Source organism: Bombyx mandarina, chromosome A1 (assembly GCF_030267445.1).
Source record: "Bombyx mandarina strain Sakado chromosome A1, ASM3026744v2".
NCBI lineage: Eukaryota > Metazoa > Arthropoda > Insecta > Lepidoptera > Bombycidae > Bombyx > Bombyx mandarina.
Genome location: NC_143234.1, coordinates 15,460,202 through 15,590,107, shown reverse-complemented (window position 1 = coordinate 15,590,107; position 129,906 = coordinate 15,460,202). Strand labels below are relative to the sequence as shown.

Genomic DNA, 129,906 nt, shown 5'->3' with positions numbered 1-129,906 from the left:
TTCCTTCGGGCTCTGTTGTCGATAAGTCGCACGATTTACAAGAGAAGTAAACTATCCCTTTGTAACAAGGTTCGTAACAACTTGGTTACGTTCTGTCATGACCTATGCAAGGTCACACGGCCGTATATACATTAACTCTCTCCAGGTCATTCAACCCCGTTTCTGAAGGATAGCCGACAGAACACCTTGTTAAGTCAGTAATATCGATCTTAACGACGACTTAAATTTACTACCACCTGGTCCACCTGGTGCCTGATGGCTATCAAAGCCCATACACTTTGACAACATAAATGACCTCGAGACATGAGTTATAATAAGTTTATAATAAAATCGCTACCCCACCATTAAAGCCTTTTTTTTATTGCTTAGATGGGTGGACTAGCTCACAGCCCACCTGGTGTTAAGTGGTTACTGGAGCCCATAGCCATCTACAACGTAAATGCGCCACCCACCTTGAGATATAACTTCTAAGGTCTCAGTATAGTTACAACGGCTACCCCACCCTTCAAACCGAAACGCATTACTGCTTCACGGCAGAAATAGGCAGGGTGGTGGTACCTACCCGTGCGGACTCACATGAGGTCCTACCACCTTCAACGTGAATGCTAGCTCCTTGAATACTCCAATGTTATTACAAACGCTCTTTGGCAATAAATTGAGTAGTGCCCATACAAGCGGGTTAAAATACGCTCACCCATCAATAAGTATAGAACTATTTGCAAGATTAATGTCCTAGTACGTTATTAATGTGAGGGAGTTCAAAAGTCGTGTTTTATGTAATTAACACCACAGTTGGAACAATAGAATCTTTTATTGTTGTAGCGGCACAAACAAATATTAAACACATTATAAATTATTTTTCGTTTTAAAATTTCGGCGGTAAAAAGTTCCCGTGTCACAGACTATATTCTTTTTCCCACATCTCGTGCGTTCCGGCTTACGCATCATAAAAATGTGCGTTCATAAACGCCACAAATGTAAATTGAACATCTGCACATCAGCCTATTGTACCAGTGCTATTATACTGGCGGTAGGACCTCTTGAGAGTCCACGCGGGTAGTTACCACCACCCTACTTATTTATGCCGTGAAGCAGTAATGCGTTTCGGTTCGAAGGGTGGGGCAGCCGTTGTAACTATACTTGAGACCTTCGAACTTATATCTCAAGGTGGGTGGCGCATTTACGTTGTAGATGTCTATGGGCTCCAGTAACCATTTAACACCAGGTGGGTTGTGAGCGCGTCCACCCATCTAAGCAATAAATAAAAAAAAGTTATAGTCTTTAGGCAAAAGCATAATCAAAGTCTGTAAGCAAATGATTAATTACGCGTTTCCAAGAATAAATGAATAAAATTAACTACATATATACATAGGTTTTTGAACAAATTTTAGTTTTCTGAGAAGCTATCGTTTCGGTATTTTTATCTTCCGACAATATAAACATATTATGTTACTATACCAGTAATATTTATCCAAAGATCTGTTTGTGATCGATCCCCGGGGACGCTATCCATCAATTTGTGTTGTCAGGAGTTTCATGGTTGCAAGGACAGATCGTTGTTTTGCTTCAGATTTGTTTATCTTTGATTTTACTCGGTATATATAGTGTATGGAGACATATATATTGGCGGTAGGGTGTTTTGTTAGCCCGCTCCTATTGGTACAATCACCCTGCCTATTTATGCCGTGAAGCAGTAACGCGTTTCGGTTTGAAGGATGGGGCAGTCGCTGTACTGTAAATATCTAAAACCTTAGAACTCATGAATCCAGGTGAGTGGCGGCATTAACGTTGTTTACATCTATGGGCTCCGGTAACCACTTAACACCAGGTGGGCCGTGAACTTGTCCACCCATCTTAGCAATAAATATATACGTACTCGTGGTAGGACCTCTTGTGAGTCCGCACGGGTAAGTACCACCACCCTGTTTATTTCAGCCGTGAAGCAGTAATGCGTTTCGGTTTGAAGGTTGGGGCAGCCGTTGTAACTATACTGTGATCTTAGAACTCTTATCTCAAAGTGGGTGGCGGCATTTACGTTGTAGATGTATATATGGGCTCCGGCAGCCACTTCACACCAGGTGGGCCGTGAGCTCGTCCACCCATCTAAGCAATAAAATAAATAAACATATACATATATACCATTTCAAGGGCTATAATTCTCGATTGTTTTAAAATAACATGACGCCACCATCGTGCTTGATAATAATAATATTATTATAATGAAATAAATAAAAAATACAAGATCACTAAACATGCGTGATCTCTAAAGATCACTAGAGGTGTCACTAAAAGAATTCTACATTTGTTTCAATCGGTAAAAAATCGAGAATGAATCATAGCAACAACTGCTGGCTTTATTCAGTTATCATTAATAAAATTTAATAAAATAATAAAATTAATAATATAATAAAATTTGGGAGGCACACATGAAATATTTATAACTGAATTTGATGTCGAAACTTATTTATGTATTATATATCATCGACTAGAAAGCTGTTCTATATTTTATTTAAAAATATATATTACATAATCAATTATGTACACACTCGTCGATTCTCAATGCATTGAAATATATACGTGCTCGACTCGGCAGTGGATGCGTCTGGATCGATTGTCTTCTGCCTCCAACGATTAATAGTTTTAATCGTAATGAAACCGTAGAGATGAATGGTCGGGTAATTACAAAACATCTTTCGCACCAATTGCTAAAAATAGTAATTAGTATAGACGATTTATCACAACAATGTCACACATGCAACATCACACAAATACTAGCTTTTAAGCAAGGGGTGTCTATCTATTAATATTAGGTGAAATAAAAAATCTCTTGATACTTCTCGATTTCGAGCTTACTGTTTAAGTAGTTGCATTCACGTTGTGATTTTATTGACGATCGATAACCACTTTACACTAGGTGGGTCGTAAGCTCGTATCCACTAGCATAGCTCTACATCGTCAAGTAAAATAGTCATATAGAATGTTGGGATTATCACTACATAGTATAAAACAAAGTCGCTTTCTCTGTCCCTATATCCCTATGTATGCTTAAATCTTTAAAACTACTTAATGCTAAATGAAGGCTTATATGTATAATAACATCCATTAAATAGTGGAGAAATACTGTCTCAATAATAAATCACAGCTCCCTAAGCGAAGCGAGGGCGGGTCGCTAGTAATTATTAAAAAATTTAAAGAACTCACAAAATCGTGATAAAATTTCAGAGTTATCATAATCCCCCAACAAAATAAGGTATAACTAACCTGAATAAAAATGATATCGTATTCAGCAACAAACACAGAAAGCAGTTTCTGTTAAGACTACGACAGAGCGTACTGAATTTTTCAAGAATCACAATGAACTATGACGCAAATTTATGTAGATTAGTTGATAAACAGTTTCAAAGAAGCAGACGCTTGAATTCATCCAATAAAATTTCTTTTGTATAAAGTTAGTTAAAAACGACCAGCGCAGGTGTTCATTCGTATGCAAATAACGCATGGCTAATAAGACCGCTAACTACGCTGGAGCCCGGAGCGTTTCCCTGAAACTCATTGTTTCCCTTGAAACGAAGTACGTACGTACAATATTTATCTATTCAAAGCATTGGATAACTATGCGAGTTTTATGTGTTTGAATTATTTTGCTGGTATACATAGATTGGTAGACAACTGCACGGTATCAAAGCCTTCCGTAACTATATGAAGATAACATCGGAGTATTTCTTCGTTAAATCCATGCGACACTATAGCTCCCTTATCGTTCTCTTACACCTCATTACGGATCCTCCCGATCTATTAACGGCGCTCTTAGTTACCACAAGCACCGGTCACCGTCCTCGTCGACCCCGTCACTTGCGACGAAGGACTCGACGAGCGAATCAGCCCACAGACACAGCCCACTGAGTTTCTCGCCGGTGGTAGATTCTGCGAAGCACTGCTCTTGCTAGGGCCAGTATTAGCAACACTCCGGTTTGAGCCCCGTGAGCTCACCTATACATTAGGGTGTAGCTGAAATAGCCTCTCAAGACTTTCAGCATAGGTAGGGAAAAAAAATCGTTCTCGCCGCTGACAAAAATCCCCAATCAGACAGGACTCAATATTACTAAGTAATTTCGCAATGTTAGTATGCTGGTTGATTGCGTTATTGAGGACAGTATAATAATCCTTTGCTGACGTTAGGTTTGACTTGTTACTATAAGCCGTCGTGTATATCATGGGAGATCCTTATCCAGGAGGAGGTGGAATCAAGAAAATGAAGGCATATATCACTATATTTACCATCGAAGAAACTAGGCAACGAGTGCAGATCCATCTACTGTATTTATAAGGTATCCTAGGGTCACTGGAGAAGTGACGTGAAGTTTATATGTATCTAGTAATATTGTTGATTTTTCGTATTCAATGTTTTAAATGAGTTGAAAGAACTGTTATTGTCTATATCATTCTGACGAGTAGAACTCAACGAATTACCTGAGGCTATTTTGTGTATTCAGGGCTGTCAGCAAACAGTTGAAACAATTAATATATTTTATTTTTATATCTAAAATCACTAATTACCTCTTAAAATTTTTTTTTAATATTGTTTATACGATATCCACGTTTCGGGTTAAACTACCCTTTGTACCCTTGTATAAACGTACATATAGACAATTCTTCCTAGATTCGCCATGTAAACTCGAATTAATTGTGTTCGTAAACATCTAGTAGTAATTGACTACATGCAGTTACGAGCAGGTGCGCGTTCGCTAACGCATCCAAACTTGCATATATCGTCGAATTTACAATTCCAACACAATTGAACACGGAGCTAATATAGTTTTAACATGTGCGAAGAATTCAGTCATTTTCAGTAGGGCTCGTTTCCAGGTTTAGTTTAAATTTGCTATTTTCGTATTCAACTTTAGAACTGTTATGGTAAACTAGATGATGACCTGTGCTCGTTTTTTTTTTTTATAACGCCATCTTGTTGTGTCTTTAAAGCGGGTAGTTGCCCTCAATTAAGAAAAATAGTATCATTATTCGCCAATAGATGTCGGGAAGAGTCATAAAGTAGTTTATCGATAAAGTTGATTATTGAAAACACGAATAAAACAACTTTTTTGGAAAATAAATCGTAGCTAAATCGATTTATCGCCCCCGAAATCCCCTGTATACTAAATTTTATGAAAATCGTTGGAGCCGTTTCCGAGATTCAGATTATATATTATAATTATATATATATATATACAAAAATTGCTCGTTTAAAGGTATAAGATGACGATTACTGTGACCATGTCATTCAATCTATGGTTAGCGATTATACAATACCAGATCTGGGTTCTAATCCCAGTCCAAATGCAGTAGCTTTAAGAAATATTTCAATTTGTTGTTGTTGTGCAGTTCTAAACATTTTAATCAGGAGAAAGGAATCAGAGATACTATCCGCTGCCTGCATGATACAACGAATATACTAACCGTGAACTGTTTATCTGTAGGCAGCGGCTGGGTTGTGCCCCTGGCATTGCTGAAGTCCATGGGCGACGGTATCCACTCACATCAGGTGGGCCGTATGCTCCTCTGCCTACAAGGACAACAAAAAATATATCTTAAAAATGTAGAACAATAAACCGATTCCTTAATATGCAAATTGAACATTCAATTTGCGTATTAAGACTACATAGCCTCTAGTGTTAAAAAACATTTGATGGATTTACTAGATCAGGGTTTATTTAAAGATATCTTTGATTTCGTTTCATATATTAGACAGTAATGAATTTTGAGATCTTGATTATTCAAAAGTCAAGTATCAGGCACTGAAAACCTGACAAGGCATAAAACAAGAGCGCCGGGGCGTCCCCTTAAATACAAGCCTACATCAAGGCTTCTAGAATATTCATTAGCCTCTCTACATTGATATTGGGAAACTTACAACATAAAACTATTATTGTATAAAACACCCGAAATTATATAACTAAGCCTCTAATGCAAATTGCTTAAAGTTCAATTCCAAATGCAGCATTATTCAAATGACAAGTCTCAGAGTCACCGACGATCTGACCAGGCATAATTCAAGCGAGGGCTCAGTGGTGCCCTCTCATACTAGAGTGCCTTCAAGCCTTCTAGAATATTCATCAGACTTGCTTGATTAAGTTTTGCCAAGTCGCTTTTTAGGATGTATGTGAAGCGGCCATGAAAAACGTTATAATACTGTTTCAGATAAACAGAGCGTGTAAATGTTAATACAAAATAAGTTTATTTGCAAAATACTCAAACGAATAGTAAATTTAATTCTTAACGTAAAAGCCACTTTAAAATGTTTCAGCATTCTTGATACTCACCTAACGTTAAGTTTTCATTGAGCTCCACTAAATGTTACATCTGTTCTAGCATATACCTAGTCAGGTCATAAATTCTGTCACATGTTTAATGTAAAATAATTGAAACAAGTTTATTCATTATGTAACCATTCATATACCAAAATGAACTTAACAAAACATAGATTCTTATGACACTAAAGTTTATTCAAAATGACCTCCGTGATTTTGAATACAGGCCTTCAATCTGCGCGGCCAGTCGTCTATCGCAGCACGAACGAGGTCCATGTCAATATCGGCGGCTGCCTTAATCAAGGATGTCTTGAGTGACTCCAAATTGGGATGAGGCTCTGAGCACGCCTTTTCCTCCAAGTGTTGCCATATCTTGTAATCTAACGGATTCAAATCTGGACTGGAGGAGGGCCAGTCTTCGTGCCGGATGAAGTCGATTTCACGCGCCGCCAGCCAGTGTTGTGTGCACTTCGCTCTATGAGCTGGCGCCGAATCTTGTTGGAATACCCAGTGCCTGTTATTGAACATGGTATGAGAAACAGGTTCCACAAGGTTCGTCAGGACTGTATTTTGATACACAACTGCATTCGTTTTTACACCTTTTTCACATAAATGTACCTCTGTTAAGCCCCAATAAGAAACTCCCAACCATACCATGAGCGAGGATGGAAAATGACCTCGTTGGACACGCGGAATACGGTTGCTCGCTTCTTTACTACTGTGTGCGTACACCTTATCATTTTGTTAGTTGTAGCTCTCTTCCACGGTAAAAAATTTTTCATCCGAAAAACGAATTTCCCGATATTTTTTTCCCGCGTACCGCTTCAACAAAGCGCGGCATCTCTTCAGTCTCAGGTCCATTAGACGAGCATTCAAACGATGTCCTGTTTTTCTTCGATATGCCCGAAGCCCTAGTCTTCATTTAACACCCTTTTTACCGTGGTTCTGCTTAACCCCATCTGAAGGGCCAACAATTTAGCTTACGTTTGGGATTTCTTTGAATTCGCGCCTTCACAGCTTTTATCACTGCTGGAGTCCTAACAGACCGAGGGCGACCACTTCTTGACCTGTCATCTACACTAGAGTCTTCATTGTATCGTTTGATGGTACGATAAACGAATCTTTTGGTTATATTAAAATTTTTCAGTATGTTAAAAATTTGAATTGGCGCGTAACCGCAACGATGCAACGCAATAACTGCAACACGGTCTTCTTTAAGCGTTCACTCCATATTTAAAAATGAGTAAAATTCTAAAAGTATACATTTTTATTTTCATGAACAATTCGAAATTCGAATTCAATAAACTTTTTTGTGGCCAGCATTCTAAAAGAAATGTTTTTACTGTGTGACAATACTTATGACCTGACTAGGTACAATATGTGTGGTGTCGTGGGACACCGGATAGGAACGAAGTTCCTTATTATGAAAATATTAATTTTAAGTTATATTCGAGGTATAAAGAAAATAATAATTCGGGTTTTTTTATTGATAATAATAAAATAAAACTACTTTACAACTTTATTTTATTCACAATGGTTTATAAAAAATATATAATAATAATATACAAAGAAACAGATATTTATATGAAAAATATAATAATAATAACCGTCATCACGTAGACTATACACTAGACACTGTATAGCCATCATACTAAGACTATACATAATTAATAAACATCTTACGTTACGGACGTTTTGTCCCGGTTAGAGTACCCCTCCGCATCGTCCCATAAGGAACTTCGTTCCAAAATGTATAAAAAGTTTAAAAGGTACATAAATCTTATTATATTCGTGTGCTTTGAATAACTACATTAAGGGAATCCTCAAAAACGTATACAATAGTGTACCGTCGGCAACTCAAGTGGATTCCGTCGCAACTAGTTAGCATCGGTTTTCTGGCTGTTAGAATATTCATCAGCTCTTTGTTACTGGCCCTACTTACCTACAGTATGGTAATCAGCGCCAAATTGTTTGTTTTAAAGGCACTGTTTGATTAGTTCCACAGTGTAAAAGGAACGTTCCGAAAATAGTGTTTCGCTTAAAAATGTTCATTTATACAGTTTTTGTTAAATTAACTTTAAGAACAATAATTGATAGATCCGTTATAAAATACCCTTGTTCTAAAAAAAAAGTTGGAATTACTTTTCTTTTATTGCTTAGATTGGTGGACGAGCTCACAGCCCACCTGGTGTTAAGTCGATACTGGAGCCCCTAGACATCGACAACGTAAATGCGCCATCCACCTGGAGATATAAGTTCTAAGGTCTCAGTATAGTTACAACGGCTGCCCCGCCCTTTAAGCCGAAACGCATTGCTGCTTCACGGCAGAAATAGGCAGGGTGGTGGTACCTACCCGCGCGGACACACAAGAGGTCCTACCACCTGTAAAAAATTAAATTACATAAATTACATTCTGATTATAAATTAATCGTGTGCTTTATTTTCTAGAACTATATTCGCCCATGTCTATACGATACGATTGCGTTCGTGACCACTAAAACTGTAAAATATTCGAAACCTTGGAAATAATGTAATGACAATAAAAAAGGCGGGATTAAAATGTAAAAGTGGTTTCAACCAAGCCGTGGTTCAAATCCTCTGGCAGGTACCAAAATAAATCCAAGTCAATAGGTTCACGAACGACATTCACGATGAAAGACATTTGAGTTATACAAACTTAAAATGTTATCAGAAATTGTTATGCTTAGAATAAAAAATCACCTTCGGTTTCTATTTAATTTTTAACTGTATTATTATTGTAGTTTTTTCACATGAGAACCTCCGATATCCCGATAAGGGTATTATGACTGCTACTCAGTTCTAATTACTTAACTAATTAATCAGATTAATAACAATTATTATTATTACGTCGATTCACAAGAGCGGTATCCATTCCCCGCCACCCTTCAGTCACAAAACTTAACCTTTTATTACTTCCTAGTGGGAAGGTTAGCATAAAGATAATAGATGACATTTTTGTGACTATCGGAAAAATATCTTGAAAACAATGGAGACGAGTTCGTGATCATTCAATGATGAGTATTTTTTTATGCATGCTTTTAAGGAAAAAATAATATACCTAAGTTTAGAACTAGATGTATTCTACTAAAAATGTAAACAGCGCTATATTTAATATGAATTTTCAACAAACCAAACCAAATTAGTTAATTCATAAATTGTCATTTAAGTGTATCGTCCTTTAATGTTAGAGTTTTTCTTCTTAGAAGTAACATTGATATAAGAGAGTAACTCTGAAAATGTTTCTGCACCCTTCGGGTAGCATCTTTCTCGTAACGATCCATAGAACCACCATTTTCTGAAAGTCTCGTACGTACTATGAACAGCCATTCTTCCGCCATTATTAAGTAATCGACAAAGATCACAGATACCTCTCAGGTGATTTACTTCTCGAATGCTGTAGGAGTTTCTCCAGCTGTGGTAGGCATTGTATGTTGATGGATTCCTAATAGTGTAGTCTATGATGGCTGCCAATTTGTTTGGATGTATAGCACCAGCGTCTATATAAGACACAGGTGGCAGAAACCTGAAAATGTTTTAGACTTATTTAGAAGCTAGCTACAGCCGGCCACGCTATGCTTTTGCTTTGTTTGATATAAAGAATAAGTTCCTATTCGAATCGGATTCACAATTTGATGTTTTTTTGTGCTAAACTTTAATTCTATTAATTTATTTTGTATGTTTCCCTCGGCCTAGCACAAGCTCAAACACTTCTTTGGTGTTGATGGAATGGTCTGCCGAAAGCTAAACTTTGAACATTGGCAATTTACAGAAAAAAACAAAACTATATAATTTTCTGCGCTGTAGTTTTGCTCAAAATAAATGCAGAGTACTTAAAACAATAAGCAAAAGATTTTTACTAAATATCTCTATCTAAGAGTAAATTTAAATCAGAAACAAAATACACCAACAAAAAATAAGAAACTGAACAACTAATAAATTTCTTACTTGGTATAGTCAACACCGCTGATGACAATAGGCACAGCGAAATTATCATAAGCATACATCACTTCATTGGTTAAATAATCTTCGGACATGCTTTCTTCGTAAACCAAATAAAAGTAGTAATTTTCGATAATACTGCGACAATCTTCTGCCGTTGGACATTTTATACCACCACAACCAAAAATATCCATCTCCAAGTGATGCTCTTTTAAAAAATATTGCAATTCTTTACTATACGCCATCCTTCGTAACAGTGGCTGACATTTCTTTATATACAATGCGACCGCTTTAGATTTTTTCACTGGTATCGTGAAACTATCGTTCGATTTCATATTGGACCACTCAACGTCTGTATTAGGAGCTACTATGTTTCCTGCAAGATCTAGCACTTCTATGAACGGCGTCACAATATCCGAATACAGTTTAAAAGACCAAGTCCAGTTGAAATAATTATCCAGATCATTGTTGCACATCGGATTCTCGTTTGATGGTAGCATTGAATGAAACACGTATTTTTGATTGTAAGATCTGTCTTGTGGTAAATTAAGTTTTCTCCAGACTTTTACTAGACTCAAATTAAAAAGGACAGCATCAAAATTTTTGTAATCTTTTAAACTGTTTTTCTTTGTTGTAATGAAGCAATTGAGAAACAAACAGTTCTGCTTTATAAATGGTTCCTGACCTTCGCCTATGGGATTTTCCGTATGATCACTCGTTGTCCACAGCAGTATGGATTTCGGACGTGAATTGAAATTCTCTGTCTTATTGAGAATGTAGACAGAAGTTCCCGTTTCCATCACAGAACTAAAAGCGGTTTGAAATGAATAAAAAGCCAATCCTACGTACGTTACCAAACCCGTTAAGCTGATTAAAAAAAAAAATCTTGTCACAGTTCTGATTTTAGACGGCAACATGGCTGTGTATGTGAGTATCTCTAAGAAACAATAGAGTAATTAATGTTTCATCTTGCAATGGATAAAGCGTTTTGTTTACAACAAAGGTAAACAAAATTCTTCTGATTTTAAACAAACAACAATTATGAAACGCATTGAATTCCACTAACACTGCATTCAAATACCACTAACCATACATTAGTAAAGAATAAATAGTTACTTAAAAATTTGAACCACTTCTTTATCACACTATACGAATTAGTTATTTTAACTATTTTTGCGCTTACATAACAGACGGAAATCTCTTGTATTTGTAACAATATTTTAATAAAACTAAGAGCGGACTTCGGGTTAAATATTGTCAATCGAGGCAACTAGGGTCATGTAAGACGATCGTGAGGCTTAATTTTTATTACACGATGTTATTCCTTCACCGCGGAAGTCAATCTTTTTTTTTTTTTTTATGATTGAAGGATTACTGGTGGCCCGGAGGCCTTTCCAGTTTCACCAGGACAGGTGGGCGAGCAAAGGCTCAGCCAGGAGGGGTGGGATTTGCTAACAGCTACCCGAGCGCCTCCGAAGGAGACCTAACAGCTCAAGAGTAGCTGCTTCGCGAATGAATCTACTACCGGATCGGAATCGCGACCCGCTGAGAAGATCCGGCTAGAAACTCAGCGAGCTGATTCATGGGTTAGGTTGCACGGCGAACTCTTTGTCGAGTTCGACGAGTACGGTTACCGAGGTCCCTAAGCCTGCTCCTAGAGCTGAAGGCGTCTAGTGCAAAGGTTATTGGATCTGATGGATCCGTAAGGACGTGTCTAGGGCGTCGACGGTGACTGGCTCCTGCATGATCAGGATTCGGGGAGTAGTCAGCGGCGGCTACGATAAGGCGATTATCATGACGCATAGCAGGAAGTCAATCGTGAACATTTGTTAAGTACGTATTTCATTATTCAATATTGGTACCCGCCTGCGGGATTCGAACACCGTTGCATCGCTAGATACGAATGCACCAGACCTCTTATCTTTTAGGCCACGACTTACTTTTATTGTACTAGGCCATATAATAAATTTTCTAATACAAAAAATAAACTAAAATAGACTGTAGCAAAAGTTGAGACATGAAAAATAAATAAATAAATCACTATGTTTGTCCCACATTTATTTTCTATATATACAAAACGTTTCCTCGCAGAAAGCTCTCAAAGGATCCGTCTGTCTGTTCGCAGCCAAAAAGCTCTCGAGAAAAATTTTCTATCAGTCGATGTCTCCCTCTATTTGCTAAGACCTGTTTCGTTAGAAATGAAATCTGTTTCCAATGAACTGTATGTTAAATTTATCCCCTTTTCACTAACAAAACTATAATTGTATTATTTTCTTTTATTACGTATTTGCGTGAACAAACCATGATCCTATAACCATGATATATCCTATAGATAAATAAGGACAAATAGGTACAAACGTTGTAGAATTTACTTATAGGTATGCGCTTACAAAACGACTTTGCCACAAATAAATGCCGGTTGGCGATTACATGCTGATATAATACTTGGTAAGCATAAGCTGGAATGTATGTATGTTAACGGTAGGCAGCGGCTTGGCTCTGCCCCTTTTAACGCTGGGGAATCCATTTACGGATACCCGGTCGAGGGGGGTAAGAGACCGGGTTATGTCGGACTCCGGCGCCTCCAGAGAAGAACAAGGAGAAGAAGAAGAGAGGGGTCCTCCTCTTCTCCCAATTTCTGCCGGGAGACTACACCTTGAGAAAGGCGCGCGAGGCACTGCACTGCGTCAGCCACGCAAGAGCTACCCCGCAAAACCTACTACCGACTAAACCCCATCGAGCCCCACCACTCCGACTCCACGAAACCCACGGTACCGCACCCTGGCATTGCTGAAGTCCATGAGCGATGGTAACCACTCATCATTATTGCCGTTTCCTACAAGGGCAATAAAAATAATAATAATTCTTTGTCCCTACAACGCTAATGAATAATGCAGTTTTCTCATACGCCATAGGTGTGCCATTGGAAACGCGCCCCGCTCTTTGCATGTACGACGTAGAGTCTTCGGCAAATATGGACATCGCGTATGAAGTCAAACAGAATTACGTATTCCATAAAAATATACCCTTTTGCGAATGCGTGACGTCTGCTACGTGCCGATACAGCATGTGAAGCTGTCACAGCGATAAATCTAAAACGGCTAGTTCGATTGTTTGAAATTACACACTTACTAATTTAGCCACAAAACAATTTGTAGTAAACAGTTAAAAAGTTTTGTTTTTTTTAGCTTAGATGGTTGGACAAGCTCACGGCCCACCCGGTGTTAAGTGGTAACCGGAATCGATAGACATCTACAACGTAAATGCCGCCACCCACCTCGAGACATGAGTTGTACGGTCTCAATTTTAACAATACAACGGCTGCCCCACCCTTCAAACCGAAACGCATTATTGCTTCAGTGCAGAAATAGGTGGGGTGGTGGTACCTACCCGTGCGAACTCACAAAATGTCCTACTCATGCGTTTTTTAAATTTTTTCATACTAGTGAAACCAGGTCACGCTCGGCTGGGACTATCGCTAACTTTTTTTTTTGCTTAGATGTGTGGACGAGGTCACAGCCCACCTGGTGTTAAGTGGTTACTGAAGCCCATAGACATCTACAACGTAAATGCGCCAGACACCTTGAGATATAAGTTCTAAGGGCTCAGTATAGTAACAACGCCTGTCCCACCTTTCAAACCGAGACGCTATACGGCAGAAATAGGCTGGGCGGTGGTACCTACTCGCGCGAACTCACAAGATGTCCTACTACCAGTAAGTGTAGTACTAATGGCTAGGCTGTGGCTATGTACAGTTATGTTTTCAAAAATTATTGAGAGAGATAGTTAAACAATAAAAGAAGCCTCACATGTGAGTAAAGGTATTAGTAATTTTCCCTTTACTAAGCCTTGCGATTTAAATTATATATATTGACTTCCCAATTATGAACACAAACAGTGTAGGACCGCAGAAGCCGGTATTCTGGTCGTGGTATTCGTCGCGTCTCACTGAGAATGTCTGCATTCCATTCCGCCCTAGCATTACAGATATTGGCAGTCAAAATTAATAGGGAAATAGTTCATTAAAGCAATACTGTTTTTGAAGTGAAAACTTCTTTAGAATCGTTGTGATTTCAAACCGGATGCAACGGAAAAAACGACAGGTAAGAGACACAAATACAAAAATGTGTAGGATGAAGCCAGCAAAGAATGAGACAGAAATATACTATTTAATACAGCGCCATCTGTGAGATTTTTTAATACTAACGTGTGTATGAAAGCTCTTGTAGTGAATTTTAATTTAGGATTATACGTGAAATTAAAATATTAATTCACAGAGGGCGCTACCTTACAATTATTTACTAATGACAAAATTTTACATATACTTAAGACGTTTAGTATAATTGTATTTTAATTTTGGAAGGTTTCACTTCTACCACGTGTGAATTGCACACATGTTTTTTTTTGTTTTTAATTCATATATCGACAATCATGTTTAATTTTTTTTAAATATCGGAACTTCAGGAAGCTTGGCTGTTGGTTTGTGAACTCATCAGAACAGAATCCCCGGTGGCCATTGAAGTTCAAGAAACGTTGAAATATGTACACTGTAGAGTAGTTTTTTTTTTATAGCTTAGATGGGTGGACGAGCTCACAGCCCACCTAGTGTTAAGTGGTTACTGGAGCCCATAGACATCTACAGCGTAAATGCGCCCCCCACCTTGAAATATAAGCTCTAAGGTCTCAAGTATAATTACAATTTCACTATTTTAATTATACAGATGCTTAAATTACTTAAACGATCAGAGATTACGATAATAATTAGTGATTTAAAGGCAATGGATTTGTGAATGAACAAATGCGTCCGCTATCAATAATAAAATAGAATGAATGACAAGACGTATGCCCGCCGTGGCAAACGCAACTTCATTCGGTGTTACCCGCTCTTAATATAAATTACCATTTGTTCCAATACAAGAGGCTTAATTGTTATCAAAATAACAACAATTTACTAAATAAAATAAAAAAATTCTTAACAACAATTTACTCAATAAAATAAAAAAATTCTAACATTCAAAAGGTAACTAATTTTCATAAATAAAAATGTCATACGCATTAATTACATAATAAATTATAGACACTAATCTCCGATTATACTAATAAACTACAAATTAGCTTAAATATAAATTTAGTACTAAATTAATTTTGTCTTAAGAAATGAATTATTTTCATTTGCATTCAACCCTCACTTCTATTGTGACTCCTAGTTTTCATATCAGAGCGTGTGACATTAGAATAAGGTGGTATCTACACATGGGGACTCACCATACGCCCTACAACCATAAATTATTTTAACGTGTTTCATTAATATTACACAATATTCACTACATAAACATTATTATCAACTAAATATCGTCGTAATGACATCAAGGGGTTGTTTTTGTTACGGAACGTAACATAGTTTTTATTTTCATTTTTCATTGGAATTATTTGTATTTGAAAGCACAGGTTTCGAGAAGGATCTCACGAGGTTTTTTTTGCTTGGAAATTATGCTTTTATCTTTTTTTCCCAGAAAAGCCCATAATATAGTAAACATGTCTTGAACTGATTCCTCAGAATTAAACCGCGTCATTCGGGTTCATTATGTGTACTGGTACTTTAAAAACTGCTGAGTCTTAAAGTTTAATTACTAGTTTCCATTAGAACGAGTTAGTCAATTGTCTACAAGTACCTACAAGTTAAATCATATTAAAAAAACAATATAACATCCGTAATACAGATTATTTAAATTAAATTTGTTGGAATTTCAAACATACACGACGTTTCCTTTAAAAAGTATAAATTGTTTTCTTCCTGTCACACATGAAACTTTTACCGTCAGCTTACGACAAAATTCTCAATCTAAAGATACAGGTAGGTAATAAGCATGCCACCTGAACGGACCGAAATAACTTGGAACTTTCGAGAAATGAGGTAAAATCGAAGTTCCGGAGGCAAGTTTAAAAAGTCTAATTTTCCTTCATACGCGACTTGAGTACGCGAGCCAAAGCTTCGGTCCGACAAACGATGGAATTATATGGATAATAACTTTATGTTTTTATTAATAAATAGTGAAGGCTACAACTGGAGCATTCTCAAATTCTCCAATTGTATAGAGAGTGTTTAGAACAGATTAGTTAGTTATTAGGGGACATTAGTGCCCCCGAGAGTAGTTCTAGAAAATTTAGAACAGTCTCAAATGTTCCAGCTGTTTAAAGAATGTTCAAATTTTCTATATCTATCGGGAATGTTCTGGAAAATCATATACTTAGTAAAAACTACAAAAGGTCGATTTTACAGTATAAGGACCGTTCGACATTTCAGAACGGAATCTACCCGCGTAGACTGATAACATGCTTAACAATCAGTAAATTTTTAATAATATTACAATACCTAACTAGCAATCGTTCGTCAACACGCATCAGCTATTGTATTTTTTAGTACATTGAAGGCGGAGCAGAAAAATTAGTAAAATTTCTAAAAAATCGTGGTTTCTATGATCTATGTCTTAGATAAAACATTTACTTTCACTTGTGCTTATTTAAATCCACTTTCCTGATCATACTTTAATATTTTATATGAAAAACAAAAAAAAATCTAGGAACATAATTTAGAAATTATTAATTAATTAATTTATTTAGAGTACAGAAAATCTCGAAGTATCCATATAATATTAACATAATAAAAAGGACTCAATCAGTAAAACAATTTTAATCATTTCTGCAATTTATAAAAATCCTATTAAAAATCAACTTTACCATTTTTTATAAAAAGACATATCCTCATAAAGCCCACGCGGCAGAAACTAGAAGCATCAGACTATGTGCTATAATAAGGCAAAGTTGGCGATCTCAGTAGTGAAATTCTCTCCCAATCATAACTTTCAAAGAAAAAGAAAATATTATGCAGAATTGCATCTACATTCAGACTTGGATGTCGTGACGCCGGTGTTTTTTTCTAAAGTTTTTTTCTTCGATGAGCTTCATCAACAACTATTTAAGATCTACTGTTTAATATTTCTATATTTACAGTCAAAAAGTTATTTTATTTTATCTATTTCTATAAATAGAAGAACAAAAAACCATACGGACCAAATTTAGAAGTATGTACTTAAACTAGATTAATATTATATATGTACAATAACAACTGTAACTATTATATGCATATAGAATAAAACCCCATTTATTTTACAATAATCTTCACTTTTGTGCAATATTTGGACTTTATTCTATACAAAAAATTACCACAACTATTACATATATGAACTGGAACACCAAATGAAAATGTCAAGGTATTACTTACTACCCTCAAATTCTTATAATAAACAGTGCCAAATTGAAACGTTCCTAAAAGTGAAGATAAAGAATTCTATATATTAATACGTGAAGCAAAAACTTTGTATCCCTTTTTACGAAAATTGCGCGGACGAAGGAGTATGAAATTTTCCACACTTATAGAGAATGTAGAGAAGAAGTGCACAATGCTAATATTTTTTTTAAATAATCGTAAATAATCGTAATAAATCGTTAATATCGTAAAAGATACATTAAATCAATAAAGAAAACATTACATACACTACATAACATGTATTTGACGCAACACGCATGCATACTATTTATTGTCAAACTTTTGTTCTTGACGTCTGTTGTCAAATTGAGATTAAAGATTGTTTGTCTTTGTTAATATTTTTATAGAGTATTCTTGGCGAAATTTGTGATTATAGAAGTATAAAATACAATCATAATAGTGTACAAACTTAGAATTCCAATTAATTATAGTCGAATTTCAACTACTGCGGGACCTCTAGTTTGTAATAATATCTTAATGTGAATCTATATTAATAATTGTAATATTAAGAAACGCATGCGCTAATGAAATGCACAGTAGGAGTTGTAGGTGGCAAAGCGTGCGATAAATCGTTGGAACATCTTCGCATCGCGGACCAATTAGTACAAGATGTTGCCGAGCACCATCCGCGGGACAGAGTTATGCAAAATAAAGTAATCTTTAAACAATGAAAATTTGGAGTCCTCTATTGTAATTTTAATGAAGAACAATAGTTATTATCTCGACAAGCGGAACAAAACTGACACGTCAAACAAATATTATTTTTGTGCGAGTTCGCGTTAAGTTCTACGATCAGTTGCATGTGGATGTGGAATTTCTTTCTCATTTTAAATGGCTAATATACGCGCGTATGTTAAATAACGAGTACCTATTTCAGTGTACAGTAATTGCGTAATAAAATAAAAAAGCAAATCCTACTACTTCCCTTGCGAATAAAAGTATTTTATGCCGCATCCTCATCAGACCATAGTCGTCCGCTGCTGGATATAGACCTCTCCCAATCCAGACCACTGAATAGCGGCTTCGGCTCTCCTCATCCAACTATTCGCATCAAAGCTATAAAATTTCACATCAGGCATATTTCATACGACCAACCTTACGAAACAATTAATTATAAGCCGAAAGAATTAAAATGAAAGTTTAGAATTTTTGCATAATCTCGTTCCGAGAAATGCGAGACGCGACTACTAGTTTTTAACGAATGCTGTGAAAGCGTTAATTACTTTTGCTGTAATTAATATGATTTAAGCTGGATGAAAAATATTATACCTACAGAAATTTCAATTTCGGCAACTTTTAGTCTTGATCTTGTGTAAAATCAAAAGAGTCCATGAAGCTCCATTTGTCTCTAGTTAATATAATGTATGAAATTCAATTGTGAAAAAAAGTCAAACGATTATATAATTCTTCTTTTTTTTTCACTATCGAAACCATAACAACGAAGATAAGTCCGTCAGCTATTCATTACCGTGAGATAGCCATGCACATGATGTCCGAGCAAACCTACGTTGTTGTCCATCTTCGGATTTCGGTCATTGTAAGACACGAAACCACAAAACGTCATGCAAATAATCAAACTGAAAGTAATTATTGATTAATGACAATAATGACAATAAATATGTAAAGTCGTCGTAAAGGCCTTGAATTGACCACCGGCATTGACAATGCGACTGTGCCAGTTGTTCAAATCCTATGCCTATTTCTGCTGTAAAGAGTCCGAGCCCGTCAGCTATTTCTTCTTAGCTTACTTATTCCTGAAACATGGACTAAGTACACCTTTATACTGTGCATTTATGAAATCATTTAGCATACATACATCAAATTCCAGAGTTTTGAGGCAGGCAACATTTTGAGAAGAAACAAATCGGACCATATATATTTTCGTTGCTGTAAATATATGATTCGCAAATCATGTTCAATGTCAAAGTACTTATAATTTATACGATGTTATGTTCGATGAAATATCGCCCCGTGTGTACCCGTCAAGCTGCCACAGACAATCGGACCGATCTATAGAAGTAGCTGTATTGTGTTCGGGCGACCACTGTTGTCCTACCACACCCGGTTCACAATCCAATACATTGGCAGCCATGCATCAAACTGATAGCTCATGCTACTGACCGTGAGCGCATACGCGACCGGGAGGCTTATAATTTATTAATAAATTGGTAATGTCCAGAAATTCTACTCTATGATTATCGAAAAATAAATGAAAACCACTCTTTTGTGAAAACCAATACGAGCCCAGCTGAATTCTCAAGGTGAATTTATGAAGTCGCATTATGTGATTTAAAAAAGTTCCAAAGTCAACGATTATGATTCAGCATTCAGTTACTAATCCAGTGACGTGATTAAATAGTAATCAAATTTTTAAGCGACATCAAATAAAATGACGAGGACCCTAATTCCTTTGTATTATTCATGTGTGTTACCTCAAAACTTTTTTCTAGGGGACCTGTTTTTGAAAATTCTTTATTTATTTGAAAGCTGGTGCTCCTCATATCCCAATTGAATTTACTTTAACCACATTGAAGATAATTTACCGCAAAACAATGGCTTAGTGAATATTTTTGCATGAAACGAAATCTTTGAAGGTAATTTTCAGAGATTTCAAGACGTCCGATTAACTTGAAAATTTGCACACGCATCAAGGGCCTATGACAATACAATACTTGTATCCGCTCCAACATCCTGAAGAGTATCAAAAAGATAAAAAAATATGAAAATAATTGTTAATTCCGTTTGCTATTTGAGCGTGTCTTTAGTATTTTATTTATATTATTTATCGTTTTGACCGTTAGCTTTATTCACCAAATACTTCATGAAAACTATACTAACAACATTCGTGTGAACAACGCAAGAATTTAAGCCGTATTTTATTAGAAATTGCCTAAGTAATGCCACCATAGATTCATTCAAACAACAGCGAGCGAGGCGAGCTTGGTTTTTCCACGTAATGCCTTTGAGGAAATTAAATAAGCTGCCAACACTGCAATAAGCATCCTTGAAGTCAACTAAATAACCGGGCTTGTGTGCATAGAATTTTTCAGCACGATAATTTTCACGGATCCGTCAAACTTGTTCAAATTCGTCTTTTTATAATGACGGTTTTAAAGAATGACTGGTTATGGTGTTAGTCTATCGATTAGGAAGAGTACTGTCAAAAATTTTCTGTTTTATCATAATCATCGGTCGTTTACAGCTAGACTGCCTCTCTCAATTTACACCACTTAACTTCTTTGGTTCCTCCTCAGTCTATTTTCCTCCAAATGTTCCAAATTTTTCTCTAGTCGTTTTTACAAATTTACATTAGAGACCTTGAAGTACTTTTTTTTTAATGCTTAGTTGTATCAACGAGCTATCTGGTATCTAAGCGAATAGACAAAGAGTGTTTGAAGGATGGGGCAGCTGTTGTAACTATACTGAGACCTTAGAACTCATATCTCAAGGTAGGTGGCGACATTTACGTTGTAAATGTCTATGGGCTCCGGTAACCACTTAACACTAGGTGGCATGTGAGGTCGTCCATCAATCTACGCAAAAAAAGACTCACATACACCTTGAGACCTGAGGTCGAAATTTCAATTAAATCGCAGCTGTCTTATCTTTGAAACTGGAACGCTGGACTGTTTCGCACCAGAAAATGGCAGGATGGGGATAAATGCCCGCGCGGGCTTACATTATAATATATGATCGGTAGTAAGGAAATCGAGCAGAGAATAATAAACCTTATCATTAGCGAAAAAAGCATCTATCCAATATATTTCTTTGCCCTTAGCTTTGATATTACACATGCCCAAAGGGCTTTTTTTCTTCTCCTTATAATCCTTTACGTGTAATACTAAAATTGCTATTTCTGTATCTCATATTTTATTTTTATTATAAAACACGGAACAAAATAATTAAATTTTACTTACGTTTAGGTACGTGCTTCTAACATAAATTATTAGGATTGTTTTATTTATTTAAAAATACGTTAATTTTATACTTTTCGGGCCACTTTAGATTCGTTAATTTACCTAAAGATACAATTTTGTTTGCGAAGCACTACTCTTGCTAGGGCAGATCTTGTTAGCAAGTCCATTCAGACTGAGCCCAGCAAAACCGTCCACCAGTTAAGTTGAAGCCAGAATAGAATCTCGAGGCCACAGGCAGATAGGTATTAAAAATAAATAATAACTTAAAACGCTTTTATTACAATAAAATAATTTTTTCTTACACTATTTTTAATTCATATTTATTAAAATTTATTTTCTATTTTTAGTTGAATTTTCTATAAAAGCGTAATTATTTAGTTTTTTAAAATATTATTAACTTTTCCTTTTTTAGTTTAATTTCAATTTTTCAAAAATTTCATCTGAGTCAATCCGTAACATATCCAAGAAATAGGTGATCAGCTTGGTAGTTTCCCCTTTTAGTCTTGACGCAGACACTCCGGGTCTTACAAAAACAAAAAATCGCTAATCCTGATTATCCTAGCAAGGATAACGGATCAAACTGTTTAAAATATTGAATTATTATCGGTCCTTAATATGTATGCCAAATTTCGAGCTAATCCGACGTTTTCAAGGGGCTCGAAATCATGTTAAAAAATTCCGTAACATTTTTTTTTATTGCTTAAATGGGTAGACGGAAGATTTATCGGAATTCTGCCAATAAAAAATTATTTCTCTGAAAAGATGTCATTGAGAATGGTACCGAGTCATCGCTTCTAAGATCCGCCCAAGCCGTGTAGCAGAAAGTGGATCGTAGCCCCCGGCTCTACGCTTGATCGCAAATAGACAATGTGAAAAAAATATCGAGATGAATTCCCTTTCGTCTAGGTATTCACATAAAGAAATCTGTGGTTTACGTAGTGACTGAATTTTACTTGAATTTCTATAAATTATTCCTCCTTTTTTTTGCTTAGACGGGTGAACGAGCTCACAGTCCACCTGGTGTTATGCGGTTACTGGAGCCCATAGACATCTATGACGTAAATGCGCCACCCACTTTGAGATATCAGTTCTAACGGCTCAGTATAGTACAACAGCTGTCCCATCCTTCAAACCGAAACGCATTACTGCTTCACGGCAGAAATACTAACATACATAGTAACATACGTATGAAGCTAATAAAAGCGTATTAAAAACACACACGTAGAATGGAAACGCACCTGTTTCACCCCTCATACTAAGTTTAGTCGGTCACCTTTTATTTCATGGAAAATGTGATTTCAATTCACATCCTATGAAGCCTTGGTATTCATTACCTTCACATGCATGTTTTCTCTTTTGAATGTGTAAAATGAAAGCTTGTTTTTGTTTCTAAGTCAAACATACGTCTCGGTGTCTTATGTATCAAGGGCGACAGTCATATTTTGATATGCGAGAGATTCGATTGCTAAGCGGCTGTAAAATAAACTTCATATTATCTAGAATCAAGAAAAATAATACATTTCTATATTCGAAATTCTTCATTGCGTATAAAATTATCTAGATCAACAATAATAACCCTTCTTCTATGATGACAAACATTCTCGCGATTTTGCTTATCTATATATTTATATTAATACGTGAAACAAAAACTTTGTATACTTTTTTACAAATATTCCGCGGACGGAGGAGTATGAAATTTCCCACATTTGTTAAAATTAAATGTTTAAATATGTTGACGAGATCTGTCTTTAACGATTTCATACGTTCGCGATTCTTCAAATCCACATACTCTTTTCCACGTTTTCGTTTCCTTTACTTTTAAAACTAACAAGTTTATGTTTTATTTATTAACTTTTTCCTTCTTTCTCCATGTCTTCTTTTATTGTAATTTTATGATTTTGAACTATGTTCGAAGCTATAACTTTACTTAACGAGGGAGTTAGTTTAAAATCGTGTACCATTTTCAAGAAAGCTAAAGTTCGCTAGTTAGCGAATTAATATAATTAGGACAAAAAAGTGGTACTTCAATTGTCGATGTTTTTGTTCCTTTGGATAACATGCATGCAGTTCTCATCGCTAATAAATGAAAATCGATAACTACAAAATCCCACTGAATCCACACACGTTAAACAAGAGAAACAAATCATGAAAAGTTCTCTCACGCATAACAAAACATTTAACAATGAATTATTTAAAGACGCTATCAATTATTTTATTTGAACAAACATTACATTGTATTCAAGACAATGGGCAAGTGTGACACATGACTGCACATTGACAGCAGTGTCATCTGGCAGGTCAACGCGGTAAGGCCTCGAAATGAGGTGGACGGCGGTTTTCACAACTATACTCGTTACATCAGTAAGTAATAAACTTTCTCTTCTAGATGATAAGAGTCATAATCATATAAAAAATCCTTACTTCAAAATTGAGATTAAATTTACGAAACCTTTGACTTTTAATCAGAACAAAAGGCGGTAGAGATCGTAGTCAGATCAGTGTAAATGTTTTAATATTTATAAAGTCGTATTTTTTGGTAAATAAACAAATTTGTCGCCGTTTCTGCTTTTGATTATTTCCTCCCATAAATGGACAAATGAAGTTACGGTCCACTTAACGGAATATGGTTAACTGAGCCCTACATTGGAATTCTACCCATGTTTTTCAAGGTATACTCTTTCATATATTGTCTAGATATCAATGAAAATTAAGATAAAAATGAAAAACCTGACATTTGGCCGGCATCAACAATTTATCGTCAATTTTATTGGTAAATAGTTGATTAGTGTAAGTCCTGGATACAGGCCCAGGTACACTAAATAGTTATTTTCCCTACTTAGTTATTATGCGTAGATTTAAGTTCCATAACTTTACTTTTTTAATTCCGTAAAACCTTTCCAGTTCTATGGGCTATTTTGAAAAACCATTAAATAACTTTTCAAAATGAAATTTCAGACAAATACAAGAGCGCAATCGACGGATGATCTACAAACTTTTAAATTCACCAATTTCGCGCCATCGACGGTAAATTTTCATGACATCTACACGAACACCCTGGCTCTGCTGTCTGACGAACCAACTTTAAGCACAAAAGACGATATCCACATCAGTGGGATGCCCACGCAATTTATCGAGTTTCAGCTGTCTACCAAAACCGATGTGTCTACAACTACTCCAAAAATCAATTTTTCCGACACTTCTCAAGTTAGTGAAGGTACTGAAGAAGGTAGTGCAACTTCTACGTTACCTACTACGAGGAAAACGATCGAAAAGAAATTACGCTCACAAAATACTGTTCCTTCGAGGAATATGCAGCGCGGGGTGTTAGACCTACTGCTGCCTGCTTATAGAGTGAAGACTTTCAAGAATGTTTTCGACACTTTTAGAAAAGTATTATCTTATACTTTTAGGAAATAAAGGAAGGAATTGATATAAAGTTTTATTTTTGTGGCTCTTTCACCACAACGCTTCTTTGTTAGTAGCTAACAGTTGGTTCAGATATTTAGAATTGGTTTTGAAAGAAATACGAGATTATTTTTGCTATGCGCCAATTCTCGTAATTTGAAGAGCATAAGTAAAAATTATGTTTTTGTGCTCGTGTTTCACCCGTATAACATATCTGAAGAGGTTGTCAGTTGGGGATAAAGAACATAGATTTACTGAAATTCTTTGTGCACCGTGACGTGAAAATAATTGATAAACAGCTTATTAGCAATATATCTGAATTGTTCATGGCATGATAGTTGCTTTTAAAACACATGCACGTCTATTAGCATATATTTGAAATACTCTTTTTTATCTATAAAGGAATTTTTAACCAAATGCTATAGTAATTTTACAGTTCGCTAGCAAATTATTGCGTCACACACTCAGGTACGAACAATACGAGTTTGATTTGGAATCCCATACTGCGATTTCTGACAATTACGACGATACCAAACCACTCGAAGTAACATTGCACACTTGACTGAATCGTGATTCACACTGATTGCACTAATTACACTCGACACGAAAATGCTTAAACGTTGTCGTACAGCGCTTCGGCGGCTGAGTGCTCTCAAGTGCACGTTTGCGCCGCTTGTCTCCAATTAAATTTTTTGGATTACCGCCAAACGTGCCTCCTGTCTGAACAAGTGGTAAGTTCCTTTGACGTCAGCGTTAAGATGGCCTTAAAACTAGAAGCTTTAAGACGTTGTGAGAGAAATTTAAAACTTATTGTAGCCAACGAAATAACCATCCTGCGTACCAATAGTATAGTAGCGATGGGCTAAGATAAAAGACACTGCCATAAGTAATGATAAAGTTAAGATGCCACTTATATTTACGGATAACAAAGAGAAGCAATAGCTCGATGATTTTGTGTTAATTAGTTAGACAGACTTTAATCATAAAAAATATTTCCTATCTATCTGATTTTAACCTAAAACTCAAACGATATAATTATTAACAACTTAGTTGTTATTGAAATACCAGGTTAATATTACTTATTCAAACTGCTAATTGAACATAAAGTTTGGCGCATGAAATTTAATGAAGTCACCGTAAATATTGACTGGTCCAACCGAATCCAGGAATGAACAAACATATCAGATATCCATGGCTTCCACAATTCGTAAATATGGAGTGTTATTATCCCCATAAGTAGGTTCCATTGTCATGCCTATTTCTGCTTCGAAACAGTCACGAACTATTGAATACAATTAAGAATTCAATATATTTTTTTTATTGCCCTTGTAGACAGACGAGCATACGGCCCACCTGATGGTGAATGTCTACCGTCGCCCATGGACTTCAGCAATGTCAGGGGCAGAGCCAAGCCGCTGCCTACCAGTCTCTAGTCTGCCAGTCTCTAGTCTGAGAGGTGATGATCTCTCCCGTAACCACTTAATACCAAATGGCTCGTTACCTTATCTACACATGTAGCGGAACTGAAATAAAATGAACATTAGTTATAAAAATAATCAAATAATCAAAACTCAAAAAAAATGGAAACGACTAAATCGGAAAAAGATTTGTCATAATCAATTACAAAGTTCGAATGAAAATTGTTCATTCTAAATTTAAAGCTGCAACGACACTAGTCAGCAGTTTCGAGAAAACTCGTGAATATAAAATCGTCACCTCCCTCGAGCTGAATCAACGGGAGAAAAAAAACGAAAAGCAGAATTACATCGACCTCGCCAATGTCTCCGATAAATGCCGAAGGATTTCGCCGTCGCAAATCTTATTGGTTTTATTGAATTGATGTCTGGCTCTGCAGCAGGGTAGCGGCGATTAAATTTACTGACTTAAGCCGACCGAGAAAAGGACAGTTTATGGATATAGGTACTAAGATAAACTGTGTACAGTCGGTAGCGTTGTTGGCAATTTTTTTATTTATTAGTACTGTACAAGTGTTCCAAACTAGGAATTAGGAACTAGGACCAAACAAACTAGGAAACTTCTCCTATATTTTGTAGAAGCTTAAGATATACAGAAATCCCAACGAAAACCACGAGTTCGACAAATGTTTCGAAAATATACTGACGATGACCAGAACCAGACCAGACCAGACCAGACCATGACCCGTAGGTGACGCTGTAATCGTGAACTTGTTTTTTTTCATAGGTGTGGCCATCTGTCAGCTTCTATTTTAATTTATGCATTACCTGTGATTAAACTGTCTAATGATAGGTCTAATGATACATTTGACCTGGTAGGTGGACTACAATAGTTTTTTATTTATTTATTCAGAACAAAATATTCCGAGCCCGCTAGGAGCATATTTTTAAAACTTTTACTATGTGAATTTCATGCTATATTATGTAAAATATCACTTCATCAAAACTTGTGTCAACATAAACAGTGCAGGATTATTTTTCGAAGCGCCAGTTGCTATTGGTATCCATTATTGATTGTCACCATAATTTCCTACACTACTGCGTTCGACAATCGAGAAAATTTTAAAATAATAAAAATACTATGACTAGATTACACAACCCTAACCGGACTTGCATAAAAACATTAGCTCATAAAATTCAAAAAATTACCAAATGAATTATTAAAACGAATGAATTACAAAGTTTCGAAGTTTAAACCGCTGTAAGAATCGTAAAGTTCGATTTAATTATCACTAATAGGATGAAGCGAGCCGATGGCGCGGAAACCGACTGAAAACTTGGACAAATTAAAGAGTTTCATTGAAACTGTACAATCGTATACGATTAGATTACTCTTGAGAAGGTCGGGGCTATATTGTGGCGGCTTTATTATTATTGCATGAAATTTTTTTCGTGTATTTCTTTCTACCTGCTATTACTGGTGGTAGGACCTCTTGTGAGGTACCACCACCCCGCCTATTTCTGCCGTGAAGCAGTAATGCGTTTCGGTTTGAAGGGTGGGGGCAGCCGTTGTAACTATACTTGAGACCTTAGAACTTATATCTCCAGGTGTGTGGCGCATTTACGTTGTGGATGTCTATGGGCTCCAGTAACCACTTAACACCAGGTGGGCTGTGAGCTCGTCCAACCATTTAAAAAAGAAAAAAAAACCTTTTATTGTTTATAACGATCGTTAAAACAAAACATTTCGACTCAATTGATATTGACAAGGCTTATTTGAAACTTACTTAACATTTAAAATTAATATTGTTATATTATCAAATTTAAATTCCCAGCGTCGAGAAGGCGATTTTTTTTTTCATCGGCAAAAAATAGGTTCCTCACTATACCCCCACAGAGTTGCTGACGTGTGCAAGAACGCAAACCGAGATATTAAACCGTGCCATAAATAACGTTTATTCCTACACGATATTCAAATTGTTCGCGGGAAAGCGTGGAACCGTTAAATGAATGAACTTTTATAACTTAGGGTCTCCCAAGTTGCGCCTTAATGCCGACTTTGAAGCCGGGCAGTGATGAACAGAGCCCTTACTTTTAATGACTTTTTGCTAATATCCCACGGTGAGGGTTTGCAAGGAAAAAAGTTCGGACGAACCGTGAATATTGAGGTTTTGATATTTAAAAAGAAACAGGATCCATTGGGAAGTTTCCTCATAAAATGTAATTACGAGCGTACGTGCTGCGCCAAGGAATCCAACGGAGCTCAACGCCATATTTTGAAGACGAAATTAGAATAAATAATTTCAAAACATTATTTCAACGAAATCATCGCTTACGTAATTGAATAAATTGTAATGTAAATGACTTGCGGGTAACTCGACACCCGGGCGCCGGTTATGCTAATACCCGGACAAGTTGTCACCTTATCCGGATGACGACATCTGTCGAGTGCCCTCTCGAGTGCAGACAACAACAAGCCGTGTATACATTGTAGCTTTTAGAATTTTGCAATTTTTTTTTATTTCTACTTTAATTATTTACTAATGAAAATTATTTTTACAAAAGGTCGAATTCATAAAGTTAAATAAATTGAAAACATCGTGCTTCTAACCAAAAACAGAAATAGTTGGCCACCAAATATGGAGGCGCCACTCGTCTATTTTTGACATTTGCATACCAGCACACGGATCCTCGAGTACGCGCGCTCTAGCGTACAAAGAGAATTTCATGTTTAATTTTCTATTTAATTTAAATTGCCTACGTATTTCCTTTTCTGTCCGACGCAGTTTGGCATAATTTACATATGAGAGTTTGCTTCAAAATTGCAGTAAAATAAGCTGGCTTTGTTTGAGAAATCCATACACGTGAAATTCCTGCGCTCACAATGCGTAAAGTATTTTTGGTTTGTAAACATGAACAGATCGCATGGAGCATAATCTTAGTAGTTTATATTCAGTCCGTTTTAGACAGTCATGTCTAAGATACTTAACGCTATCTTATTCACGGCTTATTTCGCCCTTTTTCTTCAATATTTAACAACGATTATTTCGCATCAAGACGTAGATATTATTGAGGTAACATATGCAACTAAAACTCCTGGATTCATTAAGAAAATTAACAGAAACTACAAAAAAAAACGAAACAACATCACAACAATGAGATGGAAATACAAAGTCCCATTCAGACTACATACTGATCTTAAATACATTCTAAGGTGGACTGAAGGTTTTTCACAATACGATCAAAAAATGTACAAGAGTGGTCAAGACACATTCATACAAAATAATTGTAGTTACATCAACTGCTATATGACGACCGACAAAAGTTTGCTCGGCGATCCGAGAAATTTCGACGCGATCCTCTTCGACGTGGAAAACAATTGGGACGAACATCCCACATTGAGAAGATCGGAGCAAAATTTTATATTCATGGCTTCAGAGTCCGCTAGCAACTTCCCTGTTTGCCATCCGTACTTTGATTCCTTTTATAACTGGACGTGGAGCTATAAACTGGATTCGAATATTTTAAAAACATTCTTATATATTTTTGACAAAAACGGTAGACCAGTTGGGCCCAAAATAGCCATGAAGTGGATTGATCCAATGAAACCAACATCCAACGACGTCAAACTGAGACTTAACGGCAAAAATAAAGCAGTAGCTTGGTTCGTGTCCAACTGTCGAACCAAGAGTCGTCGAGAATATCTTGCAAATAATCTAACCAGAGAATTGAAGAAACACGACATGAAAATAGATATTTACGGTTGGTGTGGTAAGCTGACCTGCCCGAAAGATCGCATGGATGAATGTTTAAATATGTTAGAAGAAAATTATTATTTCTTTTTGGTATTTGAAAATTCTCTAAGTGAAGATTATGTCACAGAGAAATTAATGCATGCATTACAGCACTTTACTGTGCCGATCGTTTATGGCGGCGCTAATTATTCAAGGCAAGTTAGAAAATAGTTATTTTGAGACTTCTATCTTTGAGCTGACAGACGTCCATCTCTGGACATAGCCCCCTCACTGCTCCGCCAAGCCTTGCCACAACGATCGGTCCTATGCAAACCGCATCCAGTGGGTACCCACGACTTTCACAAAATGCCAAAAACTGGGGCCTCATTTTTATTTGTGTCAACCATGTTGGGGGAGTTGCAAATCGGGCGGAGGTGCTATTGTTTTTTTGAGCCCTACCATACTTCCGAAGACTTAAGAATTACCTACTAAAATTTCATCAGTTTTTTAATTAACTTGAATAATTCTATTTAGGTTCTTACCGCCAGGCTCATACATAAATGCAGGTGAAATGGATGCGGAAACAATTGTGTCTAAAATTATGGAAGCGACAAAGAATCCAGATATTTATCAAAATTATTTCAGGTAAATCATTAGGTTAAATTTATAAATTTTAATTTTAACATATTTTTAATACACAAAAATCGTTCGAATTCAGAATTTATATTTTGTTAAGATTGAATGTTTCCAAATATCTGTAATGTTTTACATCGGCATTCCACAATGAAAAAGGGAAAACATTATGATAGAAAAGGTACACTATTTTTTGTGAATATATATATAGGTAGTATTTCTTGTGCGTGCAGACAAAAAATGCTACAAAAATAACAAATTTATTTAGTGGCTGCTTCAATCATGTATTTGCCAATCGTATTTAAAATAAATCACTTAATTTACTTTTACCGCAGGTGGCATAATCACTACGTTTACAAACGCTCATCGAAAGTTCCAGAAGTGTGTACATTGTGCGAAATGCTAAACAAACCAGGCCAGAGTACAGTCGTAAAAGACTTCAGAAAATGGTGGAATCCAAATTACCAGCAATTGTGTGAAAAAGATTTCAATAGAAACGCCTATCAATTTATAGGACAGTAATTATTTGTGTACTACAAAAATTTGTTAAAATCATTCCATGGAAAGGTCACTTGCAGAAATGTCGTGAAAATTAATATTAAAGCTTGAAGAAAAAAGATAAATCGCTCATCTTATCTTTCTCAATAATTTAATGTATTTTTGTAAAAATCAAAGTTAATTGTGATGCTAATATATTTTGATATATTATAATACATTATTTGATTTTTGTGTTGAAATAAACTCTTTTGGACCAAGTGATTAAAAAGGCATCATAATATCTGGTGAGTTCGAAAAACCCAACTCCTACGCAATGGGCCTTACGCTTATACTGTGAGAAGATAATGGGACAATAATACGGCCTTTATCTGTCACTTATTGATAGAAAATTAACACAAAATCTAATCGTAACACTAAATACATACTCGTAGTATAAAACAAAAAAACACGACTTGTATTACAGGTCTAGCTAATAGAACTGCATTAAAAGATGAAACTAAAATGTTTTTTTTTATTGCATAAATAGGTGGACGAGCTCACAGCCCACCTGGTGTTAAGTGGTTACCGGAGCCCATAGACATATATAACGTAAATACCGCCACACTGAGATATAAGTTATAAGGTCTCAGTGTAGTTACAATGACCGCACCACCCTTCAAACCGAAAGGCATTACTGCTTTACAGCTGAAATAGGCGGGGTGGTGGTACCTACCCGTGCAGACTCACAAAAGGTCCTACAACCAGTAAGAATGTTGTATTTCTTTAAAAATGGGATATAGCACTACAACAATAAAAGAATTATCGTATTGCGAATACCTAAACGCAAAATTACCAACACGGTAATGAGATAAAGGAGATTTTAAAACTTAACATGTAAATTATAAAGTAAATTAAAGTATTATATATTTATTTCAAATATATATTTTAAAGTTATCAAAGTATTGTATTAAATTATTTTCGTACAGCAATAATGCCACGAAATATAAACTTACATTTTAATAAGTTGATAATCAAATTAGTAAGGTTCTAACAAAATGACATTTATATACTGCAAGAAAAACTTAGCATTTAAATCGTAAAACTCCACAGAAATCCTCTTAGTGCGGCCTCATTATTCATAAAGTCGATTCGGCGTAATTCCAATTAGGCTGGACTCATCATCGCCCCCGTTGCTTTTTTCGCTGAAATATAATTAAAATTCCCGCTGACACCTACAAAGATTAAAGCCATTATATCTCGATGACTTGTGGAGAAAAATTACGACGAGTCTTATTTTTCAAAATTTATATTACCGGCTCTATTAAGGCAAAATACTGTTTAAATTGAATGACCTTGTTTCAACTTATATACTATACTGAGACGTTAGAACTATATCTCAAGGTGCGTGGCGCATTTACGTTGTAGATGTCTATGGGCTCCAGTAACCATTTAACACCAGGTGGGCTGTGAGCTCGTCCAACATCTAAGCAATAAAAAAAAACGTATGCACTATAATATTTTTGATAACATATTGGCTGAAACTTATTTATTATTCGAATGATTCTTAAGAAAACAAAACTTGCCTGAGTAGTAGGTAGTAGTAGGTAGAATTCAGTTTTATTAGAAAAATAAATTGGATAGTTTCTTTTTTGGGTAGCCTGAACCAAAATCTTTATATGTTTATTGTTTGTATAAAGGAATTTTTCAACGTATTGTCACGTCATACCCCAAGACTTTTGTTTAACTCGAAATGTTCACACGTTTCAAAGACCAAATAAAAAATTTCAAATAATATATATTTTCTATTATACTTTGTTCGAATATCCTAACCAGGATAAGTTGGGCAAAAAATTGATTTTTAATTATTATTTTTTATTACTATTAAAGCGAATATTTCTTAATATTTAAACTGAAAATGATTTGTCCTCTTAGGTCTTTTTCAACATCTACCCACTTTCATTATTTTCGAACACTGGAACAAAGCATCTATTTAACAAAACACAACATTTTATTTCAAACTTTAATTTAAGAAAACTACCAGCTTCGAATTCAAACTTTGTCCACGAAACGCGTGAAATATTTACGAAAGCAACAGAAACATTATCAAAGTTAATGAAGTTTACAGACTTCATCTAACTAACAAACTTAATCATAAGTTTCAGGGTAGCGAAGTGTGTTTATAATGTAGGTACTACCGGTGCAGTGATGTCGTACATCATTAGACGCACAACTTTAGAAACTTTATTTAAACTGCATAAAACTGTGTAAAGAGACGAAGACTAATACAATTTTATTCAAACTTTCTGTAGAGGTTGCCGCGATGTTAAATCCGACACTAAGAACCGAATCAAATAATTGTGAATTTTATCTTAACAGAGACTTAGATTTTAGAAAAATTCTGAACACACAAAATATTAATAAATAAGAAAGTATTTATCGTTTACATTACAGATTTGACGACTGATTATTTTCTCGTTTACTCGGCAAGGCATCTATCTATCTATATTGATTTTCGTTTCACGAACCATCACCACCTTGATGTGGGATCGCTCGGTTATTGTAGGCCTTGGATTGACATATAAGGTTGGACATTAGGAGGGCAATGTTCCCGATTGACTTCCACGGTGAAGGAATAACATCGTGTAATAAAAATCAAACCCGCAAAATTATAATCAGCGTAATTACTGGTGGTAGGACCTCTTGTGACTCCGCGCGGGTAGGTACCACTACTCTGCCTATTTCTGCCGTGAAGCAGTAATGCGTTTCGGTTTGAAGGGCGGGGCAGCCGTTGTAACTATACTTGAGTTCTTAGAACTTATATCTCAAGGTGGGTGACGCATTTACGTCGTAGATGTCTATGGGCTCTAATAACCACTTAACATCAGGTGGGCTGTGTGAGCTCGTTCACCCAAATAAGCAATAAAAAAAATACAGATACGGGTAAAATATCTCAGAACACACGATGAAAAAGTAACTGTAGTGGGTCAAAACGACCGGATCACAATACTTACCGTATCTTATCATTAATACGGATAAAAAATTATTGTTTAAGTTGTGAATCTGACTGAACCCTGAATCTGTTTTATTTTTTAAGCAATAAATATGTACATTCAATATTCACCGTACCGTAAGTATTTCCTTTAAATTCATGTTAATCATAATTAAAACTATTTTTTCGATTTTCGGCTTTTCGATTTCTGCAATAAACTGTTTAAGAAACAAACTGTCAAACATTAAAATACGGTTTTTTTATTAGTGTGTGTACGTATGTATATGTAAATTTCGAAAAATATTTAATGGGAAATTTGATGGTGTTAGCATAATAATATTCGATAATACCAACCTTAGTGTACATGAAACTGTATAATGATAAAGACGAGATTCAGTCATAAAAGCAGTTTTAATTGCGTCTGAAACTCGCGAAAACCTAAGAAAATGCATGTTAATCTGCAAACTTTCCGTAGTTCCGATAAAACTCGCAGTTCGCTAATAAAATCACGCGGTTACAACACTTGTAAATTAGTTACTTCGGCACTTTCGCGTTAATTTCTTCACTACAAGTTACTTAACTATACTGAGACCTTAGAACTTATATTTCAAGGTGGGTGTCGTATTTACGTTGTAGATGTCTATGGGTTCCAGTAACCACTTAATACCAGGTGGGCTGTGAACTCGTTCACCCATCTAAGCAATAAAAAAAGAACTTGTACATATAGTCAGAATTCTAACATAAGTAAAGTAAAGCCCGGCTATACTTCGCAGAACCTTCGGTAGATATTACTCGAAGCACACCAATTCGTTGCAGTTACTCGCGTTTCACCCCGTTTCCGTTAAAAAAATAGTACTAGTATCAATTTGACATTGAGCAGTATACGATCATAATATGTTTCTAGACTTTAATGTTCAAATCAAACATGTGGTGTTAACGACGTAGAGAATATCTTTCACCGAGCCGGCGAATTTTGTTTAGTAGACCTCGGTAGAACTTGTATACATATGTTTAAGCAAGCTATTGTAAATGTCTTAAGCGAGATTCAGGCATCTGTCAAATATCTCTGTGCTCTACGAGTATGAAGGCTACCTGCCACAAACATTATTTTTTTAATAATAATAGTACCTGTTATCATGCTAAGCCTATTCGTCCCCAACCCCGTATCCCGACAAGGATCTGACATTTAGTTTTAGTGTATATCGAATCCAATCACGTCATCACCAAGCCTGAAAGATTGCATGCCGTGTGGCGATTCTCTCCTACCAAAAATCAAGTGCGAACTCTAATGCAATAATGTATTGATTATGTGAATAGCATATGAACAATTCAGCGCACTAGCAACAAAGATTAATAGATAGAAAGAATTAATCATTTTGATGTGAAACATCTATAGCCGCACGTAAAACCGATTTCTGGCGTGGCGACGCGTCGCCATGCGCAATCGACTCTGCGATTCTCTCCCTCTCGATCCGGCGTTAAGCCATCTCTCTCGCTACACTGAGCTCGGATACCTATAGTATATACTCCGTAGTGTATACAGTGTTGTTTACTACAGTACACATAACTTGTGTTTTACTTGAAAACAAATTATTTTTACGTAATATTTTATTTTATCATTATGACATATTTAGTTCCTATCACAATCTGTTCTTTTCTGCATATTACTTTTACAAAATAATGTCGATGTTTCACATCTGCCAGGCGTCCCGTGACGACTCACATTTTTTTTTAATCGATATTTAGTTCAAATTTCTCGATGCTCCCTGTTTTCCATAGGTTACTAAATAGTTTATATTTTCATATTTCGAATCGCAGAAATAATTAGAAATATACGTTAATTGTGTGATATCGCTTTTATAAATTACGTTACACAATTTCCGACGTTCGATTAGTTTTCGGAGTCACCAACTGTTACTATAAAAATCTAATATTCATGAAACATTTAACAATCACAGTTAAAAAACTACAAAATACGATGTTGTAGAGTACAAACCTCTTATTACATTTTGAAAGAAATAAATCTTTAAAGGCACTCGTTATTTCAAGGAATACAAGAGTTTATTCTGTGCGATATCCTTTGCCTCTCTCAAAGCTTCAATCCCTCTTGAATCTACAAACGCTTCTAGATTTCCAGAATTAGCTTCATATAAATCTGTATGTCTCGGTTAGAATTTTGAAAAACATTAATGATGGGACAGCTGATAAAGTATCGATATGTTTCCGAATTTTAAGTCATAACTTGGGACATTTTTAACATTTAAAACATACTAAATTGCTTGACTATCTCATTCTAATTATTAATATTATTTAAATTGCGAAGAAATATTGTAAATAGAAATGTTTATGCTATCAAAATAAGAGTAGAAGTGAATAAACAAACATGAAATACTAAAATGTTGTTCTTCCCTTTTTTGACTGAAAGAAGACGACTACGTAGGCAAAAAGCCAAATCGCAAGTGGAAAAAAACCCAGGTCACAATCATTCACGCTAGATATTTTTTTAGGAGATTTTATGACCTGGTAACTGAGACCTTTAAGTCATGTCTTCTTTTAATTTATATTATTCATATTTTTATGAAAAGTGATATTATGGAGTGAAATGAAATGAAGATGATTAATTTGAAAAACTAATCAACTGGGATGAAATTAAACGAAATGAATTGAGACGATATGGGATGAAATATAATCTCAGTAAAATGGTGGTCATTTACTAAGATTTTTTCAGTGGACTTTTTGGAGGCCCCGAGAAGTTACGTCCAGCGGCTTTGTTTCATTTTCCCACATTTGTGCACTTTCACAGATATTAAACAGTTAATAAACCACCATTATTACACATTTAAACCCGAAGAAACACTAAATAGACAAAATAAAACAAATCACACAACTTCACTCCTCGCCTTCCCGCCAAAAAGTCCATTCACGCTAGAAAGCCTGATTACTTCTCAGACAAAATATTCTATGTAGTCAAAAATACACAGACTCTCACAAAACCAATTTCAAACAATCAAACCGGGAAAGAGGCGAGAAAATAAAAATGACCATGACAGAAAGACAAAGTGAAACATGAAAATACTTATAGACATTTTTGAGATACATATTATATAATTTTGAGGGTTATAATTTCATATATTTTTATTGTTGGTATTTTTTTTATTTTGATAACGATTAATCGTCTTGTATTCGATTAAATGGTAATTTGAATTAAGAACTGGTAACACCGAGCGTTTGTCATGGCAGGCGAACATCAAGCCATTCTATTTTCTTGGACTTCTTGGTGGGAACGCGAAAAGCGAAGTTGTGTGAATTGTTCTATAACGTTATATAGACATTTCTTATTTTCTTTAAATGTGTAATAACGGAAGTTTATTGACTATTTAGTATCTGTGAAAGTGCACAAATATGGGAAAATTAAACAAAGCCGCTGGACGTAGCTTCTTCTACAGGGATCTTCCAAAAAACCACTGAAAAAGTCTCAATAAATAACCACCATTTTACTGAGATTATATTTCAAACAAACCAACAAACATATCCCACAAAATAACATATTAAATCCATGGTCTTGGAACATTCGAAGCGGAATAATCTACTAAAAAAACGAGAGACGATAATGAAAGTAAAAAACCGTTCAAAAGTCCTGCTACTACTATTTAACCAAAAATTTTCAGTGTGTGTAATTTCACAGGCGAACGAACAAATACAGATTAAAAGTAATTTCCCAAATACATTTGAAAATACCACTCGTTCGCATCACTAGGAGTCGTTTCGTTATAAAAATGCGAAATCGTTCTGATACTTAGTAACTCGTATGTGGAATCTTTATGATCATCATACTTCTGGCAATAAATTTCACATTGCTTGGAACGATTACTTTTGAATGTTTTAAGCTTTATAGTAAAGGGTATTGCACAATATATCGTGAACGAACTAGAAATAAAAATCGTTGATCAAACCAAGAATTAAGAATTAATTAAGTTATTTACAGTGTTTTAAAATCTGACAGAATAAAATTACCTCGAAGAGGTGGAACATTATTCGTGAACTTTTAGGAACTATATCTGAACTATACGCAAATTATAATTAAATTTTGATACGATGATCCTTTAACATAAAATGATGTATTTGCCACAGGGATAAATCAATCCCATTTCGCATTCCCGTAACTATAATTCAGGCTGCAGGTTGTTCGTGTACAATGACAAAAAAAAATACGCAAGAAAAACTACGTACTTACAAAAAGTAAATAAAATTTTAACATTTATCGAAATTCTGCAAATAAAAATTTATTTCTCTGAAAATATGTCATTGAGAATAGTACCGAGTCATCGCTTCTAAGATCCGCCCAAGCCGTGTAGCAGAAAGTGGATCGTAGCCCCCGGCTCTACACTTGATCGCAAATAGACAATGCGAAAAAAATATCGAGATGAATTCCCTTTCGTCTAGGTATTCACATAAAGAAATCTGTGGTTTACGTAGTGACTGAATTTTACTTGAATTTCTATTAATTTTTCCTCCTTTTTTTTTCTTAGATGGGTGAACGAGCTCACAGCCCACCTGGTGTTAAGTGGTTACTGGAGCCCATAGATATCTACAACGTACATGTGTCACTCACCTAGAGATATCAGTTCTAAGGTCTCATTATAGTTACAACGGCTATAACCCTTCAAACCGAAACACATTACTGCTTCACGGCAGAAATAGGCAGGGTGGTGGTACCTACCGGTGCGGACTCACAAGAGGTCCTACCATCAGTAAAAATCTTATAAGTGTTATAAATTAATTTGGGGTACCACCTTAAATTTCCGTTCGTTTGGTTCGATTTGAATACCTTAAGCTTCAATGATCGATGTATAAACTCATGAAAAATATTACCTGGAAACTAAAAAATGAAAGACATTATAATAACGTTTTAAGTCTCGTAAGCAAGCAGGTGTTCAACAATTCACATAAACCATGGATTATGCTCAGTTGACGTTTTACGCTGATATGGGTGGCTCAATGTGCGGCGTCGTCGTCTTCTATTATACTGTTGTTTCATTTCGATGCTTTTTTCATTTTTTAAGCACCGTCTAGATTTACCATACTTTTTATTCTCTTCTTCTTTGTCTCCACCTTATCCCACCTTATGCCACTAGGTTGGGTCGGCTCAGCAATTTTTTCTATTCCATTATTTTCTATCAGCAGTCATCTAAACACTCTTTTCTCTCTCATATCGTCATTTACACACTCATCCATGTCTTCTTCGGTCGACTTCTTCTCCCTCTACCTTGCACTACCATTTTCATACATGTCTTAGTCACATGCATCTCGTCTCTGCGCATCATACGTCCATACCACGCTAACCGTCCACTCTTTAATATGTCAATCACCTACTACCACTTTCACACTTACTCTGATATACTCATATACATACTTTTTATTCTGCACCGCTCAATATCACGCTATCTATGCGAGCTTACAGTCATAACCAGAAAAAATATCATCTCGTCCAATATGATGCGGACATAAAAGAAAGTATTCCATACTTTCAATCGGGCCCAAGTTTGTTTTATTATTACCTCTTTTCGAGAATTATTAATTGAAGGGATTTCCAAGCGACTATAAATTTCTGCGTTCCCGTAACGCCCACACAGCGACATTTCAAACAAACGCATCGATTTCCAACTAATATTTTACACATTCGCTGTACAACAAAAACTCATACCAACCACAACATTCCAGCTGTGGAAATGGGAAAGTGTAACTGACAATCTAAAAATTATTATATACACATTTCTTTTTTCGAAAAATTTCTAGATTTTTTTTTGTTGATTAGTTTGATGGACGAGTTCACAGCCCACCTGGTGTTAAGTGGTTACTGGAGCCCATAGACATCTACAATGTAAATGCGCCACCCACCTTGAGATATAAGTTCTAAGGTCTCAGTATAGTTACAACGGCTACCCCACCCTTCAAACCGAAACGCATTACAGCTTCACGGCAGAAATAGGCGGGGTGGTGGTACCTACCCGTGCGGACTCACAAGAGGTCCTACCACCAGGAAATTTCAATAACTGATATTAGCACTAATAACAGCTGTCAACAAACATAATCAAAAGAGACATGATCCTACCGGTGAGCGAATGATTTAGGAAAATCTATAATAAGAGTTGCTAGATTTTAATATACCTTTGAACAACGGCATCATGGTTCTAGGAAAACTACTTCGAAGTGAAAGAGAAATAGTGCCAACAGCCAGCCCTTTCGTTCTCACTAAAGAATACTAAAAAATCTTGCCCTTTCTGGTGTTCAACCTACCTGTTGTCGCGATTTGAATCGAATTCGATTTCATTATTAAATCTATTTTATCATTAAATCTTCGAAACTATCCATTGAACCTACAATCCATCATAATTACTATACTTTATTCCAATTACGAAGTCCATTTTGACACTTCTTAGAACGTAACTCTTCACGTTATGATGCATAATTTGAAATAATAATCATTTTTTGTTCATGGTCGTAAACATAATTTAAAAAATACACAATCAATCTTAATCATTATACAATTAATTCATACACACAATAACATAATAATAATATCTGTCTCATGGGACTACGTAATTGGAATAGAATATAGTAGTATTTTAAAAGCCGCCTACCTCGTTACGACGTTGGACTATCAAACCAACAGAGGCGTCGACGCGGTCCGGCGCTCAAATGTAAATTAAATGATGAATAGATACGCGCCCGAACGCGCTGTGGGTAGGCAAAAAATAACTCTCCTATTATTTCGTTGCTGTTTGCATCAGTTTTTTTTGTGGACTATCAGGTTTTTTTTGGGTTATTGGCTGGAATTAATTTCAAAAATATAAACGCTACACTTTAAACGCTCTAGTGATGGTCTTTTGTGACCTTTAATAAATCGATACTAAGATCTTGCTTATTTTCTGATTTAAAACTCTTTTTATAATTTATTGTCATGCCTTTGAGCTTCCGATATCAAACGTGCCATGAATTCTATTGAGTACCTACATCAATCCAAAAAATGTTAATGTTAATAAAAATTGTGTTGAACAAATATTCAAAGCAATAAGCAGTCGCCAAATAAACTTATTACTTGAAATCAGAGTTGTAATATCTAGGCAACGTTATTGGAAGTGCATTTCCAAGATTATTCTCTCGGTAGTTAGGAAACTGGCTTCGGGCCAGCTAGATTGCGCCTTATGAGTGCGATACCTTTAGATAGTGTTTACTTTATTCTAACATTGTTTGTATTGCAGGGTAATGAGATATTTCATTTAAATGGATAAATGTTCTACAAGTTTTGCTCTATACTTAAACATGTCTCATATCATCATACGATCTTTGTTGAATAAATGTGAATTAATTTAGACAAGCCCAGAAGTGGAGATATCGAATGATAATTAAAAGTAATAATAAAGAGCAGCCGTTGTAATGTAAAACTGATTGCTCATTCCTCATGATAACTATTTTAAGTATGGATTACTTTTAGTACAGTTATCGGTATTAGTAACGTTATGTTCACTAGGCGTATAAAAATTGAATGCACAAAATGGTTCAAAATGGTTTTATTGAATATGGTAACATAATGGGTAAGAACGAAAAATTGGTACTGTTGCAAATTACCGATTTAAGTGAAAAAGCAACCTTTGACAAGGAAATGTTACCAAATGAAAATAAACATTTATTACTGTACAAGGAAATTACATTTATATTTATTTATTTTGTACAAATTATTTTTAAGATTAACAGCCAAAAATTGTATTGGATTAACATAATAAAGACGCATTCATAATTGTATGTAAATGTAAATTGTAATGTAAAAATATAAACAAATCCATAAATAGGATTATACTTTTAATTTTCCATTACTTTATAATATTATTTCTAAAAGAACCAGCTATAAAATAATATTTCTACGAAATGATTCTCCTTCATAAAACTAAACTTTATATATTTAATTTTATAATATTCATTAAACGCTTTGCAATGGCTTGACAAAGCGCATGAATGTTGAACTAATTTTCACTAATTTCAAACAAATCATCTTACTAACCTGAAATCTGAAGTGAGGCCGATGCATTTTCCCATACTAATGATTGTGCAAAAACTTCCCCAAAGCCACTGTATCGGAAGAGAACTGACGATATTCATAATTTTCTAACAAACCTTCGAGCCATACTGACTCGATGGTGCAGTAGTAATCGCCATTGACTGTTGTGTTCGATTCTCACATCGGGCAAATATTGTGTGATGAACAAGTTTGTTTGCTCTTTTTCTGGGTGTTTATTTTCTATATATTTAAACATATGGGAGTATGTATAGTGATCTTTTTTTTTTCTTACCTAAGCTGAGAGCCTTGAGAGGCTATATCAGCGTAACCTTAACTAGTAGGTGAGCTCACGGGGCTCAAACCTAACGACGTTGCTAACACGAACCCTAGCAAGAGCCGTGCTTCGCAGAATCTACCACCGGATCGGAAACCCGACCCACTGAGAAGACCCGGCGAGAAACTCAATGGGCTGTGTCTGTGGGGTAATTTACTCGCCAAGTCCAAGCAAGCGACGGGTTCGACGAGAACGATGACCGGTGCTTGAGGTACCTAAAAGCACACCGTTAGTGGATCAGGAGGATCCGAAATGACGTGTTTAGGGCGACGTCGACTGCTTTCCATTCTGTACGCAGGATCGGGAATGTAGTTACCGGCGGCCACGATGAGAGGGTTCTCGTGTCGTGCCGCTTTATCGAAGTGATATAGTGATCACTGGTTCCGATGGTCCTATTTTGGAGCCAGGTGACTGTGTGTGAGTTGTCCCCGGTTATTATTTTGAATAGTATTTTTCAATTACTTAAAGTAGGTACGTGATTCCCGCTTAAGGATTTTAGGATTGTTTACTTTAAAACCCTGCTCGTATATTTTATACGCATTACAACCAAATCATATTTTGTTTAAAGTCGACTAAGATAATAATAACATCAAAAAGTTTTAATTACGAAACGTATTCTCCGCAGGGTATAATCATCACTTTGTAAAGCTCCAAAACTTGTCCATGCGGATTACGAGCAACCCTAAAATGTTAATAAATCGATTCAAACTGGATATAAATCTAATTACAAAGTTTTTATATGGGCTTAGACGCGTGTGTTAAAGTTGATCGAAAATTTTCAGTATACCAGTTTAATTTATTAATTTTATTTTATTATTATTAATTATAGAGTTCATAGCAGGTAATAATTATTGAGGGACAACATAGAAAATATGTTGCATAAAATTAAATGTTGGTGCTAAAATACGAAATTAGATAGAGCACGATGCAATGGTCCTTGACGTAGACAAACTATTTCCACTTTGCTGTAGTCCAGCTATGAGACTCTCTTTAGTTTTTAACTCTAGCGTGCTCTAATTATTAATTCTGTTTGTTCTATTCTCAATTCTATTTCGTATTTCTCTTAAAGTAAGATAAACTTAACACGCAACTTTGCATTACTATTAATTATAATAGTACAATACCTATTAATGTTAGTTAGAAGCAAAAAATAGCGGCTGATAGAAGAGAATGGAATTGAAAAATTCGCTGTACCGACCCTACCTAGTGGGATAAGGTGGAGACAAAGAAGAAGAAGCAAAAATATATATTTTCGTATTATTTAAATGGCAGAACGAAATTAATAATGACAGAAATCATTAGAAATCATTAGAAATCACTCATTTGCTTGAGCAGTACCCATCTGCGGAGGTGGTGGTTCTTGGAGATTTTAACGCTCACCACCAAGAGTGGTTGGGGTCCAGAACCACTGACCTCCCGGGTCGGGCTGCCTACGATTTCGCCCTGGCCTACGGCCTCTCCCAGCTGGTGACACAGCCCACCCGTGTCCCAGATATTGAGGGGCACGAGCCTTCTCTGTTGGACCTTCTGCTGACCACCGATCCAGCCGGATACAGTGTGGTGGTCGACGCTCCGCTCGGATCGTCTGATCACTGCCTTATCCGTGCTGCCACACCACTCTCTCGTCCTAGTCGTCGAACGACGACCAGGTATCGAAGAGTTTGGCAGTATTTGTCAGCAGATTGGGATGGATTGCGTGAATTTTACGCATCCTACCCATGGGGGCGGTTCTGCTTTTCCTCTGCTGATCCTGACGTCTGTGCGGACCGTCTTAAAGACGTGGTGCTCCAGGGGATGGAATTGTTTATTCCCTCCTCTGAAGTGCCCGTTGGGGGTCGCAGCAGACCCTGGTATAACAATGCCAGCAGGGATGCTGCACACCTCAAGCGGTCCGCATACGTGGCATGGGATAATGCCAGGAGACGTCAGGACCCTAACATCTCAGAGGAAAGGCGGAAATATAACGCCGCTTCCAGGTCCTACAAGAAGGTTATTGCCAAGGCGAAGTCGGAGCACGTTGCTAGAGTTGGCGAGCGACTAAAGAGCTATCCCTCTGGGAGCCGTGCTTTTTGGTCGCTCGCCAAAGCCGCAGAAGGAAACTTTTGCAGGTCTAGTCTCCCACCACTGCGAAAGTCCGACGACAGTCTGGCCCATAGTGCGAAAGAGAAGGCTGACCTTCTGGTCAAACTCTTCGCCTCGAACTCGACCGTGGATGACGGGGGTGCCACACCACCGAACATCCCCCGGTGTGATAGTTCCCTGCCGGAGATCTGCTTTACACAGTGTGCAGTCAGGCGGGAACTCCGACTCCTGGACGTCCATAAGTCGAGTGGGCCAGACGGCATCCCCGCAGTGGTTCTGAAAACGTGCGCCCCTGAGCTGACGCCTGCGCTAACGCGTCTGTATCGCCTCTCTTAGTGCGCTAACAGGGTTCCGTCTTCATGGAAGACCGCCCACGTCCACCCTATCCCCAAGAAGGGTGACCGGTCGGACCCATCGAGCTATAGGCCTATCGCGATAACTTCCTTGCTTTCCAAGGTGATGGAGCGAATAATAAATATACAACTTCTGAAGTATCTTGAAGATCGCCAGCTGATCAGTGACCGACAGTACGGTTTCCGTCACGGTCGCTCAGCTGGCGATCTTCTCGTATACCTTACTCACAGGTGGGCTGAAGCCTTGGAGAGCAAGGGCGAGGCTCTTGCTGTGAGCCTTGATATCGCGAAGGCCTTCGACAGGGTCTGGCATAGGGCACTTCTGTCGAAGCTACCATCTTACGGAATCCCCGAGGGTCTCTGCAAGTGGATCGCTAGCTTTTTGGATGGGCGGAGCATCACGGTCGTTGTAGACGGTGACTGCTCTGATACCATGACCATTAACGCTGGCGTTCCACAAGGTTCGGTGCTCTCCCCCACGCTTTTCATCCTGTATATCAATGACATGCTGTCTATTGATGGCATGCATTGCTATGCGGATGACAGCACGGGGGATGCGCGATATATCGGCCATCAGAGTCTCTCTCGGAGCGCGGTGCAAGAGAGACGATCTAAACTTGTGTCTGAAGTGGAGAACTCTCTGGGGCGAGTCTCCGAATGGGGTGAATTGAACTTGGTTCAATTCAACCCGATAAAGACACAAGTTTGCGCGTTCACTGCGAAGAAGGACCCCTTTGTCATGGCGCCGCAATTCCAAGGAGTATCCCTGCAACCTTCCGAGAGTATTGGGATACTTGGGGTCGAGATTTCGAGCGATGTCCAGTTTCGGAGTCATCTGGAAGGCAAAGCCAAGTTGGCGGCCAAAATGCTGGGAGTCCTCAACAGAGCGAAGCGGTACTTCACGCCTGGACAAAGGCTTTTGCTTTATAAAGCACAAGTCCGGCCTCGCGTGGAGTACTGCTCCCATCTCTGGGCCGGGGCTCCCAAATACCAGCTTCTTCCATTTGACTCCATACAGAGGAGGGCCGTTCGGATTGTCGATAATCCCATTCTCACGGATCGTTTGGAGCCTCTGGGTCTGCGGAGGGACTTCGGTTCCCTCTGCATTTTGTACCGTATGTTCCATGGGGAGTGCTCTGAGGAATTGTTCGAGATGATACCGGCATCTCGTTTTTACCATCGCACCGCCCGCCACCGGAGTAGAGTTCATCCATACTACCTGGAGCCACTGCGGTCATCCACAGTGCGTTTCCAGAGGTCTTTTTTGCCACGTACCATCCGGCTATGGAATGAGCTCCCCTCCACGGTGTTTCCCGAGCGCTATGACATGTCCTTCTTCAAACGAGGCTTGTGGAGAGTATTAAACGGTAGGCAGCGGCTTGGCTCTGCCCCTCGCATTGCTGAAGTCCATGGGCGACGGTAACCACTCACCATCAGGTGGGCCGTATGCTCGTCTGCCTACATGGGCAATAAAAAAAAAAAAAAAAAAAAAAAAACGCGAGAACCTAATTTTTAATTTGTGAGACGTGACATACCTCTGAGTTACAGTTTAAATTAGTATATAACGGTAGGCAGCAGCTTGGCTCTATCCTTGGCATTGCTGACATCCATGAGCCAATGTAATCATTCACCATCAGGTGGATCGTATGCTCGTCTGACTATGAGGTTAATAAAAACATTTTCAATAACTCAATAGTTTTTATTGCGTTTCCACAATCCAGTCTAACCAATGTAAGCGGATCTCCCATTTCCCTCAAGCAGAATCTTACTAATATTCTGATATGTCAACTTAGTCTCAATCTTATCTATCGATATATTTCTACTGTAGGTTTCTGATACCGTAGATTTTTTACAAACATTTTTGGTACTTAGATGCTCTGGAAATTGTACCAAATCAATGCAAATAAAAGTCAAAGCAAATAAAATAAATTTAGAAGTCGTCGTGGCCTAAGGGATAAGACGTCCGGTGCATTCGTGTTGAGCGATGCACCGGTGTTCGAATCCCAGGCGGGTACCAATTTTTCTAATGAATTACGTACTCAACAAACGCTCACGATTGACTTCCACGGTGAAGGAATAACATCGTGTAATAAAAATGAAACCCACAAAATTATAATTTGCGTAATTACTAGTGGTAGGACCTCTTGTGAGTCCGTGCGGGTAGGTACCACCGCCCTGTCTATTTCTGCCGTGAAGTAGTAATGCGTTACGGTTTGAAGGGTGGGGCAGCCGTTGTAACTATACTGAGATCTTAGAATTTATATCTCAAGGTGGGTGGCGCATTTACGCTGTAGATGTCCATGGGCTCCAGTAACCACTTAACACCAGGTGGGCTGTGAGCTCGTCCACCCATCTAAGCAAAAAAAAACCCTGAATATTATTATGAAAGTAACTCTCAACAAATCAAAGGTAACAAAAAGAAAAATGCGTTAAAACTTTAGCTGCCACACATTAACATATATTCACTTATTCTATAACAACTATACCACCGATATATCCGATTCTAAATACAAAATACAGTCATTTCACCGACCGAGGAAACTTTTGCCGACGCACAAAAGAAAGTAAACAGGAACGAACTGAGCCAGTTTAGTGAGAAGTTAGCTAGTTAGGGCGCACGAAGCGGTTTTACCGAAATGGGGGTAGTCCGCAAACCCAATATAACAAACTTCCAACTAGTTATTTATCTAATTCGAGCCGGCCAGTGGACATTGTAACCCTGAAAGTGTTCGTTTTGTTTGCTGTTACAATTAACTTGTTTTGGTTTGATGTATTCTGGCTTCTATGTATTGTATATGGAGTTATGGGAAATAGACAAGTTCAATACATTTTCAAATGCAAATTTTGGTTAAGAAGATTCGGTATTTTGAGCGTTTGGAATCGGTTTCACACCAGAAGAAGTGGGAGGATATCTGCCTGATTTTACTGATTAAAAATGTAATAAAGCAAAATTAAAAAACAATATTTTACGGTTTCATCCTTCAAACCTCTTTTTCTAAATTTCTTTTCCTACACTTTTAAATCCACCTATCAAATAGAGCACTGACCTGGAAAGTATCTGGCAAAAGAAAGAGAGGCCGCCCCAGAACAACTTGACGTCGCTCGGTGGACCAGGAGCTAGATGTCTTGGGCATGACGTGGGAGGAGCTAGAACAGACTGCCCAAGACCGATGTAAATGGAAAAATTTGATTCGAGCCCTACACCCCAGCAGCGGGTAATAGGAAAGAATGATGATGAAACTTTTAAATACGTCCAAGTGTCAGTTTTATTAGTCTCCCGCATCACCTCTGTTAAAAATCATTTCATTTTGAAATAAACCATTCATGTATACGTATTTGTTAAATATAATGAAACAAAACTTGAATAAATTAAAAAAAAAAATTGAGAGAATTGTATCTGCAGCTCCATACTTTGAAATTGTATAGGTTCATTATGTTCATTAAATTCGCCTACACAATTCACTTGTTTACCGAAAAGTGTGCTCGCATCGATTTAACACATGTTCTTCAAACAACATAACAGATTGTACAGATTGAACATTCTGTGTGCCAAAACATCTTCTTCCCTTATTTCTCCCACATTCTATACGTTTTTATTGGGCGCTTAACTTAAGCTGCTAACGGATAAAACAGCTAAAATAGTAGAGAATGCTCACTACAAAAATGTATCTTTACAATATGCTATTCATGTACTTTGCACACAATATATAATAAACAACCTCACTGTAACCAAAAACACCATAAACCGATAGAAAAAAATCCATTTCCAACATCAAATACTCTGTTGTATAACAAATATGTATAGATATTTTACATCCTAATTTTCGCATTTTTGTTTACAAAAAACGCTATTACACTTGGCAGGAAAGAAGACTATTATATTATACAGATTATATATATTAAACAGACCTTCTGTTTAAATCACAGATTGTGTAGCGTTGAGCATGTAGAGAGAAACGGAGGCGGACGAAATTAATGAACTTTTTGGGAACCCTCCGCCGAATCCGTTAAGTCTATCGATCAACCACTCTCCGTGCTCAACTGACGTGTTAGTATACAAGCACTACATGTTAGTATACTAGCACTGGTATAAACAGTAGGCATCAGCGTCTATCTGAAATACAGATAGCCCGGGGACATCGTCTGTCACATCTAGGGCAATCTATCTAGTTATCCTATGGCACTACAAAAGAGTATTTTCTGGGGTCAAAGGAGATTGTCAAATCGACGTTCGTACCGGAAGGCACTCTGCACATACATTTTGCACTGAATTTCACAAAATATTGGATGGTTGACGGATCGGCGATCCCCTTCTAGCACTAGCTTTAGAAAGAGATAAAATCACCGGAATACTCGTAGCTGTCAGCACGGACGAGAGTTGCCGCTCATACGTTTCTTTTTTGTTTACAATTTGTGCATTTTCTCTTTGTAAAAGGCAATAGAGCGTATCATGAATTATACTATTTTAATTTAAAGTTTTATGCATGTATTTCTTTAACTCTTTATTCAGTTAACATTTCCGGACCACTGAATAATGTAGTTTCGCAGACGTATTAATAAAATACTTTTTATTTATTGCTTAGATGGTTGGACGAGCTCACAGCCCACCTGGTGTTAAGTGGTTACTGGAGCCCATGGACATCTACAACGTAAATGCGCCACCCACCTTCAGATATAAGTTCTGAGATCTTAGTATAGTTACAACGGCTGTCCCACCCTTCAAACCGAAGCGCATCACTGCTTCACGGCAGAAATAGGCGGGGCGGTGGTACCTACCCATGCGGACTCACAAGAGGTCCTACCACCAGTTGATTAGGTCTATTCCTTTGGATTTAAAATTAGCAGCTTCACTGTAATTTAACAATGGAAATAACCATTAGTTTCCATGTTATAATGCTTTAAAATAGTGTATTCTTTTACATTTTGCTAGAGAATAACTTCAAAAAAATTGAAAACACATTTTAATCTTCACAATTTTCATCATACTCCATATTTGATTCATACGAATTGGTTTTCAAAATAACTTCACATTATTTGTATACTATTATATTTTACAATATGCCAACAGCACAAAAACCGTAATGCATCGTCACTACGAGTAGTACCACCCAACACATAAATCTTAAAAGCATGTCTGTCACTCCAGAACTATTTGTCATAAAATATGCTAAGTGATTTCCCTGGTACAAGCATTACATGCTTCGAATTCGTTGAATCATTCTAGTTTAAATATATGGGCACATTACCCGAGATTTACTTGTGTAAACATAACAAATATATTTCTATTTAAAATGGTAAACATTTCTACTGCCGTTTAGCTTGGTTTAGTGATTTTGTGTGTTGACGGTAAATATGACAGTTGGAATGTGAAAATATTGTTGGCTATAAGACAGGAGGAGTAGGTAGTGGATGGATTAATTATTTACGAATCATATAAGGCAGACTTTGAAAACATCACGTTTATATCAGTCACATCACCAAATGAGTTTAAGAGTAAGTAAATTTGCCGTTTCTTCTTAGTAAATAAATCCATGAAAAGGTACACAAGCGTTAGACATTGTTTTTAATTTCTCCTCAATCAATTAGGTATTTACGTTACAGTTACAACAATTTATATAGGGTGGGGTATTCACTTTGTGACCATGACCATGACTATGGGCTCCATTAGTTGTTTTTATTTATTTATTGCTTAGATGGGTGGACGAGCTCACAGCCCACCTAGTGTTAAGTGGTTACTGGAGCACATAGACATCTACGACGTAAATGCGCCCCCCACCTTGGGATGAAACGCATTACTGCTTCACGACAGAAATAGGCAGGGTGGTGGGTGGTGGTACCTACCCGCGCGGACTTACTAGAGGTCCTACCACCAGTAATTACGCAAATTAAAATTGTGTGTAATTAGATGGGCTGTGAGCTCTTTCTATGCAATCAAATTTAATAAGCATTACTATATCACGTCACGATATTTTTAGCTTGCACAATTCGCACCTTTAGAATTATAGAGACCTATTTCGAAATTTCTGGATTTCGACTTTAATTCAAAAATTGACTTAGAACGACCTTTTTCAGCGACTGTTAATAGTCAAATTACCAAAAGTAGCTCATAAAAGGACAAACTTATCTATCGGTCTCTTTCACTCCGTCCCCCTCCTCTGTCTTTTCGGTTTGAAAACTTTATTCGATGTTTTCCAAAAAACACATATTTTGATTTGGGTCTCTATAATTCTAAAGGTGCGAATTGTAAGGCAGCCGATTAAATACCTACACCAATTCACAAAGGTCAACTACAATAATCGATACAGTATTGTGTTCGCCGCTCGTTTGTCAATTTGAGTACATTCGTCATCGGTCGGCCGTGTTTACACGATGGTATTAGCTAATGGATTCGCAGAGATAGGTCAGATCTATTGTGTTTACCACAGCATCTATACGTACCGATTGGGTTTAGTGCATTATATGTTTTATTTCTGTCAATAGCGACTAAGGGATTCATCGGAGAATGGTCAGTATCAGCAATAAGGTACTGTTACACATGCTCTAAAATAGCACGCTAAAAAGCGTGCTATTGAGTATGGTCAATACGTGCATGCTTGTGAACAGTTTACATTTGCTAGCGATAAGCATGCTAGTTTTAAGTATGGTATTTATTTATGTAGTTTATGTATGTATTTGTATTATACCTGTTGCAAACGACTGATCTATACCAGCATGCTCAATAAGCAAACCTGCTTAGACGCGCTTAAAGCACGCCCCCTTCCACCCACGCCGCAGGTAGCATGCTCAAAAATCGCACGCCTATTGATTTTTAAGTAAACTCGAAATGAGCATGCTACTTTTGAGCAACATTCCGACACACATGCTACTAAGCAGCAACTGCTCAATAGAAGCATGCTTTCATGTTTGAAATGAGCATGTGTAACAGTACCTTAATACCATCGTACTGCGATCGTCCACCAACTGCACTTACTTGTATAGCGGCTTGGAAAAGAAGTCATGCATTACGACTAAAATGAGAGTCTTTAATACAATTAAGACTTCTTGAAGTGAATGAAGTTATTCGCGTGGTGTCTGTAGGATCGGATAACCACTTATTTTTTTTTAATTTTATTGCTTAGCTGGGTGAAAGAGTCGGGTTGATTGTGCCTACCCGTGCGGAGTCACAAGACGTTCTACCACCACTAATTACGCAAATAATAATTATGCGGGTATTTTGATTTTTTATTACACAATGTTATTCCTTCACCGTGGAAGTCAATAGTGAACATTTTTAAGTACGTGTTTCATTAGAAAAATTGTCACTTGCCTGCACGATTCGAACACAGACAGACACAGTTGCATTTCTCTACAAGAATGGACCGGACGTCTTATCATTTAGGCCACGACGACTTCAAAACTTATAATATGTACTAAGTAAGCCGTGAGCTATTTCATCAACACGAGTTCGTATTTCTGTGCTAAAATAATTACAACAGAAAAATATATGCTGACTCTTAATCTGACAGCGGCTAAATCGAGTAATTATTCGACACGGTAGAGATTCTAAAATAGTCACAAGATACGCGATCTACTTTTTCAAAGGAAATTGGAAAATACTCTTTAGTGGTACAGAACGCTCACTCATATGCGTTCCAAGAATAAATAAAAAATAATAATAAAAAGCGCGAGCCCAAACCACAAAAGCAGTTCTGATTATTTCTGGGACTTGCCAAAACCGAAGTCAATACCTACTACCTAAATAGTTTTGTGGATTTAAAATAAATCTAAAATAATAAATAAAAATTTTGACAAATTATTACACGGCATAAAACCTTGTAATTAATGAACTTATATACCCTAATGTTGCAATCACGTCAAAAAAATAGATATAACAGATACTTTTCGAATTTTTTGTTCCAATAGAACAATACAACGGCTTCTGAGTTTCGGAATTCAAAAGAGGATCGTGCCCGTACAAAAATGACAAGTTGGCGGAACTGTCGCGTGCCAATAAACTGGAATCGGAGCAGATAGTGGCTGTCATGTTCAAACGACGCTGCCCGTTACTTAACAAACAAAAAAAAAGAAAAACGCGGGAACAGTGAAAGGTTTGTACACTCTACCGAAATACTTTCTTTCAGAAATAAAAAAAATCAAAACTCAATAAGTTTTCATGTCATTTTTTTTTTGCGAAGAGAATGAAATTTCAATGGACTTCAAATTGTTTTGTAATAATAATAAAAGCCTTTATTCAGACGCAAAGGATATTTACAAATAATAAACTTAAATTTACGACTCTGCCGAGTCGATGACATCGACAACTTCGTCTGTTTGCCCAACTTTGGCACGGGCCTCCACTCCTTTCTTTCCACTCTACTCGGCTTAGAGCTTTCCTTGTCCACAGTTTTCCTGCTACCGTCTTTATCTCTTCCCACCTCCGAATCTGTCTGCCTAATTTCCTTTTTCTATCTCTAGGGTACCAAAACATTATGCTTTTGTTCCATTTTTCGATGCCTCTTACTGTATGTCCTGTCCATTGCCATTTTAGTTTGTTTTGTACGGAGAATTAACTATTTATGTCATTTTGAAAAATCGCAATAGAGATAAAGTTCAATACGATCATAAAACCTCATGTTCTAAAACCGAAAACCATTGAATATAGTTCAGAATTCTAGAACGTTCTCAAAAGTTTCGCGCTAAGCCTCTACCAGTGGAAGTTAGTCATCAACTTGAATCTCTTCGGAACTTGGCTGAATTTTAAAACTTTTTTTAAAATCGCTCACGGAAACTTAACGTGATAGGGATTTGGCCAGGATTTAGTGGTTACGTTACTCGGTTTTGAATGTATGTTGACTTTATACAATACATTTTTTAATAGTTATTCTATTATCGGCCCCACAATATCTACTACTATCTACATATTTACCGTCACGTGTTCGCGTAAGAGAAAACAGATTGTCCGCAATAATTAATGTAATTGTGTTACAGTGAAAATATCTAATGATTACTTTTAACATTAAAAACATTGACTTCCCTAAAAATTAAATCAGTTATAATGGTAAGTACATGTTAAAGTATTCATAGAATATTAGAGACTTCTGTAGATTTGTAATCATCTTTCCAAATATTGCTTTTTTTTCAACAATGTGCCTTGATGTCTTCTTGACTTTCTACTATGATTGTTTGTTCCTAAAAACGATTTTTTTAAAAGATCTTCTTACAGTGCTACCTGGTCAGTCAAACTCACTCAGCTGGAGTTATCTTGCCCTTACACATCACAAGTGAACACCGATACGCATCCTGAGACGTGAGATGAAAGTCTCGATTGAATTGCGTAACGGCCTTAACGCCGGAACTCCTGAATGTTTCGCGGGGGTAACATAGTAATACCCACTCTTACTGGCCCACGCTCTACCACCAGAAACTGCCAGTTGACGATCGCAATATGCTCCTATAATTATCAGAGAAGTCACTCCAGTCCATTCTTCGATGAATACTGTTACGCCGGTAAGAGCAACGCCATCTATCGCCGAATATCGAAGGATCTAGTAGCACCTAGAACGCTCGAGAAGTACAACGTCATCTATTGTCAGAAAGCGGAAACAATACTAGATATGTGTGGAATACTCTCGCTAATTCTAGGGATGTGGTATCGACTACAAAAGCGTTGCAAGGATGGCACGCAGTCAGTTAGTAATCGGAACTACTCGAAGCGAAACAGCGAATGCATCACCTGAAGCGAAGCGGAAGAAGCGAATTGAGAGTTTTAAAGTGTTTGTTGAGTGTTCTAAGTGTTGAATACAGTTTTTAAGTTACTTCGGTGAAGTTTTATTTATCCCAAACCCCAGCGCGTAACAATACTTAAGTCCCCTTTACAACAAACACGGGAGTATATGAAATGATCATTTTAATGAAACCAACAAGCCTTACATAAAAGTTCATCTGAATAATCGCATACGATTATTCAGATGAACAGTACAGAGTACTGACATATCAGTACTCTGAATCGATTGAAAAAATAATTCCTTAGCATGCAACATCAAGAGATAAAACAACGGAACGCAAATAAATAAATAAATAATAATAAATATTTACTAACAATCACGCCACGTTAACTTGTCCCGTGATAAGTTCATAAAGAACTTGTGTTACAGGTACCAGATAACGTAAGTAAATAAATGTAAGATTTTATTATACACATACATATATTTAATATTTTAATATACATCCATAACCCTGGAAAAGACATTTATATTTATCATACAAATATCTTCTCTTGGCGGGATTCGAACCCGCGACCCCCTTGTGTAGTGACCATATCACTTACCACTACACCAGACGGCCGCTAAATCGCAAATCTTTAGCTGACGTAAATTTCGCTTAAGCTTTATACGAATCGTCTAGTAAACTAAACAAATGAAGCTGAACCCATGCAAGTTAAGCGAGCGTTTATCACGGGAACACATTGAACTAACGCCATTAACGAAACCAAATCACGAGTTATGAAGTGGCCCATCGGAACCCTGCTAACTATGCTATATTACAAGAACGTTCTTCAAGCACGGTTCAGACATAGATGCCGTGGAAATACGAAAAATATGGGGATTAATTTTAATGTTTTTTTCTAGATTTTTCTAGGCAAGCGGTTCGAATTAACTAAAACATTTTTTAATTCGTGCGAAAAACTTTAGCACTGAAGATATGTGGCGGGTAGCCATCATACAACGCAAGATAACTGACAGATGCCTGAATCTCGCTTACGACGTATTGCCTCAGGCCATCGCGTAAAGCGGTCGATGACGGTAAGGCAATATCTGTAATTAGCAGAAGGGTTTAGTGGTCCTACAATGTCGAGATGGATACAGGAGAATCTCGACGTGGTCAAAGGAAAAAGCATTCCCCAAAGATGGGGCGGTCAAAGCATTCCCCAAAGATACATATCGACGCTTGAAAGGCAAACGTGACTAAGCGACAATAACTGCTTTATACATAGATGATAGGCAATAACCATATTCGATGCGCAAAAAAAAAATTTTTTTAGGTCTATTAAAATTATTTCAATCCCACAGCTAGATTCGTTAAAATAGAATTTTTTTCAGGTATTTAACTTTATTATTTATTATTTATTTATTTATTTATTTCAGTGGTGTAGATTGGGAGAGGCCTATGTCCAGCAGTGGACGACTGTGGGCTGTTGATGATGATGATGATGATGATTTAACTTTAAATTAGTCAACTGTTAGTTAAAGTTCACGCATTGTCGCTTAGTCACGTTTGCCTTTCAAGCGTCGACATGCAAAAAATCGTCATCGCCTCAAATCATTAACCAGCCTTAAATTCCTGGTTCTGTATTTTATTATCATATACATTGTGAGCTAGACAATCGCGCAAATTTAAATTTTCAAGTTCCTCTCAAAACAAGTCTCTCTGCATTACTTTTTTTTAAATATCACTTTTGTCTTTGACAATATCATGCAAACATTCCACATGCGGAATATTATTTCATTAAATTAATAATTATATATTAAAGTATCTAAATATGAACATGTAGTAAGTAAAAGTTTTCTCGTAAAATTACGTACAACCTCAGGAAAGATCACTCAAACTTGTGAGTGGAATGTATATTTTATTAAGAAAAATTACTAGTATGCGAAGTCTCCAGAATTCTTAATATCAAAAACTAATTATGGAATATTTAAAAATAAATAAATAATTGGTCATAGTCTTCAACATGTCCAATGACTAATAATAAATTCACAAACAATATTGAACAGGAACTAGCGATGGGTTTGAGAGTGCGAACAGCCTTCCCGGCTTTTTCTATCACAGAGCAATCAAATAATAGATTGGCCGTTACTTTAATCCATTTTTTTATGATTGAAGGATTACTGATGACCCGGAGGCCTTTCCAGTATTACCAGGACAGGTGGGCGAACAAAGGTTCAGCCACGATTTTAACGCGCTGGAAACCTCGACCTCATATTGTTGTATCTTTTGCGAATTCCTTCTTCAATCCTACATCCACGCTATCTGATTGATCTAAGAGAAACAACGTGAAATAACAAAAATATGGTAAATTTTGAAAACTAATCTGTTTATAAAACACTCGAGAGCGAAAATTCAAAAAGGCATCGAGAACTGAGCGGAGGTTGAGTCAGCTAACCTGCATATTATTTTCAAAGTTCCTATAACAATTATCACAAAACACGGTCGCAGCAGATTGTTTCGTTAGTCAATTTTTTTATTATCCTCGTAGGCACACGAGCCATACGGCCCACCGGTGAATGGTTACCGTCGCTCATAGACGTCACCAATGCCAGAGGCGGAGCCAAGCCACTGCAAAGTCTCCAAAAAATGTCCATGAACATTTACATGCCATCTACTACACTGTATGATATTAAAACTAACCGCATCCAATTTACTTACTACAATTAATTTTTCATTACTCGCATACTCAATTTAATCGGACGTCTTGAAGTAAGTGAAAATGACGTTCAAAGCTGCCATTGCATATTAAAAATATCCCAGAATAGCAAAGTAACAATTAAAAATTAAAAAACCAAACTAACGGGTGAAACCTTGACACATTAAACTCTGAGTATTACTAGGTTTCATACTTCAGTGGTATTACTACATATGTCTCAAGTATACAAGAGATGCGTAAACAAACAAAGTCACTTTTATGAAATTTGGTAAAATAAGGAAAAGAAAATGTTGTATATTTTAAATATTTTCTCAATATCCTAGAGCGTAACAATGTATAAATGCTCTAAATTGATGATCAGCTAGCATAGTTAGACGCAAAATCGAAGCTGTCTCTTGAAAAATAATCATGAATTTTAATATAGAATTTTAAACACAAAACTCTTGCAATCTCATACAGAAATTTCTCTTCACTCTACTAAGTAAGTTTGACTAGAATATGTGCAGTACCGATTTTAATTAATAGTTTTGATGGAGCCCCGCGTTCTGACTGCATGTTCGGACGTAAATCAATTACGACTCGCAACGTTAAATAGTTAACGATATTGCTTTAAACTATGTGAGGGAATAATATCAGGGGTGAAGCCGGGTTGGCTTCAGATAGCCGGCATAACTGAACGGCGCGCGAAATTGCATATTTCCTGGCTCCCATGTGTTAATCTGTGAAACGTTATTTTATACAACAATTGGATTAAAATTTCATGTCACTTTATCATTAATTTGAGTACTGACTGCATAGTTGCTTGTACAGAGTAATACAGACGTTCAAAAACTGTGCACATATATAATGTATCTTGTAGGTTTACTTTTTGCATGATATACTATTATATAGGTAACACTTCGATAATATTTTTTATTACTTAGTTGACTGGAAGAAAACTCATTAATATGCTTAATTCTTTTTTACATGCTCTCTTAAACTGTACAAAATTACGATCTCTGAAAACTCACAAATTTGATTAGCTCGCCTAATGACGACTGAATTGTGAACTCGGGCGGCTATGTAATTAATGTATGTATTACCTATTTCTGCCGTCATTTCAAGCTGACATGCGTTCCGGTTTGATTATGAAAAAGAATCCGATCAATATCACTTTACGCTTCATAGTGGGTCAAAACATTCAGGATGCGATATATAGACATCACTTTAGCTTTTGGCATACCTAATATATAAAATTAACCATAAAAATTCTTCTATACTCCTTGCGTGGCTAAATAACTAAAAAGTCAATCAATAACGAATCGGGCACGTATTAGCGGAAAATCGACATGTTTCGCTCCATCCATCAGGGAAAGAGTAGAACTAACTTGTCAGATTGGAGCGTGATCACTCAATCCCCCATTACGGCGAGACTATCACTCAATGTGCCCCTAGCTTCCATTATCTGTCGCGGTACGAGTTTTCGACGTCACCGTTTGAATTAATAAATCGTACTAATCCCGAACGGAATTAATAAAAGTAAGTCATGGATCGTAAATTTATGACTTTTTAATGAAACTAGAGGCCCCGCAGTAGTCGAAATTCGACTATAATTAATTAGAATTGTAAGTTTGTACACCATTATGATTGTATTTTATACTTCTATAATCACAAATTTCGCCAAGACTACACTATAAAAAATATTAACAAAAGCAAACAATATTTAATCTATTCTCAATTTGACAACAGACGCCAAGAACAAAAGTTTGACAATAAATTGTTTACATGCGTGTGTGCGTCAAATACATGGTATGTAGTGTGTGTAATGTTTTCTTTATTGATTTAATGTATCTTTTATGCATTATTTTAAAAAAATACTAGCATTGTGCACTTCTTCTCTATATTCTCTATAAGTGTGGAAATTTTCATACTTATCCGTCCGCGCAATTTTCGTAAAAAGGGATACAAAGTTTTTGCTTCACGTATTAATATATAGATTATGATTATTCCTTTAGGTAAGTCGGATAGATCTCACGCTCTATCTTTGTATTAACGCTCTCCCACCAAGGAAACCACTAAGGAAAGATCTCCCACCAAGCCGATGAAATAGCTCAGTAGACCAACGGTCCAACTGTTGTTATTCGGGACTTATACAGTTAAACTTATCTTGTGTTCTACGGTGGCTACCGCCAAATCAATCCCCTCTGAAACTGGAGGTCGTACCGTTAACTTAGCGATGTCCGTGCTGAAACTATCTTGCAAGGAAGGGCAAGTGGCACTCAAAATCTGCGTTGAGTCTAGACTGAACTTAGTACTATGTCAGTGGTTAAATCAGGCGCTTACTTTAAACTTTAAGGTATGCGCCTTAAGGCTTAAAGTATTAAAAACGAAATTGAAAACCTACAATTCTTCAATTACATTTTCGGCGTTTACCAAAAAAACAAGAATTTTGGATTAGGTCATTTCAATTCTAAAGGTGCGATGTGATGCAGAACTACCGCACCGGAGATATGTGACCCTGTAGGTTAATGATCCGGTCGTGGACCGCAATTGGCTGTAGCAGCGTGATGAGACAGTGAAGGTGCATGCCGTAGGACTACGAAGCGCTTTGACTTGGCTACGATGATTCTTTTGAGGCTACGATACCAACATGCTGCGAAACTACTTTTGATGACTTGTGTTTAACTGTAAGAGTGCAGGAACTGTGGTAGTCGAAGCTCTTGACGCGCCGATGATGCAGTGTAGTGTGAAGGCTGCAGTTGTTCCGTACCAAATCATTAGTTTTGAGAGGTAACGACAAAGGCAAAATCTTCCATTTAATCAAATTACTGATGGTAGGACCTCTTGTGAGTTTACTGGTGGTAGGACTTCTTGTGAGTTTTACTGGTGATAGGACCTCTTGTGAGTCCGCACGGGTAGGTACCACCACCCCGTCTATTTCTGCCGTGAAGCAGTAATGCGTTTCGGTTTGAAGGGTGGGGCAGCCGTTGTAACTATACTTGAGACCTTATAACTTATATCTCCAAGTGGATGGCGCATTTACGTTGTGGATGTCTATGGGCTCCAGTAACCACTTAACACCAGGTGGGTTGTGAGCTCGTCCACTAATCTAAGCAATAAAAAAAAATTGGTACTATCTTGATAAGAGCTGAGCTTTACGAAAAACGGAACTTAAATTGAATCACGCGCGTTCAATGGATACAGGCGCAGCGCAAAGCAGTTCATAGATGAAGATAGATCGTGCCGGGACGAGGAGCGTGGTCACCCTGTCCGCGTGCCCGTACCTCAAGTTAATAGATCGATGCCCCGATGCCGTTATGCGTTCCTGGTACTTTTAGAAAAAAATCTGTCCTCCACATTTACAAATAGCTACGTAGCTATTTTATGGATGGACGAGCTCACGGCCCACCTGGTGTTAAGTGGTTACCGGAGCCCATAGACATCTGCAACGTAAATGTCGCCACTAACTTTTATTTATTTATTGTTTATATAGGTGAACGAAATCACAGCACGCCTGGTGTTAAGTGGTTACTGGAGCACATAGACATCTACAACGTAAATGCGCCACCCACCTTGAGATATAAGTTCTAAGGTCTCAAGTATAGTTACAACGGCTGCCCCGTCCTTCAAACCGAAATGCATTACTGCTTTACGGCAGAAATAGGCAGGGTGGTGGTACCTACCCACGCGGACTCACAAGAAGTACTACCACTTTGAGACATGAGTTGTAAGGTCTCACTTTTAACAGTACAACAGCTGCCCCGCCCTTCAAACCGAAACGCATTACTGCTTCACGGCAGAAATAAGCCGGGTGTTGGTTATTTAACCATTTGTTACCGAGCTTCTGGCATTGCAAAGTTTACATAGACGATAAACGTCCGCTAATATGAATTTTCAATAGCACAACATGAAAACGAAGCGAACATAAGTTTATCGTCGAACAAAAAACTACTAGGTAGCAAATACGGTGACAAAAAGCTAACATCTCATATCGGATGAGCAAATGTATTCAAGGGGCCCATTTCAGATTCTGTCCCACGCATGTGTCATAGACAGTGGCCCTCTTGGGACGAGGTAGACGACAAAAACTGAATATTGCAGATATGTTCGCATTATTGCTGTAGGTTCGCAGTGCTATGGACGAGACGACTTTATTATTTTGAATATAAGTCTGCGAGGTTTTTAATTGTTTTATTTTATTTGTTTCAAATTTTACCGAATTAGTGCGCGGCCGTAATTGCGAAGTGCATTACAAATGCTTTTTAATTCGACTTTACATATTCAGATTAATGTAAAATCCTTTCTCTTGTCGCCTATTCTTCACATATATAGATGCGTAATTACCCCAAGTGTAAGACTTCCACAAGGTCTAAAAAGTCTGTCAATGTCAGTTAAAAACGTGAGATTATTTAAAAAAAAGCGATTTGCAATAATTTTAAATGGTGGTAGGACCTCTTGTGAGTCCGTACAGGTAGGTACCACCATCCTCCCTATTTCTGCCGTGAAGCAGTAATGCGTTTCGGTTTGAGGGGTGGGGAAGCCGTTGTAACTATACATGAGACCTTCTAACTACATCTCAAGGTGGGTGGCGCATTTTTTTTTTTATTGCATAGATGTGTGGACGAGCTCATAGCCCACCTGGTGTTAAGTGGTTACTGGAACCCTTAGACATCTACAACGTAAATGTGCCACACACCTTGAGATATGAGCTCTAAGGTCTCAGTATAGTTACAACGGATGCCCCATTTACGTTGTAGATGTCTATAGGCTCCAGTAATCACTTAACACCAGCTGGGCTGTGAGCTCATCGAACCATCTAAGCAAAAAAAAAATTATAACAACAAAAACGTCTATACAATGGAAACATAAATAAAAATGGCTAATACATTATGTATAAAGGGTGGACTAGTTTCAATAAAAGGATTTTTTGCATTCCTCTAACCTAGTACGATATTGTTACATCATTCACATTGTCGAATTCTTCCCGTATGTAAATTACATTTCCTTGTCCCTTACAAATGTGATCATGAATATTTAACTAAGTTTGTTATTATGATAGCATACTCTATATACCTGCTGGTTGGATTTACTTTGCGCCTGGATGGCTAACCTATCCATCCGAGTCCTGGATGCACTGAGATCTTTTTTATTTTTTTTATTGCCCTTGTAGGCAGACGAGCATACCGCCCACCTGATGGTGAGTGGTTACCGTCGCCCATGGACTTCAGCAATGCCAGGGGCAGAGCCAAGCCACTGCCTACCGACCAAGCCTTCTAGTGCCTCACTATTTCCAAACTCTACTTCGGTAATTGCGTTATTTCAAGTTACTAAAATGTGAACAGTATCTTCTATACTAATATATAAATCTACAGTAGTTTTTACGGATGTTTCGTTATAACTACTGAACCATGCATCCGATTGACTTGAAACTTGGTATCCATGTAGAAATTACATGTACTTAATGGATAGGCTAATATTTATATGAGTGTTGGACTTCCTACACCAGTTGCGGGGGCGTTAATAATGAGAATCTTTGGGGGGTGAGATATAATAATGTTAATTTTAAATGGCCAGCTAAGCGGACGGTTACATCTACTCATTTATAAATATATGAATTACATAAATACTAATTCTGAAATAAGCTCATACATTGGCTTATTATTGAATTTTTAATTTGGTTTGTAACGAGAATGTCGGAACATGAATTCAGAATTTAATTTTCACTCGTTATTAGTAAATAATTTTTGTCTGCGCGAATTTCTGACTTTAAGAATAATAATAAAAAATACGAATTCAACAATATAAAATAAGAATATCGTCAATGTAGTGGAAGCCGATTGAATACACCTTATTACGAATAACCAAAAAAATTACAAATTAGATCTTGATAAATTTAAATAAGACTATACAACCAGATACGCGCCAGCTTTCAAACAATAATAAAACATTAAGCCCTGTTTGCTTACAAAAAAAATGAGATAACTAAAAAATACTATCCAATTTTTTGAGGGCGATTAAAACACAGATTGCACTGAATTTTCTTTTTGAAAATGCTTTTAAAACTGTCATTCATAACTTATTGCGTCTAGTTGAAAAACAATAAGAAAAATATATATACACAAGACAAAATAATAAAACTAAAGCATATCATTGATAATCACTCAAACGTCGGAGATAGAACAGGTGCGATACGAGCGGTATGCGGGGGCAGAACGAATCCGATATGAAATGCAAACCGCGATCCGAAGAATCTCATTAGCGAAACGAGATCTCCAGTTACCTAGCACGGTACTATTCTGTATTTGATATTGTTCCTTGTCTCGTGTGTAGCAATGCAGACGAATCTCAGATTAGCCAAGCTTAATAGAAATAGCTCACACGACAAACAATGTAGGGTCTCTAGAGATAAGACTATATAAACAATTCTAACGACTGAGAAGATGAAGAAAAAATTTCACAATTAATTGAATATGCAATTTCAAAAAGGGCACATCTCTGAAAAGGTAAAATGTTCACGAAATGAAAAAAAAACTGATTATTTTCTAAAGCAGTGTAAAATTTAAAATATTAACTTTTGAAATATATTTTAGTGTTAATTAGCAATTGAAAATTACTGGAATTATTATAAAATGGGTGTAGGTAAGCCTCAAAACTACATGTATATAAAAAAACGTATTTGACAAAATATGCGACATGTGCCCTTTTCGAAATTGCATATTCAATTTATTTCGACATACCTACCTTAAGCTTACTTAAACCTTAACCTTACTTGAAATTCAAATTATTATAAGCTACCTATCTAATAAGGTTTGAACGATAACACAAATACTCGTAGTATAAATACGCCTGTAGTGAAATCGTTCCCAAAAATAATGCTAAATCTAATACTGTAAATTGCTGAAACATTAACACTAAAACGTTTCTAGCGATAACTTTTATAAAGATATTTTATAGATATAAGAAGATATTTCACAGATGCCTGAATCGCGCTAACAAATTTTCATTATAAATTTTACATAAACACAAGTTCCGAACACTGAGAATCGAACCGTCGGTCTACTGAGCAATTGCAGCCGCTCCGTGGAAGATCTTCCCTTTGTCGATTCCTGAAAACATTAAACAAACAACTATTGAATACTAGAGGTCCCGCAGTAGTTGAAAATGTTGAAATTCGACTATAATTAATTGGAATTGTAAGTTTGTACACTATTATGATTGTATTTTCGACGCAAAGACTACACTATAGAAAAATATTAATAAAGACAAACAATATTTAATCTATTCTCAATTTGACCACAGACGTCAAGAACAAAAGTTTGACAATAAATAAATAGTATGCATGCGTGTGTGTGTCAAATACACGGTAGTGTGTTTAATGTTTTTTTTATTGATTTAATGTATCTCCTATGCATAATTTAAAAAAAAAAATTAGCATTGTGCACTTCTTTTCTATATAAAATTTCATACTCCTCCGTCCGCGCAATTTTCGTAAAAAGGGATACAAAGTTTCTGCTTCACGTATTAATATATAGATTCATACCTTACTATTGATTTGCATCCCACGCAATGTACACACAATTAAAAATCAGGTGACGGGCGGAGTAAATTACCGGGCTTACGGCGAGCTCTACATTCGTTTTATTATACACAACGTGTTCATCAAACATTAAAATTAAGGTACACTCATAATTAATTGTAAGTACTGTTATTATAACAAGATTTTATGCTTTGTTTGTCTGATGAATTTTGTTTCCCATTTATTATCTTTCAGCTTTGTCCGTTCCCTTTAAATCCTGTGTATCATGGAGATTAGAACGATTATTACGATAATCTTATTGATTAAAATTTTAAATTATTTTTTATTTCGTTGTTAATTTTACAGCGAAGAAAAACATTGCTATTCAAAAAATGATCAAATAGCCACATTTCGTCTTTTCGCATTAAAAGTGTACAATTTCAAAAAATATTCGAAATTGAGTTAATATTCGGAATCATTTGGTATCCACCAGTATTTTTCTCATAAATACTGTCAAAAGAGCGTAGTTTAGTTTTAGTATATTTTTTTTTTAGTTTCCCTATATTTTGACTACTATTAACAAAATCAATACATAATTTTATCTTACTTTAAAAGACAGATAATTTAACCGGTAAAAACTAAAAAATAAATGTTGCAATTATTAATAATTAATATTAAAAATATCATATTATGTTAAACCTTTAAAACACTCTCCTGTAAAATTTAGTAAGTTTTTATACAGGTTTAATGCGAGAAGACAATTTATTATTATCAAAAAAAAACTACAAACAAAAAAGTGCAATTTTCAGAATACCGCGTATTCAGTCTCGCTGAAGACACAACGTCTTTGCATTCCCGACAGTCTGTTCATTGGAAAATCACTGCCGAACACTGAATACTAAACAGGCTCGGCGCTTCTATTAAATCACAAATAACCCCTGCTATGCCTCTGGTTATGTGTTCCACATCTCCTATATGTGTCTAGTAATTTCACATTATTTTATCTATATATTAATACGTGAAGCAAAAACTGTGTACCCCTTTTTACGAAAATTGCGCGGACGGAGGAGTATAAAATTCGTCACACTTATAGAGAATATAGAGAAGGAGTGCACAATGCTAATATTTTTTTTAAATAATGCATAAAAGATACTTTAAATCAATAAAGAAAACATTACACACACTAGCATGTATTTGACACAACATATACATAAAAATATACTCTTTGTTTACTGTCAATTGGGAAACTTTTGTTATTGGTTAAAGTCTGTGGTCGAATTGAAAATAGATTAATATTGTTTGTCTTTAATATTATTGATCTATAGTGCAGTTTTGACGAATACTGTGATTATATTATCGAAATATAATAGTGTTTAACAATAGAACCATAATAATGTTTAAACTTATAATTTCAATTAATTATAGTCGAATCTAGTCGAATTAAAATCTTATGTCGAAAGTTTGTTTACATTTAAACTAATTAGATGAACCACATCACCGGAGGCGGCCACTTAAATCAAGACTTTTCTAAAAATGTCAGAAATTTTGTAAACAGATTTACTTATTATCGTGAATGTAAACTAACTGTAAATTTATATTTTTGTACAACATAGACACATTCGTTTTTAAATATAGGATACAGTAAATGAATACTACAAATGTAAGGGTAACGCATACAAATCCAAAACATCTACAACATCTTGGTGTCGTCGTGGCCTAAAGGATAAGACGTCCGGCGCATTCGTATGTAGCGATGCACCGGTGTTCGAATCCCGCAGGCGGGTACCAATTTTTCTAATGAAATACGTACTTAACAAATGTTCACGATTGACTTCCACGGTGAAGGAATAACATCGTGTAATAAAAACCAAACCCGCAAAACTATAATTTGCGTAATCACTGGTGGTAGGACCTCTTGGGAGTCCGCACGGGTAGGTACCACCACCCCGCCTATTTCCGCCTTGAAGCAGTAATGCGGTTTGGTTCGAAGGGTGGGGTAGCCGTTGTAACTATACCGAGATCTTAGAACTTATATCTCGAGGTGGGTGGCGCATTTACGTTGTAGATGTCTATAGGCTCCAGTAACCACTTAACACCAGGTGAGCTGTGAGCTCGTCCATCCATCTACGCAATAAATAAAAAATAAAAACTACGTTTTCGAAAATAAAAAGTACAACAGAAATGATTTATATGGCCTGTCCTCCGACCGTTCCATTTCCCCTCCTTCACAAACATTCATACGGCACGATCGTGCGTAACAACAACAAAAAAAAAATGTTTTGTAAAGCGTCCATCAAACTGATTTCCTTGTAGCAACATTAATCGAGGTCCTTTCAAAAAACTTGGACAATTTGGTCCCCGGTTTCTGTCCGACAAACCCACATCAGATTCACAATACCGCCATGCTGCTTTGTCGTTGTCGCGGCGCCTGCCTCGTTTAGCACAGCAAGCTAGCCAAAACATTTACTACTACCGGCACCGCGCGCTGACAGCATTCAACAACATTCTGAAGATACCTCCCAATAATCATTATTGACACAAGACCTTCCTTTTTTCGAGAAAGGTCACATTCCAAGATTCATCGACGAACAATCACAACCAAACCATTGTATAATTAAATCAAGTAGCAAGAATGCAATTGGTTTTATTAAAGAAACAATAAGGCCACAGTGTCTCGCGTAGACATACTTTTTTTTTTTTGGCGACCGTGACAGGACCCGCGTTCCGCCTCATTCGACGTGCCAAGTCATCATTAAGATAGCGGCGTCACATTGGCAATCTACGCCAAAAGGAAGGAAAAGGGAACGCAGTACTGGACAATCGCTGGATCCGGCAGCGAAGCAGCAGCAGTAAGACTTCGCCACGACCGCGTTGTCGTACATCAAATAAGACATACTTTTTTTTGTTTGGCGACCGTGACAGGACACGCGTTCCGCCTCATTCGACGTGCCAAGTCATCATTAAGATAACGGCGTCGCATCAGCAATCTCCGCCAAAAGGAAAGAAAAGGGAACGCAGTACTGGACAATCGCTGGATCCGGCAGCGAAGCAGCAGCAGTAAGACTTCGCCACGACCGCGTTGTCGTACATCAAATAAGACATACTTTTTTTTGTTTGGCGACCGTGACTGGACACGCGTTCCGCCTCATTCGACGTGCCAAGTCATCATTAAGATAACGGCGTCGCATCAGCAATCTCCGCCAAAAGGAAAGAAAAGGGAACGCAGTACTGGACAATCGCTGGATCCGGCAGCGAAGCAGCAGCAGTAAGACTTCGCCACGACCGCGTTGTCGTACATCAAACAAGATAAGTGTCTTTCCTTCAACATTCCCAATCCCTTAATATCAAATCCATAATTATTGCCTTCACAGTGTATCAGAAGTTTCGTACATTTGTGCAAAGGATAATTAACATAATTTTACGTAAATCATCCAAGTGTTCAACAAAGATTACCAAGTGCATTGTTATGCAATCTTGCTACCATTGCTTTAAAATACAAACAATCAAACCTTCATTTCAAAAACGTTTTCTCAGTTAACAAGCTGCCAAGCTGCAACAAATCCACGCATTTCGTAAAAATTCTATACAATTTTACGCGTCACTCTGCGATCTACCTACACATTATAATTATTCAATCATTGTTTGATCTTAAATCATTAGAATTCATTGTTTTAAAATATATTCATATACAATAAAGGTCATAAAATTCATTAAACAAGTTTAACATTAGCCAATTCAATTGTCACTGTTTACGAAACAGCACGTTAGTAATTATATATTATTTCTTTCTGCTCATTCGTTTGGCCGACGTTTCCAGGCTCGCCCCGCGATTGATCGCGCCGCTTCTGAACATACAGCACCGCATGTAATAAGCCGTGCTCCGAGACCGCGAAGACTGCCAACGAATGGAGGAGAGTGAGTCGGTACCCGAATGAAACAACCGTTGCAGCTAAGTCAGAACGAGTGTTTTTCATTATTTAAAAAATCATTTACTAACTTTTCCATTCTTTAAAACAAGTAACGATATTCTAAGAACTCAAGTAAATTAAATTTAAAAATACAACAATGGCTACTGGGTCTGATAAAGCCATGAGTAAATACAAAGAACTGATTCTAAGGCGTAGTTCTATTAAAGGTCAAATAACAAAGTTTAAAAATTATTTAGCTTTGTTTGAATCATCACCGTTATCCAGTATTGAGGTAGCTGAGCTATCACTAAGACTAAACAGATTTGAAAATTTATCCACAAAATTTGATAGCCTTCAATCAGATATTGAAGTGCTCAATCACGATAGTCTAGAGAGGGAAATCGATGAGAGGGATGGTATTGAGCGCGACATCATTTCATGCATTGCTACGGCAAACAGTTTGATATCAGAAACAAACATTCAACTAGAGGCGCGCCGAAAGTCTGTCGCGCCACCGGAGCCTCAATGCCATCACCACCACGATGACCCTGGTGTTAAGCTGCCACAGATTCAGATTTCTAGATTTGACGGAGCTTATTTCCGCTGGCTCGAGTTCCGTGATACCTTTGAAACATTAGTACATAATAATTCGCGTATTACCGATATTCATAAATTTCATTACTTAATTTCCTATCTCGAAGGAGACGCAGCTAGAATCATCTCCAACCTCGAAGTATCTTCTTCTAATTACAGAGACGCCTGGTCATTGCTTTGTGAGCGGTACAATAACAAAAGACTTCTTATCAATTACCACTTGTCTGCTTTAGTCAATGTACAACCTATAGCACGCGAATCAGAAAGGTCATTAAGATTTTTAGTTGACCATGTTACGAAGAACTTGCGTGCACTTTCTAGCTTGGGACTACCCACAGACAAGTGGGATATCTTGTTAATATTTTTACTTTCATCCAAATTAGATAATGTCACTCTGATTAAATGGGAAGAACTGCGTAATACTTTTGATAGTGTCCCAGAACTGAACCAGTTTCACAAGTTCTTAATTGACAGAGCTGATGTTTTGGAAGCCTTGAAACGTAGTAAACACAATAATAATTTTAGTACGCCACAAGCTACGTCTCAAAGAAGTCAGGGTATTCACAATAACAATAGGCTTCCTCAAGTTTATAAAAAACAATATGAAACAAATTATGTACACGCTACTACAACTGGTCAACTATATAAAACCAAACCCACTTGTATCCTTTGCCATGATGATCATACAATTTACAATTGCCCTACTTTTAAGGCCAAAAACGTTAACGAGAAAATAAGTTTGGTTAAAAAATACAATTTGTGCTTAAACTGCTTGAGGCAAGGTCATCAAAAACACGAATGTAAATTGGGACCATGCAGAGAGTGTAAAAAACGACATAACACATTATTGCATAACCCTGAAGATTCAATATCTGATGAGAACAAAGATTCAAATTCGGTAATTGCTTTCAACCAAAGATCTTCAACCTGATACAATCAAAACTGATGCTATAAATATAGTTGTAATAGGCAATAATTCATCAAATAGAGTAGTTGAAGCCTGCAAGGCAAATATAAAATCAATCGATAATTCATACAAAATTATAATACTTTATCCTGTTTGGTGCTTAATGAACTAACAGGAGAGCTCCCAAAGGCTCCGATAAATATGCAAAATATCAAATTACCTAATCATATACAACTAGCTGATCCTAGTTTCAATTTGTCTAAATGAATAGATATCATTCTTGGAGTAAACATAAAATGGGATATTGTGGGTACTCAACAACAGTCATTGGGATTAAACGCTCCAAGCTTGATCAGCTCTAAACTTGGTTGGCTGGTAGCCGGACCTATTCATGTTATTTCTTCAAAGTATGTTGAACGTAATCAGTCTGCTCTTTTTGCTTCTTGCAAGCAAGAGAGCTCACGACGAGTATAGTAACGGTTTCAGAATCGATTATAATCAATATTAATTACTACTCTAAACTATCAATGTTGCAAAGATCATTCGCCTACGTAAGGCGATTCATTTTTAATTTAAAAAACCCTTTAAACAAATGCCTAGGTTTCGTAACAGCTGAAGAGTTAAAGGATTCTTTTGAACACTTATGTGCCATGGCTCAAAGACAAACTTTTCCATTACAATACAAATTGCTAACACGACACAAGATACTAAAGACTAAATTTAAAATTTTGTCACTTTCGCCCCGGTTCATATCGCGTCGCGGCAAGCCGGCGGAAATATTCTCTGACATTGGTCGAGATTTCGTGGGGACAGCTAAAGAACTAGGTACATACTTAAGAACTAACAATGTATCTCTTTCTGACTTTGCTGCTTAAGAAGGAATCAAATTTTATTTCATTCCCGCTAACTCTTCTCACTTCGGTGGTATTTGGGAATCGAGTATAAAATCAGCTAAACACCACATCAAGCGTGTGATAGGCAATAGCCATCTAACCTTTGAGGAACTACAAACTTTATTTGCACAAGTGCAGGCAATACTCAACAGCCGTCCCTTAGGTCCTTTATCCTCCAGTCCTGACGACCTTTTCCCTTTGTCCCCAGGACACTTCGTCATTGGACGACCACTGACAGCGTTTCCATCCCTTGATGTTCAAAATTTTAACTCAAACAAGCTGCAACGCTATCAACGTCTTGAACAAATGCGACAACATTTCTGGACAAAACGGCAAAGATGGACACAAGAAACTGCAAATGTCAAAATTGGTGATCTTGTTTTAATAAAAGAAGATAACACGCCACCATTATGCTGGCGCCTTGGAAGGGTTTCGCAGACATTCCCAGGACCTGATGGCATAACCAGAGTGGCGGCCATTCATACTGTGACGGGGAGCATACGGCGGTCACTCATTCGTCTATGTCCTCTATTCAATGGCCAAGAAACCTAGGAGTGTTGAAAGAAGACTCTTTCAACGGGGGGGAGTATGTCGCGGCGCCTGCCTCGTTTAGCACAGCAAGCTAGCCAAAACATTTACTACTACCGGCACCGCGCGCTGACAGCATTCAACAACATTCTGAAGATACCTCCCAATAATCATTATTGACACAAGACCTTCCTTTTTTCGAGAAAGGTCACATTCCAAGATTCATCGACGAACAATCACAACCAAACCATTGTATAATTAAATCAAGTAGCAAGAATGCAATTGGTTTTATTAAAGAAACAATAAGGCCACAGTGTCTCGCGTAGACAGTCGTCATTTCGCTAAAACGCCAATTCGTTTCGTAGCAAATAATTTTTTTTTTTTTTTGCCCAAATCATTGAAGTTTTTCAACTGGTAAATGTAATATTTTGGTATAGGCAAGCTTCGCTGATGCTAAAATAAATCAAATTATAGAAAAGACATGATCGAAAAATATCCCTCATACCTCAGTACTCACCTGTGTGATTACTAGGAAAGCGAGTATGTTTACAAACATATAAATATTTCAGAAAACTGAAGATAGTTTACTGTCATGTTTCACAAGGCTCACTCAACTCTTGCTCGTGAATACAAGTGAACGACCTCTTTTGGTTTAAAAATGGCTCGAATCTTAAAGTTAACAAAATTTCTTCTGCACATAGTCTTTATAGTTTTAATAAACTACTTCATCAACCAAAAACCGACGAACTTCTTAAAAATAAAGAAAATAACCAGATTTTCATCTGACTTAAAACATATTTTAATTTGGACGCATCTTCAAAACTTCAAAGATTCCGGTCAAGGCGATTTCATCAATAGAAAATGTAGGCATATAAATTGTTATTTCACAAAAAATAGAAGCTTATTCGGTGATTTGAGGTATTTTGACGCGATCATATTTAATCTTCAAGAGGTCAGTAGCAATGAACAAGACTTACCAGTTGTAAGAGCTCCACATCAAAAATACGTTTTCGCGGCAAACGATTCGGCCGATAATTACCCTGTCTGTAATGGAGTTTACGAAAAATTCTTTAACTGGACTTGGACATACAGGTAATTATTTAATTCAATTTTGATAACAAACAAAATATGCATTATACTTGATTATAATTGATACTTAATATACTTGACATTTTTTTGTCACTTTAAACTTGATTAAATAAAATCCTATTGACATTATTATTAGCTACAGGTTAACTAAAAAAATATTGTAACGATATTAGTAGAAATTAGCGCTCATGACTAATGGGCCGTGTCGTGGGTCCGGTTCCCACATAAGGAAAATATTCGAGTGACGAACTGAGCTGCTTGCCATTGTCTGGTTGTTAAATACGTATTTATGTGTGTATATCAATCTCTGGTTCGCGAAACTTATGAATTCTTAGTTTAAGCCCAGATTACCATGTCTAGTGGTGCCACAGAGGAAATCATCAGCCAACGTGAAAACTAATAGCCAGTAGTTAAGTAAAATTCGTGTCTTCTCTGAATCAAAACCTAAAACTAGGTGGGTGGGTAGGTGATCTTAAAGTTTGATATTAAAATAATACACGAAACATAGGTATAGTTTCGTTTTTGGTGATAGCGCAAACTAACAGTAAAGCGCCTTAGCTGTACCTCTGACATTCCTGATTTCCGTGAGCGATGGTGACTACTCATCATCAAGTAGATCATATACTCGTCTGCTTACAATGGGGATAAAAAATATATCATTTTCAGAACAGACTCAGCAATTCGCTACAAGTTCTTTACATTCACAACTACCAGTCAAGATAACATTCAAATGAGCTATCAATGGCCTGATCGAATGGAAGCCATCATTGATCCCGTCTTCAGAGAGGAGCTAAACTCAAAAGCCAAAGCAGTCCTTACCTTTCTTGACAAATGCCAGAGTAGAAGCCAAAGAGAGGTGTTCTTGAAGAACCTTCAGAATGAATTATCAAAATATAACCTGACTGTGGATATTTTTGGTAAATGTGGTCGAGCCTGCAGCCCGAGACGTAAGTCAATGAAACCATGTTTCTGGAAATTGAGGAAGGATTATTTCTTCTATTTGGCAATGGAAGATTCTTTCGCTAAAGATTTTATGACCGATAGCGTACTTTATGGGTTAAAGTATAATTCAGTGCCTATCGTTTACGGGAAGGCTGATTATGACAAGTAAGTGTACAATATGTTCCTACAATTTTGTTTAATCAAATAGTCTGGCCATAAATAGATTATAATAAAAAAGGTAAAACTCTAATAATATTAAAAGTTAATTTAAAATGTGTCATTTTCATTACATTTCAATAATATTAATAATACCACAATAATACATGTAAATTTTCGGGCAAATATTTTTAACAATATTTTTTTTAATATTCATGGCATATTAAAATGGAGTGAGGTGATAAAGAGAACAGGATTGCTGTGATATTATTACACAAACTAGTTAGTCAGTGGATAGTACAACGTAGCTATTATCCGTATGTTTGTGAAATGGTTCATCAGGACCTAGTGTGTTAAGATGCTAATCCGAAAAGGCGATAAAGCATCTGTTAGTAGGACGTCTTATGAGTCCGGACGAGTAGGTACCACCACCCTCCATAGAAATAGTTCTGCCGTGAAGCAGTAATGCGTTTCGTTTTAAAAAAAAGATGTGTGGTGTCGTGGGACACTGGATAGGAACGAAGTTCTTTATTATAAAAATATTAATTTAAAGTTCTATTCGAGGTATAAAGAAAATAAAACTAGAGGTTTCGCACCAACCCACGGTCATTCGGTAACGTGCGAACTTATTGTGGTACACTTCATTCACGGTAGTTTGCATAAGAGTTAGTGTATTGCGCAAACGAACGCTCTGAGATCGTGGTCAATGAATGATAAAAAAAATATGTATTTTTTTGTACCTTATAACAAAGTTAAGTCGTCCACTGTGTGCATTACTAATAAAAATCTTACGTTACGGACGTTTTTTCTCGGTTAGGGTACCCCTCCGCATCGTCCAATAAGAACTTCGTTCCAAAAAAAACCACCATGTCGGTTCTTTGAGACACGGAATACGACAAAAGCCTGAATCGCTCTAACGACACATCACAATTAATCGTAGATACCGAACAACATTTGGAACGTCCGTCTACCGAGCAAATCACCCGCCCAATAGAAGCGAACTCAAAATAATTGTCAGAACTCAAAAATTCGATTAACAACATTTTTGTTATCTACGCACCGTTGAATGAAGCTGACACATTTGAGGATTTTCTCACTTGGAAATATCCATTTAGTGGCCACTTTATTCATTCCCGCACGTGGCTAGTTAACAGATCACCTAGTATTTTAGAATTATGCGAGTTCACCACGTGAATGCCACGTGAGGCCTAAAGTTTTTTTTTATTGCTTAGATGGATGGACGAGCTCACAGCCCACCTGGTGTTAAGTGGTTACTGGAGCCCATAGACATCTACAACGTAAATGCGCCACCCACCTCGAGATATAAGTTCTAAGGTCTCAATATAGTTACAACGGCTACCCCACCCTTCAAACCGAAACGCATTACTGCTTCACGGCGGAAATAGGCGGGGTGGTGGTACCTACCCGCGCGGACTCCCAAGAGGTCCTACCACCAGTGTTTACGCAAATTATAATTTTGCGGGTTTGGTTTTTATTACACGATATTATTCCTTCACCGTGGAAGTCAATCGTGAACATTTGTTGAGTACGTCTTCATTAGAAAAATTGGTACCCGCCTGCGGGATTCGAACATCGGTGCATCGCTACATACGAATGCACCGGACGTCTTATCCTTTAGGCCACGACGACTTCAAGTTAATGTCTAAATAACATTAGAATACTTTACCTGTTATATTTTATTCATCAGCGCACGTTGTGAATTTTAATACGTGATTTTGAGGCATAAATTATATTTGTGTAAAGGCTATAGGCTATACCTACGCTTCGAATTATAGAGCATCACAACTTGAATTTCACTGCTCAATTGCAGACATCAGTGTTCATAGTGCGAGTTTTTTAACGTTCTCGAAAGCGTAAAAGTTAACTCAAATTTGTATGCCGTTGGAACAGCGCCGCTAGCGGCAAACGTAGCCAAACGTTCCAACTGTAAACAAATTTGAGTTAACTTTTACGCTATCGAGAACGTTAAAAAACTCGCACTAATGCACACTGTTCGAGATTTCAAACGTTTCAGAAACGGCTGTCCAACTCGTAGTCACAAAAGCCCTCATTGCAGATACAAAATTCCCTTTCCGAGTTCAGTCTTGAATGTGGCATCCCAAGCACTTAATTAATTTTAATTCAACAGATTTCTACCACCGAATTCATACATTAACGCTATGGAACTCGGAGAAGAGAAATTAGCAAAAACAATAAACACGATTATGAGAAACATGCAAATTTACTACGAGTTCTTCGCGTGGAGGAACCATTACGCCGTCAGGGAAATGCAGGTCCTTGACCCTTGCTCTTTGTGCGATGCTTTAAATAAACCCGAGTGGTTGGAGTACCGGTGGAGTCACAGTCAATTCAGGAATTGGTGGAACCCTGAATACGAGGACCGATGCCCGTTTTATAGTAAATATTTGACGCTTTAAGGCTTTGACGTTGTCTATCCAAGCGAATATGAATTATAATCAGCTATTTAAATAAATTAAAGAAAAAAATAGAATGATAAATGGACAAATAACTTACTGTATTTTAAGCTCCGGAGTAACCATCACGCGTTAAGTAACTTGAATATTGGCATAATAGGGCTGTCAGCTGTAGCCAAAAAAAAAAGGGTTGGCTGTAATTTTTTTATTAAGTCATTCAATAGGCTACGAAGATTTCTGATGTTGAAATTATGTGGTTACCATACATCAAGAAATGAATGCCGCCATCGCCATCGAATTCTCATATGTCCTGTAAAACCGCTAGCCGCTACAAACTTCTCGCTAGAGAATTTCCTGAGTGCTAACACCTTCTTTCGCGGAAACTTAAAAGCCTAGTGGCCATATGCTCGCCTCTATTCGAAGATAATTACAGAAATGTTTATTAATTATATCGTATTTAGAGGTATTTAATTGATATTCAATTTTAATAATGCATGACTTCACGTCTTCAAAGTAAGATGTAATAGTTTGGCAAAAATTTCGACATAAAAAATTTCCATTTTCAATGGCAAGATAAAGGATAAGAATAAACACAATTATAATTGTAAAATACTAACAAGAATTATAATAATATGGCCATAATAAATAAAGAAATTAGGACAAAGCTATCAGAAACCACAATTACGCGCACAGATTAAATATCACAATAATAATCACGTTTTAAAATTACGAACGCAAAACAAATTTTGGCGGAATTAAATCGGCAACCACCCTTTACCATGCGAGAGCGGATTAAAAGTTTAAATTATTTCAACAGATTAACGACATATGATAAAACGATACATTCAACTGATACTGTCGACACTCCGGGCGCAATGTTAATTTAACTTTTAATCCTTTAGCTCATTGCTTCCGTATTAATTAGATTTTATTGTTGCATGGATTTTTGTGTTGTCTTTCATGAATCACTACATAGTATAAAACAAAGTCGCTTTCTCTGTCCCTATATCCCTATGTATGCTTAAATCTTTAAAACTACGCAACGGATTTTGATGCGGTTTTTTTTAATAGATAGAGTGATTGAAGAGGAAGGTTTATATGTATAACTAGCGACCCGCCCTCGCTTCGTCCCGCCATGTTGCGCGCGATACGACAATAACTGCGGGTGACGCCGCGGGGTGAAGCTAATCTAAAAAAGTAGCCTAAGTTACTCCTTATATCATTAGCTACCTATTAGTGGAAGTCTCATCAAAATCGGTCCAGCCGTTCCAGAGATTAGCTGAAACAAACAGACAGGCAGACAAAAATTGTAAAAAATGTTATTTTGGTGTATGTACCGTATATATATTGTAGTAAAAAGCGGTTATTTCAATATTACAAACAGACACTCTAATTTTATTTATATGTATAGATAACATCCATTAAATAGTGGAGAAATCAATAATAAATTACAGTTTCCGAAGCGAAGCGATAGCGGGTCGCTAGTACCTATATCAATAAAATAAATAACGTTGCCTTAAACAGAGTGAAAGAAATATGTTTTCAAAGCCGAAATGGTAGTGATAAAACTGAAACTATTGGCTGTGGTGTCGGTCTACTACAGCTTGCACGGTTGCAGAGCCTACTATCCTGTCTATTTCTGCTACAAAGTAATTATGCATTCCGTATTGATGGAACGCACAGGCTTTATACCACTTTACCTTGAAAATCCAATACCGTGTCTCACGGTAGTTGGTGGTAATCATGCCGTGATTATATAGGCTTCAGTACCCACTTAACACCAAGTGAACCGTCATCTAGTTCAACTCTGTAGGCAATTAAAAAAATACGACATCAAGCTGATTAACTGATGATAGGGCTATGCGCCAGATAGGGAAGTACTGTTGTTTATTTCGTGTTGTTCTTTTTTTTGATGTGAAACTATAGCCGCACGTAAAACCGATTTCTGGCGTGGCGACGCATGCCGTGGCGACGCGTCACTGATTAAGCGAATTAAGTAGTCACGATTTGAAATAAATTCGTAAATTTTTGTAATGAAAATAATGAATTTAATGAAAATAAATTATGTTTATTCAATAAATAGTCATCGTTATCTGGAAAAAAAATCGTAATATTTTATTTTATCATTATGACATATTTAGTTCCTATCACAATCTGTTCTTTTCTGCATATTACTTTTACAAAATAATGTCGATGTGTCACATCTGCCAGGCGTCACGGGACGCCTGGCATTTTTTTTTTTAATCAGTACAACGATCATGCCGCCACCCCCTTTGAGGCATGAAGTCAAAGTTTCAAGGGCATTGGATAAGGACTGTTCCACCTTCCAAACCCGAACGCTTGACACGACATCAAACTTTACTTAAACACTGCTCGAACCGGAACGTGTGTTCTAAACTTATATAAAACTAGACCAAGTAGCATTTGTAAAATTCTTCAAATCGAACTCTCAAGAATCAATTCTTGAACTCTTCACGGGGAAGCGAAGTTCATTAAAAATGAAACGAATTCCGCCAGCAAACAACTCTGTATTGGCGGCTTAACTTAAGCTGCAACTTACTAAGACTTATAGACTTACCGCACTTAATATAAAGTCTGACTGCAATGGCGTACTCTCACGTATTTATACACGTACATATATAGTGATTGCAAAAGTTTTATAAGTTTGTAAAGAACAGGAAACTAAGCAAAGGAAATATTGTTTTGCCTTATTGTAAAAGCATAGAAGGGCATTTTTGAACCGCCTTCAAAACTAACAACAAAATTGCTAAATTTCGGGACTGTGGAAATGAATGGTAATAAACAATTGAAATAAGATTCTTGTCGAGTTTGTTTCAATAATTTCTTTTATTATGTTATGTCGCTCTTGTTGGTGTTGTATCCACATACAACTATCTCCAACCGATTTACTAGTAGAGGGCATATCGTGAACACACGATCGTACCAGCCGTCATTATTAAATACTGTTAGGTATTTGATTTTTTATCTCAAGGAAGATCGCGATGGAAGTTTGGCTAAGTGTGGAAAAATAGTTAGCACTTTTTACCAGACGTCCAACAAATTCCTTCATCTATCAAATGTTGCAAAAAAATTTAGAATTCTTATGACGGGACAGCCAGAGGTCGACATCCAAGCCGTCATATCTATACGTTCTGGTAATTCCCTAACATCAATTGCTTGCCTATCTGGCATAAAATATCAGTACAATACCAAAGTAAATAACGAAATTGTACAATAATCAAAACACCAACAAAACGGCTTTAGTGAACCAAAGCTTTGTCTTTAGTTTTTCAGGGTTTTCTTTTATTAAAATTTAAACAATCTATGTGTGTCTTAGTCTATACATATAATAAAATACATATGGAATCCGCCCTATTACCTCCCACTCTTCTCTAGCCACGAGTCTCTAGCACGGGTCTCTAGCCACGAGATATAAAGTGCAGTCCAGACAGACGATGCAAAGTTAATATTTTCAAATATGGGGACAAAAATATACAGTGCTTACCCATATCAAATTACAGTAAGTACACAATCTTCATATCTACAAACGTTTATCTATCATAATTTATTATCTCTTCGGAATTGTACGCGATCATTAGAAATTCAGATTGGAACAGGAGACGAACAAAAACCACACCACGCCCGATCCTGGAATGAAGAGGCGCTTAGCATAATAATTAAGTGTTTCGCTGCATATGGAAGTAACTTATCGTATATTTAACCTTAAATGCTATTTGAAATTAGGATTTTTTTAAAGCTAATGCTATTCTGACTACCTAAGGAGCTAGCATAAAGTGATTACCAGGGCCCTTCAACGTCGCAACGTGGGTGCAGTCACATTGACACCTGAGAGCGAAATCTCAATTGCATTATACAAATTAACAACCGTATAACAGCTGTTCCGCTCAATCTGACCTAAAGGAATTGCTTGAACCTGGAAGGTCAATATTTGAATCATGGTTAGTAGTAAACCAATTACCATTTACCGCAATACTTGCATTTCTTGCTGATCCTGGCATTCCTTGTTGATCTGTGTGGCGTGGCGAAAAAATCCCGTCTCCAGATCACAATACAGAGGCATTTAAGTACAGAGTTAAGGGACCCGTTGAAGTCAAGATTGATGGACTTGAGCTGGATGGACACTTAAATATTACCGTTACCGATACTGCCATTTATTATAATTGTAATCATAAAACGTTGCTCTTAAAAAATCTTGTTTAAATTCAAATTTAAGAGATTGCGTTCTGCAAACAAGTCCACACTATGAAGAGAGAGCTAATTTTCTGGTTGAACTTCCTGAAAGTGTATCCGAAGGTAAACAGGCGGACCCATTAAACATTTTCAAAAGTCCTCGCAAAGCGCCACCTCCATTCCAAATTAAAATCTCGCTTTAAGAAAGTTTTTACGTCGTCGGGAAACGTTTTGAATTAAAATTACATAGTTTAATGATCCTTTTTTGAATTCGATGATCAAAGTGGAGGCAACAGACAACGTGGGTTTTGGAATTAGAGAGTGTGGTGAAACACCATTGAATCCATAACCCCAGGCTATTTAAAAGGTTCCAGTTACAAACATTGAAACAGCCAATAATAAAATACCAGCCTAGTAACTAACGGTAGTGGCTGCATATTCCATGTTTTGTATTAATGTAACACATATCACGCAAAACATTGCGGACTGATAAAAAATAACATCCCCTATATAACATCTTGCTGTCTAGTACGCGATTGTTACATTTGAAGAAATATTTTGACACAACATCACAAATAACTGACACGAAGTCACTGAAGTATGAAACCTAGTCTAATCTAATCAGAAATGCTGTGCGTACATTTTCTACAACACTATTGTTCCTGATAATTAATGTGTGCAGTGAAAATACTTTTTGGCAAGAATGCTTCAAATTCATCATCACCAATTCCAAACAGCGCCCCTAGCAGAAAACGTAGGTGTAAGTTCCAACTCCATACAAATTTGAGTTAACTTTTACGCTATCGAGAACGTTAAAAAAATCGCGATAAGCACACAGAGTAGCTTTAACGGTCTTATCGGAAGACGGAAGACCTTAACATTTTCAATCAAAGGTTATATGAACCAACCGAATTCGTTCAAAGTAAATAAATAAATAAATATCTCAAGGTGGGTGGCGCATTTACGTCGTAGATGTATATGGGCTCCAGTAACGACTAACACCAGGTGGGCTGTGAGCTCGTCCACTCATCTAAGCAATAAAAAAAACACTTCCTTCAGTTTTGCAAGTCATAGACGTAATCAAAAACAATTTTTTGATTACCTACGTCGAAAACAAAAAATACTATATTTACCCCGAATAGGGATGAAAACTTCTTTTTTTTTCACCAAAAAATTTATTACATGCTAATGTTCCTTCACCAAAAAACTCAATATTCATCATTCCCGATGTTTGAGAGCAATAGCAATAAAATATGAAATCTTCAAGTGTATTTTTGTTTTTTATAAATGGAAAAAGCAATTCGCCTAGGCGAAGTGGTATGCACCTACTAAGTTTGCGTAGGTAAATTAGTTGCTAGTTCTGTCTGTGAGCAAGTTAAATTGCCTCCTTGACTCTCAACGCTACTTAAATTTTTCTTTCTGGAATGTTTTTCGCGAGTAATCATGTTGTCTGGCTTTGTAGATTTAAACGTATTACTTTTTACTCTTTGATTTATACTGTTGCAACTAAAATTTTTACTAGCGCTCTGTCTCCGATCTATTATATAAAAAATTAAAACCACATTAAATTGTTCTAAGCTCATGGCCTATTCTATATTGTAAGTAAAAAATATAATTGCACAATGGGCGGTTTTGATGCTTATTGCTGCCCCTTCAGATAAGCAGTAAGTGTCACTGATTTTACGGTTTTTTTATATATAAGCTATGAGTAAAGGTTGGCGCATTCCATCAAAGATTAAGATGTCTAATGTACTCATATCAAGCAATTAGACTGTGTGGTGGGCTTACAATGCAGGTATCATTTTTTTAAGGAAACTCTCTCTCTCTCTCTTTCTCTCTCTTTTCCCTGCTATTTATCCCACATGGTGGTGGGGTCAGCTTTCTTCACTTGTCTTCGACATCCTCGTCAGCAACATTGCATTCACCTTGCAACTTAAGATATAAGTTCTAAGATCTCAAGCTTAGTTACAACAGCTACCCCACCCTTCAAACCGAAACTTTATTACTGCTTTACGACAGAAATAGGCAGGGTGGTGGTACCACCCGTGTGGACTCACAAGAGGTCCTACCACCAGAGATCGAGTAGTAGTGCCAAATGTCCGACGTAGTCAGGTTGCTTCCATTGGCTTGGCATTTTTTTAAGGAAACTCGTGCTTACAAAAACATCCATTTTTTTTATGAGTGAAGGATTACTGGTGGCCCGGAGGTCTTTCCAGTTTCACCAGGACAGGTGGGCAAGCAAAGGCTCAGCTACTCGAGCGCCTCCGAAGGAGACCTAACAACTCAAGAGCAGCTGCTTCGCGAATGAATCTACTACCGGATCGGAATCGCGATCCGCTGAGAAGATCCGGCGAGAAACTCAGCGAGCTGATTCATGGGTTAGGTTGCACGGCGAACTCTTTGTCGAGTTCGACGAGTACGGTTACCGGGGTCCCTAAGCCTGCTCCTAGTGTTAGAGCTGAAGGCGTCTAATGCAAAGGTTATTGGATCTGATGGATCCGTAAGGACGTGTCTAGGGCGTCGACGGTGACTGGGTCCTGCATGATCAGGATTCGGGGAGTAGTCAGCGGCGGCAACGATAAGGCGATTATCATGACGCATAGCCTTATACATCCATTAACAAATGACTATAAAGTAACATTTTCTAAAATGGCTTAAAATCGAACCCACGACCTTCGGCGCAACAGACCGCTAACTACTGCGCCATAGTTAATACACTGAAACTGCACCACCGAGCCAGTCAAATTCAGTAAGAAGACATTTTACGGAACTGGCCATAGGCAAGGCGTGACAATTGGATATTTAAGTGCTGTGTGATAAAATCTATTATCCGGTTTGAATAAAACAGGCTTTAACTTAGAGCTCTTTGTTAGGACGCGATTTTACAACCCATAAATTTACATGCCCGCGACTTTAAGTGAAATCGATTCATATGGAATGACTACCAAAAATTCTATTAACTTAGAAACAGTTTACAACTTCATGCTGTATCGAAATTTTGATGCGGGTGACAATAGTGAGCCAAAGAGCTAAACACATGAGATCATGCAATGATCCTTACAACCAAGTTATAAGCTCACAATGTTGGTTAGGCAATGCTCTGTATTTCAACTTACAAGACTGTAAGTGTAATTTAATATACTGCCTAATTCTGGTGCACGCTGTAACAGCAGTTCTTTTTTTTTAACCATGCTAATTGGCTTCTTGTAATTCCATTGGTGCCAATGGCGAGCTTACAAACAACAATTCAAATATAGAACACTTATGTACAATACTCTGTTCTGTGCACATGGTGGAACCCATATAAATTACAACGTCAATTCCGCCATCCATTTTGAGACATTAATTTGCTACTTCAATTGTCTTAAATAAAGGCCGTCCCACTCTTAAATCCATAACGGTTGACAGCTTCGCGACAGAAATAATCAGGATCATGGTATCTACTTGTAGAGGCTTACCGCCATACCACCTTAGCAATAATAATAGCCGATTGGTGATCCCGGTACGCTGAAGCAATACTTAGAATACGCTGCCCCATTTCTTTGGTGAGTTTTAATTGCCCATTACGACACCCACGGGAAGAGAAGGAGTGGTGCTTTTGTTAGCCCCACAGTCAAAATTTGTGTAGCTTTTACGAGGGCTGTTTTACTTCAGGAATATTCCTCAGCGTGTTGGCTATTCGTACGGTTACATTATTCGTACTTACGAGGCAGTTGTACGAACTCCATCCTAACCCCAAACCCGGTGGTGGCAAAATACTACCCTACATATTATCATTCCTCATGGTTGCCTTATCAGATTTGTTTCGTTGAACAACAAAAAGATACAGTAAACAAGTCAAAATGTACAGTAAAATCTGATTTCAACGAAAAAAAGTAAAATTACTTGAGCGTCTGAAGCTTAACGAATTGGACATTTTTAAATAATTAAATGTGGGTAATTAACCAAATAATCTAACAATATCAAGTAACGTGAAAATAATAATATGTATTTGAGTAACTATTAGTTTTTACTTTTCGAAAGCTTAGAATTTTTAATGAACATTCAAAAGAAAAATAAGATTATAAATAACGAAAAAATGGTATGGATACCTAACTTCCCCAACCTATTTCATACAAGAGAATAAAATTAAATGCATACAAAAAAAGTGAATATTATACTAATCCAGGGGACTTTTTGGCAGGAACGCGAGGAGTGAAGTTGTGTGATTTGTTTCATTTTGTCTATTTAGTGTTTCTTCAGGTTTAAATGTGTAATAACAGTGGTTTATTAACTAAATTTAGTATTTGTGCAAATGCATAATGCACAAATGTTGGAAAATAAAAAAGTCGCTGGATGTAACTTCTCGGGATCCTACAGAAACTCCAATGAAAAAGTCTCAGTATCAGTTTTACTGAGATTATATTATTATTTCATCCCATATCATCTCATCTCATGCCATTTAATTTCATTCCAGTTAATTAATGTCTCAAATTAATTATCTTTATTTCATTTAATTTCACTCCATTTTATAATTTTTCAAAAAAATAAGAATATAAATTAAAATAAGACATGACCTAAAGGTTTTAGTTACCCGGTCATAAAATCCCTTAAAAAAAACGAAATTGACAAGTACATAAAACAGCTGTGTTTTATCAACAATGATCAGTAATTAAGGCTAAATATACACATATTTAACCTTAATAATCTACAAAGAAACATAAAATAGCGGGCAATTTTCTCCCTATAAATTTATTTCTCATTAATAAGTTAATATTTAGGTTATGTTACCAATTGCATGACTCAAGGTGGTTTTGTATAAAATGACACGAAGTTTTTGATATTGCGCCTTCAGTGCTCGGCCTTATACGGAGTAAGGATATTGTTTGCTGCGAAAACTCATTGTCATTGTGCAAAAACATATCGTCATGAGTGAACGCGAGAATCCCACTAGTTCCGGTTCTAAAGACCAGAATGAAGCGAACAGGACCTCATCCCAACCAGTACCTATGGCCTCAAGGTATGCTCTTTTTTTTGCGATAAAACGTTGAAACATACGCACAATTGTTGCATCACTTCCTCATCAATTTTTTTTAACCCATAGACACAGCCCACTGAGTTTCTCGCCGGATCTTCTGAGTGGGTCGCTTTCTAGGGCCAATGTTAGCAACACCTCCGGTTTGAGCCCTGTGAGCTCACCTACACGTCAAGACGAAACTGAAATAGCCTCTCAAGGCTACCAGTGTATGTAGGGAAAAAAACACTTTGCAACAAATGTTTTGTTTATGTTAATATTATCAATGAAAGATCTTTAATGTTCAACTAAGCTAATAAACTAAACAAAGAGAACAGTTTTACATAAACTAAACAATCGCTACTATCATAATGAAAATGTTTTATTTGTATATGGGCAAATGACTCATTCCCTACCAAATAGTAATTGGATAATGGAGCCCGTAAATATTACTATGCAACTTACTCTATCCAAACAGAGATGTAGGTTTTAAACCTCAATGGCCTTGTACTATGGTTACACCTTTATGAAAATTATATTCTGTTTCATTTCAATATAAAAGTATATATGAAATACCACAAAGACTAAATTGAAAGGGTTTTCAATAGCTCTGTAACACATAGTAGTGAATCCAAATACCATTTTTTTGTTTCATATAAGGTTCAAAATAACACTTTTTTTTTTGTTATAGTAACAGCAGCTACTTTTCTGGAGAACCAATCCACTTCAGAGTCAGAGGTTCAACAATCACAGGAGCATCGCCACCCCAGTTTGTGACATTGGAGGATATTATGAAGGCAGCTCATGGAATGCAAAACATGGCTTTAGCCCATGAGATTGCTGTTGATAACGATTTTAAGTTGGAACCATTTGATCCTCCAGACAACAGGTGATATACTTAATTTTTAAAAAAAATTACATTCAGAAATGAAAAACCATATTTCAATATTTACTTACAAAAATGCATATTATTTGCATAAGCAACCAATTGTTTGTATTAATGGTTTTCAATAAACTACTATTACTTCATAAATTTAAAATAAATATGTATAACAGCCAAAGTTGTGTTATAGTTACCAAAAGTTGGTGAAAGAAACAATGCACAGAGCATACTTTGACATTTTGAGGGAACAGCTAAATTCCAATCCTCCTGAATACAAACAAGCATTAATATTACTGGAAGACGTTAAACAGGTAATTATGACTTTATCCTGAGCGTGATGCCATTAAGCTAAGATTTTAAGTCTAGTTACCAATGTAAGTACATGACGATATAAAAATATTTTGATAAAATTGGAGGTAATTGAAAGTAGTAACTAAATATTTGAAGCATTGTTCTTGTCTTTATTAGTCTAGATAGAATAATATCATGTTTGCTCTACCTTTGCCCTCAATTCTAATAAATTGTGCATAACATTTTTTCATTTTTTTGTTAAATTATTTCTAAATTAAAATTACCTAATGCATATAATGTGTTATGTAATTTAGTGCATAGATTATATTGACAAATGAAATCATATCAACTAGTCATACTATAATAATAAAGAATTCACACACCAAAAATCACAAAAATATTTTAGGGTCTCTTCTCAATATTATTACCAAGACATACCCGCATCCGTGAGATGATTGAGGAGGTCATAGATGCAGACTTCATAAAACAACAAGCTGAGACCAACAGTCTGGACTTTAAGAAATATGCCAACTTCGTTGTAGACCTCATGGCCAAACTAGCTGCCCCAGCAAGAGATGAAATGATACAAAACATTACTACACTCACCGATACTGTAAGTTTTAAATATCAGTAGAAAAACTATCAAGTTGGTTGGTCCACAGGACGACTTTGTGACGCAGGAAAAGGTATAGAAGACATGAGATCGAATTTTCTTTATTCGCCCTTTAAGCAATATGCAAGCTAGTGACCTATCTCCAAATAACATGGAAGTCGTCGTGGCCTAAAGGTTAAGGCGTCCGGTGCATTCGTATCTAGCGATGCACCGGTGTTCGTGTCCCGCAGGCGGGTACCAACTTTTCTAATGAAATACGTACTTAACAAATGTTCACGATTGACTTCCACAGCGAAGGAATAATATCGTGTTTAAAAAATCAAACCCGTAAATGGCTTATCCACCAATGGCTGCCCCACCCTTCAAACCGAAACGCATTACTGCTTCTCGGCAGAAATAGGCAGGGTGGTGGTACCTACCTACCCGTGCGGACTCACAAGACGTCCTACCACCAGTCAACTTGTTTAGTTAACTTGATAAAATAAACAAATAATGAAATAGGTTTGATAATTAAGCAATTTTTTTTTTCTTAGGGACTGCTTCTTATCAGTACATTTAAAAAAAATTGTTATTTGTCATAACTTAGTGACCACAGAAATATCACATTTTTCATGATAACAAAATTTGTCGTAATTTCCTCAATAGCTTAACAATTAAAATTGATATTGTGTTTTACATTAGGCTTCAATATATGTCAGATTTTTATGAATATATGCTAGTCTTTAAAATTCTATTATGGTCTAAACTCATCTTTATTCAGATTTTTCCACATTGAACAATTTACTGTTAGGCCATTTTTATCATAATAGAAATCGATTATAATATTCATAGTATAAAAATACTTTAATCAGGTAGAGATCTTTCGAGCTATTCTAGAAGCACTTGAAGTACTGAAGCTAGATCTGGCCAATACATTGATCACTATGATCCGTCCTCACGTTCAGAAAGAAAGTGTCCAGTACGAACGAGCTAAGTTTGATGAAATGCTTAAAGTTTCAGAGGGTAAGCGAAAAAAAAAACTATATCCATTATTTAGTTTATGACTTGAAAAAAATCTTTGTGATTCAATTATGGAGGGTAGAGGTAAGGAGTACCGTCTCATACGGAGAAGCTTGAAAAGGTGTCCCACTTTCAGCACTAAATAACAGTTCAAAAATCCTCCAGACTGGCGCTAACTTAGCCACAGGGTAAGTAAGATATGAATTGAGCAGTTGTTAACTGATTGAAGTATGCTGAGTTAGGAAATTTAATATATTTAATGACTAGAGCAGTTAGTGACAGTGTAATAAACAAGACCTCACAGTTTTTTCGTCCTTTTATATTTCTCTATCTTTGTCTAATATCTTTCAGCGCCTTTTTTTAAACCTTATTTAGCAGATTTCAACGGACACTTTTTCACACACAGAGACATTTCTCCTTACCTCTACCCTCCATAGATTCAATTAACAACAATTGTCAATTTGTCCTGGTAAATTGAAACTTTGGTCCGTTTGTGACATAACTGGGAAGGTCCCTCGTATTGTATTAACATACCAATAAATGGTTGTTTTCATGTCATCATCATCATCATTCTTTCCTATTACCCTCTGCTGGGGTATAGGGCTCGAATCAAATTTTCCCATTTACATCGGTCTTGGGCAGTCTGTTCTAGCTCCTCCCACATCATGCCCAAGACCCCTAGCTCCTGCTCCACCGAGCGCCGCCAAGTTGTTTTCATGTATTTAGTAATAATCATTAAATTACTTTTAAGATTATATTGCAGTAATAAACATGTTACAGACGGCCTTCAAAACACTAGGGAGTGGTTAAAACGACACATCGACAAAACTGATCTCAGTATACCGGTCACTGATCAGAACATAATCAGGAACGTCACCGCCCAAACCTTAGCCAAGGCATACCTAGAACTGTTGGAGTGGGATTCGAGTAAAGGGTACCCGGAGGTAACAAATATTTATTTCTTCTTCATTCTCTCTTCTTTATTTCCTATTATCCTCTGTTGGGGTGTAGGGCTCGAATCAAATCCTTCCATTTACACCGGTCTTGGACAGTCTGTTTAGGCTCCTCCGACATATTTGGCCTCAGAATTCGAGCTGAAACGCTCAACTTTATAGTAGCAAAGGCTTTGCTGTTTAAATCTGTTGACATCGGTTAAAGAGCTGGCTGCTTCCAGACGGTGGCCATAGACGCGCCCCGGTTCTCAGAGCTGGGGGTGCAGGTGTACCGGATGTCGTGCGCGGCCGCGCTCCTACTGGCCAGCCCCGCGTGCTCCAGCGACGCCGACACCGCCGCGCGACACAAGGAAGCCCTCAAACAGAAGCTTTTCATCATCATCGACGAGGCCTCCAATGATACGTAAGGCTTGGGTTGAGCTTACGAGCAACCAATCCACCATTCAATTTGTTTATTTTTAACCTAAACTTTATTATGTAGGTAGTTTAACCCTTTGAACTACGCGGCGCACTGAAGTAATTATATCGATTTCTATTACTAAGGTGGCGGAATATCTAGTAGATTCTGAGTTAATTCGTTTCGGTTTGAAAGGTGGGGCAGCGGTTGTAACTATACTTGAGACCTTAGAACTTATATCTCAAGGTGGGTGACGCATTTACGTTATAGATGTCTATGGGCTCTAGTAACCACTTAACATCAGATGGGCTGTGAGCTCGTCCAACCACCTAAGCAAAAAAAAAGAAAGAGATAGAGAGAATTCGAAAATATTGAGAATGAATCTATTTCTAAGAGACTTAGAGACTAAAACATACATTAACAAACAAATGAAGGCAAAGTTAGGCAATCTTAAGGTGCTTAGTAACAGAAATTGACTTAAGTACTTCAGTGCGCCGCATAGGGCACCGGTGACCTACATCACAGAAAAAGGGTTAAACGTAGAAAAAAGTGTAATAGTGAGAGAAAGGGTCCGATCGACCACTATAAATTTGATCACTTATACACCTGGCTTAATAATAAATAATAATAAATATCCAATACAACTAATATCGAATACTATCCTAAACTAAATATCCAATACTAGTTGTATTGGATATTAACTAAATATCCAATACTAGTTGTATTGGATATTAACTAAATATCCAATACTAGTTGTATTGGATATTTATTCGTAACCATAAAAAGATTTTAGTCAATCCAAGAAATTGCCGGTGCACTAAACACACCAGTGCTACATATACGTAACGGCGCTCCAATATTAATTTTGCGTTTTTTTTCTACCTAAGCTAGATGGTCTTGAGAGACCATTTCAGCGTAGCTTTAACTAGTAGGTGTGCTCACGGGGCTCAAACCTGACGACGTTGCTAACACTAGCCCTAGCAAGAGCCGTGCGTCGCAGAATCTACTATAGGATCGGAAACGCGACCCACTGAAAAGATCCGGCGAGAAACTCAGTGGGCTGTGTCTTTGGGTTAATTTACTCGTCAAGCCCTTGAACGAGGACCGGGTATTAAATTAGTCGACATAGAATCAAATTTATATTTATTGTTTTATTTAGAGAACTAAGATCGGTGCTGCCATCTGTCGCCGAGGAGGTTGTATTAGCAACGGAACAACTGCTAGAAAAATTGAACCAGCCTCCGCTGAACTCAGAGACGAAGGAACTCATACGAACCCAAATAATCTCCCTGGGTGATCCCGAGCATAGAGTCAGAGAGATTGTCCGTATGTATTGTTTTAATATGTTCTCATACCGCCAAATGAGCTGTCTGTTAGTGGGCTTCGCCATCTATAATCATATAATAGAAGTCATTACGAAAAAAAGACATTAGATTAATCTATTAGAGTATAACATAAAAAAATAACGAAGGATGAGAGGCTATTATGTATATGCGACATTTTTGCAACTTTACAGGAAAGCCATTTAAAGTTTAATATTTGGAAAACGTATCGTAACAAAAAAAAGTTTTTCGGATATTTGAATGGAGTAAACTTAATTGAAGTTCAATTAAAAATATCGAATTGTTGATGCTAATACCTAATAAAACGGACCTTTAATTACAAAGATAATTATCGCGTATTAATCGAAATTATTAAAAAAAAATTAAGATTATGCACTTCTTCTCCATATAAAGAATATAAGTGTTGGAAATTTCATACTCCTCAGCCTGCTTTTCGTAAAAAGGCGTACAAAGTTTTTGCTTCACGTATCAATATATAGATGTCGCTTAAACCACCTTCACATTTCGATAAGATAAACAAATAAATGAAAATTGTTCACCAAACAACCTATGGCATATATTTCATGCATGTATAGCATATATTTCATGCATGTATAGCATATATTTCATGCATGTATAGCATATATTTCATGCATGTATAGCATATATTTCATGCATGTATAGCATATATTTCAAGCATGTATAGCATATATTTCATGCATGTATATCATATATTTCAAGCATGTATAGCATATATTTCATGCATGTATAGCATATATTTCAAGCATGTATAGCATATATTTCATGCATGTATAGCATATATTTCAAGCATGTATAGCATACATTTCATGCATGTATAGCATATATTTCAAGCATGTATAGCATATATTTCATGCATGTATAGCATATATTTCATGCATGTATAGCATATATTTCAAGCATGTATAGCATATATTTCATGCATGTATAGCATATATTTCAAGCATGTATAGCATATATTTCATGCATGTATAGCATATATTTCATGCATGTATAGCATATATTTCATGCATGTATAGCATATATTTCAAGCATGTATAGCATATATTTCATGCATGTATAGCATATGTTTCAAGCATGTATAGCATATATTTCATGCATGTATAGCATATATTTCATGCATGTATAGCATATATTTCATGCATGTATAGCATATATTTCAAGCATGTATAGCATATATTTCATGCATGTATAGAATATATTTCATGCATGTATAGAATATATTTCAAGCATGTATAGCATATATTTCATGCATGTATAGAATATATTTCAAGCATGTATAGCATATATTTCATGCTAGGTAGATGCGGAGCCGCTCGGGTCTTTAACAAAAATTTCAACAATATTTGACGTTGTTTTATTTTTTTAAATAAAATAACACTTATTGCGGCATAACTATAATAGTTAGACATATGCTGTCGCGACACTATTTGTAAATAATAATGTGCTCTACAAAGTCGTTATTTTTTTCTATCATCAATAATTTTTGCAGGGCACGCGATGTAAAGAGTATTTTAGGTAATTTTTTTACACTTTGGGTTACATTATTGGAGTTTTATTAAGGATCCCTATTTTTTTTAAAATAGATTATATAATAATATAGCCTACGTCACTCGGGAATAGTGTAGTTTCTAAACAGTAAAAGAATTTTTCAAATCGGTTCAGTAGTTTCGGAGCCTATTCAATACAAACAAACAAACAAATATTTCCTCTTTATAATATTAGTATAGATTGACAGCACTGTAAAGATTGTAAAGTGACACACAAAAACAATGGGTTACAGGTCAACGAGTTCTGGAGTTCTTGAAGGTCATACTGGTGTGCGGCGGGGGATCCCGTCAGATACCCGTCGGCCTGTCGGTGTTGTCGCGGGAACTGACCGACGTCTCCGGGACCCTGCTGCGGTACGTCATGCACAACAAAGCTGTCTTCACGCAGCACTACCTCGACATCGTCGCCGAGGAGTTGAGTAGGAACTGAAACCCGTTGTCAACCGGAGCACATAACAGTTCTCCTGTACTCGTAAGCATGTAACGTAAAGAGTGTTCACGAGTGATCACGGTGTGTGAGAGAGTGAGAGTATTCTTTATTGTACACCAACAAAACAATTCGAAACATTAAATACAAAAAAAAGTATAATTGGCGGTCTTGTCGCTAAAAGTGATATCTTCCAGGCAACCATCTGGTGGAAAAGACTCATTTGGAAAGGAATTACACACGGTGTACCAGTTAATTGAAATATATATATAATATACATACATACATACATACACAAATTCACAAAAGTGTATTTACATTGCTAATATCAAGTGTGGTGGTTGCATTTAAACTGCTTTTCTTCTCGAAGTCCAATAATTCGAGTAAAGGAACTCCGCCATAGCGTCGACTTTCCTAGCGGTTCTTGCTTTATCTAGAGCCCAAGCTACTTACATGAGTCATCCAAACAAGTAATTTGAAATAGCAAAAATACTAGGTGATACAATAATACCTATTATAAGAACTGCATAACTCTTATCGTATGATAAAAACAGGAGCAACACTATATATAACACTATAGCGCTAAGATATCTCATACGAAAATAATGATTTAGCTTAATACTCATTGTGCAAACGCGCGATGTGCGACTTTAGTAAAAGGACGACTATTTATACTAATAAATCGACACTCCAATATTTAAATTCATCATTTTATGTATGTATAATGTCTTCGCATTTCATGTTTGGCATTTTTTCATGTAAAGATGGAAAAGAAGTCATTTCATTCGAGTCATTTTTTAATCAACGAATAGCAAAGTTTGTGAAAACAAAAAAAAACATTTGACAGAGAAAAAAAATGATTTGTCTAAAGTTGTGTTGTTGTGTAAAAAATGTTTTGCGTATTTATTTATAAAGAGATATTGTAAACGAAATATTATTTATTTATTTTCCTACTTCGAGAACGGTTTTCTTACACCCTGTATAAAAAACTGTCTTTGCTAGGTCACTCGTATGCATTTAATCTATGTCAAATTTAAGAAATACTAATGCTGTTTTCAACACTACATAGAAATTATCTATTTTATTATTTATTACTAAGTAATATTGAAAAAATATTTTGTAGAATTAAAATTAGGTAGTCTAAAACTTCTAATCTCAAAAAATAATTAATATATTCTGCTATCATTCACAGTTTCATGAAACTAATCTATTTTTTTCAAATGAAGACTACTATATTCTCATTTTAACTAAACTAATATTTACAATTTTACATTACTTCATTACAATGCTCTTTATTGGACCTTTGAATTATCATTAAATATGTTTTTATATTAGTGACCTTTACATTTTAGTTTTGAATTAAAAATTCTCAGCAATAAAAGTGTTTAAATATATAATAATATTCATATAAATAGTAAATAATGACAGTAAAACTTTCCAATAATAATATACATGACTTGAAAACTTTGCAATGCATCTTATTAATTATGAATTTCAAAAATTCCGTACGTAACTCTTATGATTAATTTTCGTCCATTATATTACCTTTATAGGAATTTCAAGTTCCGTTGAACTAACTCTAAAAACAACAAATATATAAAAAAATACCTAAATAAACGGTACCATATTAGTGGTGGTGTTTAGAGGTCTTCTCTGAATGTGCCTAGTCAATATTGTGGTGCTCCATAAAATTTACATTAAAAAAATTTACGAATGAAATTGCCCCCTCTAAATAGACAATTATCTGTCGATATGTGGACTCAATAAGGTTTTACACTACATAATAGTGAAATTACAATTATGATGTAAGTTTAAGAAACTAGAGATTAAAATAATAATTGTTACATCTACAAGCTTGCTTAAAATTTAATTAGCGCTTTTACTTGTACGCTGACAAAAATAGAAAAATATTTTTGAATCTCGTATGGCTTGATACATGCATTGGTAGCGAAAATGTGTTTTACAACAAAAAAAAATCATATTACACGACATTGGAAATAAGATAGTATCTTCTTAAATTATATAGATAGTATTTTGCTTCGTATGCAATAACAACAAAGCCGGTATTTGCCCGATATTTGGTAACTAGCACTGATGACGTCATCATATTCATGAGCACTATTACACTAATACTTTCGGTAGGCAGCGGCTTGGCTCTGCTCCTGACATTGCTAAAGTCCATGGGCGACGGTAACCACTTACCATCAGGTGGGCCGTACGCTCGTCTGCCTACAAAGGTAAAAAAATAATAATAATACTAAGCTAGATAATTTCAGTACTGTTAAGTATTTTCTAAAATTAAACCGAACAAACAGCATAGAAGTAAAATTGTCAGAGCCCTTGTGTTAATTATAATCTAAGTGGATTCGGTGCTAATTACTAAGAAATAATTACGAAATACACTGAAAGAATAAAACGCATTTTCATATTAATAATATGTTCTGAAAAAAAATAGATTTTGTACAAAAAAATACTATATGTATTTTGAACGTGTATATTATATTACACAAATATATAAATAATGATTCATCAATGTTTTGATTGTATTATTAAAAGAGATCAAATTAAATAATCAGCGCAAGGTCGCTCGCTTTGGCATCAGAAACGATAAAGATAATAATAAACTGATGTAACATTTTAAACTAAGTTATATAATATTTTGACAAATTAATAGTTATGTAATTATTATAGTTTAACTAATGTAATCTATCACAATTCTAAAAATGACAAATGCATAATACGAAACTATCTTCGCATTTGAGTGTATAATAATGGGAACAATATTTTTTTTAACATGTAATCCAATAAATATTCCACTAATAAAGAATGTTGTTTTAATTTCACTTTGTGTAGAAAGTATAGGTTTGGTACCTTCCTATCATTATCCTGCCCTTCTCCGAGTCACCTGGGGTCGGCGCAACATGTTTTCTCCTTCCATACTCTTCTATCATATACCATTTCTTCGCTCACTCCCCTCCTACCCATATCGTCTTTCACACAATCCATCCATTTCTTCTTAGGTCTACCTCTTCCTCTAAATCCTTCCACATTCATAGTTAACACTCTCTTAACAACCTCATTTTCATTTCGTCCGTTTGATACTTTCCTATGTGAAACGTTATTCTTTTTTCGTTCTCTATCTAGTGTCAAGTCGTATCTCACAAACGCTGATAATTTTGCCTCTTGATTAACCAATTGGTTAGTACCGTATATAGTACACTTAATATTTAGCACTCAGACATATCTTTCTGAATGATTACTTACCTAATAGAAGTTGTCGTGGCCTAAAGGATAAGGCGTCCGGTGCATTCGTATCGAGCGATGCACCGGTGTTCGAATCTCGCTGGCGGGTACCAATTTTTCTAATGAAATACGTACTCAACAAATGTTCACGATTGACTTCCACGGTGAAGGAATAACATCGAGCAATAAAAATCAAACCCGCAAAATTATAATTTGCTGGTGCTAAAATATATATAACTGGTGGTAGGACCTCTTGTGAGTCCGCACGGTTAGGTACCACCGCCCCGCCTATTTCTGCCGTGAAGCAGTAATGCGTTTCGGTTTGAAGGGTGGGGCAGCCGTTGTGACTATACTGAGACCTTAGAACTATATCTCAAGGTGTGTGGCGCATTTACGTTGTAGATGTCTATGGGCTCCAGTAACCACTTAACACCAGGTGGGCTGTGAGCTCGTCCACACATCTAAGCAAAAAAATAATATTAATAATAATAATCATGAATACTAAATCAAGTAACTTTTTGAAAGGCAAAATAGAAACATTTTTTCAGTGCGATGGCCTGGCAAAGGCATCGTAGACAATAGCTGTCCGTACTAAAATCTTCTTAAAAATACTGTAAATATGTACTGGAGAAAGACGATTATAGCTTTGTCCTATACCAAATATACACACATATATGTATATTATTATATACAACGTGTCCCTAATTCAACGTTATGAGGGAAACAGAGGGTGGGTCTGTTCATAACTACTAGGTACAGAAAAAAAAACTCAATGTTTTAATTACAGAAAACAAATGTAAATCCTTCGACAATTGACACCCTATACGATATTTAATTTTTTAACTACCATGACCACAGTTTTTCAATATTTGTTTTTTTTTTGTATCGGCAAGTTGCACTACTATCCACTACAACCCTTAAAAATCCCAAATGCCCGTAGTTTATACACAAAAATCTATCAAAATTTATTTTTATTAATAATTTTGAAAGATTTTTAATTTCAGCATCGTGGGGTAAAAAATTACTATTGTTTTTTATAAATTGACGTAACTATCGAAGATTCCAAATGGTATGAATACTCCAAGTAAACTAGACAACAAAATAGTTCTATTTCTAAATAAGAAGTAATTTAATAAATTGTTCTTGATAATAATGTTTACTGTGCCAAAATGAATTACTTGTGAAGTTCTTGAAAAACGAAACAAATGGCACAAACGATTTTACATTTATTGCATTATTAGACTTACAGTAAATGATCAAATTGTTTGCCACCGACATTAATACAGGCACGACATCGCCTTAAAAAAGATCGTTATATTGTAGTAGTAACACAGAAAAGCGTGGCCCGTTTTCATTACTAATAAAATAAAAAAGGATTTCCGTTATTTTTTGGATATTTTATTCGGGATAAATTACATAAATGTTTAAAACACAAGGTCGTGTCAATGTTAAAGTATATCCGACATATTCTTCTTTCAGTCAGAACCACTATGTCTTGACGATGCACTCGACGCTGACCCACTACGTGAACCCTGGGAAATTAAAGAAATTATTTAATCAATAAAAATATAATCAATCTTCTTGCCGCTCTACAGCTAACATATCAGCAACATGTATTAAATGAATGAATGAATGAAATCATAAATTAGAACATAGGGTTCTATTGTCAAAGACTGATATATTTCTTCAATCACAGATTTCGACAAATAATATTAAAGACATACAGTATTAATCTATTCTCAATTTGACCATGCTAGTGTGTGTAATGTTTTTTTTTAATTCATTTAATCATTTTATATGCAGTATTAAAAAAATATTAAGATTCTGCACTCCTTCTCTATATTCTCTATAAGTGAGGAAAATTTAATACTCCTCCGTCCGCGCGATTTTCGTAAAAAGGGGTAGAAAGTTTTTGCTTCACGTATAACTTATAACTAGTCAGGTCATAAGTATTGTCACACAGTAAAAACTTTTCTTTTAGAATGCTGGCCACAAAAAAGTTTATTGAATTCGAATTTCGAATTGTTCATGAAAATAAAAAATGTATACTTTTAGAATTTTACTCATTTTTAAATATGGAGTGGACGCTTAAAGAAGACCGTGTTGCAGTTATTGCGTTGCATTGTTGCGGTTACGCGCCAATTCAAATTTTTAACATACTGAAAAATTTGAATATAACCAAAAGATTCATTTATCGTACCATCAAACGATACAATGAAAACTCTAGTGTAGATGACAGGTCAAGAAGTGGTCGCCCTCGGTCTGTTAGGACTCCAGCAGTGATAAAAGCTGTTAAGGCGCGAATTCAAAGAAATCCCAAACGTAAGCAGAAACTGTTGGCCCTTCAGATGGGGTTAAGCAGAACCACGGTGAAAAGGGTGTTAAATTAAGACTTAGGACTTCGGGCATATCGAAGAAAAACAGGACATCGTTTGAATGCTCGTCTAATGGACCTGAGACTGAAGAGATGCCGCGCTTTGTTGAAACGGTACGCGGGAAAAAAATATCGGGAAATTCTTTTTTCGGATGAAAAAATTTTTACCGTAGAAGAGAGCTACAACAAACAAAATGATAAGGTGTACGCACACAGTAGTGAAGAAGCGAGCAACCGTATTCCGCTTGTCCAACGAGGTCATTTTCCATCCTCGCTCATGGTATGGTTGGGAGTTTCTTATTGGGGCTTAACAGAGGTACATTTTTGTGAGAAAGGTGTAAAAACGAATGCAGTTGTGTATCAAAATACAGTCCTGACGAACCTTGTGGAACCTGTTTCTCATACCATGTTCAATAACAGGCACTGGGTATTCCAACAAGATTCGGCGCCAGCTCATAGAGCGAAGAGCACACAAGACTGGCTGGCGGCGCGTGAAATCGACTTCATCCGGCACGAAGACTGACCCTCCTCCAGTCCAGATTTGAATCCGTTAGATTACAAGATATGGCAACACTTGGAGGAAAAGGCGTGCTCAAAGCCTCATCCCAATTTGGAGTCACTCAAGACATCCTTGATTAAGGCAGCCGCCGATATTGACATGGACTTCGTTTGTGCTGCGATAGACGACTGGCCGCGCAGATTGAAGGCCTGTATTCAAAATCACGCAGGTCATTTTGAATAAACTTTAGTGTCATAAGAATCTATGTTTTGTTAAGTTCATTTTGGTATATGAATGGTTACATAATGAATAAACTTGTTTCAATTATTTTACATTAAACATGTGACAGAATTTATGACCTGACTAGGTACATCGTATTTCTCTCTGCTAATGGTTTGCTGGAAGAAAACTCATGTCGCCTTTGTACATAATATTTAGACATTCTTTAAATCTGTTTTTATTGTATTTTCTTTTTGTGTATAATAAGTATAAATAAAAATAAAAAATAATAATAATAAAAGATAATATAAAGATAAGATAAATCTACTACTAATATCATCTTTATTTATGACTGAAGGATTACTGGTGGCTCTGAGGCCTTTCCAGTTTCACCAGGATAGGATAAGCCAGCCTTAAAAATGTACTATTAGTCACCAATTAACAAAGGACCAACCTGTTTCGAACCACTACGCGAGCGACTTCGAGACTTTTCGGAGCCGCTCGCCGATCCCGAATTCCTTCTAGAGCTAGCTCTGGATGAAGCTTTGGAACCTGAAGCTCTCGAAGAAGCTCGCGAGGCCCGGGACGATGCGCGAGAGGAACGTTTGCTGGCCCGCGATGACGCCCGGGAACTGGCTTTCGAGCCCTGGAAGTTTTTTTTTTTTTATTGCTTAGATGGGTGGACGAGCTCACAGCCCACCTGGTGTTAAGTGGTTACTGGAGCCCATAGACATCTACAACGTAAATGCGCCACCCACGTCGAGTTAAGTTCTAAGGTCTAAGTTCTAAGTTCTTATAATCTTATCAAATTAGTGTATTGTCATCGGTCCTCGATAAATCTACAAAGTTTGAATGAAATCTGGGCGTTTAAAGTGGCGTCAAAATCGCGTCTAAAGGAGTCAGTTACAAACATACATACAAGTGAAGCTAATATAAAGCGTTTTTTTTTTAATGCCCTTGTAAGCAGACGAGCATACGGCCCACCTGATGGTGAGTGGTTACCGTCGCCCATGGACTTCAGCAATGCTCGGGGCAGAGCCAAGCCGCTGCCTACCACTACAGCGTGTAAAAATAATGTCATTTACTTTATCACTAGCTTTAGAAGTAGCACGGGATCCTCTCGAAGCGGAACTGGCGCGAGAGCCCGCCCCGCTCTTGGAACTGGCTCTTGAAGACGCCCTCGAACCAGACTTTGAACGCGAACGAGAACGCTCTGAACCAGATCTGCAAAAAATAATAATAATTGAAGTGATTCGAAGGGAAAGAGGCATTTTACACATCACTCCATCACTGAATATCTGAGGCCTATAAAATCAAAGGCAGCTAAACGTCTTAACGTCGTAAAATGGATTAACAATGGCGCTATCTTGTTTAGTTAGTTGGACACGCTTTAGTGTTTTCATGTTATAACAAATGCAGCTAAATCTCTAACAAATTCAGTTTAATTTTTTTTTTTTATTCTGTACTAAGTACTAATAAACGAAGTTTTATCATTTAAAATTCAGATGATTAGTAATATTCTCATTCTTTATAAATCTGCTTTAAAATTAAGAAAGTTATTTCAGCTTCTCAAACCGGGAGTGTTGCTAACACTGGCCCTAGCAAAAGCAGTACTTCGATGGATCGGAAGGATCCGTAATGACGTGTTTAGGGCCGATTTTTATAGTTTACCTGAATATTTGACAGACTTGAAATCAAATCAAATCAAAAATTTTTATTCTACATAAATGAAAGTACATACTTGTTGAACGTCAAAAAAAAACTACCGCCAATTCGCAAGAACTAGCCTCCGTCCTGAGAAGAATTGGCAAGAAACTCAGCGGGCATGTCTTTTTTTTTACATATGAAATTATTATTTATTTATTTTTTAATATTAGATTCTTTTTTTTAAATATGATTTTTTTACAATGAGTAATATAACGTAACAATTACTACAATATTGAAATGCCTGGAGCGAGCAACTCATTCCCACTTTGTGCAATCTTCTAGATAATCATTGACTTGGATTTAGCTACCTTTGATTTTATAGGCCTCATCTCTACTGATATTAAATGAAAATAAATTTATGAGAATCATCTTAAGCGGATATGTTCACAAACGACTTTAACATTGTACAACAAATATCAAATTCACAAAAATGTATAGAGTAATTGCTTGAAGTAGGGTGTGAGCCCACACGTGTAGATTCTCCATGTTTACGGGCCCCATTAACCACTTAAACAATGAAAAAAAAATACACATGTACTATATAGGTACTCAAAAATTCACATGATGTTTTATGAAAAAAAAAAACACCTAGACTAAAATCTAAAATACCGATTACAAAGACAGAAGAGCTAATGTAATACAGGAAACGATACTAAATATGGATTTCAGTCAGTCAGTGATCGATATCTTATTACTCGACGATAACCAGTAACTATTTTTAAGTAAGCAAAAGTGGCCTAACCTTACCATAGTTTTTATGGAGCAATGAGGTTTAAGTTTTTATGAATTTGAATTTGAGTAGGCAAAAAAACAAGACGCGCAAAAATAATGTTTACAAAGCCATCTGTTATCTATAGGTGAAACTATGGATAGGCCGGTTTTGTATCCGAATTTATTATATTTTAAATAAATTTCAATACATAATTATAGACATGATTATGTTAATTGTTGGTTAGGCCACTTTTGCGCTGACGGCCCCAAATTACTTGTTGCATATCGACGCTTGAAAGGCAAACGTGACTAAGCGACAATAACTGCTTTGTACATAAATGATAGGCAATAACCATATTCGCTGAGCAAAAAAATATATTTCTAGGTCTATTAAAATAATTCCAATCCTACAGCTAGATTCGTTAAAATAGATTTTTGAAGTTATACTTCTTTAGGCGCGTTATGAAAAATTGATGAGAGTGAAATTTTAAGATGCGCGCGCACCGTGACACAAAATTAACAGAATGAAGTTGCCCACTAAATCGCTCATTACAATACGACCGACGTAACTTGGCGAGTCTGAAATAGCCGCAGGTGAACTTTCGCGCATGTACACTCGTAAAAAAAAAGTGTTATTAGCATTAATTTTTTAGTAATATAAATGACAAAATTATTATTTAATATAATCATACTAAATATTATTAAATTATTAACGTTAAATATTTATTATTACATATTTATAATTATTTTTTAATAAAAGTATAGTATTTATAAAAAAAATAAAAAATAATAAAGTATAACTTCTTACGCGCGTACATAAGTACACGCACCCTTTTTTTTTCAGGTATTTCAATTTTAAATTAGTCTACTGTTCACGCATTGTCGCTTAGTCACGTTTGCCTTTCAAGCGTCGATATGTAAAATGTTGTTTACCTCGGTGAACGAGAACGTGCCGATCCTGAACGAGATCTTGAGTTCCTAGAGCCGGAAGCGGACCGAGAACGACTCCTTGACCTCGAACGCGACTTCGACTTCTCGCGTGACGGCGACCTGGACCTGCCCGAGCCTTTGGACTTCTCGGAGCCACGAGGAGACTTCGAACCCGATTTTGAACGGGAACGAGACCTATTGATGTGAAATTAACTTAGAATTTAAACAGGCTATGCTATCTTATGGTGTATGTGTAATTAAATCACATTTTTAATAATAGAAATTCTAATAAAAATACTGCTTTTAAGAATGGGTTATTCAGATTGATTTAATCTATACTAATATATGAACCATGCAACAGATCGACTTGAAACTTGGTATCCATGTAGAAAATACATGTCATTGTACTTATGGATAGGCCAATATCTATATAAGCGTTGGACTCCTTACACCAGTTGCGGGGGCGATGAGAATCTTTGGGGGGGGTGAGAAATAATAATGTTAATTTTAAATTTCCAGCAAAGCGGACAGGTACAGCTAGTATTGTATAAGAGATTCAAGTATCAGTTTTATTACAAGACAGTTGACCTACTATTAAAACTGGAATTCATGACTTCAGTTCGTGCTAGAAATAGGCAGAATGGTTGCAGGTACTCAGACAGGCTTGTTCATCATCATCATCATCATATTTATAAGAACAAACTGTAACTGTTTCAAATGATTACCTTTCCTTCTCGCCGCTCTGTTCCTGCTTTTCTTCTTCATCTTCTTCTTCCTCCTCCTCCTCGTCTTCATCCTATTATAAACAAATTTTATACAAGTGACAGATAACTTTTCGAATAATTTAATTGAGATTTATCATTAAATAGCTGCAACTTCGCTCACATGGTGCGAATAAGTGCCAGTGTAGCTTTCTGTGGGTATGAATTATTATTTTTAAGCTAGTATGTATAAGCATGTTAGTATGTTTATAGGTATCTTACTTGTGGAGGCTCAAGTTGCTTCTCTCTAAGTCTCAGCATACGATGTTCGGTGCTACTGAGAGGACGATGCGTGACCACCAGCCTGGTCGGGGCTTGTGCAGCTGCTCCAGCGCGGGCTCGACGTTTCGACAGACGAACTCTCGTTTCCAATTCATTGTAGTAAACACAGTGATTACGCACCACCTGTTGCGTAACATACATAGGTATGGAAACGTATGGAGAAAATGTGATTTTGAAATAACTATAATCTCAATAAATTAAAATCAAAATTAAAATAGAATTTGTTTGATTTAAATGAAATTAAAAGATCAAATTAAACAAAAAAACTATTTTTATTTTATTTATTATTGCTCAGATGGGTGGACGAGCTCACAGCCCACCTGGTGTTAAGTGGTTACTGGAGCCCATAGACATCTACGACGTCAATGCGCCGCCCACCTTGAGATATAAGTTCTGAGGTCTCAAGTATAGTTACAACGGCTGCCCCACCCTTCAAACCGAAACGCATTACTGCTTCATGGCAGAAATAGTCAGGGTGGTGGTGCCTACCCGCGCACTCACAAGAGGTCTCACCACCAGTAAATTAGTAAGCCAGTAATTATCAAGAGACAACACAAATGCTATCCAAAACCAACACACAGACTCACCAAAAAGTAATTCTCTTCATAGCCTTTAGAGGCTTTGCTTTTAACATTCCAGTTGTATTCTCTAGCCATTTTATACTCATAGGTGTCCTCGTCCATGTATGGTATGTTTTCATTGACATCACGACGACGCTTCTGTATTGTTTCCTCAGTGGGAAGACAATAAGCCACGAACTGTTCACCACTTTCATCCATCACACCTCTGAAAACGAGTATTTATATAATTGATATTTTTGAAATCATGAAAGGTTCCACTGTCGATTCTTTCATTTTAAGTTCTTTTTTTTGCCTTGGCATCTATGTATTTTTGTTGCTATGTAACAGAATCTTTGAATGTCATTTTCAGTAACTTTAAGACATCTAATGAACTTGAAAGCATAATATACATTAAGGAACGATGACATTACAATAAATTTACAACTTTTCTCTACTTTTTTGATCAGTATCAATAAGATAAAAAAAATATTCATTGTTAGGTCAGTCTGCTCTTGAAGTGTTTTTTTAGTTTTTAAACTACATGTATTATTTTATACAATCAATTTATGATAGTAATATATTTATTTATTCAACTTCATGCACAAAAGCACAATGGCAGACTTAATGCCTGAGACATTCACTACCAGTGAAGCAAGGGTGGTGTAGAGAGTCATGTTGTAGGTGCATTACTTTTTGCGAAAATAACAAAATTTTATAATAATAATAAATAAATATAATAAAATAATATAATAAATATATACTGTTACAAAGAAAGATGTAGCTTACTGTAGATAATTTAAACTACAATACAATCTGTAACCTAATAATGTGTCAGTTTGTCCTTTATTTTAGCACTACAGCAAGGATATACACATAGATGCATAACAGCAAAACATTGCCGTGTTCAAAAAAAAATTATTAAGCATTTTTTTATGAGAATGTGTAGCATGGTGTATTTTTAAGTATTAGGTAGTTTGATCTGCTTTCAGCATCAGTACTTTTTCCATATTTTTACTTTGATACCCCATCAATATGTTAATACATAGAACCCACCTAATCATAGCTTGTGACATGGCCTCCATTTGTCCTGAGAAATTCTTGTCAGCGGGTGCTGGATCTGAATCAAATATAACCTGAGCACAGGGATATTTCCACATGTCAAAATCAGGAAATATTGGCATTACTTCCACTGGGGTCACACCAGGTTTGCTGTAATGCTTCTCTATAGGTCTCTTGTTGTCTTCAAATGTCTTTTCAATAGCTTTGATTTGACTTTCTCTATCCATATATAGTGTTTCTTCACTAAATATCTTTTTAACATTATAACCCACTTTGGCTTCCACCTGTAACATGTCAGAAGTCATAATAAGTCTTCAGACCAATCTCAAAGACAAAGTAAAAGGAAGTGATGACTGCAGTTGTTTCTACGGTAATTCTCATAGGTAGATACTATCATCCTTCTGATTTTGGCACAAAGCAACTTTGTGTACCAGTTAGCAGGACAGACATCCATTACACAACACAATTGAAACTTTGATCTCTTGACTCAAGGTGGATGATAGCATTTACTTCATGATTTCTATGGGCGTTGGTAACCATTTAAAACCAGGAAGCTCTCATCATCAACAACCAAATTAAATTGTATTTATAAAACTCAGAAAACATTTTTAACAAATTAAATGGTTCCGGCTCCTTTATTCACTAAATAAATGGAAGGATAACCTAGAATTACCAGTGTGGTTTAAGTGGTACTAAACACTTTCCACAATTCTTTCTGTTATATTAAAGTAACTTGATTATTTTACTACTTCACCTTTTCCATGGACTGAGGCTGAAATCTAGTAGCTTCCGTAGATATATATTCTGAACGACGTAACCATGAAACATTTTTGGCATGATGACGGGATCTCTTTGAATCTTGGGGCGTGAGGACATCATCTTCAAGCAACTTCTCGTCTGCAGGATCCAATGGTGCATTACCATCTCCTTGGTATATATCTCGGTTGATCAAATCTATGTGCACTCCCAGATCATGTTCTGTGAGAACTTCATAGCGATAGCTTTTCTCTAAAGAGGTCGGATTGTACTGTACGAAGCGCGTCGAAGGAAATGGGTACGTTATGAATTTCAAGTCAAACGGTATGTCAGGCAGTGTGTTACAATATTTCACTTTAGTTAGCAGCTCTGACCTAATAAAAGAAGTGAGGAGTTAACTTATGTGTTTAATATTATTATTATCTGTCAAAATGCTATAAACTAACCTCCTCTCTCCGGTCCTTGTTGGACGTTTATCCCTTTCTGCTTCACCTGTTTGTATTGTGGGTGGCATTTTATCATTTATTTTCACTTCATTTTAATATTCACTTGTATACAGATTTTATATCCTTAGTTAACAAGTTTACTTGTCAGCTTTGTACTCAATATTATAAATATATTTTTGTTATTTTCCAGGTGATGTAAAACGCGACAAACAACTTCAAAGTCTTCAAACAAGGTCAGTTACGTCCTTTTAAAGTTGAAGTTGAATGACGTTAATGTATGTTGACGTTGACATTGAGTTGATTTTAGTGAATGTTAAACGTTCTTAGTTCTGTGTGGATGTTTTGCTCATTTATGATTTTATAACAAACTGAAAATAAATTGTTTCGTTTATATTAAATAGCTATTCCGAAACCCGATTTTTCATGTTTTTATAACATAATTTAATGTTGACCGAAAAAGTGCAAAAAAAGCCAGGACTGCGGAAGGGAAAACTCAAAAGAAATATGGTTAATGTTGGAAATAAACATAAACGTAAATGAATTACTCACTGTTGCGCTAGACAGTGTTTCTAGAATTAATTATAAACAGTACACACTATACGCTAAATAAGCCTTTCAAGTCATTAACTTATGTTCACTTCTTCTTCTGCTTCTGAGTCGGTCTCTTCATTGCTGAAGGTCGTTGTAGTTTGAAATGTTGACCAGTTGATGTACTATACTTCCCCATATCTGCCTGTCCTTGTCTTAGTATTAATAATATGTCGGTAACGGAAAATCAAAAGATTCTACCCATCTAACAAGTAAACTTCCGAATGTTACAGTCAAGTATAGAATAAATTTTATTATTTGTAATAAGAGAAAACCTTTAATGAATATAAGGTTTTAATAAGTAAAAAATTAACAGTAAAATTTGTTTTAGTTACATTAGATACATTGACAAATAACTAATAAAACAGATTTTCAATGACATCAACTTAAGACTGATAATTTCAAGTAAGAAGTTTACATCATTAGTAACTTCTATTAACGTAATAGTAGAAGCGCCCTATGTATATTATACCTATACACAGCGGCCTGTGTAAATTATACTTAAATAATACATATATACCTATTTAGCTTGCTTTTTGTGGAGTCAGCAAATAATTATCGAAACTTCAGTTCGGTGTTATTTTCATATACAAAAAGAACTGTTACAAGATTTAAGAATGGGCTGTACAAGGATAATTACTATGCTTCGTTAGGTGACCGATTGATCGACGAAAATGATTAGAATTTAAACGGATCCATGATCGATGATAAGGTCGGGATTGGCTCCGAAAAAATTGTAAGTTCATGTAGATTATTCATGCTTGGTAGGCAGCGGCTTGGCTTTGCCCCTGGCATTCTTGAAGTGCATGGGCGACGGTAACCACTCACCATCAGGTGGGCCGTATGCTCGTCTGCCTACAAGGGCAATAAAAAAAAGATTTGTAATTTTATAAATATAACACAAAAAATTTAATTTGACATCTATTTTGTTCTAGACAATTAAGACTCCACAAACGAACGAAACTGAATCGAAATTTTGCAACTTTTTATCGTTTAAGTACGCAGACAGCCTGTGAAGTGTGAGTAATCTTTTTAGAATAAAACGAACGCTACTATGAAGTTTAAGAAGAAGTTGAATGAGGTATTTAAGTTTTTATGTTATAGAATTTATAATACATGGTGAACTGTACGAATGCCTTAGCAATGCGTACAACACAACACGGCATATTTGGGGCTCTACGAACTTGCGTTCTTTTGCTCTCTCTGTGGAGCAGTGAAACCCAACGAAAAGGTCTTTGAAACATTTTTAAATCATTCGCTGACCGTGTCACGTCGCCATCTTTCTTTTCGGAAAATTTTGACGGCGGTGAGGTACGTTTTAAAATTAAACTAAATCGCTTGTTAGTGATTGTTTGAGTTCTATTTTAGCAATTTTTAATTTTGATCATCTACTGAGTTTTAACATTCACTATCACAAAGAAGTGGTACGTATTTTCAAAGAATACAAGCCATGCCATGTGGTCGGTCTGCTAGATTTTAGTGTACTGCGCATTAAATTTTACGTTTTAAGTTGCTGTTCAATGTATTTGCAACAATTCTCAGTGCAATTATAAGTAACCAAAATGAATATTAATTTGGATAGTGTTGTAGTTTTATGTTTTTTTGAAAAGCCGGTACGGTAACCAACGTGGCCGTAAGTTCACTTATTAACGTAATTATATTGTTTTAGAGTGAAATATTAAATATGGGTACCGTCGAACGTTCTGGTGACGACCACACATCCGAAATGGAGTCTGCCGAAGAAGAAGAAGTCGTCGGAAGTGGTGAACTAGCGCAACACCTGTTGAAAAGGTACTTAAGTAACGGATTGTTACTCTTCCTATCATTTGCGTATTCGCAATAAAGGACACATTTTCTGTTCAAAACGAGTTCAAAACCAAAGTCCTAAACATAATATTTTTAACTGAATTTACCATTGAATATTGTTTCTAACATGATTTGGAACGTTATCAAACATGAACGGTCTATCGCAGCCCATGTGCTCATTCCCAAATTCCGAGATTATGACTCATCCAATTCTTACACAAGACATGTGTGCTTGATTAATTGAAGCCCAGAGAAGATCAGTCCCACAGGACAGCGCTGCATTGTAGTTAAAATTACTACTCAATATTCGTAACTAATCTCGTAATCATTCACCTAAAAGTAATATGTGCAGATCAATTTGTAATCGAAACATTAACTAGACATTTCTTATTATGAATCTTACCAAATATAATATATAAGTACCAATATTTTATTTTCACCAAGACCTAAAGACTAAAATTAGAGAGAAAAAGTTTACATGTGCTACATGGATTGTAGAAAAAATCGAGCAATATTAATAAAACAGTAGCAAAATCCAAAAGTATATTTAAAAAAACAGCAATTCTTGAATTCTACTTAATCCTGATTTAAAAAAAGGCATTTTTTTGTATTTCTTCCATTTACATCTTATTGTAAAGGTTATAAATAAAGCAAATGTTATTAGTCAAAAGTACAGTTTTAACACGCAAACACTAAAAGTACTTGCCAATTAAAAGAAGTAGGCAAAACATAGATTGCAAGTAATGTAAATGTATCATTGTCATTCATAATTGAAGTTAAAATAATTCATATCTGAGAAGGGAAAACTTAAAAGAAGTAATCATTGTTTGAAATTATTTTGAAAATGTTTGTTCTAAAGTAATTACTTTAGAACAAACATTTTGTATGTGTCATTATGTAATTACATAAAATGTCATGTTTAGAACAGAGACAAGCCTCTGTGAACAGCACAAGTCAAGAATATTCATTTTCGTTAAAGTTTGATTAGGGTCTGAAGAAAGATTTATCAATAATAACCTTGTATCAATCATAGCAAATGATAGAATGATAGCTTGTACTTGGTTATAGCAACCACTTGCATAATGGAATTTGACTGCAATTAAAATTAGAACATTATACTGAAAAGAGAAAAACCTTTTTTTTTAAACAAAGTAAGGCCAACATTATATTATTATTTTTATATAGCATATCTGCATCACCATACAGTCCACTTTACTATCACAAGGTTCTCTGCAATACCAAGGGCATAACCAAACTGCTGCTTAGTATGTTTCATTGCTTTCCATTATGCATTAGTCTTACTTTTTTTGCATTTGTAAGCCAATCAGATCATACTCTGGTGTCATTGAACTGATGAATCATTTATGCTCCATTTAAGAGTTTAATTTAGCTCTCCAAATTCAGTTATTGTGTCTAGGATAACTAGTTTTCGTTAATAATGAATCCCATATGAAAGATTATCATATAGGCATTTTAAACTGGTACTAATGTTCATTGTGTAAAAAAAACATATAGATACAATTTAGTGAGCCGCCTCTTGGCGAGGTCTGACTTTGTTTTTATCTAACCTTTTTCTTATAATACCTGACAATAAAAGGATAGAGAATCTAAATGTTGAGGTATTTAAGTTCAAATTTCGATCTTTGAGCGATTTTAGTGATCTTTATAATACAGATTCTGCATTGACTGATTATACAGACATTAAGTCAGTTAATGCCTTTGTGAAAGATAAATTTAGTAATTTAGGTATGTCTGTGTACCTACACCCTGGGTTTTTTGTACCTATAACACAGAATAATCCTAGCTAAGGGATACCTGAATTTATAGTTTATTTGGAAATATTTAGTAATACTATATTTTTGAAAACTTCAATTCCAAAATTTAAAATAAAAATTAATGAAATATTGACTTTTGTATCATACATATAAAATGAATAAATGGCTGTTAATTAACATGAAAATGCTAAAACTCGATATAATAGGCGACCTCGGAAACCCATCAATAAAAGCCCTTAGTCAGAAATGCTATTAAAGAAGGTTCTGACATTGAAAATCGCTTCAAAAAAGATTCAGCTAAAGTTTACGTTTGTTTAAAAAAGGTAAATTTCTTCAAAGCTTGAATAGGCGAAAGAATTTTTTATCTATATACTTTTTTTTTAAGTATTGACACATGACCTGCACTCTGTTTGATTTATTAATATGTAAACACCTTCTACCGTAGCTTTGTTATATACAGGCGTCCTTCGCACAACACGATTAATTCGTACCGTATCTTAAAGCGAAACCGTGTTGTACGAAAAATGGTATACCGTGTAGTATCGAGGCCCTCGTCTTGCGTTATATCTGAAAGACGTTTGTAGCATCGAAACTTACAAAAAACATTATACGTCGGACGCCTATGTCGACTAACAAAATGTCTTTTCTTATACACTTAAGCATTTTAATGCAAATATGTTACGCATATTTAAATGCAGAATGAGTAATGTAATTGTAACATGTCTTTTTTGGCGTCTCAGTTGTTCTCTTATTGTCAAAGATCGTGACTCTTCTGTTGTCTTCTTACTGTTTCACCTATTCTAATCTTTTGCCTGGTGGAGGGCTTCTTTTTTTTGTATCTTTGAATTTAATTACGTCTAGTTTTTGTCGCTATATAACACTGTCTATTTTATATATTTAACTAACCTTTGCCCGCGACTTCGTCCCTGTGGAATAGATACTTTGGTATAACGCTAAATTTTACCCGCCTCTTCATTTACTTCATTTACGTAGAAAGTGAATTTTTTTTTTAATAATATAACGTTAAGGAACTATTAAAGGTACCAAAATCACGCTTTTTAAGCGACTTCAAAAGAGGAAGTTATCAATTCGACCATAATATTTTCATCTATGTATGTTCACCGATTTCTCAAGAATGCTTGAACCGATTCTGAAATTATATTTTCTTTTTTTTGTTCCAAAGGGTAGACTTCCCCAATGGTCCTGTAATATGATGGGATCCTGGAGAAATCCAGAAAAATCAATAATTGTCAAAGCCTATCTTGAAGTAATTTGAGTGTTTCAATGTGTAAACATATAAACATTAATTTATAAAAAATACCTTCACAAATAATGCTTTATTTTAGAACAAATTTGGTTACCATAAAAAACCTTATAGTGCCAACCTTAACATATAGACATATGCTGTTGCGGGCTTTTTTTAGATCTTTTAAAGGGGAACAATTCTGTCATATATTATTTTAGTGAAACTAACCGTTTCCGCGGCGCACGCAGCGGAAGCTCTCAAATGGGTAAAATACCCCGATTTTGAAACATTCTTTATTGATGCTCCGCCTGTATTGGTCTTAGCGTGATGTTATATAGCCTATAAGCCTTCCTCAATAAATGAGCTATCTGACACTGAAATAATTTTTCAAATCGGACCAGTAGTTCCTGAGATTAGCGCGTTCAAACAAACAAGCAAACTCTTCAGCTTTATAATATTAGTATAGATATTTCGACATCGAAATGGCCACTTTTGAAAACTTATTTAATGTTCATACATTTTTTATCATTTACAATGTATTGACTCCAGGAATTCTCGAGACAAACAAAAAACGATCACGCCATCTTTTGAACGGGTCATCGACACAGCAAGATTAAATCGACCTCCCTTTTCAAAAGCTTGTTACGATTGTGCCTCTAAAGTGTTGTTAAATGTAATGTGGTTTTATTATATATTTATTTAGGAGTTATACCTACATTAAATGAGATGAATGCATGCAATGAATCACTGATGAAATGAACAGGGATTTTTCTAAATTACTAATACACATAATTAATAATAAACCCAGAAACTTGTTTTGAACATTTTTGGTCGTGTCTGACCATGAATGTAAAACAAATCGCGATGTAAATATTACTCTGCACTGTATTTTTGATGAAAAGAGTAAAAATGCAGAATACTGTTGTTATAATGTTTAATGAAATTACTGTTGTTAAAAAAAACAGTAACTGGATTCATAAACTAAAGATGTTAAATCAAATAATTTAATATAATGAATTTGGGAAAACAAAAAAAATCATTCCACAAAAGTAATAAATACAACATTTTTATTGTACAATATTTTTTAACACTTAAGGAATGGATGACTCCATATCAATCAATATTAAACATTCGAATGTTGTTTGACAATTTTAAGTTAAATTTAACATTTTAAGAATTCAATGTAAATTCGAAGCCATGTATGTCATCACATAATGTTTTCTGGTAAATGTTAACAGGGTAACTACTGTTTATAACACGTGTAGAACGAGTTATTTTCGATGTGGGTCAACACAGGCATATTGTGTTGTACTGAAATCAGATAACGAAAGAAGATAACCTGCATACTCTAGATCAAAATTCGTTTCGAAGTGTTAGGTGATTGCAAAAAAACAGCCATTTTTGTGTAATGGTAATAATGTTTAAATCTTACGTTTATAATAACCCTAGTTTTGTAAACAGAATGTTCAGTAAAAAAGTAGGAGTAAAGTTGAAGTTTAGTAGAAATATTTTCTCGAACAGACTGAACCCTAAGGGCGTTAGTTTTTACGGTACCCTAGATACCATAGTCCAGGGACCGTATTTTAACTTGTTAGTAGGGTGAAGTTGTTTCCGAAGGAGGGTCTAGAATAGGCTAGGATAATAAACGAATTATACTTGTGTTTTGCCTATATTGACTGAAAAGCATTTTAACTGTTTTATTTTAGTGGCGTGACCCGTAATGAAATGATAGCGGCCATCACAAATCGCCTTCATGCAGAAGCGATGGCATCCCTACCCCCGAATGTTCGTCGGCGAATCCGCGCCTTGAGAACTCTTCAGAAGGAGTTTGTCGACATTGAGGCCAAGTTTTACAGTGAAGTACATGCACTCGAATGCAAATATGAAAAACTTTACAAGCCTCTTTATGAAAAGGTGGGTCTTAATGCGTTTTGCATATCGACGCTTGAAAGGCAAACGTGACTAAGCGAACTAAGCGACTGCTTTGTACATAAATGATAGGCAATAATCATATTCGATGCGCAAAAAAAATATATTTCTAGGTCTATTAAAATCATTTCAGTCCTACAGCTATAGATTCGTTAAAATAATTTTTTTTTTTCAGGTATTTCAACTTTAAATTAGTCTACTGTAAAGTTCACGCATTGTCGCGTAGTCACGTTTGCCTTTCAAGCGTCGATATATTTTTTTTGTGTTTTTGAAAAACACTATACATTAAAACTTTGTAATCTGATTGTGCAATGAGTATAAATGAGAATGAATAAATTATGTTCACAGCGAGCTCTTATTGTGAATGGCACATATGAACCTAATGATGATGAATGTCTCAACCCATGGCGTGATGACACTGAAGAAGAAGAGTTAGCTCGGGCGGTACAAAATGCTGCCATCACTGAGGGTGAGGAAAAGAAGGATGACAAGGCTATTGAGTGAGTATTGGTTAAAAGAAATTGTTTTAAAACAAAGTTGTATAATATGATAAAATCAAAAATATTTTGTTGTCTACAAATGTAACATTAAGACCAATTTGTGTTTAGAACAGTTTTGAATAACTCTGTATTTAAACGTTGTTATCCTTTTGCTGGAAAATGTTAAGAATTGTCTCTATTTTTTTAAACTTTTGCAAATGATGATATTTTAAACACCAAACACTGAAATATTGTGATTGATTTGAACATGCATCACCAACTGAAGCCAAAAAGTTGATTAATTAATTTTATATTTTTCTAAACATTTATTTCATAATTATATGCACATTTTAGGCCTCCAATGGATCCCAATGTAAAGGGTATCCCAGACTTTTGGTACAACATATTCAGGAATGTCTCAATGCTCAGCGAAATGATGCAAGAACATGATGAACCAATTCTAAAATGCTTGCAAGATATTAAAGGTATGTTTGTTGAGTTTGTGGACATTTGCTAAGTTATTAGCAATACTCGTTTATTTCAATTTACCAGGTGAACTGTTAGCTTTTTCACCTAGCTTCTCAATAAAAATCAATAAAATTACATGATGACATTTCACACCAAATTCTGAAAATTATGATTGATTTTTTAACATGCATCACCAACTGATTATCACAATTATTGACATGACAATTTAATTATCTACATTTTCTAAGACTTAATTAGCTTTTTCTAATTCAGTGCAAATGCATGAAGACCCCATAAGCTTCACTCTGGAATTCTACTTTGCTCCAAATGAATACTTCACAAATACAGTACTTACTAAAGAGTACTTAATGAAGTGCAAGCCTGATGAAGAGAGTCCATTAGAATTTGAAGGTCCTGAAATTTATTCTTGCAAGGTTTGTTTTGCTATTATTGATCATTTTTTTTATAGAAGAAGAACACTAAAATATATTATTATTACTAGCTGACCCGGCAGACTTCGTAGTGCCACAATCGATAAATAAAAGACCTAAACTTTTGTATAAAATAAACTTAAAACAAACAAAAGGAATCTGTCCGACGGGCAACACATGAAAGGAAAAACAAAATTGTTGTTTTTGTTTAATTCCGAGCATTTTCATATTTATCTTACCTTTTAAACCTTCTCTGGACTTCCACAAATAATTCAAGACCAAAATTAGCCAAATCGGACCAGCCGTTCTCGAGTTTTAGCGAACTAACGAACAGCAATTCATTTTTATATATATAGATAGATTATTGTTGTTGTTTGTTTAGGGATGTGAAATAAACTGGAATGCTGGTAAAAACGTAACTGTCAAGACCATAAAGAAGAAACAGAAGCACAAGTCCCGTGGGTCAGTTCGCACTGTCACTAAGTCCGTCCAAGCTGACTCCTTCTTCAATTTCTTTAACCCACCAACTCTGCCGGAAGATCCTAACTCTACAGTCGCCTCTGATGTACAGGTACATTTAGTTTTTAATAATTTTATGGAAAATTATCAAAAAAAAAAAACTATTGCTTATTCTTCATGATGATTTTCAACACCAATAACTGAAATAAAATGATTAACGAAACATGCATCACCAACTGAAACAGTAATTTTCATTGATAATGTTGAACATAAATATTGCATAATTATAAACTAAACTTAACGTTGTAGGCGTTGTTGACTGCGGACTTTGAGATCGGTCACTACATCCGCGAGCGCGTCGTGTCTCGTGCCGTGCTGCTCTACACCGGCGAGGGACTCGAGGATGATGACGATGACGATTATGAAGAAGAGGTATGTTCAAATTTCACATATAGCAGTTGATATCGAAAGTCATTAACTGAATTTAATATTTTTTGCTCATATTGAAATTTTCTAGTGTTGAATATTATTGCGAAAAAAATTAATTGGAGCTGATCTATTCCTGCATATTATGGTATAGGACATATTGATTAAATAACCTTTTTTTTGATGATTTTAACACTAATTCAAAATAATAGAAACTAGATTTTGACTATAGTTTTCTTTTCATTAAGCTATTAAAAATAGCTTGCTTTTAAATATAACCTGTTAATTATAGTAGGAGTTGTCTAGAAGAAATAAAATGTGCAGTATTTTAGTGTTATCTTTTAATCTTGTGGTAGTTGTAAGATTGCATAATTAGTGAATTCTACAGCCATTTTTTGTTTCTACAGTCGTACATGCATGGTAGCTTTATTATGCTTGCTTAGAACGTTTTCATTTATCCCTTATCCTGAACAGACGGAGGTACGGTATTCGGTTGTGAAACCTGTAATTGGTAAAAATAGGCTGACTGGGTATACCTACTGGACTTTGCAAAGATTTTCTTTTATGGTTGCTATATGAAGTAAATGATTGAAACACTGCATTGCCATTTAAGTCTACATCCAAAGATGAAACTCAACCCAAATAGAAAATTTTAATAAACTTATAGTGACCATGTAAACTAAAATTCAATCTCTTAATCAAGTAATTGCTTGATAGATGTCTTGAATTGCTATGTAGTGTAATCATCTAGGGCAGGCGCATTACGGGCTGAGGGTGGGTTTATATAACGCATACGGTATCTACGTCTGGTGAAGGCAGCGCAACCAACAGCGGTCATGTTTGGTTTCAGGAGGATTCGTACTCTGACGAAGACTCCGGTACCGAGGAAGTTTCCGACGTGGAGGATTGATACGAGACCGTCCCCCCTAGCCTTCTATAAGCCTCAGAGGCATTCGTCCGACTCGATCGCTTGTATTTATTGCAACAAATAACATAGGAACCTCTAAATAAACGCACACGACATCGCTGTGCTGCTAGCTGTCGTGATCATATCTGGCTCATATCAATTGTAAACGAATTCTAAAGAATAGCGCGTCGGGCTCCTTGTAAATCCCTAGTATTTATGTTTCTCGCTACAAGTTTCTATGCATGATTTATCCTTTGATTAGATAAATATGTTTTAGAAATTGATATGGTCTATTCCAAAAGAGCAGACTGCGAGAAGTGATCAGTGCCTTCTTAATGTGTAATGCATGTTTAATATTAGATTTTTGTAATGATAAACTACTGATGCATTTCTAGTTAAACAAATTCGTTTTTATTTATTATACAGTCATTATAGTGTGTATTTTTTTTTTGTTCACGAGTTTTGCTTATTCGTTTATTTTTACTTTGAAATTTCATGTGATATTATTAATCTCTTAAGATGATTTGTTTCTTACTTTTAATGTGTTGTCATTCCAATAGTACTGTTGCCGAGACAGGCTTGTCCTTGAACCGGAATATTTGTTGAATCTCTTAGTGCCAAAATGCATTTAAACAAATTCATCATTTCAGCATTGCTAACTGTGATCTATCCAATTTATATTTTATGATAACTTGACAATAGCTAGGGAGTATAGATATATTTTTTTATTTATGTAACTTTCTATTGAAGTTGGCATAATAAAGTTAATGTATGGCAGCCACTCAGGTAGTTGTACTTGGTTTTAATGGCTTCTTATGTTTTTGGCATGATGTCGTTAATAGTGACATTAAAATTGTATGCTTTTTACAAATGTGTTTTATTTCACCTCGTTTTGCATGTTAGTTTTGACGGAGACGATGCGGATGGTTGCAGAATTCACTTACACTGGTAATGCAATGTGCCGGTCGATGTTTTAACCATAACGCTGTTGTATTTAGGAGGAAGAGGAATGCTCGATGGAGGAGAGCGAAGACGATGAGCCGGCGCCTCGGAGACGAACCAAGAAACCCGGCAAGGGACCTGCCGAGAACCCCGCTGAGTGCAAACAGCAGTAGCTATTTAATTGTAATGCAGTTCGAGTTTACCGGAGCTTTATACAACAATGATTCTGGTGCTGATTTTCCTGTTTTCTCTCTTGAGAAATGAATTTCGCAGTAACTTAGTCGACTGATGGTAACAGTAATAATGTATGTACCAGAATATTTTTGCTAAAAAAAGAAATGTGATAACGATTAGCTTGGTTTGCACTTTACAACCATCAGAACTTGTGCAGCACATTCCTCATAATGGCAATGACTGTACAATTATTTTGCCATCCGCCTCTATCAAAATCACGGTGCTGCAGACTCAATAGGAAATAAAACCTATGATATAGCAACACTAATAACTACTCACGGTCTGAGAGACTTGTTAAGTTTCATTTATGATAATAATATGCTTTTGGGCCTTTTAAATTTAATTCATTTGATAATAATTTGCTATAATGACTCGTCCACAGGTAGGTTTAGACATATTAAATATTCATCCAGTGATTATATGTAATTGTAATAAAATTAAATGTTAATCGCATGCCGGCAAGTAGAATATTTGTACACAACGTTTTTAATTAAAGTTTAAGAACTACATGTTGTCTTTATTTTACTTAACCTTTCCAAGTTTTCTTCGAAGTTTTCATTACTGCACCGCAAAAATTGAATCAAGACTACGTCATTTTAAATAAATTACTGATATCAGACAACAGAGAGATTCTAAAATTTCAAATACCCACCTGTTTTGTAAGAACGAAATTTCGTGTAAACAATGACGGTTATCGTAACAATTTGAAGGAAAATTAAATAGGTAAAATCATTCTAATAAAGCGATACGTGAAAACGGGCATCCATGAAATTGGGAATTCCCTTTTGACAATGCAATTTGCTTTAGATATCTGTTCTCACTTCCCAATGAATCTAGTACCTATACCAGATACCGAAATGGTCAGGTACTCGAAAACTCACTGCATTAGACAAAATCGAAGCCGTGGCTTAACTAACGCCGTGTATTGTCTGATTTGAAAACACAACGATATAAGCCGCGCCAATAAAGAAACGAATCGAAAATGGCGTCTATGTACCTGCACTGACAGACCGGTCATCGTTTAAACCCCCAGAAAGCCCACTGAGTTTCTCGGCGGATCTTCTCAGTGGGTCGCGTTTCCGATCCGGTGGTAGACTCTGCGAAGCACGGCTCTTGCTAAGGTTCGTGTTAGCAACGTCGTCGGGTTTGAGCCCTGTGAGCACACCTACTAGTTAAGGTTACGCTGATATTGCCTCAAGGCTCTCAGCTTAGGTAGGAAAAAAAAACTGATAGATGGTATCGTTAACAAATAAAAAGCAAGATAGAACGAAAAAGATGCTTAGTGTAAAAAAATATAAAAATCAAATGAGAATGTACTTTGGTTTGGTGCCCTGGCAGAGGGGGAGGTGTCTCATCTGGAATGCAGCTTGCATAGACACTCGCTGCCAGTCATCTAAGTCGCACAACTCGAACTCAACAACAAAGTCAGAACTGATGTTTTTTTTGCATGCAGTACGCGCAGTGTCCGACTAAAGACAGCAATAGCTTAAAGTGAGAGCGCCCAACGTCGGGGGGCCTGACCAGGTGACGCGCTGTCTCTATACGGGGGTGGTGCGGTCAATGGCCCTATACGGGGCGCCCGTGTGGGGCCAGTCCCTGGCCGTGGGGGTGGCGAAGCTGCTGCAACGGCCGCAACGCACCATCGCGGTCAGGGTCATCCGTGGTTATCGCACCATCTCCTTTGAGGCGGCGTGTGTACTGGCTGGGACGCCGCCTTGGGTTCTGGAAGCGGAGGCGCTCGCGTCACAAAACGAAGAAAGGCCTAAAGTCATTTGAAGAGTTCAACCTCTTAATTATTGGACAGTTAAATCTATCGGTTTTTTCTAAACACTCAATTTAATCAATACCTAATTCTAATACTATTACTAAAAAACTTGTCTCTATTATCTTCTTAGAATTCGAAGGTAACTTGAATATCCACACTCGCTTTCTCTAACCAATTCTTTGAGATTTGCCTCAACTTCATACCTCATTTGTTCTGCTTCTCTCATTTTAGTAATCCCATCTCTTAAGGTATAAGCGGGGACTCTTGGATTTACTGGATCGCGGAAGAACGGCAAAGTCCTGAAGTAATCTTTCATTTTGTGATCTAGGATACCAAGAACAGATCGAAATGAAGTCTCTGGGCCAGTGATCAAAACTAGGCTCACTTCGATCTTCTTCGGTGGTATGATGTTACATTTGACTTCTAAAATAGAGAGAGAGTCCAAGATTGAAACGAGTTGGTCAAAATTTCGATAAAGTGATGTTAGTACAGATAATACAAGAAGAGATACTATTTGTTCTTTGTTAACAAATGGTATATAGACCATGATCTTTTCATGATAATCTATAACTTCAGAATTTCTTTCTATTGCGAGAAGACACATGATTAGATTCCTTTGATGTCTTTTCGTAATGAAGTGTTCTGAAATTTCTTCGACTTGATATTTCTCCCTGACTGTCCAAACACAAGGATGACTCCTTACACTTCTAAGAAGACTCTCATTGGCCTGTCCTAATATGTGCTTCAGGTAATTTACCCTGTTAGGTCTTGTTGATAACAGCTGAATCTTTTTTTGTGCTAGTTTCCAATTCAAAGAATGAAGTTCTCCAATGGGTTCTTGTGATTCTATGTAGTTATTCCGTAAGTCTAGAAAACAAACTACATAGACCTCATCATTATGAGGATGGCTGGAGGATGGTTTGTGGAAGTTGCAAAGATATCCAAGAGACTTGCACCGATATCTTATGTGAGTTAACTCGTCATGGGATTTGATGAACACTTTGTTTATAATTAAGCTTGCAGGTGTGAGGTGGGTTCTAACTAAAGGAAGGTATATATCCAGTTTATCGGTGTTAGTCAGATCTGTTTTCAGTTCTGCATCCATATTGAGAATAAGTATTGTACGATTTTCGCTCCGTATTATAGTGGTGAATTTTTCAATGAAAGTTCTGTTTGTAATATCAGTTTCTCCTAGACATGTTTCCTCTAAGTATAATAGTCTATCTGTAGGACTACATTGATCTCCGACTAATGCTGGAGGACTTATGTTGAGTACATTCTCTTTATGTTCGACGATGTCACTTTGCAATGTATTATAAATCAGATGCGAAGTGGTGAACAGGTGAGAGAAGTAATGGAGGATTCCTCCTGATCCCTCTGCTAGTGTGATGATCAATCCCTCTTGAGGAAGTATTTCTGGATAATAACTCATTACTTGATGAATTTTTGATGCTGAAGTACTAATTCTTCCAACCTGTCTGGTGCAGTGATGAACCCACTTTACCCATAATGGACTTTCTGTTACTCCGTGTTCTAGCAAGGAGTCAAAGGAGAAGTGGAAACAGTCGTTTAATGGCTCACTAATCTCGATTTTCGGTGGAGAATCATTATTTTTGAACATCTCTTTGTTGAATCTGCTGGATAAGGGAAACCTAGGTTCTATATGTTCACTTATCTCACTCTTGAGATCACGCCAAACAGAAATTGCATCAGTTTCTTCGAATTTGATCTCAACCGAGAGCCCCTTTGTTAGATCTATAGGGACCTTCGATCTCCATTCGTGAACACTAGACCCTCCGCATTGAGGAATTCTCATAATCCCTCTTTTTTGGGTGGTTGTTAGTCTTGAATCTTCATGGATGAGGTGTCCTACAAAGATTCTCCAGAAATAGGCTTGTTTAGAAATTAAGTCAGAGGAGAACGTGGTAAATGCACAGGCTCTAAAGAACATTCCTTTTCTATTTCGGATATACTCTAGAGTTGACTTAGCAAGTATCTTTGCTAGTCCACTTGTTTGAGTCACTGAGGAGTGCTTCTCTATAGGAACTTCTAGGAGTTGAAGTATTTCTTGCATTCTCTCACTGTTGATTATTAAGTAAGATAAGTGTTCGAATATCGAGACAGGATATTCTCTAGAGTTCCCTAGTACAAATTCTACTAGCTGCTTGCTTCCTTGTAATGCTCCAACTAGGACATAGTCTATGTTTGCATTACGAAATTCTGACATTAAATTGCTACTAGTTCTTTCTGTTGACTCATCGGTCTTGACCCCTTGAAATGTTTCTAATGTATTGTGAACTTCGGGGTCATGGAGACGTGCAGTTGCTAATTTCCTTCCTACAGATAGAGACATTGCGAGTGTGCAAATATGAATACTTTCTGTCAAGTTAGTTTTACTTAATTTCGAGTTAACTTGATCTTGAATCATTCTTGATTGGTAGCTCATATGTTGGAGATTTATTGATATAGGTGTATTGAGAATTAAATAAGTACAATCTGGACAATTTAGAGGCACTGCATATGTATCGGCAATAGGTATTCCTCTACTCGCACATTCAGTTACATAATTTTGTATATAAAGAAAAATTTCTTGAAAAAATAGGTTATAATCTTCATTCCCTCTAAGTGCTTTCCCAAGAAGGTTGGTGTTTATAGTGACATGTGTTGCAAGGTTTTCCATTAATGAGAAAAGAGCAGATCTTTTCTGGGAAGAAGCTTTAAACCTGTGTTCATAACTCCCGCCGTAATTCCTTCCACACCAATCTGAGAGAGGAGTTTGACTAAATTCAGTGGGTAAATATTTAAGTTTTTCTTGAATCATTTTATTCACGAGTCCAATTAGAGCACTATTAGGATCCATTCTTTCTAAATATGTCAGAATATAGTACAGTTTCATAACTGATTTGATTTGAGGATTTGGGTTAACGACTGTCAATTTTGGTTTGATCATTTTTTCAGGGGTAGATGAGCCCAAATAAGGTTCAAATGGTCCTCGAACCTTGAGTGCATTTCTCCCTTCAGTTTTAAGCTTGTAAGATGTTTTAACAATTATACAGTCTTTCTTAAGGTGTTTTTCTGCTGTGTCATAATCTTCTATTTTAACCTGTTCACAGGGGACAGGACTTGTAATCCCAGTAATCGGAAATCCCCAGGTAGTCTCTCTGAGCCACTGTGAAGCTTTAAAAGTACAAGGAATAGAGGAAAGAGCACTTTCTAAAAGATGGGTTCCATTGACTGGTAATTCTGACTTGCTTAATCTTTTCTTAAGTACCTCGATGGCCTCAGCATCTTTGAATTTCCCTAAAGAGAAAATCGTCTCTGTTCTATTTGAATCCTCATTTATCATCCGATTTATTGTTTGAAGATTAGAGAAACTCCCTATTAGCTGTAACTGGACTCCCTCATTTGAATTTCTTAGAATCTCATGCGCCAGGTTAGCAACATATGGTCTCATAGTAGTCAAAATACTACATAATGCTTCTAGATCTGAACGGTCCGCACCTAATAATCTTATAACTTTAGGGTTGGTGACATAGGTGGGTAGAAACTCTTCGATAATTTCTCGAGCTTTCCTTTCAAAGTTTGGCATACCGACAATATTCAAGCTGTATATGTCTTCTACTAATTTGACAGGATCATAGGTAGCTTTAATATTACATGGAATGAGGTGTAATATGTGATTATATATTCTAGGACTATTCGTTCTTATAGTCTTAATAACTTTAAGCCAGATTGTTAGTGGATCAGGGCATCCTCTCTGGCAATGTTGATACATGTTTGAAAGAGGTAACCCCCCTAGAATAGAGGGAATATTCATCAAGGCACATAATTTATCTGTCTCTCTGGACTTAAGATCAAGTATACCTTTCCGTTTAAGAGTGTTACCTAATTCTAGCGAGTAAAGGAAAAAAGGTGTGACCGGAGAGACATAATTTCTGGACATATTTTCGGTTGTGGTAGAGACTCCGGTAATCAAGGATTGTAAAGATGGAAATCCTTCATTTATATCGGGTATCATTCTATTGAGTCTTTTGAGACTATCATCGATTCTGATTGACTTGTAATATCTAACTTTTGAGTACTCAAACAGATTTTGAGAATACCAAGTTTCCTGGAGTTTCAATAAGAGACCAGCGGATATGAAAAGATAATCCAAGCTATTGAGCAGAAGTTTAATATAAAAATGAGGTCTGCCCTGTTGTTCAGCACTCAATCTTATGTGGATTATCTGATTATCTCCTTGTCCCATTACTTCACCATGGATATTACATTCTTCTAACGCAATTTTGATGATCATTATTGTTGTTAGTGTCCACGCTTTTTGTCTCATTCCTTCGAATCCTCCAAACTGGTTGTAATGGCAATAATCTCCTGCTAGTGGTTCGCCGTCTGGTCCTATTTTGGGAGGGGTTAATCTAGAACTAAGCAATACCATGCAGCGATTGAACCACAAATGAGAGTCAGAATAAAGATTCTTCCTTCCATGTAAATCATCCAATTCTTGAAATAAATATTTATTTAATTCGTGACGATTGAGTTGATTCCATGAACTCAGATCTAAATTAAGGTTTGCATGACCTTTCTCTTTGAGATGAGATGCAACTTTATCCATCCTCTTTGCAACTTCAAGTTCAGTATTAGTCATAGTTTGTTCTCTTATATATGGGAGAATATTGTCACTTAGAGACTTTTCCATACAAACCTGCATTAATCTCATCTCGTAAGTTTGCTTACAGAACACCCTGCCCTTGATGTTTAACTCTCTTTCCTTTCGACAAAGTTGCACTATATCATCCCGTAAGTGATTATAAAACAAATTTTCTTGATCCATTATTTTTCTTGCTAATTCTCCTTCATCACCCTTGAGGTATCTTGATAACACTCGAGGTTCAAAATCATTCCAACTCCTAGGTTTTCTTTGATTATAAAGATTTTGGAAGGCACATTGATCATAGGGTCGAAACCATTCTTCTCTTGGGGGTGAGCATGCAGTATCTTTCAACAATTCCTTTTCATCTATTTCTAAACTCATGTCATGGTTTTTATCCAGTTTCAGATTCCCCCAGGCAGATAGAGGTAATGATTTTAATTCATTGGCTGTTAATACTCTTTCATCTTTCAAGCAATCAACTAGTACTGGGTGAAGTTCTCCTAATACTTTATGATGTGGATAGTGCCCTTTCTTCCTAAAGTAATTCATAAAGTACGTCTTTCTGAACATCCACAAAACTTTCTTCGCTATGTTATCATCAACTGGGATCTGTTTTTTAGAGTTCAAACGGAGTTTTTCAATCCCTTCAGTTGGATGTAATATTGGATGACCATAATTCTTACTCAAGTTTGAGAAATAAAGGGAGATCGGGACTGCAATATCTCGGTTATTTGATATGTTAAGACAGGACATTAAATCTAATATATCTCTTACATCATGTCTATTGTATTTTTCGAACAGCTCGGCCTCTATCGACTCCTTTAATGTTTTAAATCCTAGATCTTCTACTTCATCTGACACAGTACATCCTATACAGTAAGCATCCCAGTTCTTCATGATATCAAAGAAGTGATTTTTATACTTAGATCTAAGTAAGACCAATGATGAGTGAAGACGGTCATAATGGTTTAAAAGACCTCTGAGTCCTTCATTCTGTTCCTTAATTGCAACATGTAATCTTATGTAGAATCGTGTCTGCAAGTTATCGAGAACACACATAATTAATGTAGTAGGGAATAAAAAGTACTTCCCGTTTGTTCTTATAATGGTCAGCTCTTTTTCAATTAGCAAGTCATCTGAGATCATATGGAATTCTCCTAGAGTTTGTTCAATATTAGTTATTTGGCTCTTAATATGTTCAACTCTAGTCTTAATCGTGTACAAATCTTGGATTTTACTCTCCTGAAGTAAGATCTGGTATCTTTCCAGATCCTGATCAATATTCATTTTAATTCCATAATAACTTTCATGATGAGTCTTAGTATTCCAGATAGCAGCTTCTGTGAGTATTCGCAGAGAAAAGTCAGGATCTTTTTGAGGAACTTTGAATTTGCATTTTAATATTATATCTTCTACTAAATTCCAATAACATCCATCGAAGTCGGAATAAGATGCAATGCCTTTGAGTTGGGTTTCGAATGGACCTTTGGGTCTTTCATGTCTTGGACAATGGAATTTGTCGTGATGTAAAATAAAACGAACCTCGTCGTCTGTTATGGGAGAGTTGAGGTGGCCTTCAAAGTGACAGGTTTGTTTGTCCATTGTGATGTCGATTGTCGGGTTTTTCTAAACTGATTAGGTAGTGTTTTATTATGCTTGATACTTTATTTGGATTCTTGGACTCATCGGAACAAACTTACTCTCAAAATGGATCCACGATATAACCAGGTCCTTTTTATCCGTTAGAGCAGACAGGATCTTGCTAGCAATATCGCGGGTCTCTTGTTCGTTCTCTAAAGAAACTGGTCTCTTATGTAATATGTAATCCATCGTACTTATAGAAAATCTATCAGGGGTACCTGATATAAGGTCTGTTTCTCTTGTTATACCAGATATAGTACAGGAAATACCAACATTTTGGATGGCTGATAGAAATGACTGGGATTCGGCAGAAAACAGTAATAGAGTTGTGTTTGACATTCTGAGAAAATTGGTTTAGGATTGTTCGGATGTGGTGTGTGGCTGTGTTTGTATGTTTCTTGTGTCAACGGTTTTTTCTAAACTAATAAAGCACAGATTCAAGGTTATGGTTGAGTGTCTGATTGTTCCATGCTGTTTAAAGAGTTTATATGACGAACAATTTCCTTAGTCTTTTTCAGAGACTTCTTTTCTCGTCTCTCAACAATCATAGTATGTAATTTGCGTATCCCACAAATAGTCAGAATTACAATTAATACTGACCCAATGAAGTAAAGAGTTTTTATTACCTTGTCGTCTCGAGACGCTTGGTCTAATAGAATCTTAGAGTTTATTTCATTTCTTTTTGACTCTTCAATCAACTCATCTATTGTTCTCCTAAAGGAAGCAAGACTGTCTCCAGTTTGTTTGGCTTGGTTCTCTTTTATAAGAGTCTTTGTTACTATTGTACTTAAGTCATATGTTGGATGTCTCGCCATATCAAATAAGTCCTGAGGGGATCTTTTGTTTCTTATGTTGGTTTTCTTTATCCGCTGTGTACAGATCTTATTCTCACTCAAGTTTGGAATTGTAGAAAGAATAGCATCCGATTCACATAGTAGGAAACCGGATGTCAAACATGATTCGGGATCTATTAATAAGGGATTGTCAATTGTACCTTCTCCAACATCTCTTCTGAATGCAAAATAGAGTTCTTTTTTTGGTGATGAATAACATATATCATCAACCAATAATTCTGGTTCCCATCTGACGAAGTTAAGTAATTGAAATTCCGTCCCTGTGACTGGAATCTCAACATATAAGATAATCTGATTTTTTTCTTCATCAATTGCCTTTAAAGATGTTTTAAGGTGAGGTGTTATTGTACTGATATCGGATAAAAGAATAGATGGAAGTTTTCTCTCAAGCCAGATTCTCTGGTTTTCAATTGTTATCATGTTTGAAGGAATTCCCCCTAATCGGATAAGAATTAAATCAATATTTATTTGTTGGATGTATGAATTGAGTACTTGTGACGATTTTATGTAAATTTCATACTTATCATTGGCTTCAGAGATTATATTGTTTAGTTGAGAAGTTGTATCTTTGATGCTTTCATGAAGCCCAGTGGTGAATAGAGTTATATTTTTAAGAATAAGAAGATCAGTGGTTCTTGCCTCATGGAGTTCTACTAATTGACGAGAGACTTCTTCGTACTTCTTATCAGGAATATAACCAAATAGATCTGCCATCTCGTAGGTGAAGACAGCTGCTGATGCTGTATATCCGACATATTTCATACCTTTCATAAATTTGCCGTATCTCGTCAATTTCCCGGCGGCTCTCGCAACTGGTCGGACTGCTCTTAAAAAGGTCAACATGCGAACCCATATATTCCTCTTGGTTCGTCCATATCTTGAAATGTCAATCAAACGTCCATTCCCCTCTGAAGTTTCCAGAGGATAAGGAGTAACAATGAGTTCTTGATGGACCGATAGAACTTCTTTAAATTGTTTTTGATAATGTGCTTCAAGATTGCCAAAAGTTGTTCTTAAATCATCTGCAACTCTCTGATTCATCTTGTTAAACTCGACAAGAGAAAGAGTGTCTTTGATGATTTCACTTGGAGATTTGATTTTAACTATTAAAGCTTGTCCAGTATATTGATCCACGAGTGCACCACGAAGAATTGGTGCTGAATTTTCAATTATGATGGGTCTCCTTTGAAATGAATTGTTATCGGTGTTGAGAGCGGTAATTCCTGATATTATAAACAAGAAATAAAGGAAAAACGTCCTTGAAGTCAACATCTTGAGTAAGATTCGACTGTTAAAATATGAGTTTATGTCATATGTCGGGTTTTTCTAAACTAGTGTATTGAAAGATGTCATCCTGCCAGGATTTCTTCATCACTGTCAGATTCTATAGCTCTCTTTTGGGCTCTAGAAGTGGATGGAACTCCCACAAGTTGTGGCTGAGCTTGAATTATAGGTGCAGGATGAGATGTTTCTCGTCCAGTGACCTTGGTTGTATGGGATGTAAGGACTCTAACTGCCTCTTCTATTCTATATATTCCCTTTTCAAATCTCATCAACAAGTCATTTCCCATTGTAGATGATGACCCTTGGGGTTGATTTTGAATCATATTATTTGTAGATGATGATTGGGTATCAGTTATGGTTTTGATTATTGATGCCTTCAAGTCATGGTAACTTAAAGCATCTACAGGAGTCTCATCTGTGCCCAAATGGATTCCCTGTTTTTCCCATCTTGTGTTAAGGAATGGTATCATTGTTTGGTTTAATGCGTGCCAAGCTTGTTCAGGGTCTGAGTTTTTGAGATGATTCCACTTCTTAGGGTAGGAGTGACGATCTGTAGTATAAAGACTGTTGAGATAATAATATCGTAAATTGCCGATAAACAGGGATTGAGGACAGTGAGTACGTGGAAGAGCTGGATATCTCTTGGATAGTTCTGTTGGGTTCGGGTCCATTTCTAACTCATCGTCCAGGACTTCGTCGGGATCTGGGTCATTACTCAAGGGTAGATTAGTGGTTGGGTTGCTTGGTGCTCCTGTTTCTACAATGTCAGGTGTTTTTGGAGTTGTTAGGTTCTTAATTCCTGAGTCAAGATTTTTTGATGGCATTCCAGCTTCCTTTCTGAGAGAGTCAATCATGTTGGAACTCGTACCGGTTCTAGATTTCCCTATTCTCTTTGTTTGCACATAACTGGTTATATAATCACCTATTTGTGTCCTGACCTTGGGTTTGGAGCTTGATTTGATTAAGCCAGAATTGAAAAGTTGTTCAGGGGTTATGGTATTAATTAATATCAATTTTGGATCATCAGGTGAAAGTTCATCTTCAAACTGGAGCTTTATTTCGTCTAATACTGATGCTAATAGAGATAGTGGAGTTTTGTTGGCCATGGTGATGTGATTGACTGGAATAAGAGAGGCGATAAATTGAGCGATTTGGGAGTTGTAATGTCATTTGTCGGGTTTTTCTATACTAAAGCTTAAAACTTAAAACTTAAAACTCAAAACTTAAAGAACCTTATTCCTCTAACATGTTGTTTTTCTTCTGTATCAAGCTGACAATCCTCCGAGCTTCTTCATATATGGTTTCGGCTGATGACCCAAGTAGACCACTTATCTGTTCCTTAGCCCTGTCATCAACAGTAAATCCTCGAGTGTTTTTCTGGACCTTGAGGAATTGACGAATTTGGGATTCGTCACATGTTGCTCCTTGGATCTTCGCTTTATAATTGTCCAGAGTCTGGTTGTTAGGATTTTCCATTTT

General features: G+C 36.2%; 7 protein-coding genes and 2 non-coding genes across 14 annotated transcripts; 7 read left to right on the top strand and 2 right to left on the bottom strand.

Annotated features, from left to right (window-relative positions):
• Positions 1-23,763: 23,763 nt before the first annotated feature.
• On the top strand, positions 23,764-24,945 carry LOC114252558 (uncharacterized). Its single transcript, XM_028187115.2, has 2 exons — positions 23,764-23,870; positions 24,465-24,945. The coding sequence occupies exons 1-2, from the start codon at positions 23,829-23,831 to the stop codon at positions 24,924-24,926; spliced, it is 504 nt and encodes a 167-aa protein (XP_028042916.2). The 5' UTR covers positions 23,764-23,828; the 3' UTR covers positions 24,927-24,945.
• A 4,356-nt stretch (positions 24,946-29,301) lies between these two features.
• On the top strand, positions 29,302-31,218 carry LOC114239938 (lewis-type alpha-(1,3)-fucosyltransferase). Its single transcript, XM_028170382.2, has 3 exons — positions 29,302-30,278; positions 30,598-30,708; positions 31,032-31,218. The coding sequence occupies exons 1-3, from the start codon at positions 29,302-29,304 to the stop codon at positions 31,216-31,218; spliced, it is 1,275 nt and encodes a 424-aa protein (XP_028026183.2).
• A 41,155-nt stretch (positions 31,219-72,373) lies between these two features.
• On the top strand, positions 72,374-76,340 carry LOC114240932 (lewis-type alpha-(1,3)-fucosyltransferase). The gene is made up of 3 exons (XM_089739742.1): positions 72,374-72,807; positions 73,471-73,911; positions 76,052-76,340. Exons 1-3 carry the CDS (start codon positions 72,374-72,376, stop codon positions 76,338-76,340), a joined length of 1,164 nt encoding a protein of 387 aa, XP_089595868.1.
• Positions 76,341-85,114: 8,774 nt separating this feature from the next.
• LOC114252601 (T-complex protein 11-like protein 1) lies at positions 85,115-95,822 on the top strand. The gene is made up of 9 exons (XM_028187153.2): positions 85,115-85,527; positions 86,213-86,410; positions 86,595-86,715; positions 87,102-87,308; positions 88,160-88,310; positions 89,088-89,251; positions 89,482-89,663; positions 90,817-90,983; positions 92,802-95,822. Exons 1-9 carry the CDS (start codon positions 85,436-85,438, stop codon positions 92,996-92,998), a joined length of 1,479 nt encoding a protein of 492 aa, XP_028042954.2. The 5' UTR covers positions 85,115-85,435; the 3' UTR covers positions 92,999-95,822.
• A 1,776-nt stretch (positions 95,823-97,598) lies between these two features.
• atms (RNA polymerase II-associated factor 1-like protein antimeros) lies at positions 97,599-106,814 on the bottom strand. The gene is made up of 10 exons (XM_028170482.2): positions 106,543-106,814; positions 106,095-106,470; positions 105,335-105,624; positions 104,309-104,507; positions 103,662-103,844; positions 103,404-103,474; positions 102,682-102,873; positions 100,416-100,554; positions 99,785-99,976; positions 97,599-97,770 (listed from the first exon to the last, which is right to left on the bottom strand). Exons 1-10 carry the CDS (start codon positions 106,608-106,610, stop codon positions 97,714-97,716), a joined length of 1,767 nt encoding a protein of 588 aa, XP_028026283.1. The 5' UTR covers positions 106,611-106,814; the 3' UTR covers positions 97,599-97,713.
• A 1,471-nt stretch (positions 106,815-108,285) lies between these two features.
• On the top strand, positions 108,286-118,739 carry LOC114245049 (nucleosome assembly protein 1-like 1-A). Of its 6 annotated transcripts, none has more exons than XM_089739383.1 (9): positions 108,286-108,441; positions 108,800-108,921; positions 113,664-113,871; positions 114,235-114,386; positions 114,720-114,850; positions 115,107-115,267; positions 115,647-115,835; positions 116,033-116,155; positions 118,055-118,739. In XM_089739383.1, the coding sequence occupies exons 2-9, from the start codon at positions 108,815-108,817 to the stop codon at positions 118,169-118,171; spliced, it is 1,188 nt and encodes a 395-aa protein (XP_089595509.1). In that variant the 5' UTR covers positions 108,286-108,441; positions 108,800-108,814; the 3' UTR covers positions 118,172-118,739. The 6 variants fall into 6 exon arrangements, with proteins under 6 accessions (XP_089595509.1, XP_028033042.1, XP_089595510.1 ...); XM_028177241.2 differs by having other exon boundaries at positions 117,000-118,739; XM_089739384.1 differs by having other exon boundaries at positions 108,341-108,436.
• Positions 114,575-114,657, top strand: LOC114241110 (small nucleolar RNA Me18S-Um1356). The gene has a single exon (XR_003624559.1). It is a non-coding gene; the product is annotated as a small nucleolar RNA Me18S-Um1356 (small nucleolar RNA).
• On the top strand, positions 114,961-115,041 carry LOC114241103 (small nucleolar RNA Me18S-Um1356). The gene has a single exon (XR_003624558.1). It is a non-coding gene; the product is annotated as a small nucleolar RNA Me18S-Um1356 (small nucleolar RNA).
• Positions 118,740-119,977: 1,238 nt separating the features above from the next.
• LOC149499578 (uncharacterized) lies at positions 119,978-125,834 on the bottom strand. Its single transcript, XM_089739376.1, has one exon. The coding sequence runs from the start codon at positions 125,792-125,794 to the stop codon at positions 120,116-120,118; it is 5,679 nt and encodes a 1,892-aa protein (XP_089595502.1). The 5' UTR covers positions 125,795-125,834; the 3' UTR covers positions 119,978-120,115.
• Between the last annotated feature and the right edge of the window lie 4,072 nt (positions 125,835-129,906).

Excerpts from the sequence above, each read along its gene's own strand:
- LOC114252558 (XM_028187115.2), top strand. The coding sequence starts at position 23,829 with ATGAGGTGGACGGCGGTTTTCACAACTATACTCGTTACATCA. Across the intron at positions 23,871-24,464 it reads CAACTATACTCGTTACATCA|ACAAATACAAGAGCGCAATC; the intron begins GTAAGTAATAAA and ends ATGAAATTTCAG.
- LOC114239938 (XM_028170382.2), top strand. The coding sequence starts at position 29,302 with ATGTCTAAGATACTTAACGCTATCTTATTCACGGCTTATTTCGCCCTT. Across the intron at positions 30,279-30,597 it reads GGCGGCGCTAATTATTCAAG|GTTCTTACCGCCAGGCTCAT; the intron begins GCAAGTTAGAAA and ends AATTCTATTTAG. Across the intron at positions 30,709-31,031 it reads ATTTATCAAAATTATTTCAG|GTGGCATAATCACTACGTTT; the intron begins GTAAATCATTAG and ends CTTTTACCGCAG.
- LOC114240932 (XM_089739742.1), top strand. The coding sequence starts at position 72,374 with ATGGCTCGAATCTTAAAGTTAACAAAATTTCTTCTGCACATAGTCTTT. Across the intron at positions 72,808-73,470 it reads AACTGGACTTGGACATACAG|AACAGACTCAGCAATTCGCT; the intron begins GTAATTATTTAA and ends TATCATTTTCAG. Across the intron at positions 73,912-76,051 it reads GGGAAGGCTGATTATGACAA|ATTTCTACCACCGAATTCAT; the intron begins GTAAGTGTACAA and ends TTAATTCAACAG.
- LOC114252601 (XM_028187153.2), top strand. The coding sequence starts at position 85,436 with ATGAGTGAACGCGAGAATCCCACTAGTTCCGGTTCTAAAGACCAGAAT. Across the intron at positions 88,311-89,087 it reads AATGCTTAAAGTTTCAGAGG|ACGGCCTTCAAAACACTAGG; the intron begins GTAAGCGAAAAA and ends AACATGTTACAG. Across the intron at positions 90,984-92,801 it reads TAGAGTCAGAGAGATTGTCC|GTCAACGAGTTCTGGAGTTC; the intron begins GTATGTATTGTT and ends AATGGGTTACAG.
- atms (XM_028170482.2), bottom strand. The coding sequence starts at position 106,610 with ATGCCACCCACAATACAAACAGGTGAAGCAGAAAGGGATAAACGTCCA. Across the intron at positions 103,845-104,308 it reads ATGAAGAGAATTACTTTTTG|GTGGTGCGTAATCACTGTGT; the intron begins GTGAGTCTGTGT and ends GTTACGCAACAG. Across the intron at positions 100,555-102,681 it reads GCACGTTCTCGTTCACCGAG|ATCTGGTTCAGAGCGTTCTC; the intron begins GTAAACAACATT and ends TATTTTTTGCAG.
- LOC114245049 (XM_089739383.1), top strand. The coding sequence starts at position 108,815 with ATGGGTACCGTCGAACGTTCTGGTGACGACCACACATCCGAAATGGAG. Across the intron at positions 114,387-114,719 it reads AAGGATGACAAGGCTATTGA|GCCTCCAATGGATCCCAATG; the intron begins GTGAGTATTGGT and ends TGCACATTTTAG. Across the intron at positions 115,268-115,646 it reads CTGAAATTTATTCTTGCAAG|GGATGTGAAATAAACTGGAA; the intron begins GTTTGTTTTGCT and ends TTGTTTGTTTAG.
- LOC149499578 (XM_089739376.1), bottom strand. The coding sequence starts at position 125,794 with ATGATCTCAGATGACTTGCTAATTGAAAAAGAGCTGACCATTATAAGA.